The sequence below is a fragment of the Ceratosolen solmsi genome, unplaced genomic scaffold (assembly GCF_000503995.2).
Source record: "Ceratosolen solmsi marchali unplaced genomic scaffold, CerSol_1.0 scaffold7, whole genome shotgun sequence".
NCBI classification, from domain to species: Eukaryota; Metazoa; Arthropoda; class Insecta; order Hymenoptera; family Agaonidae; genus Ceratosolen; species Ceratosolen solmsi.
Genome location: NW_011948413.1, coordinates 15965295 through 16109473, shown reverse-complemented (window position 1 = coordinate 16109473; position 144179 = coordinate 15965295). Strand labels below are relative to the sequence as shown.

The 144179-nt window shown below is 36.0% G+C and overlaps 1 protein-coding gene across 1 annotated transcript; it reads left to right on the top strand.

Annotated features, from left to right (window-relative positions):
* The first annotated feature begins 27978 nt into the window (after positions 1 to 27978).
* On the top strand, positions 27979 to 104566 carry LOC105367558 (RNA-binding protein MEX3B). Its single transcript, XM_011506315.1, has 2 exons — positions 27979 to 28503; positions 102974 to 104566. Exons 1-2 carry the CDS (start codon positions 28113 to 28115, stop codon positions 103993 to 103995), a joined length of 1413 nt encoding a protein of 470 aa, XP_011504617.1. The 5' UTR covers positions 27979 to 28112; the 3' UTR covers positions 103996 to 104566.
* Positions 104567 to 144179: the final 39613 nt, after the last annotated feature.

The window sequence follows — 144179 nt, the reverse complement described above, 5'->3', positions numbered from 1 at the left end:
ACCATAAAAACTAATATGCACAAACAATTAAGTTACCAATATTCCAGGTTAATGTTATAATAAAGATAAATTTATAATCAAATATGTCAAAGGGTATTTCGATAGAATATATAAAACGAAAAAATTATATTATGAATTTCCTTAATTTTCTAAATTGAATCAAATTCTGTTTTATATAAAACTCAGATCTATAAATTTTCCAATTTATAATCTAATACATCGTCGAACGGAATAGTTGATATTTTTCACCTCTGATAGTTACTTAGGCGTACAAACAATCACATGAAAAGTGAATAAGTAAACGTTCGGTTAAAATATACTATGGATAATTTCACTTATACATTAATATAATATATATAATATAAATATCAGATTAATATTGAAAATTATTACCTATTAAAGTATGTTTAACATGAACATTTGAGACATAAATTGTGATTTATTGCATAGAATAGAATTGAAACTAATATATTTGATCGATAAGCATTACGATTCGAAACACTGATGTTAACTAAATTTTAACTTATGATTAAAATGCACGTCAATTTGATATATCATTAAATGACAGATTAATACAATGTCTTTTAAAACAATTTAAAACTTTTTCTTACCTTTAGTTATCATGTTTATAAATATATTATTAGCGATATAAAAAGGAAAATAAATATATAGAGATATTGTGAATTTATATAGAGCTAAAGTTAAGCGTATTAAAAGTTTTTTTAACAAACAAACAAGAATTTGACAAACAAACAACAAATATTATTCGTTATGAATTCAAGAGAAAAAAATATTTCTAATATAAACAAATTGCTTCATAAACAAATTATGACTTTTGATATAGTTTTTAGTACTTATTTTTAGCATAAAATACTGCTTAGAAAATTTAACAAAATTTTCGATTTAGGAACCAGAAAGTAACCTTAACAGAAATTTGATTTGGGTAAAATGTAGGTAGTCGAGCGTCAATTGTTAAAGGAAACTTCTTAGTATTGGTATTATAAAATCGAGTAACTGCTGGTTTCCATTTTATGTTATGTCTTATTGAGAAAATTCAGTTCCATAAACCTCTTCTACATTGTATAAGTAATATTTTCGTACAGTAATATATTAAAACATTAGTGTTGTAGATCGACAAGAATGGTATCCGTGGCGGTGGGGGGGGGGGCACACTTAAGCGTGCACTCCAAAATTCAGCTTAAACTCAACTATTATTGTATCCGCTTTACCTGTCAGCTATTTCGATCATAGATTGCTGATATTATATTCTAAGAGGCAAAATAGGAATTTTCGAGGCAACATGTGCTTTTCACAAGCCTCGAATTCAGCAACTCACGCTGCCCGACCACAGACTGCGCTCAGGACTTTTGCTGTTTTCGAGCAACTTTCTTTGTAAAGCAAGTTCCCGTAAGCTAATTCACTTGGAAAATGTTCGCGCAATTGCTGACCCAAAACGATGCTGGCCTCGAGCGAATGCGCCAGAGCATAATAAGGAATGATTTTCAAACAGTGCATTGTGATACAATAGCTGTCCTGGTATTCCACTCGATATTGCTACTTTGTAACCCATATGATGATAAGGCGAGGTATTTAATGACGATAATATTCAAAACTATATTATTTATGGGATGAATATTTGACGTGTATTGCTATGATTTCCAAGATTAAATGTAAACATTAAATGTATAAGATGACCGTTTCGAATAAAATATTATAATAAAGAATAATACCGTTGAAAAGGACTTCAAGGTGTTATATAAGCGAGTAACTGATGGTTTATAGTTCTTTCGCATAGACGTACCGCAAAATTGTTAAAATGATTCCAACATTAATGACAATACTTGACGTTAGGTATACAGAAATATGTTGAAACTTGACTTTACAAGACTAATAAATACAGTTTTAATTATAAACAGGAATTATCTAATTATCTCTTGTAAATATAATTTAAACTACTAAACTTATATATAATAGATAAATATATATCAACGATATAAAATAATATTGATGATATAAATCCCTAAATTGAGGTAAGAGTTAAGAGAAAAATTTACTTGTTTGAAACCGAGTTCATGAAAGAATCGATTACAAAGAAATATGTAAAATATTGTGTAAAGCATCGGTAAATCTAGCTTTAACTGTACTATATATATATATATATATATATATACATATATATATATATATGAAAATATGTTGAAACACAAAAATGACTTACAATTATATGTGTCGATTGATTAACAAATTTCTCAGAGAATTTAATATAAAAAGGTATGACACGAGGTTGAAAAAGCTTTTGCATCGAAAGTCAAGACATAGTTTAAATGGACATTTCGTCTGCACTTGGCAAATATAAAAAAAAATTCCCTCGGTAAATTACTTTTTGAAGAAATTATGCGTATAAATTAAAGCGTGTGGCGCAGTTAAATATACATTGAAGAATAAAAAATGCTTATACGATTTTCAAGCAGACTTGAAAAATAGAAGCAAAGTGTAAAGAAAGCAAAGAGATATTAAAGTACAGAAATTGGCTGATACTTTGAAAGCATTAGAAATATTTACGACTCTTTTGGAGATTAAGCGGCACACTCTTAAAACTTTTTTTCTCTTGACTTGACCCTGAATATAAAAACAGATATGGGTTCAAAGTAACTCGAACAAATTATAAAATGTTACAGAGATAGTCATAAAGTCGAGTAAGTACACTTTCTTTTAGATAAATTTACAATAATACTTTCTACATATACATTTTTAATGCGCCATTTAATAAATTATAATCCATTTATATTTATAGATAAATCAAGAATTTAAATCAATAACGCTGTTTAAGAAAATTTCATTGATCTATTAAATGTTCCATAGAAATCTATAAAAGCATAATGGCATTAAGCAAGTGATAAATTTGGATTTGTTTTCATTTTATTATAGTTGGACCATTCTTCAGGATAATTCGCTACCCAAAATCAGTAATTTGCTTTTAATTGAAATTTACTTTACGCCACTTGGAGAGATTTTACTTATATTTTCTTTTAATTTTCAAATTTTTATTTTAATGGACAAAAAATTTTTACGTTATAAATTATAATATTATTCTATAAATCCAATATATAATAATAATATTATTTATTAATTCATATATCTAGAACATACGCATTAATTAAATTACTTTAGTTATGCATATTTTGTTATTCGATCAAATTTATATTTATTATTTATTATTTTAATAAATTACGTTAATTAAATATTAATTAACATTGTTCAATTTAATTTTTGTCCTTATTTGAAAGTTTTACTTTCAAATAATTATTACGTCCACAATGCACCCGTGAAGAGTAATGACAACCAACAATTTACCGTAATAAAAATGAAATCTCATCTGAAAGTATAATGGGCATTACTAAGAAGTTGCAGTGCATTCTTCATCATATTGCACATTTACACATTATTCGACAGCTTCGTATATAAATAACAAATCAAAACGTTGCGTAACATATCAAAAGTAATAAATCCACATCGTATTCAAATGCACGACAATAACTTATTGTCGAATGTGTAAGTAGAGGCAAGCGTAACCAGTATCATCAGCGGTAAAGAATACTTGCGACTCTATATGCATAGTTGTGACTTTCACTCATTTTGCATTCACAACGTCGAGGGATACAAAGAATCCTCTGTCATTTCCGATTTTCTTCCATTTCATTCCGTTCCTCATCATTTTCCCGTGAAAACTACATAAAAGGAGTTCTCAATAAGATAAAAGAAGAAAACAGGGTAGAAATAAGACGGGGTAGATGGAGGAGAGCAAAAGCTCAAGGGAGACTTCCGCTCAGGGCTTCCGCCCGATTTTATTGTGCGATCTCGTGCGAGAGGCAAACTCTGCAGCGAAGATAGATGAATAGATGGATAGAGGGAGGTAGGGAGGGCAGGCTGGTCAGGAGAGACAAGGGGAAGAGGAAGAGAGTAGGTGTGGCGAGAGGGAAGACCTCCAGACGTGGATCGAAAAAAAATACTCGTATCCTTCGAAACTCGCTCGCTCCCGTTCATATTATACGCACACATACAAATAGATATCGGACCGCCTCAAAAGCGAACACATACCTTCCCTTCCAGCCGGTTTCTCCTTTCGTACAGCGGCGCAGGCACTTTTTTGGAGGTCCGCGAACGCCGATTTTCTCAAATGGTGTGTATTTAAGAAGCTGCGACTATTTACTTTGCCGTTAGAGACAACTGCTCTCGAAGGGAATGGTAACGCCCTTGCAGTTAATCGGATTGCCGAAGCGTTTTCTATGGTGTTTGCTCTTTTTTTCTTGCCGCGCGGCGGAAGGAAATGATCAATTTGCTCGGAATTGGACCGTTTGACTTTGCTCGGGAAAGGCAAAGGCCGCGTGCTTTAAATATTTTAATAAACTTATTAGGTATTATTCGGTCGAGCATTTACTCGTGCTGTTGGCTCTTCTCTGTGTATAATTGTCAGGATCAGAACAAACCAAATGGATGAATGGATTTGGATAAGTATTTTTGAGAGATTGAAGAATGCATAAAGTTAGGAAGATATAATTGGATTTAGCTCAAGTCCAAGAATTTTCCAAATAGAAGCAAAGTTGACAAATTCTAAGTGAATTCAGTGGAAACTGTAACTTGCATGGTTATATTTTAAAGAATAATATACTTTACGATTTGAGTAAATTTTATGGCCCGCGGTGGTTATGGTAATGTGCTTTATTTATAATTTGAATATTTTATAATTTGTATAATTTCGTAAAAATCGTTAATGATTAATACAATCACAAACGCTTCTCGTACACACTATTAATGATTAAAATTTTTCTTTCCTTATTCGTGCAATTGATTTCTAACCAATGGCGCAATAATATAACAATTTTTAAATTAATCAAATAATTATCTGCAACGAGACGATAAATTTATATCATATTACTTTTTGCTTTGATTTCAAAATCTACGTAATCCCAATATGTTTTCAAACTCTTGCATAAGACAACCAAATTAATGTGATATAAGTTTCAATATAACTCTTTTTCTTCAACAGAGCTGCAGTGAAACAAGTTTCAAAATTGTAATGACGTCATGAGGTTATAATACTCAATGTTATCCAACATCAGCTATAGTGGCACGTATATCGACCATAGGTCTTGCTTTCTCTGGCAAAATAAACAAATTAAGCTTCCACTGTAAATGCAGGCTGTTACTTTATCGAAACCAGTCGTCTCGTAATCTACGCATTGAGATACTGGAGAACGAGGATCCCTCCTTCAAGAGCGAGTCCTTCAACAAGCCATAAAATTTTCTAATGAAAAAAAAAATGGAATATACTCTTAGTTCGTACGACAAAACGAAAATATTAATTCAATCGAAGTTCCAAGTGATACCTTTACACAGTTCTACAAAGCCTTTGTGCAATACTAACCGATTATCCTCACTATTCCGAGCGTTCGTCGCACACACTTACACATGTTGTAAGACGCTCCTGCATTATGCTGCATAAAGAGACAGATGGAATAAGATCGAGTTGAGTATTTGTATACGTCCGTGCATGCATACGTACGTCTGCTCATGTTTGTACGTGTGCGAGCGCAACCGCCAACCAATTATAGGCAGATTCCCAGATCGATTAAAGCCAAAAAGGAGACCCTTCGGAAGCTGCCCGTTGTATGGAGCATTTACACGGATGAGGAGCCGATACTCGTCTTTCCGCCTCAACCTCATCTCCTTGCCCAACCACTTCCAACATCTTACCTTACTCTCTTATTGCCATACACCGAAAATCCACGTGTCCTCCGCCTTTGCACTCACACTCTTATTGCGATTAGGATTGTAGTCTTCTTTTATTCTTATGTAGCACCGATTGTAGGTGATCCTGGTAGGGAATTAATTATTAATTCCTTCTTCTGCGGATATTTGTGCGAAAAACGTGATAGAATGTAGCGATTAATGAGATGGAAGAGAAAAGTTAACTTGTATTGCTCTCAATGTTGGTGAAAGTATCATCTTTGCAATTGAAAAGTGGTGTGAATAAAAAACGAAAAAATAATTGGTGCTGCTTTTTTTTACGAAACTATTATTTTGAGAAAATAATAATACTTGAATACGATTAAATATAATAGTGAGAGTAGTGAAAAAACACTTTCCAACATGTTTATTGACAATTTTTTATTAGATTTCACCACTGAGTGATTGAATAATAATAAGTCAAATATCTTTCTTATTTTACTTTATTTAAACAACTTTTCTTTCTCTTCGAACAAATTAGAGTTTAGATTTTTATACTTTATTTTTCTTTCTTTATATAAAACAAATAAGTGATCTTCTTTAGTAGCAAAAACATATTCATTGCATTGATTTACTAAAAGATAAAATAACAGTTAATTCTTAGTATTTAAATTCGTCTTATTTACTCTTGATCTTTTTATAATAATTGAACAAACAAGGAATTTTGTCGAACAACTATAAAGAAAAGAGAAAATATGATCTTATTTTAAAGATGATTAAAAAAATACTTTTAGAAGTAATTCATATGATACTAGTTTTTAAAATAATATTATAGAGAAGAAACTTGCTAATTTTTATGATATAAGAAATTTTTTTATACGAAAGAGCAATATAATTAAAAATCTTGCATTAAACAACACTTTTAAACAATTTCTACTCTTATTTTACGCTTTCTTAGAAAATTAATAAATTGCAAGTATTCAAATATATTTTTTATTTAAAATGATAGAATATCTAAAATTTTCATATTTTTGAATGAATACCTTTATTATTTTACTTTCAATGTCCAATGAAATAATAATGATGTTTTTCAGAATCTAGATTATGAATGATTATGTCAGAGTACAATATTATTTATAATATTGTGAACAGATCATATCACTAAATATATTATCAGAAAAAATGGAATTAATGTGCATGTACTATATTATAATTTAAAGTAAAGTTTTTAAGCTTAATGTACATTTTTCCATATTAATTTATAACAATTATTAATACTACTATTATTCATATTTGCCACAAATTACAAATTCGATAAAAAATTTAATTATTTTAATAACTTAAAAAGCGTAGATCATCTTTTTTATTTACGTATTATCAATTATAAACAGCAACATTAAATTTGATTATACCGGTTCAAAAACTATATATTTCATATTTTGTCGCAGATAAAAGAAATATAAAATTTATATCTAATGCACTTTAGTACTTAGTTTGATTTTATAAACTAACTACTTTTTCATTCCTTTAGAAAATGAAAAATCTTTTGAAAAATTCTTTTACTTATGAGACCACCGAAGTTTTATGAAACTCAGTCAATAAATATTTGTAGAAGTTTTAAAATCGCCCACAAGTTATAAATCTCATCGTAAATTGAAAATAATGACTTCCTATAATGTGAAATTTGTGTCCACGTATAGCTGTTTATGAAATTGTACAATTTGACTCTGATCAATTTATTAACTTTTTAATTGACGAAATTATAAAATTAAGGGTAAAATTACTTACAAGTTACTGAAAAAAATAGAATAAATTGAATATATATTCCATTAAATATAAATATAATATAAATTTAAAAATAAAAATGTAAGATAAACAATGATTAAACAATATAAATATATATATTTACTCAGGCATTTTGTACTTAGTACCGTAATTAAATAAAAATTTGCATTCAAACTTAAATATCTGTACTTGTATTTAGAAATTTAACGATATTTTAAACATTTTAAATTATTATAAAGTAAAACTAGATTAATTTTCTTATGTGTATTCAATGATGATAAAATCCATTATATATTTTATCATATACTGTGGTGTTCTTAAACATATAATAAGCAATTCATAAATTAAACTTTTTTTTAAATTCATCTTTAAATACATACAATTAAAGGTACTAAAAAATATATGTATAAATATATGTATATACATATAAAAACATAAAATATAAAGATATTTGAGAGATACCTAATTTGATAATAAAAATGTCGTGTTTAATTTAAAATATTTACTGTACAAGATTTGATAAGGAAATTATGGTCGGCACTTAAGATATTTTAATAAAACATAATATAAAATTTTTTAGTAAACTGGAAATAAATTTCAATTAAGAACAAAAATTTATAGGAGACTTTTCGTTAAAGTCGTATAATTCCTTGAATGTATTGAAAAATAAACTTTTATTATAGAGTACAATACTGATTATAAAAACGTTTTAAAAATAGTACTTTCAAATTTATTTCAATATTATAATTTCTCGCTTAATTCTCTTTATATCATTTTGTAGCTTTATTAGTAATATAAATATGAATGATATGTATCTTTATTTAGACTATTAACGATAAAAAACTGACGCTTTTTTATTCTTGAACGCCGACAATTATCAAAACATATCAACATCAGAATTTTCAAGCAAAAGGACACGTTGCCGTACTGACTGGCCGTGTCTCCAGGGCAAAATGGGTCCTGGCAATGTTCGATTCATTTCGCGAGCGAAAATCAGTTGTGTCGAAAGCGCAAGGAATCGAATGAGGGGACCACATCCAACAATATACCTGAACTCAGCTCAGCCAGACAAAAATCACACGGCAACGAGGTTCTCCCGGATTTCCGAGGGTCCGCACGCAGAAAGGCGCCCACGGCCTTGGCAGGAAGTGAAGAAAAGGCGCAGCGTTTGGTTTCTCGCCGGGCCCGTAATAAGAAAACGAGCAGCTCCGACGCTATTGTTAGGAGCTAGATCATATATATGTATATACGAAACGCAAGATGCTCGATTCAAAGGCGCGGAGAGCGACCTTGAGCTCAGAGAAAGATTCGGAACGAAGAAATTTCATGTTAAAACATTTCATCCAGAGACGCGAGTGCCTAAGTTCTCGGATTCTCTTATTAATCAACTGAAAGACCATAATCGATCCCTTATTATTCAATAATCTTTCTATGAAATAATCTTTCTAATTAAGTGTTAACGCAAACGTGCTATTATTGTGAATGATAGCTTTGAAATCGACTTAATTGTTAATGGTTCTTCATTTTCAAACATGGACTTGATCAAACTTTCAGCAACATAATTTTATAATAATGACTATAAAGTTTATTAACACTTTGTGACTTATCCCTTCGATGCGATTTATTGAAAATTATTTTGCCGTAATTAAGTAAAAGAAATAAAAATATTTGCATAATAAGTTTAATTTAAGAGAGATGTTCTTTAGTAAATTAAATTTAAACGAAAATTTAGAAAACAATTATGAACAAATAGTGAAAAAAAATCTCTGTCAATTTGACACTTATATGATTTAGCACTAAACAAATTTAATGAAGAAAATACTGTACTTTTATTGTCGGTTAAAGAAAATTTCTAATTAAAATTAAAAAAAAACAGATTCTAAAAACAGACATTTGAAAAAACAGATAAATATAAAAAATAAAATCTGTTATATTAAAAATCGTTAAAATAATCTGATGTTGACGGATTATTTAACTTTTTGTGATCGTTTATAAATATAATAAGAAATAATATGTTAATTAATAAAATTACATAAATTTTGAAAATTTTATTTAAAAAAAACATGAAATTAAGTAACTTTGAATTCGTATCAAGTATTAGAAAAAAAATATTTTCACCAACAATTTAATCGCTACATCTGCTTAATCTTAATCAGGAGTAGTCTAGTACTAGTCTAATACACTAGTAAAAGTTAAATTAATCTAAAATAAGAGAAAAAATGTATTGAAACATTTGCATTTATATTATAAATTATAAAGTACATCAAATAATTTACCAAAATTTAATTTTTTAAAAAATAGTAGTAATTTTGTAGAAAATCAATGAATTATTCCTTACATAGAAAGAAATTCTAAATAAAAATATTTTTAACTATTTTAAAAATTATATTTATAAAACTACAATTAAAGAATAAAGATTTGTTAAAGTTATGTTTATGAGAGACGTATCATACAGGATGAAAATACCTAGCGAAATGTTTCTGCTCAATTTGAAATTTGTAATTGCTCAATATATAAACTGAAAATTTTAGATTTATGATAGATAAAAAGAAAATATCATTTTTTATAACATTATTGTGTATATACAGATTTTTTAGAATTGTTAATTCTAATACAATTTTTTGTTGTACATAAGTGTATTTATATTATTTCATTTAACTAAAAGATATTTAGATTATCATCTGAATGGACTTAATCCCAGTAAAGACCACTGCTAATGGTAAGGAAACTTTGCTGATTTTTATACATTTGAATGCGTATGAATTGGATGAGTCGGGTAAACGAATACATCAAGTCGACTACAAATTTAGAATACCTAATTATAACCACAAAAGAGATACGGCTGAAGAATTGCTAAATAAACAATGAATTATAGTTAAAAAATTTCGTTAAGCATGCGAAAATAATAAATTAAAATCTTAAAGTACTAATGTACGTTTACTGAAAATATAGTAACATTTTGTTAAATACAAAACTCGTAATACACTCATGCAATACTCACACACTATATTGAAGAACTTTGCGTTTGCTCATCTTGCACACTAAAAGAATGGATTAGAGTTCGTGCCCTTTTAATTGAACGTGTGTTGCGTAACAGCTGTGATATAAGATTAACTTCTTTAAATTTTTTTTATTTTTCTAAGTATATCTGTATTTAAAAGTAATTGTAAATTTTACTTTTTTGTTTTCAGTTGAAGCACAATAGTACATATCTAGGAGAGAAATTTCTATTATTATAAAGGTAAAAATTTGTTCTTATCATTTGAAGATTTATATAAATATATAATTTTATTGATAATTACATATTTACCAATAAATTATTCGATTCAACAATCGTGAATTCTTCTGTAGAATGCAGTATTGAAAAGTTAAAATGAATAATAATGATTACCACAATTTTGCAAATAGGAAGTATCTATTACAAAAAGTAGATTGTAAAATAATACGCTAAAATAATAATAATTATAAATGTGTAGAAGGTGCGCATATAAATATTACTAATTTTAAAAGTACATACAATGACGAATATATACCTATATTACAAAATAGAATATATAATTTTAAAAAATATATACTAAACAATGCTCACGGTCTCGTTATTAGAATTTTGTCGTACAATATAAAGTTATAAATTTTAATAAAAAGAACATCAGTATTTTTATAATTTTTGATGGAATTAAAATACTATCTGTAATATTCAATAAATGGTGTGTTCCTAGATTTATCAGTGAAAAAAAAAATATCCGTAACTTTAAAATCAAATAATAGATTTTCAACGATCTTAGAAAGAAACCTCTAAGGATCAATCCGAATATAATATGCACACCATTGCATTTACATTCGCACGAGTGAACTATGTTTTAGAGATATAAAATATATAATACTGTCTTTTTCTTTCTGTTATCTTCCATAATAATTTCCATACTTTCTTTTATCTACTGTTTCGTATTTTACGATTGTGCGAATAAAGCAATTATAAAAATATTAAAAATGAGTACAATCTATTTTATTTCGTATTCACAGTTTAAAGAATTAAATATCAGCGATCTATAATAGCAAACCAAGCATAATTTTATATATTTAAGACAATAATTGTTAATAAATAAAAATATTCTTATTCCTTGGAAATATGAATAACTCGAAATATGAATATATATATTTTGATTTACGTGTTTAACGTATAATACGAGAGTTGTTATTTTAAAGATTTTTAAATATTGATGCTTTATTATAGTTAAAATTATCACAACCATATTAATTTTGAAAATAACTTCATTAATATATTGTCCAGCAGGACTATATTTCATTAATAACAACAATTTTAGTATATTGCATAATCGAGTTGCCCACTTATTAAAAAGTTTAGCAATGGAGTGAGCAAAAAGTCCTAACACTGAATTATTACATTTGCATCTTAATTAATAAATTATATATTTAATATGAGCAAATGTAAATTGTATTTATTTATTTAGATGATAATTATTAGTTAAAGTAAGATATGCTTTAATATTTGTCGGAAGCGTTAAAAATGCGTTCAATTTTTTAAAAAGAATGTAACAGTAATTGTAATTATCGTCTCTTGCAACAAGCACATAATACATCAAAGAAACATTTCTCTTTTATGTACTGCAGACTCAAAACTAACCCATATTGAACGAAAGAGAATTATGTTCCATTAGCCATTCTTCGATACTGAATTTCGCTTGCAAAAGGGTAAATTTGAATAAGCAGAGGTGAGTATCAGGCAGCATCTAGACTGCGCGGAAAGCGTAATTAAATTATTGACTGTATAGATGTAAGGAGTGTAGGTGCAGCGCTTGGGAGTTCGCTCACTTGAAGAGAGAGCGAAATTCTGAGGCAAAACCCGCGAGTGCGTGCCAAGGGAGCAACAAACGTTGTCGACGACTCACGAGCCAGCAATGTGCCTCCCCCCCCCATTCGCCGCTAGCCCCCCTCCCCTTCGTCGCGCCATTTTCCCACTCACTCTTCACGCTCTTTTTACTTTCCTTTGCTTTTCCATGCTTGCGTACTTCCCTTTCTATTTCTTCTTCACTCTTGTAGGGCCGTTTTCGTTCATTTTCTGAAACATTTTTCTGAAAAAATATCGATCTTTGGAATCAGAGGCTTCAGTTACATACTCTATAGCAATTCCCGTACTGTAATTTACTTCATTCATGCAAGCTGAATAATGAGTCGTACGTTTTGGTCTAAACAAAATTCTTTTCCAATGTTATATATAGCCGAATTATCGATTTAAAAATATTGCCTTGCTTTAACACTGAAGGAATATGAAGCCAATTTAAGAGATTCTTTCGCAGCCAAGTGAGTGGTTCTCGATCTAATTGAGCCAATTTTAGTTCTACCAATAAAAAGTAAACCTACAATTGCAAATTATTTAGAGCCATTCTTAAAAAGTAAATTTGTTTAAATCTAAATTTAAATCTCAACATATGTCTGATAAGCATTCTGCAACATTTATTAGTAAAATTGTTGTTGTTGTTGTTGTTATTATTATTTTTTTTTTATTATCGTAATTTTTTCCACGTCCAATTATATATGTAATACATTATGCTTTAACGTCTATTAAAAGTTTAGAAATTGCATATCAAGTATGCTTCAAAAACTTATCTATTGTTAAAACTAAAAGAAATAAAGACTTGCTCGGAAAATTAAAATAACTTATTTACAGCAAATGGCGAACGAGACTTTCCACTCCCTAAATGAACGACAATCATTATCCGGAAGAATCAGAACGGAAAATGTTCTCCTCTTTACCTACCACGCGTTTCATCTTGCCTTGGCTATTGCTTTTAAGCGTCCACGGGTCCAGTCATCAATGGGCCCTCACCTCCGGTTTTCCTTTTCCCGAGTAAGCGCAATGAAAGAAAGCCAAGGGACGACCTCGCGCACTCTCCGGGTTCGCGAGTGCAGTATAGCAGCCGAGCATACGACAATGATTGCAACCGGTTGCGTCTGCTAAAAATACGCACATCGAGAGAGAGAGAGAGAGAGAGAGAGAGAGAGAGAAAGAGAGAGAGAGAGAGAGCATCTCGAGGCCAAGATGCTAGTGACTTGAAACCGAGGAGTTGAAAGCGCGGTGAAGAGCTGCGGCAGCCTTCGAGTTTTCCGAGTCCGCAACCATGGCTTTTTCGGATGCCTTGGTTTTCTTCGTTTTTGCGTAGTCACAACTGAACCTTACTGTTGCCGCTCTTTTGAAATTCACGTAATGCACTTTGACTAATGCTATTCACGTAATCAGAGTTACTGTAACATCAACGATGCAGCTGCTCAATATCGTTCAAGTTGTATATTACAAAGGATTTCCTTTCTTCATCGATTTTGAATAGCTTATTGCGGGCTTTTTTTTACAATTCTCTTGACACTCAATATACTTATTTTATAAAAATGTTTTTTATGAACATTACGCATTCTTTATTTTAATAGTATAAACATTCCGGTTTTTCTGGAGGCGACTTTTTTATTTAATAAATGCTTTTCTAGAAAACTAATTGGCTAATTTTTTTCCAATAATTTTTAATAAACCTTATATAATATTTTAACTTCTATGACTAATGAGCCCTTATATAAGACAATGAGGAGGCATAAATTTCGTAAATTGCATCTACAACCGCTGTCTTAAATTCTTCTGTATATATGACACAAAAAAATTATTTGTCACGCAAAATGTTTACCAATTAACGAAAGGTAGGACTCTTAAATTTTGCAAATGAAGAAAAATAGATTTTTCCCCTAGTGGATTTAAGGAACGTAGACAGAGATCTTAATTAAAAATAAAATATGCAATTCACGATGAGAATAGCTGTAAAAATATTCATTGTGCCATACTAAAAGAATTAGCCTTGGGATAGGACACGAAGGTCAATAACATTCTTTTATTACATTTTATGATGCACTTTTTGTAATGAATTATTCACTTGAGATAATCTCTACAGTTCTCAAAAGATTGTGCTCTTATCGTACTCTACAATAGTCTTACGTTCTTTTTTTATGTAAATAAATAAACTGGTTTATTCACTTATGGTCAATTAAAAGACTCAGATTAATTAAAAATATAATTATTACTTAACCATTAATGTAAGATAGCATTTTTATTCAAATACAAAATTAACTCTAAGAAATATTTAAATTATTAAGACGGGGAGATAATACTCATTTTATTCGATAGGTCCGACGTGTCTCGGTCCCCCTTGGCAATTTCAATATCATGTAGCAAAAATTTTAGGAGCGTGTTCATTTATATTCGTATATACATGGAAACGAGAGGTTTCAAACTTTTTCTAACATTTAAATAGATTGCAAGCATTAATACTTTTATAGGATATTTACTAAATTTACTAAATGCATTTTAAATAATAGAAAATATTATTAATGCAAATATTTGATCAATTTTAAAGCGTAACTAAATTATTAGTAATTCGTGGATTCTATCAAATTTAAACTTATGGTTACGAAAATGTATAAATAAATAACGGACAATGTACATTTATTGGCATTTTAAAAATTGCTAATGACAATTATCTAATCTCATTAATTTGGTATGGCTTGTAATAAGACGCTTCTGTAATGCATTATATAACAGTCGCAGAAATATATTAATTAACTTGTTTATATCAATGTAATCGTAAAGATCTAATGAGTTTGAAAGCATGACTGAAAGCATTTACAGTATGATTTACGGTCAAATAGAGCAAGAGAAATAAAAGTTTTCTCTTATAAAGACGGTCTGCATTAACATGTATTTAACTCTATAGCGCTTAAGCTTAGTATTAGATAAATATACGTGTTCACAGTTATTACAGTAATATAAAATATGGTTTTTATATTATATTTAAAATGAACAAGTTTTTACAATTTTATCTCTCATATTACATTAACCATAATGTATGCATAAAACTTTATTTTATCCTTGATTAATTTTATTAAAAAATTAAAATGATAAATTTCATTGATTTTCATATTTAGAATTTTTAAATAGAACTACGTTATCGCTTTTCAGTATTTGTATTATTTCATTTTATTAAACAAAATCCATTTTTATTTCATTAATGCAATAAAAATGTCTTCGGGAATTCGCGTCTTACCTTCAACTCTCATACTTTTATTACTATAAAGTCCAAGTAAGTCCGAAATTAAATAAAATTTTAATTATATTCAATTAAGTATTTGCCAGCAACCACAAGACGTGCAAATATAACTAATTAATGCAATTTTTTTTCAGTATATTAACTCTTTATCTCAATAGAATGAAATTAGATGATATTAATTTTTAACTACTCAAAAACTGGAATATTTTATACGAGTGTTGAATTAAAACTAAAAAGATAAACGCAATTAAATTAAATTATAAATATTTTTCACTGCCTTATTTTGCATAGAAATTTTATGTTACGATAATCATAACAAGTAATCCCAGAGTAATGACGTAATCTTGATTTTTATTAAAATTGGTACTTAATCAATATTTTTAAAAAATTGTTGAGCAAACTATTTCAAATGATTAATAAACATTATCATTAGCTAACAGTTTATTAAAAAATTTCATCTTACATTTTCCGTTTTATTATGTAATAACCATATTAAAAATTATATATATGGAACTCCAGATTTTACAATGTTGTCTTTTACACGAGTATTTTCGTTGGTTTTTCTTCTAGTTATCTTTTTAAGTCTTTTTCTATAGTTACATTTATTCATTATCGCATAAAAAATAGGTGTTTGTATACATTGAAATGTTTATTGTAGTTATGACTCAAAATTTGGCAATGTCTCAATTTCTTACAAATATTAAATATCTCTGATTGAAATTTGATTCTAAAGAAACGCCAATAGCTCAAGTGGTTTCGATAAATTTTCGAATCTCAATGCATTTGACAAGTCAATGAGTCAATAACTTTTACCGTTGCATATTCGGGATAGTTTCATGGAATCTCGATAACATTGTCACCTAAAAACTGAACCATCGCATAGATCTGTATTGAAAATTTTTTTTCCATCAAAAGCTTAATTTAACTCCTAATTACAAAAGTTGGTTCGACCGAGTTATTCCACAATTGAGTGTAAATGGGACAATTTTTTAATCTCGCTCAGCTTTGTAATTAAATTTTGCGATCAATATACAACACTAAAAAATCATTTTGATGCATTTCATACTAGCAACGCGCATATTACTTAGAAATTCATGAAATCGCAGGTTTCTCGTAAGAATAAAGTATTGATACAAAAGGATTATCATCCTGCCTGCGAATATTTGTACACATATACTCGTGGCTTTCGTTGAATAAGTAATCATTACAATGGAACCTTCGCAATATCGTATTGGAGCCTCCCTACAGTTTAAGTCTACCAACATAATCGAACAAATCATAACGAGACACGAGTACTTTGGAGTCTCACTCAATTTTCAGCCCCGGAGTAATGTAGTCCACGAAAATACAAGATCGGCGACTCGTTGAAAAAAATCGGCTAAGTTGTGCACTCGCGCCTTTTATCTGAGCATGCGCGTCCATCGAGCGTATTCGCCGATCGGAGGTCAACAATTACTCTGACGCCGAGACCGCCGCTGCCGGGAGGAGACGAGGAGGTGGCTGACCGCGGCGCCGACGTGAAACCGCGCGCACCCGTGACGTCACCTAGTGGGCGAAAAGGCAAAAACACGGATACACGATGTTCTAAGCGTATGTTCGCGCGATCGTTCTTACATTACACACGTTCGTCTACGGTTCTTTTTCCTTTCCCCCTTTCTATGCCCTTTCTTCTGCCTTGCTTTATCTGGAGGAATTTAAGGGGCAGTCGCGCAGTCGAAGAAATCCGCAACGGGTGAGGGACGACGAGGGAAATGACGAAGGGGTTTAACGGCCCCGCAGGAGGTGAGTGCGGCTCGGGTACAAACGCTGCTAACCAGCTCGCCTAAAACGGCCGATCGCCTGTTTTCCGCTTTATCTTGCTTCTCACTTTTGACGGCTCATTGTGTGTATTGAGGGCGCGGCAATGAAAGAGGAGAAGAGGAAGTGGACTCAAACCTTTAGTTACGATATGCATTTTAATGCAAAGGAACGATTGCACCTTTCGATTTTGCTCATCGACTCTCGGGGCTTCTCGACTTATCTTTGAGGATGTATTGTGCGTTAAGCGAGCAGGGTCTTTCTCGATTCGATGTGCCTTTTCTTTGAGACTTTACTCACTCGGAATTAAATAGTCAGCTGATACAAAGAAGGAATACCATAGAAGTAAATTAGCCAGTTATCCGTGTTATTTGTATTTTGAAGGATTTTAAAACTGGAAGTTTCGGGGTCACTCGAATCGAAAATGCGAGATGAAAAGAGAATATTAAAATTTGTTGGTAGGATGATAATACGAAGATAAAAGAAAATGACGTGACAGTCGATTTTAATCTTCTTTGGAGGTAAAAGTGCAAACATGGAGTAAATAATATATATGTTTTTTAAAACGATTGAAGTCGAATGGAAAAAATTAAAATTTAAACAAAGGCAATAATTTTGTCTATTTATGTTCGAGATTGGAAGATGGTAAAACAGCGTATAATTATAGCGAATATAAATTGGCAAAATATAAATTACAATAACATCAGATTTATCGAATATATATATATATCACCATAAACGATTTTGTCCATTAATACCATTGTTTTATTAAATGTAAAAGTTTCCTTTTTCCTAAAATATAAATCACTTGCAGAAACAAAATATTTTATGTGCATATTTTATCCATATAATTTTACATTTTGTAATATAGCTTTATATCAATAAAAAATATTTTACATTCATTTCTAACGTGTTATCTTAAATATATGGAATTTAATTTGATCTATTTAAACTACCAGATATATAATTTAAATACCTTTAATTTAAATATACGATAATTTAGACTTCTGTAATATTACATTTAAAAATTAGAACAATTTTATATTTGTTAATATATAATTAATATTAATTATAATGTATGCCAATTAATGCACTATTTTTTATGTATGTAGTTTATAATAAAATATTTTACAAAAATTTTTATATAATCATCCGCGATTATAATCATTTTCTCAATTAATTCATTTTATCGAGGAAGACATAATTAACAGAAATGCTTTCTCAGCATTTTCTCTATTATTATTCACCACAATTATATAAAATATGATAAAGTGTCTTATTAATATCATTTGAAAATATTATTTACGGAAAATTTTGTCATATCTAAAATAATTAACATACACTAAACAATTATAAGTTTTTCTCTGAACTCAATATATACTACACTTTTAGGCCAATTGTAATTCTACGCGCACATAAAGGAGATATTGAATATGTCATTGAAAACTTTTACGATCGCGAAAATTATAAAATCTTCAATGTAAAATAAAAAGACAAATAATAATAGTTACGTAAAAATATCATCCCACGTAAAAAATTTCTAAATGGCCAATTACTTCTGAATATATAAGAATGTATATGTATAATTATTTTCCTTTAAAATGATACGCTTACCTCGTAATAGAAATTTTATTAAAGCTTTACTTTCGAACGCTAATTCGTGTATCGTGAAAATTTAGGCTAAAACATTTTTAAATTTCAATTACAAATCCTACAAATTTTCGATTGTAGTATTTTTTGAAAATACTCCTATGACACTAAAATATCACGCTGTGCTTTATATCCTTGTACAATAAATGGAACATGTGTGTGCTGATAGCACCTGCAGAACCGCATTACTCAAAAGCTACTTGTCCGTTTGGTTAATGTGCTGAAACACGCGCCGCTATGTAGGAATAGGGTTTATATAGAGGAAATGAGAGGAAGAGTAGGATTGGGAGAGGGAGAAGAGAGATAAAGCAATCGGGATGATGCAGAGACAGATGCTTATTGTTTGATAGCGTGATTTTTTGATGCTGTATTAACATATAATTGAACAGTTTTTATATACGAAGCCCATGGCTTATATTGTGGAAGTATTTGTGGCTCGTCGACAGGAGAAATCAAGGACATAGAGTACAGCGTACAGTCGTACGTGAATGTACGGTTTGCATATTTGCATATGCAAGATGTTTTACATTAATAGCTGTATAACATTTCACGGTGATGATACATAGCAGCCCAATTTAATGAACAAATTGGAAAACAAATGATCAATTGGACAATTTAAATTAACCTTGAATCACACTTTGATAAGCAAAATTACATTTTACAACTCAGCTTTAAATACATTTACGTATTAAACAAAATTAAAGTTATGAAAAACATATAAAAAGTAAAACATATAAAATTTATAAAAGTGTATATATAAATTGAGATTTAAAAATATGTCAGTACATTGCGTATGAAAATATGTATAGTGTTTCAATACAATATTTCTTGTTTACAAAGCAAGTGTACATCATAGTGCTTACTATACACGGAACTTTTTATTGGTTATTAAATTAAATTAGACTAAAAATGAATTAAGCGCGTTAAATGGCGCTGCCATTAATCATTTATGAACAATTGTTGCTCTACATCAAATCTCAGAGCAACTTTTTATTCATTTTACAAATAACCATTACGATAATTTCTAAGTTAACTATTAACGCACTCTATACGCATTAATGCTAATACGTAAAGTTTTTTAATACTTGGCACACCAATGCTCATTCCTGTTCTTAAAGTTGTTCGGATACCATTTTAAAAGATGCAGAACAGCACTCTTCATTAATTTTTAATGATTTTATTAAGTTTTTCTACGACTACAGCGATCTGCATCAATCACATTTAACTCTTTAATATATATCGTAATTAAATTTGTTAAACGTTTCTATGATTTATCGTAGCTCGTTCCGGGAACTACAATTTATTGCTGTTATAATTCACGGTGCTTCCCCCTCCTCCTCAACAATCGCCCAACCCTATATCGAAACGTAGCCTAGGGGTAGAAACGCAGCGTTACGGCTAGGCTCTCAGTCACTCTGACTGGCTAATCCACGCCGAGGAACAAAAATACGCGAAAAAGGGAATAGATAAGGAAGAGAGGAGAATGTCGCTCGAGATCAAAGGAGCTGTGCCTCCGCGGATGCGCCTGCGCCACATGCCTCGGGTTCGATGTCCGTCGTTCGGGGTTGTGTCCGCGAGCTTCGAAGCTTCCCCGTATAAAATGGTGTGGTGATACTGGCAATGTGCCGCAGTGCAACTGCGCGATTTTCGGGAAATGGGAAGCGAGGTACGGGGTGCTTATGTACGAAATGGTGAATATTCGGAATGATTAACCGACACTTCCAAGTAGGTTCTCAAGCTCCCAGGGCCAATTCAACGGATCCGCAGAAATTTGGGCTTTCCCTCGCCACTCAATATTGATTAAATAAATCCCCCCGAGTCGTTTGTATTTCTTGTATTCCACTTTTTAATGTAATTAAATTACTTAACTTCTCAAAATACTCTGAAAATCGTCGGTCCGTGTATAAGAGCTCGATTATTATAAAGCGGCAAGGTGTAAACGGCGAATTTTTAATATTGCTTTCATTATTCTAAAAGTGCATTTGATGGCATAATATTTATTTAATGTGATGTTAATACGAAAAAAGATACTGTAATTTTTTCAATCTCGTAATTCAATCCTACATTTTGCAATGTAATGTAACATTACATAGCTGCCATTGTTATTTAAATCTCTGGCGCACGTTCATTTGGCTTCAAGTTCCAATCGGACGAAAATCTTACTACAATTGGACACGTATGTCGCATCAATTGAAAATTGTTGGCCGCTTCTCGAAATGAAGGTATCCTTCTAAGGAAAGCTTCGACTAATCGAAGCCAGAAGGTAAAAATGTAATAGAGCATTACTGTATGGGTTAATTGAATCGATTCGACGCTAGAATCCGTCTACAGTGTAGAATGTCTACAGACATTATGGCCAATTAACGACGACTCGGTCTTCGGAGGCCGATTAGAGGAAGCGCCTACGAAGCTTCGACCAATCTGTTGTATTTTTCACAGGCAGTGAGCGGTTTTCGGTCTACTATCGATTTTCTGTTTTTCGCTTTTCTCTCCTTGTAAATCATTCGATTAAAGTTGTTCTATTGACAGGCATCGTTGTGCTCTGTAGAGTTTAAATCTCAATTTGTTCTTCGTGTGTTTTGTCCACGTTTTGTCGAAAACTCCCGGAGCAGCGAAACTTTGAGCCGACCGAGTGGCGTCGTGTCTGTCAAGGAAGATTGCAGTAGGGGTACCGTATTTTATATCCCTCTGATGTGAGGGGATTTCCCTCGATCGATTTCGCTTTGCCTGTACAAAACACGTTGGGGCACTTTGTAATGATTGTGCGAATTCTATGCATATATATATATATATATATATTTATATATATATACGGGACCAGTGAAATTTCCTAGTTGCTAACAATACTTGAAGAAATTCAATTGAGTTTTATTGATTACTGATAAGTGCTGACTTATTGTGTAGAAATATTGCAACGGTTATGTATGCACTCTTATTTTCTATTCAATAAAGTGCTAGAAGGCCTCGGTATAGTAACGAAGTATCGTACATGTACAAAAAGTTGGAATTTACAAGTAATTAATTCGATATTAATCTCTTTTAAATATCTTCTTTAACATATAATTGACATTTAGCATCGTTAATAAAGCTAAATTTCTTTAAAGTCAATAATAATTGTCAGGATCTTTCGTTAAATCAGAAAAGCCTGGAGTTTCAATTTCAAAATAAATGCCAACTATTTTACTTAACTGTGTCCAAATAGATATGCTATTTATACGAAAAAAAATTAATTGGTCTATTTATTAAATTTCAACCATTTCACGAATAGGTAATAATGTACTACTGACTTCTGTACTACCAAAGATTTAATTAAAAAATATGAGACAATAACGGACGAAATCTTTGTTTTATCGTGTAAACATAAGTTGTATAATTAACACGATTGTACATTTTAATATTTAATATATATACAAATTATTCACTAATAGCTGCTCATAACATAAGTAATATTTAAAAAAAAAGTAAAACAAAATAAATAAATATCACGGACAAATAATATATATATATATATATAAAGGCACAAACAAAAGCAACAATTATTAATACCTTAAAAATTAAAAATTAGCACGGCATTTCTCATACCTTTTCAAAGTTTAACCTTTGAAACGACATCTTTAGAAAATATTCTATAGCTTTGCAGTATTGACGGAAAATATTATAGTAAAACATAAAGACAAACACCAAACACGTATACAAAAATGGATTAAACGCATAGAGACTCAAACGCATAATAAAACAATACTAAAGTTTTTTCAACTAACGAAAATAAACATATTAATGCTTTTATTAATGCAGGTTTTCCAGCGGCGCTTATTCGTAAAGAAAACACTTGCGAGTGATCATTTTAAAAATTGCTCCAAAGCCTTAATACTCCAATCTCTTAATTACTCAAACGATTCATCGACACAAACAATAATGATAATATCTATATAGTCGGCTAACACTAGACATCCAATGCATACTTCCACCTTCCTGATGCATCCACTCTTCCTCATAGTCCACGTTCAGCTTGTCTACCTAAACCTACCCCGCGAGTCGTCAATCACGTTTACGGAAAAATACATATTTAAAATGGAAAATAGTTATACGGTTGTTGCGAGTTGACGATGGAAGAAACGGCTGCATTCAGCATGACTTTCAACGCGCCTTTCTCAGCGTTTCAATGGAAAACGTGCATTCGATGCTATCGCGTTCGTCCCCACATTATGCCGCGCTTAATTCACCGTGAGTGTCGACCCACGGTAGCTCTGCATCATTAAGTATGTGCGTGCGCGAGTGCGTGTGCGTGCGGAAGCCTGGCGTGTGCCACATGCAGCCCCATCGCGGACCCTATTCCCAATCAGTTAAGGGTCGGCTCGTACCTACGTTCTCGAATACTTTTGACCGAGCCAAGGCAAGATAATTTATAAGGGAGGTCGTGCGCTCGAAACACTTTTCTCGTCTCCTTCTCTCTGTTCTCCTTTCGATAGGTAGGAAGATCAAGATCATTTCTGCGATAATTGGGATTTGCGCTATGCAATCTGCGAATGTGACGATAATTCGCGTACGAGGCCTTTAGATCCTGCATCAAAGTGGGATAATTGAAATTACCACTATAGATTGCTGAATTAACTCGAGTGTGTTGGCGAAGATTATGCCGAAATCGACCGTTCGAATTAGTCGAATACGTACGACAGCGTCGATTGGCGAGCTATAACAAAAAAATTCGAGCGCGGAACTAACTCTTCATCATCTACTAAAAAAAACAGTAATTGCAAATAATGCACGGGCTCGGATATTACGGAAAACTTCGCGCACAGGCAATTGCGGTTCAAACGTGACTCGTTGGCTATCCGCGAATGTCGCTAGTGTCGTTTATGCTCTCCCGAGGAAAAGACGAAAATACGAGCATGGGAATTGGGAATATAGGCGTACGTGTAAGCCGGTGGAAGTAGCCGAGGAAAAAGCCAAGCTATACATAGCGAAAGAGCAAGAGTTACACGGCAACGTCGGAGGTGTCGAGCGAGCGAGTAAGCGAGCGAGAGAAAGAGAGAGAAAGCGCGCGCGTGTGTAGACGTCCGGTGACGGTAAGTGCGACGTCATTGAGCGCATGGAGTGCGATCTTGTTGAACGACCGACGAGTCTCTTAATATCCGGAAGATTGTTCTGTCGTCATTATACTCGATTTTAAATCCTCTTCTTTCATTATCCCTCTGTAATGAGTTTATCCGATATTCCGTGCGTTATTTATATGCACAATGAAAATTTTACGTCCAAATCCCGCTCTCATCAATGTCAGATGCTACGACAAATGGATGCAGCTTAAAAAAAAAGCACAAACAAAAAAGAGCTAGTAATAAAATTATTTACGGATCAACATTAATTTACTCTATAGGCATTTGTCGCATACGTGAGCGCACTGTTTTCCTTTTATTTCTTGCGCTTTACGATGAATATAAAGATTTTGAAGGTTTTTTCACAACAAGGTGAGGCGTAAAATTGCCTTCGAACTTTATAAAACTATATTTCCTTAGTTTATTTCTTTTATAATTTTAATTATTTTATAAATTCGATTCACCTTACTCTTTGATTTTTCATAAAGCAAAAAAAAAAGAAGATTTTACAGATTGCACACGTAGGATAGGAAAAAGTGGAAGATCGTTTGTTTCTTTCAATATTTGTTTACATTAATCTTGAAATATGTTTTAACAGGCACCCTAAAGAACAAACAAATTATTCATTTGTTTATATCTGTAAAATATAGAATATAGACTTTCTATTATTAACTGTGCTTTTGTTTATGTTTTTCTGTACACAAGATTGATTCTTCTGAATTTTAAAACATTAAACATGCCAAAGGTACATATAATATTGTTTGTGGTTATAATTTTTTATTTTGAACGTAAGCATATATTAAAACGAATTATTCTTAACAGTTTATTTTGAAACTGTTGAAAATGAAATTAGGACACCGCGAACTTATTATGTGGCAAATAACTTATATAAGTATTAAAAAATAAAAAAAAAAAATAAAAAAAATATAAAAAAATAAACTCCATAAGCCATTTGGATATTTTAATTATAAATAAGAAATCCATAAATAGTTAATTACGAAGCGCAGGTACACACACACGCATGCGCATACGCATAAAGGCAGAGCCAGGCAGATGAACACGCGCGCGCCAGCATGCACAAATAAATAAAAAAATATATATATATATAAGCACTTGCATACAGTTCGATAAAAGATGTTTTTGATACTTAAAATATTATTTCACTGTATTTATATTTAAAGTCGTCAATGATTCTGGAACAAATGTATATAAAAGCTAATTCCTTTTTATTTTTCTTTTATTTTTATTTCTTGAAAAGTAAATATTTATCACTCGATAAAAGTTTAACTTTATATTTAAAGTATAAAATAATTTTGCAATAGAAACCATATATATATATATATATATATATATATAACACATTATATAAGAATGATGAATTGTATATTTTATAATGCTATATAAAAAATATTAAATTAAAAAATACGTTCTATTCTGAGGCAGCTCAATATGAACTTTTGATAAAATTATATAGAAAATATATAGAAAATATATAGAAGATATGAAATTAAAATGATACATAGTTTTTTTTATCATAAATAACAATCACTGATTAGATGAAATTAAATTAATATTTTGAATATGAGCTCTTTGATAAAAAAAAAAAAACGGTTTCCATATACATGCACACGCGCGCGGATGATATAGTGAATTATATCGGAAAATATATGATGCTGTGTAGAATGAAATTTGTAGAATTATTGGCTATATTAAATATTGTCAATGCGTGGATAAATAATTTTACGCAGAAAAACTTACGAGTTGCAAATATACATTATTAAAACATTTTTCCAAATAATTATTTTTACTTTTATTTTTGATGGCTAGACGCCATCGCTAGACCATTATATATCATTTTGTTCTCTAATAAATAATGTGACTTTACTGAAATTTTAAATAAGCCCTAACGCATTGTGAAATACATTATGAGAGCGTTTATCACAAGAGTTGACAATGAAACGTGTTATTTAATGTGCATAGGGTATTGGAAACATTCCATCATTTGGTGTAACAAGGAAGTAGTCATGTAGTAAAAATTGACGTTGCACCATTAATTAAAAAGATTAATAACGAAGAATATAAAAAATTTGTCAACATAATGATAAATTGTTACACAATAGCTCTCGACAATGTCAGTTTATTAAATCACAATGTTTAAGTTTTTATTTATTATACTAGATATTTATGCCCGGTAGAGGGGAAAGGGTCGGCCGCTACATGTTTTTGTTCGTTCAAGCCAAAAATTTGTCGAGATCTTGTACTCCTGGTGAACGTAATCAAATTTCGCAACTTTGATTTCCAACTTGGTGGATAAATTGAATTTGTCCTTCGGCAAAATTGATTATCAAAAACACGAGGAGATGGGAGGCCGATGAAAAACGTAGTACCAGTGTGGACAAACAGCACCGACAGGGATTATAACCGTAACCGACGACTCCGAGGGGGTAAGAACAAGTTGGGCGCGTACACACGCACAAAGTCACGCGCAAGCACACATTTACATTTCGAGGCCGAGGCAGAGGCAGACTCGAAGTCCACGGCGACGATGGGGCGCAATGGCCCGTCACTCAACGGAGATCCTGACCGTCAGTGTTGTCTCAATCTCGCCCAACTCTCTCTCTCTCTCTCTCTCTCTCTCTCTCCCTCTCTCGCTCTTACTCTTACTCTTTATCTCTCCCTGTCATACGTTCTCTATCTTTCTCTGTCGTTCCCTCCCTTTCTCATGCTCATTCTAGTGCGTTCTTTCTTGTTCGCTCGCTCAACCGGAGGGTAGCCGTAGCGCGATAGAGTAGGGGTTCATAATCACGTGACCGGTCCCTGAGCCAATCGGCGGCTCGGATTGCCGGCGTCCGGCACATGGCGCTCGCGCACCGGCCGGATGGGCCGTGCGTGAGTGAGACGTTGCTATTGGATGCCGACTAAGTTGGAGCGAGAGGGAGCGAGTCAATCGCTCGCGTCGAGCCGCCGTCGCTCGCAAGAGGAGCCGCGGATGATGAGGCGGCGCGCGCCGCACGGCCGCAGTCTCAGTCGCAGTGGCACTCGAGAAGTGTGAGGGTAGTCGTAGCTGCCTTCCGTACGTACGAACGTTAGGAACGAGACGGACAGAGAGGCAGAAAGAGAGGAGAAGAAAGGCAAAGAACAAAAAAAGGAAGGAAGCTCAGGGACACCCAGCAGCAGCGGCTCGGTATTGTAACGGAAAGCGCTTGTTTGTTAATACGGCGCGCATCAAGAGACACGAGACACGGCACCAAATCGCCAAGAGAGATAGATAGAATAAGCGGAGGTGACCCCCCGTACAACCGATCGCGTAGTAAACGTACCGTGATACCGCGTCCGAACTCCACGGCCAAGTCGCGTGCGTGCCAACGTTGAACTGCAGAAACAGAGAAAAGGAGGGAGAGTTAGAAAGAGAAAGAGAGAGAGAGAGAGAGAGAGAAAGAAAGAAAGAAAGAAAGAGAGAGAGAGCGAGAGAGAAAGTTATACAAAGGCAAAAAGGGACCGACGACGACGAAGCAACGGCGGAGTGTTTTGCTTGTTGTGCGCAGTGTGTGCGAGATAGATTGATAGATAGATAAATAGATAGAGATAGATAGAGAAGTACATACGCACGTACGCCTATCTTCTATAAGCATACATACATATATTTGCATATATATATATATATATATATATATATATATACACATAAATATACTCACGCACACATACGTACACGCGCACGCGCGTATATATATCCAAACACACACACACACACACACACACACACACCGACAAAAACCACCCCCCACACTGACGCAATCATATACGTAAATACGTATATATATACACATATGTATGTATATATTGGCATAAAGAAAGGTATATTAATATAATAATAATAAAAAGCCGGTTGCAAGAAAGGCGGTGCTAAGTGCGTGTGGGATTCTGCCGGACGGACATCATCGTAGTGCGTGAGATGCCGACGAGCCTCTTCACGGAGATGGAGCGCGGGGGTAGCGGCGGAGGCGTGGTGACAAGCAATGGTTCGTCCTCCCTCGAAGAGCAGCGGGCCCTTCAGCTCGCATTCGAGCTCTCGATGCTCGGACTTGACCAGAGTGCTGGGTCTAATGGGCCGCAAGTCACCGGAGGCGTCGGCCCTGCGAGTGCCGGCGTCGTCGGCGTTGGGGGCGGTGGCGGTGGTGGCGGCGGCGGCGGCGGTGGTGTCGGCGGCGTCCAGGATACGGACCCACTTCAGGCGGCGCCCAGCAGCGTCTTTGAGGAGGCGCGCTCGAAGAAGAGCCAGAACATGACCGAGTGCGTGCCGGTGCCTAGCAGCGAGCACGTGGCCGAGATCGTTGGCAGACAAGGTGAGTTGAGATTAACCTGACGCTCTCCCCTTCCAATGCCAGTAGTGGCTTCCCTATCGGGCACGCTTCCCGATTTTTGTCCCATTCAAATCCAAACTGTCGCTTTTTCTACATAAGGAAGTAGTTGGTCATTCGTGATTTGAAAATGCGGCCACTTTGGGCCGTTCCGGCCTCCGAGGCCGATAATAACTCTCGTTCCTAACGCATTCGCGCTAGAAACCAATTTGTCGAGGTCGACTATGCGATGCTGCCTCGTCGCAATCGATGCCCAGATCATCGTAAAATTTCGATTTCGAGAAACAAAGAAGAACCCTGTCGTCGTCGCCAATAGTGCCGCTACCGCCAACGCAACCACTTTTGCTTACTTGCCAAATAATAAATATTATCTCATATGGAGGCATTTGAAAACGGCAGATAAAAAGAGTTGCACGCATGTCAGACACGTGTTTTTTTTTTTTAAATAAACGAGAGGAGTGCATCCCGCGCAGAAAGGTGAATAGCCGCGGATCATGGGGGATTACGTTTTGGTTGTAAATATTTTCTGTCGCAGAGTCGTGCAGTTTTCTGTTTTTTTTTTTACTTCTTTTTGTTTCTTTCTTTTTAATATAATCCGTACGGGTCCGATCAATTCAGCGATTGTAGCATAAATGGAAAAAAGAAACGGAAAAAATTCGTCGCTACATCTTGGTGATTACTTTTTCACACAGGCCGCGTGGAAACAAGACACGCATTGACGCACGTACATACCGGTATTCTGTTTCTTTCCTTTTATCGGCCCGTCCGTTTATTATCGTTTTTTTTTTCTTCGCCTGAATTTCTTACAAATTTTTATAGCTAGCCGAAACCGTTGAGTATTATTCGCCTGGAATAAATGGTCTCTTCTAATAGTCCGATCCTCTGTTTGATCCTACGTCTCAAATGGAATAAATTAACATTTTTCAAACTCAAGCGTATGTAATTTACATGTTATTAATGACCACTATATTTAATACTGGTCTAAATATTTTATAAGTCAATTTAGTTATGAAGGTTATTTGTTTTTCTGCATAAAGTATTTGTGGTTGTGGTAGTTGCTGGGGAAATTCGGCAATTCAATTAATTTTCGTTCTGTGATACGAGTACAGAATATTCGGTATATTCATTATTAATATTTTTTCAAGAAAAATGTACGCAAGACCTACACGTGGTTTTCCATTTTAGAGATCAGACATTGGTATAATTTGAGGTTAATAGTTACATATTTAACGCGATAACAGAATCGACTCCATACGGACAATTTCTATCTAAAATCAATAATATCAATACTATTGGCCCATAAATAAAAGATAAGGAATAGAAATTTTATTTAAAAAAAAAAAAAAAAAAAAAAAAAAAAAAGTAAACAAATAAATAAAGAGATTCAAATTTGAATGTACGTTTTCGTGGATAATCCAAATAATAATAATAATAATAATAATAATAATAATATTAATCGATAAATTGCCTCATTGCTAATTCATGTTAAATGTAAATTGTTCGTTAGTTCGTTGGCCTTGACTTCGAACACGAAATACTCCACGCGAAAACCAATCTTTATTGTAGCGTTTAATCCAAAAAAGGCAAATAAACATCTGGCGCCCCGGACGCATCCGTAAACAAATTCATAAATACATAATCACTCTTTCTATTATATGTGCGTCTCGTCGTTCAACGTAAAAAAGTGACCTTCGCGGGGGGAGCGAGATCGTTGGATTTCAGACGAAGTCAACGTTTGTGAGAGTGAGAGCAAGTTAGAGAGAGAGAGAGAGAGACGAAGAATGAACCATTACTCGCGGCATTGACACAGCGCGCACTTGCCACTCACCGCAGGGAAATCTCGTCGCTGACTAATCATTTGCCCTTGAAATCGCCATCTTTGAACTCGCCGGCGATCTTTTCCCGCCTACACCCTTATTTTGCAAGTCAACCTTGAACAATGTTTTAAATCAAAATGGCAACACGGCAGTGGCGACGAAGCGAGGGGATCCGATAGACCGATGATAGGTTTGCGATGAAGGACGTTACCAACTCATCTGTCTACCCGTAAACGAGCGTGAATCGTTAAATTCGTGGCACCAACAGGCGGGTGATTTCGCTTGTAAATTTATCTTGGTACGCTCCATAATTTTGCAGCTGCGTTAACGTCTGTGGCTGGTTCGGCATGGCGTAATGCGACCAGAAGCGCAAGTCGTTCTTATCGCTTTGGGGGGCAAGCCGTGGCACGTGCGAAGAAGTTTCCTCTAGTTCGAACTATCGCGCTCAGGATCTCTTGCGCCGTGACTTTTCGCAAAAACGTCGGCGCCACGACCTACAAAGGAAACAAGGCGACGGTCCTCACCGCTATAATTAATTAGGACATTTGCGAAGGAAGACGAGGGGCTTGGGTGTCGATCGATCGAAAAAAGCGGAACATTGGCGAAAATAAGATACTCCTTACACCTGGTCCCGTGAGCGACAAACAGGTGCGCGTAAATTTCTTAAAAAGTTCCTCTCCTCTTTGTCCCTCTGGCTATCCCTCATCCTCGGATAGCGAAACGGCCGATCAGCAGATGGGCTTCGAGGAGACGAGTGTTCTGAAGAAATGCTCTCCTCTGTTATAGCAATTCATCCGCTTTTCTTGTCGCGTAGTAAGGAAGTATAGTGCATACAGCCTTGTTGCGTTTTCCTGCGATCGCCACTGTGTGGGATATCATTATCGTGTTTTTTTTTAATCAGCTTTATTAATGAGAGCTTTATGCTGAATGTCAGCAAGCGCCTTGCTATATTGAATACGAGCTGCAGCGATTCAGGAACAACAATGACGACATCGTCGACCATGACTATGACGACTCGTTTCTGCTCAAATCTTCGGCAAGTGTTTGTGATGCTTTCCTGAGTTTCACTCATTGCTGCTTCGTCGAAGTTATATCCAAAAACTAGCAATTTAAATTTTAATCGCGATAAAATCAATTAAAAATGATTTCATTTGCAAAATATGTATTGTTCAATTAGTCGTTTTTGCCATAAGAAATTTTGCATTTGCGTTTAACGAAATGTTGCGATAATATCGTATGCAGTTACATTAATAAAAATTTTATTAAAACGAAGGCCAATTACATAAAAACACGTTATTGTCGGATTTAACGTGTAATTATATCTGGAAAATATTGGTGATTATTTAATTGTTTATAAAATATAAGACAGTGTGTATAAATAGCTCGAACCCAACACCATGTTATGCCCTTCTTAAAGGGTAAAATATAATATTTTTATGGATTGATTTTATTATTACGCATATTTACTACATTGTCGAGTTAAATAGCGAAGTATAAGATATCATATGGAAACGTTGTTTAGTATATAGAAATACAAATGAGAGCCAGTGGAAAATTGTGAGAAGCCCTAACCAAAATACAACAGCGATGTTGGAACTTTATACTTGGATTCATTTTCTTTTTGTTTTTTACACCCTGGCCTTTTCAAAATAATGCACACCTTATTACATTGAGCAAATGATAAGGCCTAAGAGTACTGGGTCTTTGCCTCATATCGATGATGCGCCAATATTGTCCATTTACAGTTTGTACGAGCGCGCATCAATGATTTATTTTATAAACGATCGCGCGTGTACAAATACACGCCATGATGCATACTTACAATTTAAGTTTGAATTATGCATGATTTCCACATACTCGTATTACACTCTTATCGTATTCCCCTTTTTTCGGATGAAAATACCAACATTGCGAGCAAAGATAAGAGAAAAAGCATTGCTTGTTCCCACATATCAGCAGTAGCTCCAGATTAATGAGATTCCCTTATCCGAAAGGCGCCTCTTCTTCCATAATTGTTTCTTCTTCATGATAGAAAAATAATTATCCAAGACGGGAAAATAAAGGAAAGCATTAGTCTTAGCGCGGCACCCGTACACTGTTCCTCTAGAAATTGCAACAGCAGCAGTAGCAGCAACAGCAGGATGAGCGAGTGTGCGGGGGGAGGGAAGAGATAAATATGCGTGCGGGGCGACAAGGCTCGATTACGCGTGCCATTGACCAATCCTACCACGTTCCCGAAGCGCCGACGTCTCGTCGGTTCTCCTCCAGCCGATGACATCCGGTAGCGGCCTGTGTTTCTCTTTCCTTCCTTTCTAATTTTCGAAATTCAACATTGACGGACACAGGTGCGGGGTGATATTTCCGTCCCTTGTGTTTGTTTTCGAAATTTTAATTATTGGAAATTTGGAAGTTTCGACCAATTCGCTTGATCGACAACTTCTAAAAGCTGAATAGTTGTTTGACGATTTTTCTCATTGATCGACTATTCTTTTTCCCGCGTACCTCAAAATTGGTAAACTTTCTGGTCGAATGATTCTCCCACTATTATGTCTACTAAAGGAAGAGAAGTGGGGGAGGTCTTATTGACCTCTTGTATTAGGATCGCACATTAATCATATCCTATGTCTTTTCTTAGTACTTTTCCCTAAACTTGCGTTTTAGCGTACACTTTTTTTTAACTAATAATTTGCTTCGCGTTTTTTTTTGATATTTTGTACTATTAGCAACAAATATTTTCGTAATATCAATTTACGTTCTTGGACATTAGATAACTGGTGAATTGCCTTGGCAAGACGTTTCAAGCACCTTTAACTGTTTCCCCTTCCATTAACGTTCCGTTAGATTTTTTTTTTTTAATCACCTAGCGTTTACTCAAAATTTCCGATCGTTAAGTCGTCTTCGAAATTCGACCGAAAAAACCCAAGTTGGAGAAAAACAAAGAGCAAAAGAAATAAAAAAAAAAAAAGAAATAATACAAAGGCTGAGATGGAAGAAGCAATCGAGAATTCTATTTATGTCTCACTTACGGACAAACAATAACGTTCGCGCTCTGTGTGCAAGCATGAGGTAATCGAGAAGCACGCCGGATTGCCCGGAAACCCATAGTTTATCGAACCGGCTAAAAGAAGGTGAACACGCGTGCGCGATATTTGAAGAGCCTTTGCGTGCGCGCGCGCGCCAGAAAGAGAGAGAAAGAGGAGAATTTGTTCTCGCGCACGCGCTTTAACGACGTTACGGCTGGCTCCCGAGGTCTTGCCTTGCCTAACGGTGTCAACGTACGTATGTCATATTTGAATTCAAACCTCGTTCGAGAATCGAGAAGCGTGATTTCGTACTTCCGTTCGACCTCGGCTGCTACGCCACCTCCCTCTTCTTCACAGCTCTGACTCTTCTTTCGATTAATCGCAACTAGCGCACATGCTTTATTCCCCTCGGAGCGTATAAATCTTGCTTTGGGATAATTTTATGCTTTTTACGAAAATTTATTATTTATGCATTTGGCCTTCTCATCCCTCCTTATTCATCTCGCGTAGTTCGGATTTGGCTCTTATTAGATTTAAAAAATCTCTTGCCGGTGTATGATATTAAGTATGTTTTGTATTGTAATTTTTCTTGCCCATTGCCAAATCCCGTATTTGAAATGGCGATTATATTTTTAAACTTGATTTATATAAATTCTTTAGTAGCCAATTACATAAATAATGAAAGATAATAGTTGGTTCAATGCATTATACATATGCCAACGTGTGAGTCAGAAATGTTTACATTACAAATTCATTGTTGTACAATTGTTAGGCAAATAATTCATTATTGTTAATTAGGACTAATTTTTTAAATTACATTACAAATGAAGATTTAAATATTAACATTGTCTTTCAATTAATAATACCTTGAATATTTTTTAATGATTTAATAATCATTAATTATTTGTAGAAAATATAATATTAAAAAAGCAATCATTACTTTCAATATATTTTTTAGACCTTTTGATAATGTGCACAACTTAATTGGTCAATTGATGTATTAAGTAAATTGTTGATATTTAGCATTTTAAAGACGTAAGATAAATTATGAAAAATGTTTCACCTATTGATTCATAAAGCGCCATCCATCTATCACGACGAAAATGATAGAGAAAAAAGATCCAGCCGATTTTTCGATACACTAGCATTTATCGTTTTTTTATCGGCGGAAACAGCGATTTATCGTTATTTTTGTAAGTACCACTGAATTTCACGACTTCTATTGATAATGTGCTAGGTAATCCCAACGCAAAAACTGAAAATACAGGGGCGGAAATTCCGTACAAATTTAAAAAAGTCAATGGGCCGCAGGAAGAAAATGCAATATGGACCATTGATAATCATTCGATTGATTAGGAGTTTAATCTGTGACGGTACAATGACTTGGTGCAGACTGTATAATCAGCGTTGCCTCGACGCACGATTCAATGCGATCGATAAGATGTGACGTCATTCGTGTCGCATCCGTACGTTTCCCTTTCGACGATGCATTCGCTGGTTGGTGAGGAGAAGGGAGGCGTAAGGGCCACGAAAACGAGGTGTCGTTGAATTTTATATGCGCCTCGATCTTATCCTAGGGGAAACCAGTTCGCGGTTGCCGCGCGATGAATCATTGAATAGGAGAATTCGTGTGCGATAGACAGGAGGAGGGAGAGTTGATTAAAAAGGAAGAGGGTAGACGATGAATAGAAGGGGACCACGAAGCGACAAAACTCCCGATTTGATTTTCGACAATGCATGTTTTAGTAATTTATATAGTGGACGATAAATGACGATTAAAACTCGGAGCCTTTACTTGAATTAAAAAGAAAAGAACTGCCACTTGTAAGTTTTATAAGAACCTGAATGCGTTCCAGAGCAGTCAGTTATGTTTGTAATATTAATGTTCTAAGCTGTTTTAAATGAGAGATAAGGCGCTTATTAATCGTCATTAAATTCGATTTTAATTCAAAAAAAAAATCATGACATGCAATCATTGTTGCATTTGATCGATTTTGCCAGTGTTATAAACTACCTTCTATTTATATAGAGAAGTAGAAGGTACCCTAAGAGATTAAAACTAGAAATTAAAAATCACATCGAATATATATATATATATGGGTCAATTAAGGTTTAATTATCCTTCATATTTAATAAATGATAATATTTAAAATGTATTATTTTCTTAATTAAATTTAATTACGGAGAAGTTTATTTAGTAGTATAGAGTTTATAATATATTGATAAATTTATAATTTATACTCAATAAGAAATTGTTTAAATTAATATGTTCCTTTCAATAAATCGAATACTATATTTATAATTTCAAGCATTGTTTTTAAATGGAAATTCATGTGTCGGTAAAACAGTTCTCCGAGCTTGATAAAAATAAAAAATACCTATAATCACCAGTATGATTACATTACATGAAGTAATTTCACAATATTGTTGTAATATAAATAAAATACTCCGCATTCCATAGATTTCGTTAAACGATATGGTACTAAGTTCATCCCTCCAACCTTCCGTATTTTACATTATTAACGGGGTCATTGCAAGAACGGAAAAATACGGTCGTCATGCGAGTATATTCCTGGTCATCACTCACCTCGCAATGCTATTTTGGGTGCGCGGGGGTAGGGATTGGGCTTTCGGGGAGGTGACCGTGCGAGGCCGCTGAACTTCACGGCAGGAGAGCGAATGCATCAGCAGCACCCAGGATCAATCAATGTAATGTTTCGTTCTCTCTCTGTCCCTCTCTTATCCGCGCTCTTTCTCTTTCTGGCTGTCTCTCTCTCTCTCTCTCTCTTGGTCTGTCTGTCTGTCTGACTGTTTATTTCTCCCACCTTCCCTCCCTACCTCTCGCCCTTCGTCCGTCAATCCCCCCTCTGTCTGCCTGTCTGTTTTTCTGTCTCCCCCCCCTATCTGCTCCCTCCCGCAGTCTGGCTATTCTTCGCTGACCCGTTACGGAAGCGCGCGTACCCGAGAATGAAAGAAAAAAGTTGCTGCAGCGCACAATCGCGCCAAGCCAATAACGACTTTTAATGAGTTTGATACGCCGTTCTGTTATGAGGATGTGGCTATTTATTGAGTATTCTCTTTCTCTTTCTTCTTCATGCTGCCTCTTTCTCGCACTTATCATATCCGTAGATGTTTATCCTATTCGACGTTTGTATCGCTCCTATTATTTGTGTGTATATATGCATAAAATATATTATACATATATATCGTTATCGATCTATTGCCAAGTTTAGTGTGTGTAATTGCCACAGTTACAACATTTTTAAAGAAAAGTAAGAGGCAAACGACGAGTTAACATCGGTTCAATTATGAATAGATACTTTTTATGATTATAATCTTATGTGTTATTACTCACGTTGAAAAAGTAATGCTAAATTCAATAATATAAATATTAAATGTATTTACAAAATAGTATCAATATAACCATAAAAGATGATTTGATAACATACCAGTGAAGGAGACATTTTATTGGTAACAAAAACATTTTCAAATGGAAAATATTAATTTCCTTTGGAAAAGGTAAAATGAAGAAAAATGAAAATAAATACTTATTTTTATACGCGATGATTTCAAATTCGTTTAATAATGACCGAAATTACATATACTTCACATTTATCATCTCATTTGCCTCTTTGTAAACACACATTCACTTGAAAGCGCACAAGCGCGCACATAGCGACATCAGAGTCACTATCTCTCTCTCTCTCTCTCTCTCTCGCTCTCTCTCTCTCTCTCTCTCTCTCTCTCTCTCTCTTTTCTCTCTCTCTCCTTCTAGGAACTGAATTGAGAAGCGAGAGAGAAGCGGAAGAAGTAATGAGTGCCTGCCTCTATGTCGCATATATCTTTTTATTTATTTCTCTCTCTCTCTCTCTCATCATCATCATTGCCTGTGTGTATATAAATGTATAAGTGGCGTAAGGCCGTTGATGACGTTATTTCGGAAGCATCGCGACTCGGGCATACATGCCTCCTTCAACTTGGCGACCTCGTATGCGTGGGACTGTCTATCATAGAGGGAAACAGGGGTATATTTTTTCTACTTCAGGCATTATGTGCAATCTTAGAAAACAAGCGATAAGCAGCATGTTTTAGTACGTAGAATTTATCCGAGGGTCCTATCGTTCGATAAACAGAAACCGCGATTTGGCTAGGTAGGGTGAGGAGGACCTCTTTTTTGGTCATCGTGCATTCACACCCCAACAAAGCGAACGAAGATCTGGTTTCATCACCCTCTAAATCGAGCAGCATCGTTGATCTCGTCGTATGAGCGCTGTTGTTATTGTGACTAAGGATTCTGGTACCCGTTTTTGTTCGTTGTAATCGTCTCTTGTCATTTTCTTCCTTATCCCTTTCTTATTTCTGAACTTTATTATTTTAATGAGTAGGTTGGTTCCGGCTGGGTAATTGGAAATATTAAAAACTGAATTGTCTTTAATTATTTAAGTGTGAGTGGGCGAGTAGATTTTTTGCGTTTGAGCCCTTCAGTCGTTTTTGTAGAATAGCTTTCCATTTTGTGTACTCAATAGTTCTATCTCTGCATCTTCGGTCTCTGGAACGATTGCGCAGAAATCATCGTTCGCACGAAATTTAAATCTTTCCGAAGATTAATTTTTTTTGCTTAGGAGCCTACGCAAAAAGGAGCGAATAATATGTTGTCTCCTTAAACGTTCAATTATATTCATTTCGAGTAATATTCTACTTGAAGTATCAAGCTAATATTTACACGTCGAGTAGATTTCCGGCTAGTGATAAAGGATTAGTAAAGATTACTTTAGTTTCGGGGGTAGGAGTTTAAGCATTACTAATTTGTTGACTTCGCGGGCTTTATTAAGCTCGTGCTGCATTTTGGAATAAAAACAATGACGAAGTTGAAAAAGTAATCTTCACAAACAAACCAGATGAATACTATTAGCATGAACGTATGAGCATCAAATTTCAATAAAATTTTTAGTTTGATAATATGTCGTTTTTCATTACGCAACCATGATATATAGTAGATAATAATATTTCCAATAATAATGAATTATAATGAATAATTACATTTCTAATAATAAAGAAATATTATTAATAATCATGCTTATAACTATATAAATATGATGTGTAACTTTAAGAATGATTAATTAATAATTATTACAGATATCGCGCGTAGATTATTATTATGATACAATTACTTAATAATTATTTATATTATATTTGCAAATATCAGCAAATTACGAGCCGAATTAAATTCCACGCTTGCACAATTTCTGTAAGCTACAGCAAATAACAATAAGCTTTAACAATGCGCGTTTTGACTTACAAGTGAATGCAAAGTGATTTTTAATTACTAGACCGTGGATTACAATGTTTCACAATTTTTCATAATCTATCTAAAATTATGCTCCGATATTTATTTAAATTTGAGTTTGATAAGAACTCGAACAGCAAACGCTCGTCGAATACTCGCGCGAAGTCACGAAAACAAACGCGACGACACAACAATAACATAATATCGCTCGCGGGATCGTTGCGATCGAGCAAAGGCCGCCTTAACAACCGATTGATTCTCTGAAATCCTTGGACTCTTGTGTCAATATTACTATTTCTTACTGTAGACATTTCTCTAGACCGGAAATTCTATGTGTTTGGTATTACAGCCAAGGGAAATTTGTTTCAGAAATCCGACTTTCTAAATGGATTATAAATATTTGTATATTGTTCCTGATTTTCATTTCATGCATTGCTAATAGTTGTAACGGATTTTCTATTCTAATCATCATTTTTATAATTGTAATAATGGACAATTTCGGTGCGTACGAAATATTTATAAATGGCTGTCGTTGAAACATTTTGACGTTTCTATCACATCATTATATTTTTCACAATCAGCATACTTAACATTACTTCATAATTAACAAACTCTTTAGACGACTATTGAATATTTCGAAGAGAAAACCTGCGGTCGTTCATCAAAGAAGCGTTGTCCAAAGTTACACGTCATGCTCGACATGTTGAACCTTAAAAACTGCAATTAACGTACGACGATATTTAACAATTGAACGAAGAATGTAGCATCTCGACAATGGCTTATTTCTTATATCAAAGTATGCTGTTGAGGTTACTTGAACTCGTGAGACGAAACTTCCGCCAGTTTGATCGCTCGTGTCTTCAAAAAAGAACAAATAGGAACAAGAGGGAGTCGGGAGAAACCACCGAAAGGAATACGCGCCCGATACCACTTATTCTCCATCCTTTGTTGCGCGCAATATTCATCGGGCCAGGTGACCACAAAATTGCGAATTTCCGATGTGTTTATACGTATGTATGTACATTTGTTTCATTGGGATGATGTGAGAAGCGTCGGAAATTTGGGTGAATTTTTTGCCAAGAAGCAAGGCGCTTCCCTTCATAATTATAAGCAAATTAACCGAATTGCATCTCTACCTACCGTCAATGTTGATTATTCGATTCGCTTGGCGTACGCGGTGAACTTTATCAAATGATTCATTTAATCTCGCATACTTTGTCGAATTATTTCGAAAGATTCCTTCAACTATACGTGTGTTAAAGCGCTCTTATTTATAATAACGACAAAGAAAAATCGAAGGCACCACATAAAGGTTTGTTAGAAGAGAAAACAAAAATGGAGATTAGATATTGAGGATGCGCGGCTATCGAATGCTCAGGTTTCACGCAGAATCGATCGTAAACCACTGTCGAGTCTACGACGATTTTGCAGAGCTGAGCGACTGTCGGTAGTCCATAAATGACGATTGACAGAGGTTTTGTTTGCTCTAACTCTTGAGGGTATTATCGAGCCTTGAATTTGTCTCTCTATTTTTCCAGCTCGAATTTTGAAGCTTTATTGTTTTAGGACGGTCTGCAATATTTTTCTTTGATGTACTTAATTGAAGATGGCCATCTAGATTTAGCCTTCACCATTGGTAGTAGGAATTCAGTAACTTTGTTTTTTGTTTAAGCGCGTGCGTTTTTATTTTATAGAATAGTTCAAAAGCAAATTTTGGCTATTTTAGTACGAAATAGTTTATCAATACACCGACTGATTATGTTATATTCAGATAATTTATTTTTAACATTGCCATTACAAAGTATTTAAGTCTAATTTGTAATCAATATCAATATAATAGTTAGTATGGTGCATTTAGAGTTGCAATTTCGTACACAATTTTTACAATAGCAAAAATTCAAATTAACAAGCCAATATATTTTTTTCATTTGGACATTCTGTCATTGTATCGCTCATTCATTTTGCTCGGTATCGAGTATCGCTCACAAAATATCCTTGAAAATATTCTATCCTCTATTGCCTACGTCGATGTTACCCCTCGAAACCGGAGGCGGCGACTATCATCCACTTGCTTTATCGATTGCAGGCTCTTCCCTTTCGAGTGGGCCCTACCACTGCATTTCCTAGGATTGCGTGCTACTGGAGCATTTGCTGAAAAGGCATTCGAGGGACTCTTTCTGCCCCCCACCTCCCCTCCCCAGTCACAGAGCAGCTGTCCCGATCCACCAAGCAACAGGCCTTCTTTTTCCATTCGTTGGGCTTCAGTCGCGCGCGTGCCTGATGGGGAACTCGGCGAATCTTCCAGAAAGATCCATTGAAATATCGTCTTTTCGTTTTTCAATCCAGCCACGTTTTGACGCTTCTTGAAGTTATGCGTGCTCGCATGCTTTTCATTCATTTTTTTCGTCCCCTTCTCCATTCCTTGCGACAAATAGTCGTCTCCACTGTTGTTACCTATATATCTTGCCTTTCTTAAATACTTAAACGACGAAGTTGTCTGTGTGACAGTAGCATTGCTTTCTAATTAGCACATGATTTTCTATTATGTTACGTAATAAGGGACACATGCAAAGCTATAGAATATTCAAAAATTAGAAATTTGTAAGTAACAACATGTAATTTGCATTTGATTTTGAAATCCTTGAGTTTCGTGTTATCAAAGAATATTTAAAAGAAAAATTTGGTTCTTATTTAGCGATATTCCTACATTTAAAATAATCTATTCCTATCTTCCACGATAAGGGATAGGTCTATAAATTTAACAGTCATTGATTAAACGCGTATATCCAAATAGTAATAATAATAATGCATGTTCATAATAATTATAGGCTTATAATTTGTAGTTAGCCTTTGACACGCGGAATTTCTATTTTTATTTTCTATTCAAATGTATTTACAGAATACATTTTTTATGTTTCAGGTGAGTTATCGGCTTATATGCTGTCCTTATCACGTAAGTTCAAGTGTATTTTGAGCATATTCATTAAATTTGAAAACGACATCGTGAAAATTTATTGATTCTGACACTGTACACACTTTATAATGTTACATATCCAAGTTATCAGTTGCGCAAGCAAAAATTTATTTCAATTAAAATAAAGCATTTATTGCTGTTGATTAAACTAGCGGCTGTTAATGTGTCGGATTTATCAACTTTTGGTATCTAGATATCCGTATATAGGTGTACGTGTGCTAATTCAATCGATTACTTTATCTATAAGTTCTGAACCTCGACAGCCGGATATAGCTACAGATTAAAGTTATTAAACGAAAACGATAATGTGTTAAACGTTACTCTGATTAAATCACGTGTGTTTGCTTTGTCGCAACTACCGAAAATTAAAAAAAAAAAAAAAAAAAAAATCGGCGCTCAATTCTCATAAATATTTCGCCCTATGAGAATGTCCTTGTTGGGAATTGTACCCGATAATTGCAAAATTGTCTAACGGTAAAATAAATTAGCGTGACCTTTTATTTAACTTAAATTTTACATTTAAATACAATTAAATAAGTTTAAAAGCAACAAGATTACTAGTTGGTACATTTTTCCAGGCTGTATAAGCTAGGGCAATGGAGACTTGGGTTGAGAAGCACTGACAAAAATTGTGATGGGCAGATATTTAAGGGCGGTACACCCAGTGGTTCGAGTCTCTGTCTCCATTCGTGCTTATTACGTTTGCCGGTTTGTCGGATACGTGCACCGACTGACTATCGCTCAACCTCCATTCCCCCACGTATAGCCATCAAAAGCCGCGAAGACGTTAAAGTGCATCTTCCTCGAGATTCACGCACACGTGCGATCGTTCGTCAGCCTGTGAGTGTCTCTCGAAATTCATTGGCAGTGGGTTCACGAGACACCGATTTGAAAAAAAAGTTGCGCATTTCCTTCGTACACATTTAATTTTTGGCTTCCACTAGCTCCGGATTCACGTTCGAATTACAAGTGGTGCAAAATGATAATATAATAGTGTATTCTAAATTTCATCGACAGCCACGGAAATTCTTTTCCGGTGCTCATTTTACATGCACTCAAAGAGGTCCCTCACGGATATAAATAAACAGAAAATGAAGTTTGAGCTCTAGACGACCTCGTTCGACCACTTTAAGCCATCAGCTTCGAGCAATTTCGTTAAGTCTTGCATCTCATTTTCTCACTGAAGTGCACAATCGTCTTCCTCACGGAAAGCATTTTATTCTGCAAGGGCGCGGCGCCCTCGAAAACTCGCTCGGAGCACTAAATTTTTAGCGCAATGCGCGCAGCCACCGTGAGAACTCGGAGTTATGGCGCACCGTACTTCCCTCTTCATTTTCTTCGGCTAGGTATCGACCTTTATTTATCGTTCTTGCGTGTGGCTATTCGGTGCTTTCAGTTGCGCAAGTAAATCATTGCTACCGGTGGGAAGATAGATAGCGATTTCGTCGATTTTGTGAGCAACGACGAGATACTAATATTGACAGGCTTGTTTTTGTGTCAGCGATTACTCGTGTGATCATATCAGCCAAGCCAATTAATTACACGTGTGTGCGATTTAGCCTAAACGCGTCTAAAAGGAAAGGAGAGCTGTCTTTTTAAATACAGTCGAATGGGCCCTTCGATGAGCACCTTTGGGTAATATCTCGTAAAGAATTTATATTCTTTACCCTTGAAAGAAGCATTTATTCAACCGAACAATATCGCCTTCTCGGAAGAGAAAGCTCGTAGCGGCTCGTAGCTCGAACATTTTATTTTTCGAAATGCAAATTTGAAAAAGTACGAGTAGCGCGGTACAAGGATATTTAAAAGTCATTTTAATAAGCCAACTAATCAGATGAAAGTTAATACTCAATGTCAAATAAAGACCAATCACGATGATATTATTGGTGAAGAATCGAGGTTTAAGTTAACGAAGATTAAGATAACGATCAAAGAGATCGTGCTAATTAATCACTAATTAATAACAAGTAAGTTACAATAATATGTTAACAGCAGTGTTCTCGATTTTCAAAGTAATTACCCTCAATAGTTGCTATAATAAAGGGTTGTTGGCTATATACAAAAAAAGTTAAAAAAAAAAAGCATTTGCTCATATGAAATTAACATAAAAATTAAGAGTAAAAAGAGTAAAATTAGATTAAAATATAATGTACACGAGAGTTCGTAAAACGAGCTATGAAGTGCAGGACTAGAGAATGTCTACATCGTTATCGTTTAATTAGTCTCTTTACGACCTCGGCGATGCGTCCTCTTCATGAGCACGTTCGAAGCTGCCAACAGTGTCAGTGTAAGATTTCAGGGACCACTCGAATCGAGCTCGCGTGCAAAAAAGAATGAGGAAAAAAATACGAGAGAACAGTCGATAAAGAGAGCGGCGAGGGTCATCGGAAGTGAAAAAGCCTTTTGTTTGGTGTACGAGACTGTTGCCGGTGTCGATGATGGGATATCGAATGTCCAGGGCTCGGCAGCCTTTCTCCTTTCCATCCTTCCGTCTCCTTTGTGATTCTCAAAAGAATATAATAGAGAATCTTTTGCAAGCAGTGCTTCTGAGAGAGAGAGAGAGAGAGAGAGAGAGAGAGAGAGAGAAAGAGAGAGAGTCAGCAACGCGGAGAATACAAATTTTCTGATGAATTTTATGACCTTTTGTACATTTAAACACATGTTCCATTTGCAGAACGTGCAGTTTAATAAATATTTCTTTTCCTTTTTCGTCAAGTGGCCGAAATTCAATGGGAGCTGCAGAGATGTCGGGACGTCATAGAAAGCATACGTTTTCTTCAATTTTGAATGGAAAATAATAGTTCTAAAAGTGTTCAAGGAAAGTGTGTTATGACCTACTAGCTACTATGATACTGCATCGACTTCTTTATTATTTGCTCCTATTGTTTATGCCAAATGCACACCAGTCCAATATATGTCGTGTAAAGCAATTACCTAAGCAGCACTTAAGACGAAGACTTGTCTAAAATTATTCAAAATTATTAACATTCATGGCTGCTTGGGCTTATTTATTTCGAGCCTAATCAACGATTCTCTATTTATTGAGAATTTTGTCGATCCACCGGCAATTAAACACAAAGCTGCAGTGGATGCCAAAAAAATCCATAATTCAATTACACTACAATTGAACTCTACTTCCTCCGAGGCAGTAGTGGACATGTGTGCGGTCTAGGCATAATCGGATACCCGTGCACGCGCACATCGGAAGGCCTCCTTTTTCTCCTTGTTAAGTAAGAAAATACTCATGTTAGTTTACTGGTTAGCATTTTTTAACGTACATCTTCGTCGACGCCTTTGTAGTTTTCCTAAGGAAATGGTCAGTTGAACGAGTGTTTATTTTGTATTTTTGTTTATTTTTATGGTATGTTGACTTTATTTAGGAGCTACGATGTGCAACGATGACAAGTCCTTTAATTTTTATCGACAATGAATTTATTAAATTAGCTAATAATGGACTTTGAACAATGATATAATAAAGATACAAAAAATATTAATTTCTTATCAATGTGTATTGGAGATGGTTTTCTTTTTATCTTGTCCATCTTGTATTATTTATTCTTTATTTGCATTCTTCTCATGCACGGAGGCAGTATAATTTTGTTGTTGTTGTTGTCATTTTTCTCTCTTCTATAAGTATTAGCTGTACCAACGAATGCCGTGGCACTTATATTGTTGTAGAATGGGAGTCAAACGTTGTGTCTACAGTTGTCAAGGCTGTGTTTTGCCTTTTTCAAAATTTCCTTCCCTTTACATCTTGTCTACATACGTATTTTTAATATCTATTATTTTCCTCTGTCTTCCAATGATCAGTTTTTATTCAGTCTGTTTAAATTTTGGAATTTATTTTAATTTATATTTTGTCAAGCTATTTAATTAAATCAAGGAAACGTCACGTTAATCCAAGTCAGTTAATTATGCTATACGATATTCTTCTACAGTAATGTAGTTTGAAATTAAACAGTTATAATCACATAAGAATTTAATGAATTGGGAATGAGAGTTCTTTACACAGAGCTGTGGAGATATATAGAAGGACCAAAGTGATGAATATATGGTAAATATTCCTGGAAAATAAGTGAGAAATTTAGTGTAATTGTAAAATAAGTCATGATAATTGGTAGTACAGTACACCGATGCTTTTACGTCCCTCTTAATAAGTTTATCGGTTACTCGACCAATACCTTTTGTACTTGTGAGCGTTTTCAATTTATTGCGTATGTAGTACGCCTTATCATTCTTTACAAAGATCGAGATTTTTTTGGCTTTTAAAAGAAAGATGCTTGACGTACATACTCATCGGACACGTGCTTTATCTCCTGGAAAATTGCCATTACTTTATCAGTTGTTGGGTACTACCGCTATTAAGCAACTCTTATATACGGGATCTTAAAATCTTTCATGATTTTATTCTAAGCGAATTGGGTACGGCAGCTTTTTACGACATCGAAAAACATGATTTGGTTTGTTGACTAGACAGTTGAATTTATTATACTGCTTTGGGAGCATCATCAATATTCAAGATTGAAATATATAAAATTCAACTTACTAAAGACAAACATTGAGGATCGAAATAAAATTCTATAGCTCGCTTCCTAATATAGTTACGTAAACAGTTACAAATTGACGCTAACAATGTATATAATGTGAAAAGTGAAATATAAGTACAATGACCCAATTCGTTCAGCTTGCACATTAGAAAATAGCGCACTTCAGCCGTCGTTTCACATAATGAATTGAATAAGTCGGAAAATGCGAATTAAAAAAGAGCAATACCCGCCCTTATTAAAATATGAGGAAAAATTGTGACTGCATACGAGTAACAATAGACTGCGTTTTTTTTTACAATATAATCGTACAAAGCATTGCATTAAAATAAAACTCCTTAAGTGAGAAAGTGCTGTATAAAGATACACAGATAGAGCGTGTGCGACAGACATATAATAAAACAAAAAGGCAAAAATGAAACGTCATTCCAGACAGAACGATCTGAACTGGACTGAAAGAGCATTCGCACTGTCTGCATTGAATTCCTCGAATCTTGACCTACGACACGCACTGCCGGCGTTACCGTCCTGCAGTCACAGTTCGATGTACTGTCGTACGAGTAATGCTCTCTTTCTCTCTCACTGTTATTGCAGACCAGCTACCTACCGCGGCGGTAGTAACCCACTGCTCCGACCGTGGTTTTATCGCACTCTCGCCCTCCCACGCACTAGATATCGAGCGCCTCGAATCGCAATCCTTCCTGGTCTGTAGAGTATTCTAATCGAATGTACTTCTTTGTAGTGCACATTTTGTTGCGGATGTGAAGTACTTTTGCCGATGATTAGCGACTTTGGATAAGCTCGTTGGTAGGGTTTCGAAACGTCACTTAGCTCATTGTGCCTCCCTTACATTCTTTGATTGTTTTTCATTACAACGCTTACGCATAAAGCGAGTTGATTCGCACAAATATATGGAATTCCCAGATTTATAAAAAGAAAGAGAGAGAGAGAGAGAGAGAGAGAGAGAGAGGCGATGGAGGATAAGGGCCTACAAATACATTGCCGCCCTTTCCTTCCTTGATCATAAATGCTAAACGAATGGCATCAATTTATAGTTTTGATTTACGATGTTTATGAATTAAATGTCTAAAAGCATAAAACTTACCTTTATTGTCATTTAAGAAGATCGAGCGTTTGCCAGGCGATAGGAAAACTTCTATTCTAGATCGAAATAATGAATACTGCTATTGTTTTACGTTATTATCGATTTGAATGCCTATCGCGATCGGCATATTACGGAATACGAGTATCTACAATATTACGTTTAGAAAAATTAACTATACAATATATGGGAGTCATCGATGGTTACTTTATTTTCATTTTTGGCCTAAATAGGAAAAAATGTAATTGCGTAGTTATAAATATCAACCAAAATCAATTGCAAATCTCAATATTTCTTAAAACGCTCGCCAGATTCACATGTGTGTATTATTTTAAGATTGAGTGGCTCGGCATCGTGCGAATACTATCGAGCTGCAGCTCGCAGATTATTTTGCCCCTGGTAACTATCATTTGTGCTGGAGCTTCTTACATTTCGATTTCGAGAAGCGAGATATCGCCTTGAAAAAGGAAGATTTAGGTAATCGTGAGGTGGATGCAGATGTACTTCAAACATTTCCAAGGAACGGGTAAAGTTTGCGCTATAAACCTCCCACCGCACTTCTGGCGTGTTTTTCTTTTCTAGAAAAGGCTCGAATCCGACAATTGCTCTTCAATAACTACGATAGCAACCAACCACAGAATCCTTCTCCTTTACAGTTTTACTGTAATTAACTGATTGGCCTGTTGGCGTGTCTTTTTCTTCACATTTACTGATTCGTTAATATCATAGTAGACGTGATTACTTCGACTCTCTTCTTCGAGTATGAATGGGCGAGAAAGAGAGAGAAAGAGAAAGAGAGAGAGAGAGAGAGATATGCACTTTTGGTGTTATAACGGGAAAAAATTTGATATAATTGCTGTTAAATTCGCTACGTTATTTCTATCTTCTTTACTTTGCTTAGCTTGGTGCACATAATATTATGGATGCATTGAAAGAGACTGAAAACGAAAACCTGATAGTATTATTGAGATTTTCTTTTTACATAACATAGGTTCATATTTTTGGCAAATTATGGATAGTTGATTTTTGGTTGATCTTGAAAGGAGTTGTAAAACAGAACATAAAATATTTGTAGATATTTCGTTTTATTTTACTCGAATATTATAAAATAGTTTAAGATTTAGTTATGTCATACCTTTAATATTCCAGTATAAACATCGATCTATTAATACGAAACCATTACTTATTCGAATAAAAGAAATCTTTTATTCAAATTCTTTATTGTAGTTTATAAAAAAAAAAGTGTCTGCATTAAAATTAATTTTCGTATCTTCGAATTCTTATTTCTTATCTATTTTTATAATGAACGGGTCCAACAAAATCGAATGATGACAATTTCAAATTAATGACTTCTGCATCTTGTTCATCTTGTCAGAAGAAACGGATTTTCATGGAAGTAATGTAAAATATAAAAGACATATATTGCATTTGATAGCGCTAAAAAGAAATGCTACTACCAGTAATAAAAATAATAAAACAACCAAATGCGAGTTCTAGAAATTATTCCGCTTATTGGCGTTCACTTTAGTAAAACACGTGGAAAATGATTGAGCACGTGCTTTTGTAACAATGCGGTATTGCCTCTACCATGTGTGACCTTATATAATGGGAGAGCATGAATAATGGATGCATATTAACACATCTTAGTGTTGATTTTTGTATACTTTGCTATTTTTCTGATGCTTGAAAAATTAAAGCGAATATAATCGATCCGCCTGATACCGAAATCTCGCGACACACTACTGCCATTAAACTTCGTTCACATGATAAACTATTATTCCCAAATAATAATGTATTGGAATTTTGTTTAAGATAACACTTTATATTGATTTTGTATTTCAAAAAATATTAATAAAAATTAAATCAATTTGCTTTAATAGACATCTTAGAAGTAATAAAACTAAACGTACAATGAGTAAATTGTTATTCACTGCATGATTCATTAAAGTATAAAAATATAGATAGAATACATTGAATGTCTGAATCGTATTAAAGAATAATTGTTTTACTATTTATTATTGGTATTATATGTTTTATTTGTGGAGTCATATGAATAAAGCTACAAGCAAGTACACGTTTGCTTGTATATTACCTAAGGCACATGGGACTTATCAATCACACGTAAATGTATATAATATTGAAATACATTTTTGTATGTACAGTTTTATTGAATTAAAATGATAAAATATAATAAAATAAAAAAATAATAATAAATAAAAAAAAATGCTACACAATACGTTTTGAAATTCATTTAGCAATCGATTTATTGATCTATTAAATTATGTATTGTGAAGATTTACAGTTAGAATTTATAGCATACAGAGTTGAAAATTATTTTTCAATAAACTAATAAATGTTACTAAACCGAAAATTATTGAAGTATATTGTACTTTGTATCAGCTCAAATGCTGTAATACAGATTTCTTGGTATTTCCAAGTTTTATTTTGAATCATATAAATAAAACCAAAATTATAGCAGACGAACGTATTAGATTAGAATATTATTATAAATTAGGACTACATTTCGGGTTAAGTGGTATTTAAATGAAAATTCAGCACAGGGGAAAAATGAGAATAGTTAATATTGGAAAATAGCACAACTGTATAAATTAATTAAATAATTGATTATTTATCAATTCACTGTTTAAAATAAAACTATTTTATTTAACAATTTCGCTTGCTTACCTTCTATTATTTATATTTGATTTTCGAATGATAATTTTATTTAACTCTTAATCTCAATCTTTGTAAAAATATTTTACGTAACAATTAATAACATTCAAGAATAAATCGCTATCTTGTTTGGGAAAAAAAGTATAAATTTTCTTTCAATTAGTAGGTTACGTGTAAAGTTATTTTAATTTATGAATCATATTTATTAGGACACGTGCTATACATATGCGCATAAAATTTTTGTATTTTGCATTATAATCGTAATGTAAAATACCTCAAATAGATGTAAGAATTTATTGTACTTATGTAGTGTAAAGAAAGGGAAAATAGTGACTATCAATAGACAATGGAACTCAGAAAGTGATGACGAAGCGCGTTTCTCATATGGCTCAATTACTTCTGACTACAATTTTATTGACAGGAGTACACCATCAATGTCTTGATAAATGATTATATGTGTGAGTTGGAAAGTGGGAATTATAAAGATGTTAATTGTCACTTTCCCGTTGGTATTGACAGTGACCTACTCTAATTATACTATTTCCATGTATTTGCTCTATTACGATAAATTAGCTTCACTGCGGCTCTATCAAGTAATTTATAAAGTTTTGTAAAATTTGATAACGTTGAAAATTTCGAGATGCAAGTACGGTATGTATTCTTGCAAATTTTAGTTTTGTACTAGGTCGGAAGTGTTGCTTAGAATTCGAATGGCCTTGCTTAGAGAAATTTTAAAATGTAATTTGATATTGTATAATAAGTAATCTTAATGTTCGAGCTCTGCTGTGGATATTTAGAATTCTTTAAAATTGAACGCGAGTGATTCGTGTCTTTATGAAGTTGGAAGGGAGGGGGAGCTGCTGCTGTTACGACTACTACTACTATTGCTAAAAAGATCAATTAGAATTGCTCAATTTGAATTTTTATCGTAGCTCTTAAAGTCATTACATAAAGTTTGTGGAAGGAAAGCGCTCCACGATTATGCAATTATTAACGCTGATTTTACCAAGGTAATTAAATTGTAATCGCCCAAGTCTATTAAAGTATATAATTAAATTAACGATCGCTTGGTTTTTGAAAACTATGGAAGTTGAATTGGTCAAAATGAATATGCGCTGGTGAGTTGACCGATATAAAGGAAGATCTGAAAGAAAGAGAAGAGAGGAAAAGATCCAGCGGTGGCTGGTGGTCGATTTTGCCTTTTTCTTTTGCGTTTCTTTGTTCGTCGAGCCAATCCTCACTCAACCTCTGACGGTCTTTTTTTTACATTCTCCAGAATGGGGCGAACGAACGATAAAACGGCTGTAAATTCGAAACCTTGTCCCAATTCGCAGTGGTGCGAGGGAGAAAAAAACGGCGAGGAGTCTCAGTTCCTCCGCTATTGAAGGTTTCACGGCGCCGTGCGAACTCGAATAACCGCGTGGCTCATGTTTATCTACCGAGTTAACGCTTTCTTATCACGTGTGTATACTCGCACATGCGCACGCACTCACGCACACATATGCCCACACGGTCACATGTCGAGAGAGACGCGTGCGCCTCCTACGAATTGAAAGTGTCAACCTCCTTGCGAGCGCTTTCAAAATCTACCGGAATATTCTTGAATACTCTCACGTCTCATCGTTTGGGATTTTCTCTAATGGTCTTCCTGGAATTGGGATTCTTTGCCAATCGTCGTTTCTTTCTTCGTATTTTGTTCAGACCGATATCGGATTATCATACTCGGGCGCTTTTCCCGAATATCCTTTTATCGTGCTTACGAGAATTCTCGGGAACATTACTCCAAAGATTCGCTAAAGATCTTAGACACTGGAATTAATTGTTTGGACCTTAGTTTCGGCATTCAATGGACTATACGTTTTAATTTTTAATTCAATTTAATAGAAATTTATAAAGATGGACAGGAATATTATTTCTTTTGGATTATAATTCCGTCCACTTCGAGTAAATATAAAATAGATATTAGGTATTGTCAAGGCAATGCGAACTACGCCCGAGTACGCTATGAATTTCTTCGCTATAAAGTCTTCCAATAATAGACAGACTCGCGTCCGCGTTCGGTACCCTGTAAATATTTATTAGATCACGAATTGACGCGATTCTCTCAAGATAAGTCCTCGAATGTTGTACCAATTTTTTTTTCTCCGATATTGACGCAATGGTGCGCACGGTGCTCCAATCAGCTAACGCAAAATTATGACCTCTAACGGTTAATTTGCTCTTCTAAGAACGAAAGAAAGCCGGAGAAAAGAGAGTTCGGCCAGTATAACTTACGAACTGTCGCCGATAGATTTTGCGCACGAGCCTTGCGATTTAGCGGCAGACGCCGGTGACTTATGGCCTCTTAACGAGCTGAAATAACCAACAAAATCGAATCGTTGTTTATGTTCGCCCTGGCTTCGTTCGATCGACCATAACCTTCCCAGTCGCATCGTCGTAGCCTCCCGTTTTCGTATATCAAGGCTAATTATGCACGTTGAAGTATCCTCTGGTCAGATCGATAGTTGACACGAAATTTCATTCTTGTTTTTTTTTTTTTTTTTATTTATTTATTTAAAGTCGGCATTAATTTACGATTAAGCCGTGTGATTGATTTGTGATTAGCGTTTATAGGCGAGTGACGCGTCAAAAGTAAGGGTACTTTTATTTCATTTTAACTGTGAATAATGGAATATTAGCAAACGATATTTATGGTATTTATTATCGACGGGTAGCATTGACTGCTCTAAACGTAAGCTTAATAATCGGCATATAACAAACGCAAAGGAAACAATTAGCTGGCTCAAATTTTACGTCTCACTTTATAGCTCTCTTACCCCGACCGGTTTTCAAATCTAACGTTGCTATTCAATGTTAAATATCTATGAAGCTTAGAAATAATGCAAGTCATCCAAATAATCTTGAATCGATTGGGGGAAAAAAGTCCCTACTCGGCAGCCAATATTTCAGAAGTAGTTTAAAATTTTATTCAATTTTCAATTATTAATGAACCGATGTAATAATCTTTTCGAGACAATTAGGCAGGAGTGTGAGTTATGCCTGCATACTGACTCACCAAAGACTCGCATTATATGGCTGTGCTGTAAACAATTGAGGTCGATGTAAAAATCTTATTACACTTTAATTACAATGGATATTAGCGTATAAATATGAACTTGTAAAGTATATCGGTGTTTTTATGTGGCTACATTAATTTCAAATTCGATATTATATCAAGAATAGCAAATCTTGCTGAGCAAAAAGAAAAAAAAACAATAGTTTGATCTGTGAGGTATAGCCTCTCTCTCTCACGGAAATAGAAATGAAACTTGATTGCAAGGAGCTCCGTAATAACTAACTCTCTCGTAAAGGATGCATCTTCGAAGGAGTTGAATAGTCGACTCATTTCTGCTTCCTGTTTGAGTATGTGCGAGGACTCACGTGGGCGAAGTGAACTTTTATGCAAATTAATTAAATCCGAGGTAAATAAATAAGCGAGATTTCTAAAAATGAAGCAATGATTCGAACGAAGAGATTCGTTCCTACAGATTGACTCACTGATTAATAGAAATTTTCTCCTTATCGACATTCGATTGGTTTAATTTTTATAATTTACTCAGGCCAAACATAATCCGAGCCTGATTTCGATAATGACCCACGAGGCGCAATTTCGCGATAATCGCCAGTTTTTTAATCGAAAAGATAATGCTAATCGAACACACAATAAGGATATCGAGAGAATTGTAATTGTCCACAAGTGTAATAACGCGCGTCGTTATGCCAATATTTTAATTAATGATATTCAGACAAAGCTTGTGCGCATGTTGTATATTGCCGAATACGTCGAAAAAAAGTATTAGTGGAAATGATAAATTCTCCTTTTGAAATTTTTGCAACGAACTAATTCTATCCTATTTGTTACAAGATATTTCATAAATCTTACCATACCTGAATTCTTTGAAGTAGGTAATTTGCTCATACAAAGTTTTTCCATTTATCGACTGAATACCAAATTCTAAAATCGTAAATTTCGAAAGTCACGGGGGGAGCCACCAGCAGCTCAGTGGTTCTATTTAGCCGAGAGAATTTCTTCGTACGCTCGCTTTCAATCCGCCCTCTCTTCTCCTTTCTCTCTCACACGCTCTCCCTCCCGCTTTCTCTCTTTCTCCCTCCTATAGGCCTCCCTCCCACCCTCTGCGCTCCACTGCTTTCGCTTCTTTTTTCTCTACCGCGTCGAATGTCGCTCTTTCGGGTCGGTAAGAGCCGACGGGAAGAAACCACCGGCCGTCGCGGTTCCTTCTGCGAATTCAGCGCGGCTCTTTATTTCTTCATTTATTTCTTAATACACGATTTTTAATGCTAGAATTTTTATTAAGAAATTTAGCGAGATTTAATATCCAAAGTTTACTACGAGCATGGTGTTCCCGATTTAATGGCAAGCTGCAAAAGTTCCTTTCCCTCACTGCTAAATCAAAAAATCTTATTTATCACGTGCAACCGTATAAGTAGCAATGCCCCCACGACTATCTTGACGCGTACACCGCAACTGAAAAATCCCTCGACCGTAAGCTCGATTCTAGGACCGTGACAGCCTTGCTAAGCCGAACCCACGCACGCTTTTGGCCTGAAAATTGATTCGAATAAAATGCACCGACGCCTTAGGGCATCTTAATTGGCAGCTCGTTAAGCGGATGTAAAAAAGTTTTCGCAAATTAATGATAAAATCCATAGTGGTGATCAGCCGCCATCGATTCGCCCGAAAAGCAAGCGAACGAAGAGGAATGCAAGTCTCACGCTCGCCGGGGTTGTAAAAGGGAAGGACCCAAAAGGAAAGGGAAAACGACGAGGACGAGGTTGCAGCAGTAACTGCCGCCGGCGCTTAATAGCCCGCGCGCGGATCCTCGCGGGCCCTCCTCGAACTCGTCGTATAGACAAAGAAGCCACTCCGATACGACGATGTGGTTCTCAACTCCATTCATTCCTTCATGCGCCGCTGTCGGCGTAAATTGAATCCGCGACAGGGGTTAATTCCTGGGAAAATTCTGGGCCTCCAGATGCATTCTCAATGTATATTCGTGGCGCCTCCTCGATGACCTTCCAACTGTCGTCTGGGTGTGTGTTTGTAAGGGGGGGGGCGAGAAGATCATTCATCATGTGATGGCAGTCGCCCACAGCGCGAGGACCAGTCGCGAAATTCACCGAGCCTGACTTATGGATATTATTGACCTACCGGAATGCCGGGCTTCGGTTTTATCAGCCCAAGAGCGCGGGCACCACTAACTTGTCCTGAGACAAAGCGCGAACGAGCTGATATTTAGCCTGCTGCTCGATATTGTTTCTCTTTCTGCCCCCCCTCTTTCTTCGTCTTATCCCCTTCCTTCGCGCTGACTTCTGGATTTTCGAAAACGGGCGAGATCTTTTCGTTACAGTTTTGCTCGCCCGGTAAAATTGACTCGCAGTTTCTCACAGGTCCATTTGTCGTTGTACGAGAATGAAACACATGATGTTGAAAAGTGTTGGGAATGAGTTAAAATTTCCAAGGCTATTGCTGTAATTGGGGAACTTTTAATTATGCTAGTGATTGGGCGGTGTGGGTTTTCAATAAAGTCAGGGTGATTGCGAAATTACGAATTTAATGATATTCAAGCATTGCATACTATCGCATACATAACAAATTTTTGTAAAAGTGAGGATTCTTTAACTGATAAATCGATAGCGTTCAAGGGTATTTTTATATTTAACTTCTACATAAGCAAGAACTATTATATTTTGTGTTCTTATAGTAATTTACAAACACTGATAATAAATTTGTTTGTAAAACAAATTGAAAGGGTTATTACGATCTGCCTATATGCGTGGATGGCGCGATTTTAAAAGAAAAATATTAACGATAAAAAAAATTTTAGTTGGCAATTGAATTAACATACAATATAGGAACAAAATCCTCCTTATCTTTTATGGTCCTCCTACCCTGCACTTGTCACTCGCAAACTATCTCCCTTCTTTTTTGCCGCTCATCATTATTAAGCTCGTCGCGATTTATTTGTGTCTGCGGCGTTTCTCCTACGATGGATTCGACGATGCTGATTTCTCATTCTTTCTCTGTCTCTCCTTCTTCCTTTTGCTTAACCGTGTGTCTTCTCCGTCCGAAGTCTACGACTTTACCTCCTCTTCCTCCTCCTCACTCTTTTCTCTCCCTTGTCTGCATTTCGTCGTTTTTCCTTCCGTCCTTTCGACAATTCATTAGGTTGCCGACTACTAATCACTTTTTACAGACTGTCTAATGCGCTATCGTTGTCGATCCATGCCTCGTTGATTCTTTTTTTCTTTTATGCAAGAAAAAGAGATACTAAGAGGTAGAGAGCGAAGTTCAATGTTGTAAGCTCAAATTTAGGATATTTCTAAGTTTCTAATTAAGCGAGAATTATAATTTTAGATAATAGAATTTTAATCTTGAATTTTCTTTTTTGTTACAGGTAAGCACAACTGCAAATCTCGCTTTCTTATGGTACAACGCATAGTAAGTACGAGGTGACACAATTTGATCAAACGAAATTCGAAAAAGCAAAATATATTTTTTTCTAACTACTCACATTATACGATGTTACATTTTATTTGACTTTAAATTTTTATTATAGTACAAATTCCATGTGTCTCTTTGTTTATTTTGATAAGAGAGAGAGAGAGAGAGAGAGAGAGAGAAATTTAGGTATTGATAATTAATAAACAATTTGTGATATAATTATTGTGTTTGTTGTTGAAAAAAACAAATGTATTTAAATTGAAAGTATCTATAAAACCTCATACTGGGCACAATATATTGTATCTTTTTAATGAAACTCTAAATAATGCATAAAAGCAAAAAAAGAAAGCGACATGAGTTTGCGTGGAACGTTGTACAGGTGCGGGAGGTTGAAATTGGACGCGTCGGTGCTGCAGTTTCGTTCTATCTTCTTACAGGCTCTGGCGCATGCGCTTATACCCGGGTAAAGAATCCCCCTTCGTTCCTTTCTCTGTCTCGGTCTCCTTCGATTTCACTGTCCTGAATTGACCGTGAAAAAGTATCTCCGCTTTGTTTGCAATAATGTTTTCCCGGTGTCCTGAAATTTATTTTTAATAATTTCACCACTTCTTCGTCTTATATCGAAACGTAATTAGGACATAAATATTAAGTGTTAAATTTTAGCGAATAAAGAGTAAAATAATTTTTTTAATAAAAATGAATACTTTAATTACGGCTCTTATAAATAAGTATTCCAATGAATATTTTGAATGTGGCAGTTTGAGAGCTATTTGACGTTCAAAGATTTCTCTTCGAATTTTATGACTTATAATTAATAAATTTATACGCTACCTTTATAACTGATACAAAGGATTATATTCATATAGCTGAGGTACAAATATATATATAACCAGGTCTTACCGAAATCTTTACAAACATTGGAAGCCCATCATAAATATATATTCTACAGATACATTCATTTAAGCGTTTCTTTAGCTAATTGTAGAGCCGGACTAATTCTTCTATTGTCTTTGCATTCAATGTTTGTAGATCAAAGTGTAATCCTACATATCATTAGCAGAAAATGGATGAATTTTCTAATTAGCAACCAGCCATGCTCGATTTGTACGACATAATTTGGCCTGTAGAGTGATTACCGAACAATGTCGAACTTGGAGGCGACGTATTTTGGAACGAGCAAGTCTAAACGCTGAACGATAGAATATTATTTTCAATGCTTTCTTATCCGTATGAAAACATTTTATTATCATAATTTGATTCGCTTGCAATGACTAATTTAAGAAATAAAGTCGTGCCGAAAGCAATATCTCATTTATTATTCCTATAAAGTGTTGATATCCATTCGAGTTAAACGTAATGCAATCCTCGTTAGTGCGTTGTTTGGCCATCGTCGAGACGTACAATGTACTTTGCAACCGACAACTGAACGTGTAATGGCTGACACATTAATGAAATAAAAAGCCATAAAGGAAAGATTCACGGAAGCTTATCTCAACACTGCCGAGTGCACGTAAACGGCCCTATCCCATAAAAAAGTCAACACGTCAAGTTATAAAAGGGCGTCGATCATTACTTTACCAAGCTCTCGTAAATAAGTGCTGTGTGCGGACAACATGAGGAAACGCGTAACATCGTACACGCGTCCACCATTGGAAATTTGTTCCAAATTGGAAGCGAGGTTACAGGTATAATTGTAGGTATAGACAAGCTCAAGAGCAATGAAAAAGCCGTTCGCTTTATTCCTCCTACCTGTAAGATGCGCCCCTTCTCGGGGTGGGTCCTTGGGCCCGCTCTTCGCCAGGTAAAGAGACGTCATCCTCGATTTTGAGACGGGATTCCGATGATTACTGCAAGCGAAGGAAGGTGGGCTTTGTATACCTGATGACCGTGGGAGGAGATGATTTTTCGTGGCTATGCCAATAGGACGGAGCGCGACCGCGATCCTTCACGGCTATAAAATAGCTTCAGCCGCCAAATAAGAGCGATTCGCCATTACAATCCAGTGTGATTTACAGCCCTTGCGCACAATAGCATCGAGAGCTGTCGTTTCCTTGCTTACTTAATGGTGCGAGATGGTCTTCGATTGCCGTTGCAGCGAATTCACTTAACGCCTTCTTACCATATTTACAGCGAACGGCGTCGTCAAAAATCACTACAAGTTCACTTTAACCTAGACTATTTGCCATTTTATGTGCATCCAGCCTGACTATTGCCATATAGATCTTTCATTGGCATTATATGATGGTGGCGATGATGGAAAAGAGCCTTGAAATGATTTTACATCATTCGACTGTGAAAATTCCCGTGATAGAGTAATGAAGCAAACGAGCACAAATTATACGTGCTCATTATGAAATTAAACATTTGAAGCGAGGTTGCCTCCGTGACTATTCTCTAATTAAGTTGCTGTGTTTAAAGCTAAATTGGAATCATAGATTCATAATTCATAGTCGATCGAAGCTTTCTCATGTAACAAAAAAATAATTATATATTTTTAATGTAAAAGAGAAATAACTCAATTAAGATTTTTCATTGATTTGTGTAAAGAGAAAAATTTTTTTTTTGTTCATTTACCATACTGAATACAATTCAAATCGGTTTCCGAGCGTAAGGATCGCTGATGCATTCCGACAATCTTGTCGCTCCAAATGAAAATGTTGTTTACCACTAGGATTATTCTGCTTGATCGAACTCGAAAAAAGAAAGCATTTAATGCAAGTTGCGTATTACAGCTCACGGATGCAATTAAATCTGGACAAGCATCTCTAATGAAAGGCCGTTGGAGGGAGGGGGGATTTCAGAAATAAACGCTCTAATTAAAAATTGCACTACAAGGGGCGTCGGCGTCGGGGCTTTTATGTAATGCTACATTGCGAAAACGCTTCCTATACTTATTCTACCATATAACGACCGACTCACGCGCGCGCGCGCGCACACACACGTGCACTCGAATCGACGAATTTATTGATAAGGGGCCGACGCGTAAAGCGCGAGTTACGCTGGGACGAACCCACAACTTTTGTTTAGCGTGTGGATAAGATATGTATATCGAGGGCGGCGACGACGACGACGACGACGACGACGACGACGACCAATGCATATATCTACTGTTTGCTGCTACGAACTTTCACGTTATGTAATTCCAATAATCGAATGACAACGAAGGGGTGGCGGTGAGGGGCTTACTAGGAGAAAGACCGGGCGGAGGACAAAGAGGGAATGGTGACGCGTCTGTTGAAAAAATTGTATAACGTGCGGATTTCAAAGATTTTCGTGCACTTTTTTATGCTTGGTCTCTTTTGTCTGCAATCGCTGGATCTTTTCTCTTTTCACTTTAATAAAGCTTTTTTAAAGCCGCGACTTGAAGATTTAACTGTTTATGGTTAATCTTTTTTATTTATCGTTATTTTTCATTTGTGCTTGTATTAAGGTTAGTCCGAGGTGAAAGTAGTTCAAAAAATTGAAAGTTTGTTGTTGGGAAACGATCCTTGAACCTCGTTTTAAAGGAGTGGAGGACGTGTTTTCAATCAAATTTTCAAAATAACCATTACCTCTCGATTTGCCATTTTGATATTACTGTTAATAAGTTATTGCCTTTAAATACGAACTTATGTGTTGTATAAAAATTATTTAACGAAATTCTGTCCGTATGTTTGATGGCCCTGCAACGCGACAAATATTACAATAATTTTTTTCTCCTTCTCTTTATTTATCTGTGCAAATAACATACATAAATCCAACTACTTAGCAAACTTTCACCGTTTACAATTTTATTTTTGGCCTAACTTTTTTCCTCCAACAAGATACATGATATATGAAAATATTCGCGTGCATCGTAATACGCGTATTCACTTAGAAGTGACTAGCCAGGGAAAATTGTTTTGGAAATGTCTTGATGGCATATTTACTCCAATAAATTTATAACACGCGCATTTGTACGATTCCGGTCAGTTATATAATCTGGAATTGCAGCCTCGTACTTTAAACCATGCTTTACTCTTTATCAAATTATTTTCAACATTTTATTTCTCACTCCTCCTTCTACTTTCTTAATTCTGAAAATAATAATTCCGATGTCGCCCTTGGTCCATGCGATTACCGCCTGCATTTTTATTATTTCTTCTCGCAGTCCGCTTTTGTCCACGCGTCGATGAGCCAGAAGGCACCATAATTTTTCTGAAGGTTGTTCGTCTGTATTTCAGGGAGGAAAGAGGAAGAGAGAGAGAGAGAGAGAGAGAGAGAGACCCGAAGAGATCAGACAAATTGCCTTGATTCGAGGCCCATGCCGTTTCTTCCAGAAGTATGACTTCGGAACTCCAATGCAACCTACCATTAGGCAGTTTGCGAGATGGGCAATTTTTCGCGCGCAACGTTCACGTTATGAAAGAAGGAGACAGAGTGCGTGTGCGCGCGTGTGTTAGCATCCCAGGGCGATACCAGTGATTGTTTCGAAAATATATCCAAGGGATTCGTCAACTGTGAATTAATCTGTCTTTTTATCTTTTTATCTAAACGAATGCTTCTCTCGTATTCCTATCATCCAGCGTACAGTTAAGGTGCATTCAATTGCAATGGGAGATTTTTGCAAACATATTCGCCCAACTCAAGCGTGCGACCGTTAACTCGGCTAAAGTATTTCCTCGAAGAAAAATGAGTCGTGGAGTAATGAGTCGCAACTACGGTAGCGTATATAGTAGCATAAATTAATTATGCCATCGTTGTAAATTTCAAACTACGCTGGTCTGTCTTTATGTGACGCGTTGCTTACTCAAATTCTTACAACGACGCTTTGATGAACGACATCTTTATGAAAAATAATCGCCCAACACATAATTAACTTTGCATCCTTATTTTTAACAGGGCTCCGTTTTTCGACTATACAGTATTACTTTGAGCACGCCTCTTAAACAAGATTTTATTGACGTGAATAAAGTAAAAGAGACGTGCCATTTAATTCAATACTATTTCATATAAAATTTATTTAAGAGACCCTGTTCGTGAAATAAAAGATCGGTTGTCATTTAATCACATAATAAACATCACCAGAATAGGACTAAAAATCAAGATAAACGTGCCCCGTCTCATTTTGACGCTCATCTACGTATGAAGGCATTACAGATCGTAAAAAATGCACGGCGAGTATATAACCTTTTTTGTCAACGCGAGCCCACAAGGATAAACAAAGATCCTGGAGACTGCCTCGATCATAAAAGAATATATGTGAGTCAGTTGGTGCATCTGCCTTCCCCGTCAAACACGCTCGATCGCTCGTGCCGCGAACGAAAACTAAAAGTAATTTCCTGGCCGATAAGAGTGTCGCCGTGGTCGTCGATTGCCGCCTGCTTGGAATAAAAGAGAAAGAGCGGAAGCGCGGAGATCTTCGTGCGCCGAATGTAAAGCCGAGCACAAATGGGAAACCACACTCTTCATCGGCCGATACGCGGAGCCTTCCAGACGGATCTCGAGGCCGTCGTCGACGACCGCCTTTCCTCGAATTTAGAGCCCGCGATCTGCCTCCTCCTTCCTTTTGGTCGATCTGTCCCCTCTCCTCTTCTCCTTCCTACTCGCTGCTTCTCTCGAGTTCAGAGCACATGTGCGCCTAGCCTTTGGAGAAGGACTTTTTTTTCCTTCAAGCCCGCGCACCTTTTTATTCAGCGGCCCGTAGGTGAGACTGTCGGCTGGGCCTCCAGTTGGGTGGCAGGAAGCGCCCCTCCCTCCCTCTCCTTTCCCTTTCTTTTATCGCCTTGATAATTGGACGTATAAAGTGTTGGTCGCAGATGGCGCGCGCCTAGTGTATCGAAGATTATAATTAAAAGGAATTTATTCGCGATCTGCTGCCCAGGCTCGCGAGCCTCTGTTCGATGTGTGCACGGTAGTTGATATATCGGTGAGCAACTTTGACAATGTCACACTTTTCTCAGGAACAGCCAGCTGAATAATCGGCTCTGCTGAAACGTGGCCACGACACTACGCTCAATTTCATGAACTTTCCGTGACAAACATGGAATTTTCGAAGAATTGTTTTCGAGGGATCGTGAACAAAAATAATTATATGTTACTTTTTAGCCAAGACACGGGACCACTCAAAATTTATATCTCAATTTATATTGTTCTTGTTTTGTTTTGTCGGCATGCGCGGGACTCCACGTCGCGCCGAAAAGGCCTCTTATCCCGAGCAAACGAACCTATCCCGACCTTTCTTCATCCATCGTCTATTCGGAAAAGAGCCTTTCCTCCAGTGCATCATACACGACCTTTGGCTACGTCTCCTTTGTTGTCTAGCGCGTCATAAAATCGTCTCTCCCTGAATTCGTATCTCCTCGGCAGTCGTCTCCTCTCTGACGCACTCGCGCGCCCGCCTTCCATCGCATTCGAATAAACATGTTTCATTCGCTCACATTCTGTTCTCGGCGGTTTCACGCACGACTTTAATTTCCGACATTTTCTCGACGGACAGCAGCTCATAGCGTCTCGATAAATAAATTATTCGAATATGTAAAGAGCCCGATTTGCTCGCGCCTGCGACTGCCCAGCGCCGGTAAAATCATCCTCCGTAGCGACGATCGGGCCCAAACAACGGGCCATGGCATCGAAGATCCGCTTCCCAGGAAGGCAACAAAAGCGCCGCGTTGGAATTCGTGGGGCGCGCGGCGCGTACGTGAGCGAGATGTACGCAAGTCACGGGAGATTGCGGGAGATGTACGAGAGAGATGGAAAAAAGCACGTGGCGCGTAGAAGTGGCGCTGCTCACCTTCTCGTCGGCGTTCCTTCGATGTGTTTCAGCTCTTCAAGGCCACCGCGACTTTCCTCCCGATTTTCTGAAGTGGTTTCCAGGCGATCGATAAGAAAGCCAGGCGGCCTCCCATTCGGCTTGGCTTTACCTGTGGCTTCAAAGTGGGCGGTTTTTCGTTTCGCTACGTCGTGTTCGCGCCACTAATATGGTCGGCTTTCGTATGTCAAACCCGAAACGTTTCCCGCGAATTTCCTTTCCATTTTGTTCGCAAACCACTCTCTTTAAAATTAATACTATTAAAATTAAGCTATTAATGATAGTAATAGTAGTAGTAGTAGTAGTAGCAGCAGTAGTTGCAGTGATAGCAGCATCATCATCAGCAGCAGCAGTTGAAGCACGCGCTCGTTAATTATTTCGAAATAACAAATTACTATTTGGAAACGCAGTCGGTATGGAGTATCGGTGTGCAGAAGCGTGCTATAATCGCGCATCTCGATTGGTTTGGTGTTGCAAGGGTGCGAGACCTGTTGACAAGTGAGAAAAGCACAGCTTCGATGCATGTACTTGCAAAGATGACTGTAGGTGGTGGAGGAAGTGCCGTAGCCGCGATTTGAGCGCCACTACGTCATCGAATCGTTGAACCACGGAGTGGTTCAGTGGCTCCAAGGCCGACGGAAAGCAAGGCGTGCGTCGAGCACAGGATACGTGGCCCGACCTTTTTCTCGTGTTCGTTTCTTCTACTTCTTCTTCTACTTCTCATTCTCCCACTGTAGTGTTTCCATTAGACGTTTCAGCCGCGTGCTTCCTTCTCCTTTATTTTCTCCTCTTCTTTCATTCCTTTATTATTTATTTTCTTTCTTTCCTCCTTCCGTCCGTTCGTTTATCCTTCCTTCCTTCCTTTACTCCCTCCATTCTTCCTTCTCTCCCATCCTTCCTCTTTACCGTCTTACCTCCCTCACATCCTCCTTCCTGTCTTCCTTCATTCCTTCCTTCCATCCTTCTTTCCTGCACTCCTACCCTTCGTCCTTTCATCCTTCCATGGCTCGTCATCGACTTTTTTTCGCTTCCAAAGTCGCGTCGAGGCCGAGCCGCTGCAACAAACTTTACAATAGATCGTGAGAAAGGAACGATAGTTTGGTGCGCTTGGCACTTGGTGGACCGATCGAGGATCCCTTTTAATTTTATATCAAGAGCGATTATTTCACCCGCAACGCAGTTCCAACACCGGGGACTCGCATACCCTTAATGGTCGGTGGTCTTAATTTGGATTGCTTCGATGTGGAATAATTGTTCGGGAGTCGGTGCGCTTTGCATACCTGATAGATACCATTATTTCTGAAAATAGTCACACCCGTTTTCTTTTCTTTAAGTGCAACAACGTTTCGTAAGGAAACTCGAGAACCAATATAGTTTGTCTCGGGAGTTTTCGCGGTAATGAAGACTCGCTTGAACGAGTTCCTACCATCGGATAAAGCGGCCAAGAATGACGGTAATGCCAAAAATTCACGACGCGAGTTACGGGAATCGCCAGAGCGGCAGGAAAGGGACTGTTTTAGGCCTCGGACGTGGCGCATGATTCGTTTTTCTAGGCGCTAATAAAATGGCAAACCTGATTTTCCGACTCGACAGGCTTAACGGCCCGACGAAAAGCATTCGCGTGCACGGCGCGCGGCTTCTATAAAAATCCACGGGCCTCTCTTAAGCCGAGAGCGCGACGAGGTATTTTCCGGGCGATTAATCGTCCTGAACTGCCGCTGCCTGATGCCGACAAGAGAAAAACGAGACGAGGGCTGAAAAATAAAGAGATACGCGTTCTTTTTGAGAGGGAAGGTAAGAGTCAAGTGCAGTGGGAAATTCCGATATATATTTCAGTGCCGCTTCGCTTAAATTATCAGACTTGTATGTCCATGTCCGTTACCGCCACTATTAACTCGCCTTTTGCTCATATTAACGAATGGTTAAAACGCACAAAATTAATGCGCGTCTGCTTCCCATTACCTGAAAGCTGGAATATTTTACACGCATTTTGCTAACGGATTAATATGAACGGATACACAATGCTTCTGACGCGTTTTTTTCTTCACCTATCATTCGTCGTACTTTTAACGAGGTCGGAAAGCACAAAGAGGCACTTGGCTAACATTTAACAAATTGTAAATTCGTTCCAGCCTTAATTAATTCCAACTATATTAATATCATTTAATTATCATGAATGCTGAAAGTATCAACACCAGCGTGAGAGAAGTACAAAGTAATTTTCATAACGATTTAATTTTCCTAACGATTTTGCACGTACCGCTCTAGCATTTAAAGCGCTTATCGGCATCCACTGAGAATCGACTTGTTTTTAAATATAACATTTTTTTACAAACGAACAGAACAAATAAATAGATCGCCTTGTTGCCACACAATACCCTTATCTTTAATTTATCTCTTCGCGCTCATAACATTACCTCCCCTGCGTCGCCCTTCTCCTCTTCGCTGTTGCAGCCGCTTTCGTTCTTCGTCGATGTGTCGTCGTCCCCCACTTCGGTGTTCAATCCGATCCCGATCCTCTGGCGAATTCCAGGCCCTCGTTTTCGCTCTCGTTCGCCTGCTCTCGGTTTTGCTCGCTCGACACCGCCTGGAGGCCATTTTAGAAATGAATTTCGCGGAATTAAAAGAGAGCGAGATTCTCTAAACGCAAGGTCGATGTAGCTTTGCTGGTTTTTACAAGTATGAGTAGAGGGTGGTGCATCGCTTTCTTTGCGCACTGACGGCTACGTTACTGAGTTACTTTTCTAATGGCCGTCACGTCAGAATACTCGGATTTAAACATCCCAAAGATCGAATGACTTGCTTAGGAAAATGAATTTTACGTTGAGAGTCATTCAACGCATATCCTAATTATGTGTCAGGACAAATATTAGAAGGATGACAAATTTGACGTTGTTTACGTTCAAACAAATAAAAAAGCAACAGTTGCCAATAACATACGTCTTCGTATGGGAGAGTCAAGTATATTTTAAAATATTTTGATAGTTATTTTCGTGAAAGGCAGGGTAATTAATAAGTTTAACAAACGTTGAACAAGCTCACGCAGATGATTAATTTTTAAAAGCAAGAACAAAAACACGCAATAGCTAACGTATAGCACCGTAGGACAAAATAAAATATTTTTGTGGCTGATCATACATTCGCTGATTCAATTAAAGTTCATCAAACGACTCCTCTCTCATTCTTCCAAAGTCTTAAAAGCCGCGCGCGTTCGCGACGACGCATTTAGGCTACAAAAGTGGCTAACCGCTTGCCGTTTATTTTCGAGCGAGTCGCACAACCCCAGAAAAAGGAGAATACATGTGCAGCGTGTCTATAGAGGTTGTCATGCCACTGTTGCCGCTTCCGACAACAACGACGACGACAACGACGAAGACGAAGACCAAGACGAAGGCCAAGACGACAAGGAAGACGAGAACGACGAGTAAGAAGACAAAGTTTCCTGGAAGTTTGATCTATTTTGATAAATACTGAGATGTAACCGTTTTAATTTATTCAAATGTGTATTTGTGTAGCTCACCTCGCTAATGGATCTTACTAAATACGTCGTTGTATCGATTTCATCTTTTCTCAATAATAATTCCCGTTCTTCATTGATTAGCGCATTTGACCGTTGTCGTCACATGTCTGGTAATATATCTCGCAAAATCGATCAACATCATCGATAGTATTATAAACCATAAATCAAGAGTAATTCTTGCTAAATAAATAATGAGCGCGGAGGTAGAATTTTTTTTTGATATCGTTATCGTATAGTGGAAATTTAAATGGAAAAGGGTTAATTCGACACTGGTCAGATATAGGTCTAAAAGTATATTGTTCAGCAGAATGTTAAGTCGTATCATGTGTGTACGTCCTCCACAACTTGTCGCCAACTCATAACTCTATTCTACGAGTCAATGGTGTCGTATTATCAACTCGGCTGTTTGTCCTAATTTTCGCTCTTCTATATTGTTGTTACGTGTATAAAGAATAATTTTCTCATTTTGTTATCATGAATATTTATTTTATGAAAAATAGCAGCTACTTTCAGTCGTATGTTTGAAGTTTAGAAGCCGTAACTGGATTATGGTTCGTTCGCAAGGAAAAGCGTTGGCATTTTAAATAGATAACGAGTGGAGTTTCTCGTTAATGAATTTGAGCCCTTACGGCAGTTGTCGTATCGCAGCTTTTTTAAGATATCAACTATTCTGCTTATAATGTTGCATCTGTCATTATAAAGTATTATTGTCTCATTTGTATCTCGAATGGAAAACAAGATTACGAAATGATGTCCTATATTTTTTCCAAAATTTATCTAAGCTTGATGGAGCTCAAGGCATAGGCTATGAAAGTGATTAAGAAAGTAAGTTATGGGAGTGAATATACTTATAAATAAACTTTTCTGCTAGTATATTATTATAATGATCATATTAATACATGAGATGGACAAAGGATAGAGTAAGACAGTGAGAACATAAAGCTAGGCGACTAACAGAAAAGTGCACATTACATGTAATAGAGCTAAATTACGTAGACAACGGCAGTGATTACGGAAAGAAGCATACACGTTGCCATTTGCCGCTCGCGTCTGAGGATCTATCTTCAACTTATCTTTGGCCGCATAAAATAATATTTACTAGTTCGTGAAAAATTCTCATTTAATTTGGGGTGCACTTTGAGGTTAAAATTGACGGTACCATGTAATAAGGCTACAAATAAAAAGTAGGATCGAGGTTACGGTGATGCGTATATTGGTGGAGTGAAAGGTATACGTTTGATAGATGTTAACGAAAAATTTCGACTCACCGTCATTCTTTATAGGAGCGATTGGACGTTACGATTACTGGTCGAGCACTAAAATTGGACGGTATTTTAGTTACGCTTGACGGCTTAACAATTATTGAATGCCATTGTACATTGTTAATAGTTTGACTAAATATGGAATTAATGTATTTTCATTCTTATTTTGTTGAAGTGATTTTGATTTTTATAAATTCGGCTTGCAAAGTAATTCGAGGCGAAGATCGAAGCTTAAATATATATGTTATTCCAATGTGATATTTAAATATTTTTAATAGCGATACTTGATATTAATTCCAGTGTTTACGTCTCAAGGCTGAAAAGATCATGTTCAAGTTGAGCGATACAGAATTTCTCTTGAAATTGCATTCAGAACCGTTGAGAATTTTATCCGTAACCAAGTTGTTTTTCAGAAGCTGTTTAATTTTTCTTAGGCTAAATAAAAATGTCTAACGAACGGAATCGGGACAAGAGTATATTGCAGTAGTCTGTCATAAAATTTAAATTTGAATGTAGGTTCGAGCGTTAGCAGAAGGTTTGCTGTTAAAAACTCTGGTCTTCTTTTCAAGGTTTCAGATTCTTTTCGCGCAATATTGCAATTTTTTCCCTTTTTCATTCGAATGTTATCGTATGTAACATGCTATCATTATTTAGTCACTGAACTGTCTTCGATCTGTTCGGTGCAAGTGCCATGTAACTTATATCGTAAAGTTTTATTGACTCGTAATTATTGGCTTATTTATGGAAAAGAAGACGAAGTTAGTTCGACTGGATTATGTTGATTTCTGCTTTCTAAAGAATTGGAAGTAAAATTCTCAGCGAAATTTATATTTTTATTTCTAGTGTGCTCCGCTCTTATATTGTTCCGTCCAATCTTTGTACCTTTAAATTAAATTTGAATTATTAAATACACTACGAATCTTCGTAATTTACTATGCTATTTTTTTATATTCAACATTATTAAATATGTTCGTGAAAAATTTAAGCGCTCTTTTCTTATACTCTCGGATACTCTTTATGTCTATCGGAGGATTCATAAACCTTCGTAGCTTATATTATTTCTGTATTGTAAAAATGCATTCTATTTATATCGGATTTCTTGTATATACTGTTATATTGATTTCTATAATGAACCTTGAAAATTGCCCCATTGCAATCTATATACATAAGGCGGTATATAAAGTTTTATATTATTTTTAATTTACTGACAAGTCTTGTTACTTCTTGATATTAAATTTAATTATTTATAAGGATGCTATAGATGGGCAAGCTGAATTATGAACAAAATTATTATAATCACGATATCAAAAGTACGGAATGACAATGAGCAATGCATGAAATTCATATCGTCAATTTGTTAATAGAAGCTATTTTCTTACATTCACATCAATAGCTAAAGATTTATCTCTTATGAAAAAAGTTGCGACTTTGACGTATTTATGACGTCATTATCATATCTTTCTGTAACGCACCTTTATCACATGACAATCTGCACATGCAATTACATCTTATGTAAGCGCTAATCGAACACACAGCCCTTTAAAGATCATTATTATTCATAAACATCGTATGTTATGTAATAGATTTATAGTATACATCCGCATTCACTAAAATAAATAATAGACTGACAGTTTAAAAGCTGGACAGTTCAACGTGAATTAGGATTTACGAGAACGGTATATATTCACTGTTCATTGAGCTCCGGAACAGACGTGAAAGAGCATCTCGAAATTAGCCAACCAAGGCTTATTGAGACTGAATTTTCGCCTGAAAAGACATGGAGCAAACCCCGAAATCTTCCGATGTCGAGATATTTCAGTTTCCAAAGAAACGTACCGCGTGTCTCCTCTCCACCCGTTTCTTCCGCAATGTACGGGCGAGTCGGGGATTTGTGAAAATCCGCTCCAGGGTCTCGCTTTCGCCGACCTCGCAATCGGTCAATGGCTTCTTCCTCTTCGTCTTGGCCTCACACAGCGGGCATCGTCATCGGCGCTCCCATGGAAACCCCTCGTATCCCTTCCTTTTTCCTCTCTCTCTCTCTCTCTCTCTCTCTCTCTCTCTCTCTCTTTCGTTCCTTTCGTTACTTCCTCCTTTATTTTTCTCTTCCTTGAAGAATTTCGGGGCTTTTCATCGCGATTGGTTTATCCGCGCGCTGCCACCGCCGAGTTTTCAAAATGTTTGAGTCGGCAATGCGGCACAAAGGACTGGCTATTGTTGGAATCGTCCGGGTGGTCAGGAATAATATTTTTTCGTTACTTACAACTCCCTGGCGTTAATAGGACCGCCTGTGAATCCGGCACGTAATAACATTTGTAACAAATGAGGGATTTGCCATGAAAGGATGCGCTGGGTAAAAATGTTCATAGCCGTGTCTTTAGTTTTTGCAAGATACGCGTGCTGCCTTTAAAGCTCTTTTAGTTAGCACGCCTACTTGTAAATATTAAGGTACTAAGTTGACATTCAAAAACTGTTGTACAGACATTTGAAAAGTAACCGAAAAACTTATTAAATAATGTATTTTGCAAGATTTGTGAGGGGGGCGGCTTATGTATCCGGAAATACTTGCTTTTAATTATGGTTCTGCAATCAGATTAAACGTGAATGTATCGATTATTATGATGATGTGGTAATAATTTATAGAAAAGTTAGTCGCGTCATGAGTATAAGGTAATATTTCTGCCATAGAAAACGGAATAATAAAGCCAGACTAGGCGATAAATTAATAGATTGAAGGGGTTTTAGGAAGCAATTGGTAGAGACACGAGGATGTATATGGCGGCATTTAATCTATATAGCGGATTGATTGGGTCGACGTATTAATCGGTGTATCACATAATTACGGATGATCCTTACGGTGTTTAAACGAACTAGTTACATATACCTCATATATCTTCTCGTCCTTAATTCATATATCTTCTTTATGTTTTATAAAATAAGAATTTACTCATTGATTTCTTTGTTTGTTTTATTTATTAATATATAAATATATTTTTTATTGCGCGACATAAGATTAACATCGCTAATTAGTTATTACATGGATATCTTTTGTATTGAGCAGGTGTGGTTTATTCAATCAGTATAAACGAGTCTCGTATGATTATGGTATAAATTATCAATAAATTTCTTCTACTTAATTCGCTTCAAGTATCACATGTTTAGATAACGTATGGATGTACCTGAGAGCAGTCCATACTGTTAGTATTCGCCTTATTTTTTTTTAACGACTTCAAACTGTCCTCTAAAATTATTTCCGATGCTTATTTTTATAAATCTTACCAAGTTCTGAATGTAGTGAAACCATTTGATTATCTTTAACATAAACAAGAGAAGAGGAATGCCTTATTACTTCGATTATCCATAAAATGCTCTCCAAGCACTCCCCTAATTTAATAAAAATATTACGCATCCGTTGTTAATTACGAACACGTATATTATTTAGTAAAATTTCTTTGACGTGCGTTGGCAAATCGCATTTTTCATAAACAAGCCTTGAAGTCGAAGGAAACAACAAAGCCAGGAAAATAAGCAGTTGAGAAAATTTCCATAAATTTTATGTCTATAAAAGCCATTACGTTCTGCTTCTACACTCTTCTACAAGATTATTTGCAGTTTCTATATGATTCACTGTTAAGTCAATAGTCTGTAAACTGTGTGGGAAGGAAGGGAGAACGAAAAACTCCCTTCTTGAAAAACTTCCCCTACATACACACACACACACACGCACACTTGTGTATTATACAGAATGAACGAGAGAGAGAGAGAGAGAGAGAGAGAGAGAGAGAGGGGGGCGAACAAAAAACAAAACAAAGATCAGTAATCGCATCATCGCGCGACGACGTGACCGACACAACGACGCTTTGCACGCACATGCATGTGTTGTTTGAATGTGCAAGTACAAAGGGGGTCAGTCGCGGGGAAGCGATTAATTAATTCGATTTCCTCGGACGCTGTTGCCGTCGACTCCCGGGGGTCGTTGTTCGTCGTGATAGTGCGGGTCTTTAACCAACTTTTCTCGGCGCTTCTTTCGTACAACTTTTCCTGTTACAATTTTTTTTAACACGATTTTGGATAGTTGGATGGGAAGTGCTACAATTTTCGACCATTCTATTTCCTTTGATCTCGTTATTCTAGCACTTTGACATTGGTGTAAAAAAATAATCAAATTAAATACCCAGATAAAAGAAAAAAATAAAAATATAATGAAGTTCCATTTTTTCAAGCATAGTACTAAGCGTAGGTATTATGAATCGCGTTTTGACCGGCAAATACAATTATCATATATACTAACTGTTTTCGATGTCCACTAGAAAAAGTCTGTTAATAGTCCACGTTTATTTATAACCTTTTAATTAGCATAGCATTAAAAGTAGCCGGATTATGTTAAATAATAAGGCGTACTTTTATTTGTAATAAAATAATAATAACTTTCTGAAAAGTATTTGCGATTTATTCGTATGTCGTTTACGACCTACTTTTACAAATAGGCTTTATTTTTTCTTTCCTAAATGTTAACGACCAATAAATATTATCACATGTGCATTATAGACGATAACCGTAGCGCACGCGCTTACCTTTAAAGACCAACAATGAGTGGAAAATCGTAAACAGCATTCGAGAGAAGAAACGGGAGAAAAAGCTGGTTGTCACTTTGCGTATACTAGCAGGCGATTCCCGTCAACAGTCATTGGGGTTTGCACCCAAAAATTGTAAATGCATGGATTACGAAAGAAGACATCGATGTACACAAAACGCGAGGTTGCACAATTTATAGGCAGCGGCGGGAATGTACATCGAGGGAGATGAAATGTTCCCTCGAGAAAGTTCAACGTCGCTTGTGTCATATATCGGCCTTCCTTTTCTCCTTTCTCGCTCATTCTCTCTCTCTCTCTCTCTCTTCCTCCCACCTTCCTCCCACCTTCCCACCCTCCATACCTCTCCTTACTGACATTCTCCTCGTGACTCATGCGGGAGTGCGCGCACGCGCGAGCAGACATCGCTCCCCGACTTTTTCGTCCTCGTTCCTCGAGACGCAGACGAATGAAATGTACTTGTGCTTACGATGGTCATTTTGATGATTGATTTTGGGTTGACGACGAACGCGACTTTTGTCGATTTTGCGTAAGTGGCGACCATTGGTTGCGACGCATTTTCCGGGTATCTCTCGAGAGTTCGATCGTTCCTACTTATCAGCGGAAAGCCGAGGAAAAGTCGCGATAATTGAAAGAAAGTATTCCGTAGTTATGATGAGGCAACCTTACTGACTATCTGAGATATTTCATATTTTTTTCTTGCTCGATAAATCGAGAAAGTTCAGCTTGTAATTGAACGAATTAAACCCTACGATAATTACTATTGAGAATGTTGGCGATGATTTATAAATTTGAAGACCTTTAATTTGACGTGGTTTACTGACATTTTTAATTACATTGTAACATACAGTTTCTGATGAGTATCCAATTAAGCAATAACTTTTACATTCTTAAAACCTTTGTAAAACTCTTGGGGATATGATTTTTTTGTCTTTAACTTCTCGATACTTGTCCGTACATACATACCAATACTATTTGTTTTGCTTAAAATAATTTTAATTGTATTATTAAAAGAAATGTGTTCCAAATAATCGAATACAATATATTAAATAAACCAAATTGAAAAAGTATTTTATTCATAGTATTTTATTGTAATAGATACTTTATATTAAAAAGTTCTCAGTTTTTTTTTGTCTTTTGTTTTTAAACAAAGAAATTCCAAGGCCACAATTGTCACTAGTGTGTGTGGTACTTATTCGAACAAGTTCGTGAATCGATAATAAATTTAAGTAAAATATATCATTTTTAAGATTGGCCGCGACTCGTTCGAAAATTTTGACGGGACACTTGTACCCTCCTACGCCTTGGGCTCGGTCGCCTCGTTATTTAATTCTTGTGTACTCTTTTTTACGATCGGTCAGACAGTGCATTCGCTTATCACGCATACTCCGGCACTTCTCTGTCTCTCCCTCCCATTTGCTCAGTTACTCACTCGTCCTCTATCTCTTTATCTATCTATTTCTTAAATAAGCCAGAAAGGTGCATCGTCGAAATAAATGCAGCCTCGTCCAAGATGATATGGACATACTCCCGCGTGTCACATAGCCCAACGAATAGCGTGTCCACGGGTTTCTCTGGTTAACTCGCGCCTTTTCATCGGCGTTTTGTCGATCATTTCTGTAAAAACACGAGTCAGCGAGCGAAGGTCCCTTTATAAATAACTTTGGAAAGCATTTTGGTGCATGCAACGTGCGTTATTTGGCTCGAAAATCGATCGATTACGGTGGCAATTAAAGTAACGAACTTTTTATTTGAGAATGCTTTAATTTATCATTTTGACGAAAGCTACAAAATAAGTTTAAAAAACAATATTCTTGAAAAATCATTGGATAATGATGTTGCAGGTTGAATCGAACGAGACTTCAAATATACATCGCTTCTGTTTTATGCTTTCCAAGAAAAAGCTTACACGACATTGCAAGTTTATTATAAGTTTAATATAAGTAATTGGGTGTGCGTAACTATTATCATAAATTACAAGCACATTCCAGAAGTTCTATTACCCAAAGAAAATTAATAACATCTGTTTACGCGAGATGAAGCCAGGACGCATCGTTTTATTTTTGCTTCCAGCTATTTCTTCGACTAGTTATAAATCTCGATTCGTCACCTTTTTAAATGACAATCACAATGACTCCCAAATCACATATTCCCTATTATCCTAATTTTCTACATTCGGCTTGACTTTCCTCATTGTTAACGTAGAAACAACTGCAACATAAGCCCTAAGCCATGCATTTTTCGTCCCATGGTATTCCTCCCTTCGAGCCCTTATCAATAGACCATCAGCAAAATCACACGTAGAGAAATGATCGCCCGTTGTATCCAGTCGCTATTAAGCGAAATCTCGAATGAGTTTCATTGAGTTTTCCTTCCATTCCTCGGTGACTTTTATATCGAGCATCGTGTCGGGAGTAATAAATAAATTTGTGTTGGCTCGCTTGGTGGAGCGCTTCAGCTTCTGAAATCGAGACGTTGGGCCCCTCGTTGACGGACACACATATTTCAGTCTGGTCCTCGCCTCGCCAGAAGCGGTGTATTTCGCACGCAAGCTTATTGATCCCGAAGGTCCGACTCCTATCGGCTCACAACCCTACAATTTTGCAACCCGCACCTTTACGTTACGACCATAAAGAGGATATGCAGCGACAGACACGAGGGAGGAAAGGCGCGAACACGCAATTGCGGGATTACGGAGACATCCCGAGAGTGCTCGGCATCATTTGGGATCTATTTTTACAATAACTGTTTTTTTTTTAAGGCACCTCGATGATTGGTAGGGGAGGGGAGTTATATTATCGATTCCATTCTCAACTCGATGTGAGGAATAATCATGCCTTGTGCAATCGTTGGGATAATGCGGGGAACGTCAATTGGTTATGGGGCGTGTATGACTGCGCATTTGGTTATCATTAAAAAAAAAAATTATAACTTGATGTATTAGTCTATTCGAGTAATTAAATTGGAGAATTTTATGGCTATATTACGTTCGACGCGAGTAACAAAACGTTTGCAACCGCATTAAAGTGGGCACAAACACAATCTAATTAGACAGAGATCGAACGCGAGAAATTGAGTCATCGGCTCCTTTTTTTATAACGGCTGTAACCTATTACTGCCAAATTCAATTCTCATTGAATTAAATCAATGGTATCGCGAATCATCTTCGCCGTCATCGTCGCCGGCCTCGGTTATTATCCTTTTGCACAATAATTACGAAGCGACCGACAGAGCCTAAACGACTAGTGACCGACAATCGAGTTCAAAATCGAGGCCTAAACTCTCTCCTCCTCCATTCATCGATCTCTTCTAGCGTGTTGCTACGATCGCGCGCGCATAATTTATTGTGGTCGGCGACGAGTGTGAGAATGTCCACGACGGAGACCTTGCTGTGGAACCAAAGCCAGACGGCGCGTGTACGGCTCGTTGTCGATGTCGGCGGCGGTGGCAGCGGCGGTGTTGGCGGTAGCGGGCTGGCAGTGGCGGCGCCTCAGAGATTCGCGGAATCCCCTTGGCCCGCGTCGACAAAGAAATCTGGGCACGACGATGCCGATTTATAAGTACCGGTTCGTTTCGCCCCTTTTTCTTACTCACTGTTCCCCTCTCGCCTCTGCCCATCACTTATGGCTTCCTCGTTTCGCAACGAGCAGAGATCGGATATTCTTGTTCGAGTTAACGATTTCGCCGGATGAACTTGGGAAGGAGAGCCGTCGATGGATTTCAGGTGAAATAAGGAAAAGCCGAGCGAGAAATTGAAAAGTATACAAGGCTATAAATAAATGGAGGGTCTGATGGTATTGATGAGACGGTAAGAAGCTCCGCTCACGTGCTAATTGGAATGGTCCCGATTTCAAGTATTTCAAGACCAAATTACGCGCAAGACTTACATGCACGCGTACATACACGACTGCGTTACTTCAATTTATTCGTCACCTTTATATACGGTGCGACTTCTTTGCATTATGTTATTCATTCTGATTATAGCTATTAAAATATTACGCTCAAAATTCATGTTTTTACGCATCTTACATTAATTATCATCGCTTAAGTAACATTTTCTTTAATGACCTGTAATATGGCGAAATCAATAATGAAAATGAAAAATGAACTTTCTCTATTAGGAGCGTCGCTAAAATATTTTATTGCATTCAAGCATTTTTTTAACGATCACTCTGCACTTCCCCTCTATTAATTTACCCCAAGATCTCCTTAAAATCCCCCTCATTTACGCATTATGGATCGTGTTTTTGTTAGGGTCGTTATTTCTTGTGTCCAATGAGTATCCTGCAATAGGAATATAGTCCCTTTTTCCTTAGTCAGACCGTCTGTGATGCATGCAATATAGGAATAATGAATTTTATATTCGAAGGAGAGAGTGACTCATTATGGAAACCCGAGGGAGTCGGTGTCTCCCGTCTGATAAATCGGTCACTTTGTGGATATGTAAGGAGAAGGTAGTTTATATGGCTCTACACGCACAGAATTTTTTCATAAAGTAAAGAAATCGATGATATAATCTATTTAACACTTAAACTTATAAGCCACAATTTTATTCATTACATTTACTCACAGAGCAATTTCATTTGAATTAAATAGGAGGGACATTTTGGCGGAAAAATAGAACTTTACATCAAAATACTTGTTTTTTTATTCGATCGGTATTTCATCCAAGATAAATAAATGCATAAAAATAAACCGAGTTAACTTTGGCGATAAAAGTTCTTATTTGCCTAAATATTGTAAGCTAAATTAGCAGCGACGGCGAATAAATCTTACCGTTAGTTTACGAATGAAAGGAAAAAAATTGTCAAAAAATATGAAGAAAAATAACAAGATGCATATTCAGAGAACCGTTTGCTTCCCACCTTCTCTCCCATTCCCCCTGAACAAGAAGAGAGAAGGAAAGAGTTGCCGCTTCGTGAATACGAGTTCGAATCGTCGTCACACTTTTTCACACGATTAATATGCATTCGGCTCGTAGTGAGTCAACGTCGGGGAGTCTAGCTGGTCCAGTCACTCTCCCCCCCCCTCTCGATATTTTTTTCTTCACTACAAAGCACATAAGCGCACATGAGTTGCGCTGTCGCCGACACCGCCAATGTCGGGAATTTGCAAGTACTGGCATTCGCAGCAGCTGTTGAGGATAGGTCGCGGCGAGTAAATGAAAAAGTTCATTGTGCGTAGGAGGAAGGTAGAGAGGGGAAGAATGAAGTAAAGAATGGAAGAAGGAATGAAGGAAAGAGGCTTTAGTTGGCGTGGCCGATTAATTATTCACTCCTTGAAAATTGTCTAAGCGGAGTCGAGGCGCAGCGGCAGTAATCGCAATTGGACAGCCGTTCGGCAAAATCCAGTTAGGTACTTACACAATCATTCTTTCGAAGACTTGAGTATCGCTTACACACCATCCATTTAATTCAGATACCATATTTTACTCGAAGGCTTTTAACGTATGCTCTTTAGTATGCTTTGTTGCGATCAAACAAATATGCGTTGATTAAGGACATTATTGTTAAATTTCCCGATAAAAATAATTATTTACTTTAACGTAATGATAATCATCGAATACATGGTATTATTTTGTGTTTCAGGTAATGATTGCTCTCGGCTTGACTTTGAAATATGTATCACTGGCTTTTAGTAAGTATATAATTAAAAAATAACAACGAAGATAATAAATTTGCCGGTGAATGTAAACTACAACTCAGATTAAAGAACAACTATAAAATTAAACTAATAATATACATATGAAAGGGTAAAAATAGAATATTTTACTACTGCTCCGTAATTGTCGAACATTAATTAATTAAAAAGCGAATGTACAACTAAACATGTAGGCTACATGGAATCGAAAAAGCCCTGGCTCTCGGGGGGACGAGTTGCAAAACGTGGTCGATTACGGGCTCAATCGTTTTATGTGCGATCCTTGAGAATTTCGTAAAAATTGCGCAAAGTTGCTGCGGAAAGGGTAGTAACTGAATAAGAAAAGAGACCCCGATAGACGTACTTAGAAAGAGATAGATAGCTAGATAGATAGTTTGATAGAGGAAGATAGATAGGGGGGGGGATAGAGAGGGAACCAGAAAGATTTTTACCCATCGTGAGCATGCGCGCACAATGAACGGGAGAATAAAGAGATGTAAAAACGAGAGAGGAGACGGCGTGTTTCGAACAAAGAGGCGTCTGAAGAGAAACGTAGAGAAAAAGAGAGCGGAGGGGGGTGGGGGCGATTCGCGAGAGGAGGCCCTCGGGGCCTCTCCTTACGCGGCCTCGATTTTCATCTACTCGCCACTATATAGTTCTTGCGCTGCTTCTTTTTCGCAAGGACGGCGGTCCGTCGTCTCCCGAAAAAATAGGGGAGCATTGTTGTGTGCTTGCGTACGTGTGTGGTAAGTATTCAGAAGAGAGAAAAGATGGGGAACGAAGGATTTCTTTGCCATTTGAGGCTTCTTTTTCCATTTTCCCCCTTTCTCACAAGCACACGCGCATTATCTCTCTCTCTCTCTCTCGCGCGCGCGCGCTCTCTCGCACTTTCTTTCCCTTCTCTGTCTCGATAAAATCGCATGTGGTAAAGATATAGTCGTTTTTCTCTCGTCTGGATTTTATGCGATATGGTAGCAAATTTCGGTCCCGAAATCCGGAAGAAAATATCTGATTGCTGAACGAGCGCTCAAGGTGTCAAGCTCATTTAATTGTAAGAAATATTGTCAATTAATTTTCAAAAATGCTAAATTATATTAATTGTTATTTTTTTCATTGATTAATCTTTACGCAGAATTATGAAGCTCTGTACTACGGTATTATGATCGGCCAAAGTGCAATTATGCCTTAAAAGGTTTAAACGATGGAATTCGATTATGTATTTTCAAACATTTTTGTGCCAGGCGAGAAGGAATTTGGAATATTTTGTAACGTCGAGAGAAAGTTTGAATTCCCAATTTCAAAATTAATGTCAATATTGCCAAATTGTGCGATATAAATATATCTTTTTTTTTTTTTAAAAGTCCTTTCATTTGGCAAAGTGTGACTTTATTATTATGTATTTCTTAGAATGAATTAAACGAAGAAATACCAAACAGTTATATGTAATATAAATTTTGACCTTTCATTTTTATATTACGTTAAACAAAAGATATAATGCATTGGTTAAAAATCTTTGACACCGTATAGTATCACATTGACTTTTTCTAAGTGTTATTTTTATGTGACACTCAAGACGGCGACGTCTTCAACTCCAAAAATTTAAGCACCGCAATCTTCCAAGGCGAAAATTTAATTGACTACAAAAATATTTTACAGTGCAGTGTCCATAAAATATAATTTTGAACAAACCGTTCAACAAAGAAGAAGACAAAATTAATACGGCATTAAAATAAATCCCAAGCCCAAAGACTTTATTAGTATTTTAATCCTGCATATGACTGGAGCGTTGAAATGGCTTTCAAAAAACCAAATCCGACGATTCAATTTACGTATTTCAATAATGGATTAACCTACCCGTGTTGATGGTGATCGGCGACGGCGGTGCGAGGGGTGGGGCCGGGTGGGGTGTAAAGAACGAAATGGAGAGATATGAAGCAACGGTGCATGCAATACTGCGAGAGACCCTGGCCCCGTATCTTTGGGAACCCCTTCGCTCATCGTCTACTACTTTAAGTATTGAATGTCTGTCGGGCTAATACTCTCGAATAAAAAGAGAGATCGTAAAAGACAGGGAGGGTATTGCCGGCCGGCCGCACTAGTGTAGTTTTCGTTCATTGTCAAAAGTTTGGGAAGATCCGAAGGCATCATTTATTGCAAGAAACCTGGCACATGTTTAGCCATTCGGGTCACTGTTTGACTCGCGTGTATAGGGAGCCTGAGAAGTTTGAGCGAGGAGCGAGTACGGCTAAGGCGAATACACAATAGCCGGAGGAAGTATAAAAAAAAATAGGGAGCAAATTAAGAAGGACAGAAAGGTAGAAGATTGCGATTCGAACACGAGGGGTGGCCTCTCGGTCTGCTTCCCTCTCTACTTTTGGGTCGCCAAGTCGTTGTGGATACTGACGTATTATTTATTCGCATGATGGGGAAGAAACTTGCACACTGCTCGATCGTAGGGTGAGGGGCCGGCGATCGATATAACCGGCTCGTCGGCGAAACAACCAACCTAACCTCGTGCCAAACCTCTGCCCAGACTTGGCGCATTTTTCTCTTCTCTTCGCCCCTGTAAGCAAGTCTCTTCGAACTGATGCCGTGAATCTCTACAGCTGTTGGTACAGCTGATGGTTAGATTCACACACTCGTATCAGTCCCATGATACTGCTGTTTGTAATGGTGATGTTGACGACGACGACGACGACGACGACGACGATGATGACGATGACGATGACGATGACGACGACGATGACGACGACGACGACGACGACGACGACGACGACGACGACGGTAGTAGCAACGGTGGGACCTCGGCTTTGCCTGCCGATGTAAGAATAAAGACTCGTTAGGTGCTTAACTCCGTGGGAGCCCTTTTTTAAAAGGTCCAGGGACCGTTGATTCTGATCGCGAACGCGACCCTGAGAACAATCTCCCGACGGCTTGGGATATAGGCCTCGTTACGTTTTCTTTTTGTTTGCTCCTCTCGTACGACGACATTACTATAGCTAATGGGTGCGCTACGCTTAATACGGGATATTTATGAGGTGCTGGCCAGGAGTTCAATATCGATATTAAAGTTGAGAGTTGTCGTGCGCGCCTTATCGCATTATAATGTTTGATGTAGGGGGTCGGTGGTATGCTTCGGGAATGATCAATTTTCCACGTTTGCCGATATCTCGTCGTACGATCTCTTTCCATAATCATAAGTACTTACTCTGTATGCGCAAATAATAATTATACTCTGTGATGTGCGCTGCTTTTTCCCTATCCAATTCCGTGACTTTATTCAAGCCGTTATTAATAAATAGTGTGTATAGTGTATAGTTGATAAGGAGTTATTTTGCAAGATCTGGTGACTTTAAGGCGTTTAAAATCATTGTTGCATTAAGAGGGCAGCGGTCGGTGTTAACATCGAACGTGAAATTAGATTGTTATAAAGACGAAAGGGCAATGCGATTGAAGCGCGGTTTAATATTGTTAGACCATTTTGCATATCAAAGTTTACAGCAAGAATTTATTGATTAATTAATAATTCGAGTCACTGGGTGAGTCACTCATTCTTGACCGGTAACACAAGACTGGCGATTACATGCATCGAGTGTGCGTCGTGCGTTAATGGCAAACCAGTTAGAAGTGGGCGACTTCATTTCATTCTTGTAACGGCTGCTCGTTAGCGTCGCGGCGTCTAATCGTTTCTAATTTGCGCGGGCACACGATGAAATAAGGCGCTAATGCTTAGCGCAGGTATAAAATAGGGTTAACGTTTTCGAGTCGCCTCGGTCTCTGACGAAACATTGTCGCTCGATGCATTTATGAATATCTTAATTTCAAATTACTCATTTAAGTATTCTATTATGCTCGCTCACTTATCATTATTTTGCTTCTATGCCCTATGATAATTAGGCAATAATCATGCGGATTCTAATTAAGCGAGTGATTTTATTGAGTTTATCTAGGTTAAGTATAATGGTATAATAGCTCTAAATGTATTGGATTAACTGGAATTTTTGACACCTCGATTCCTCTCTAGTAAACTTTAATAGCCAAATAGTGACGAAGTGCGCAACAACGTATGGATTTATGATTGTTAATCCAATTTTTTTGCATCGTTTCATTCAAACTTGATGAAATATTCGGCCCAACAAATTTATCCCGTTACTTTGTTAATTTAATAAAGTTAGAAGAAGCCCTGAAAGCGCTCACGAAGACTTATAATTCAGAAATCAGCCTCACGTTAATGATCGATAATCTGCCATCGCAATTGTCGGCGTACGCAATTATCTCTTGAGCTTACGTAATTACAACGGGTCTGTGAATTATTCATTATCGCAACGACCGTCATTTCTTCTTCGCCTCCAGCATCGCGTTCCCCTCATCTCTATATTCTTTCTTTGCCTGAGAATGGGCCGATTATCATTTCTTTCGCGCTCGGATAGTCACGACGAGCAATTCGGCATGAACTTTCCAGATGGCTGGACGCGGGGAGGGAATAAAGCTCCGCTCGTTCCGTTTATTATCGGGGTCGTCTGTGGCGATTTACAGAACATTCCGGATGTTGCGCGTCTAAATACGTGTCTCTCTACGTATTAGCCCGCTTTCGAGTATTTATAATGCTAATACCGGGATAAAGGCGAAAAGTAAGGTTACGTAGGCGGGCGCGCACGCGTGCAATTACTTTGCCCGATACTTATGTGCAGTTTAATGTGACGCTTTGTTTTTTATTGCGCTCGCTCGTTCAGTAATGGTAGTTGGTAAAAGTGCTAACGCTGCTTTACTATTGACTATGGATTCGCGCGTTTTGACATTAAAGTCGTTGATGTAAATGAAAATTATAAAATAAGTATATTTTCCCGAAATTGAATTACTTTTCACGTTTTCTGTATCGCAACGTATTATTCAGTATACATTGTAGATAGAGCGCGTTACTTACTATAATTATCAGCTCGCTCATTCATACATTGAATTGGTGGCGAGAGTCGGGAAAAATATTGCGAAGACAGAGAGCACTTTCCAAATGAAAGAGATGTTTAAAGTAGCCGGCGCTCGACACTTAGGTAAAACCCTCGCACTGCGAACATGAAAGAAAAAATACATGTCCAAAGACAAAAAGAGTCATATAGCATTTGCTCATGACTGTCTGACTCACACTTCTCCCTCTCGGTATTTTTTGAACTTCGTCAATGAGAATTGACTGAAATAACACGAGGAGAGGCAAGGCAAGCACATCAGCGATGAGAGTCTGGGCGTCGGCGTCGGTCGCTTTTATGAGCTTTCTCCTCGAGGTTATGTTATTCGCATTCGCGAGCGAAGGTCTTTTCGTTCTTACATGACTCCTTCCTTCGCTACTACTCTCCCGCCTTTCTTCTGGCACAGTCAAGGACGAGTAGAGTCGAGACCTGATCAATAATATAATTCGCTGGGACGCGGAGCTGCGGCGGCCGTGTCGGCCACGGCGGCAGCCCGGCGATTTTGTTTATGTATTCACGCGAGATGACACGTCGATCTGTATTCTCATTTGAAAATACCTCTTAGCTTGATCTCTTACGCGAAGACTCTCTGTTCTTGTCCGATTGCATTTATCGTTACTCGTCGAAAAGGGTATTATCGGGCTGCGGGAACGGGAATGCCTATAAGCTTTTTGGAGACGTGTTATTCCTGCTCGAGTAGATAATGTTGTGTTTTTTTCTTGCTTCAAGGCTGAAAAACATTTAAAAATCGTTGAAAAGCTTTGAAAAGCTTTGAAAAGCTTTGAAAATCTTTGAAAATCTTTGACGAGATATTTTGATATTAGCAAGTATGAGATCAGAAATCTGGTATATTTGCCAGAGGGAAACTCTGCTGGCTATCAAAATAGTTTATGATAGTATTTTTTCAAATATCTAAAATGCAAGTAATCCTATGGACTAGACTATTACTACAACCATTACTACTACAACTATTACTAATACTATTATTATTATTATTATTATTATTATTTTTATTATTATCATTATTGTTATCATCATCATCATCATCATTATTATTAATATTATTATTATTAATTACTGCAACTACTACTAACACTAAACTACTATATTACTCGACTACCATTCTAATATTATTTTCATACTACACCATAGTTATAAACGATCAAGAGTAATAAAATAATAAGAAAAAAATTAACAAAAAAATAAAAATATAAATGCTCAGTCGGTCGGTACAGGCATTATTCGATTAAACGAGCTAAGCCATTAATTTTTTTATTTATTAACTATTCAGAAAAATTACTACAGGCGCAAAAAATAAATTTCAAAATAAAAAAATCCTTATTTATTGTCTTTGACATTACTTTATAAAGTTATGTACTTTTAAAAACAACTTAATATTTTTAATCTTCATTTGTCTATGATATGTATATTAATTTTAGTTTGATTCTATTAGTTAAATATTTCATTAAAATTGCCTTCACTTCCAATGAAATAAGCATATAAAGTTTGAAATTTGAAAATATTATTACAATTTGCGTAGTATTTGTAATAAAAAATATGTGTACTTCATATCAATTATCACTTAAATCGGAATACGTTTATCTCAATGACACTTTTACTGAACATTAACAACTTGTATATGAAAATTTTCTCAGTGCATTTTATCATATATGATTTATAAGCTTAAGGCAGAATTTACAAAGTAAAATTAAGAATTATGAAGCAGTGCGTTTATACGTTATGGAAATGCTAATACGATGTGTATATAAATACACTGCGTTAAAATTATAGTACACATCTATACAAAGTAATAATTTCTCTTTAGAATGAGATACTTTCAAAAACAAGATATATTATATACTATACATAAATAGATGCGAATAATTTAAAAAATTTTTTGAAATACAGACATACACACTATTAAATTACTCGCAAACTCACACACAGTCACATTTCTCGTTTAATGTAAATATTAAATAATTAGGCTACATAATTAAAACTTTTAATGCATTTATATCATTTTAGTTATTGACAATAACTTTACAGCGTCAATTATAATTTTAAGCAGCAGAGGTAATTGTTAATTCTAAACCCGATTAATATTCATCAGTTAATCGTAAGTTCTAATCGACAATTTACACAGATAGGGCACACAAATAATTATTCCTATAAATTCAGGATTCAAGAATAACTACTTTTCCGTTTGTCACGAAAGAGCTCTAAATAAAATATCGGTCCGCTTATTGGCGCGACAGTGCATTAGTTTTACATTTTGATGCAAAAAATCGAATAAGATTGATCATGATAATATTACGGCTCTATTCGCGTGCTAAGTTATTGAGGGGCGGAAAAAGGAAGAGAGAAATCGACCACCGCCGAGGGACAAACCATTCGAGGGCTGCGAAATAGAGACGGCTGGGCGTCGGCAACCGAAGGGTGGGAGGAGTAACTGGGTGGTGGCGGGAGAGGGAGGAAGAAGACGTCGCGGTGTCAGTGGAGTTCAATCTTAATATAGTGCATGACCCCCACTGCTATCCCTCCGCTCGCGTCCCGCACATATGTCGACTATATCCGCTGACGCCGCTACTGACGCTGTCGTTACTGCTTTTGCTGTACCGAGGCTGTGAACTGCAATTGGTATAAATATACGGATTTAGAATTCTGTTTTTCTAATTTTCGTTTTACTTTCTACTACTCAGTCAGGTATCTTCAGTTTCGACTGCAAACCGCTCTCTCGTAATTAATTATTAAAAACATTCTTGAGAGATTTTACTATATATTACATTTTCATTCGATAATTGTTATTTTAATGGAATTATTCGACATTACGTTGAAGGTGAATAATCGCTTAGTTTTAGTTAGTCAAGAGCAACGGACAGAAAGGTCTTTCCGACTTGTGCATGAAGATTTTTCACAAAATCCACTAAATTCAAAGCATATCTAAAATATAAATTTGATTTTGGTTAACCCAGTTAATCACTGACTTTTTACGATTGCTCGAAGTATACAGCGTTCGTGTGAAAAAAAAACGGGAAATTGCTCGACCTTCTCAAGCACAATCATGATCATCCCTATTCTTCGACGGATTTTGTAAAAGCTCTCTACCTACCCCCTCTTCTCCTCTTACACACCGCCTACTAAATTCTCCAACGTAGGGAGCATAGTTACGTCGTATTTCGCTGCGCTTTGTTCTCGAAGATTCGAGTCTCGGCCACGTGGCCTACAATTCGTGCTTACCACTATTGGACTCCCTATTTAACGTATGTAAGCCCGTGATGTGACTATCGCGGTACTTCTCGATGTATGATGAGAGGCTGACGAGAGCAAGGGGACGGGGGGCGAGAAAGTAACAAATGGCAAGGGGCAGGGGATGGGTACAGCGCTTGGATGTAGTAGTAGGCCAGAAATTCCAAGTCTGCACGAAAATAGATCGATGACACTCGTCAGTGCAGCCGCTCTAACTCTGTTTGTCTCTCTCTCTCTCTTTCGCGCGCTTGCTCGTTCTCATATCTTACTTTCTTTGCGATCTGAGCGTGCATACACTTCTCCCTCCTCTCGCTGCCGAAGCCCGCCACGCGCGTTACAGAGAAAGAGAGGCACACGGAGTACGTGGATATGCGTGCATGCGCGCTCACGCAAGTCACTCTGAAATAACCGCACCGGCAGTAAGGTGCAATGCACGCGCGCTCTCGGCTCCCCCCGTCATTCTCTCTCATTCTCATCTTGGACTGCAAGCTCGCCGTCTCACTCGCTCTTGAGGCTCGACTAGCCCGATGCTCATTTATGGTAGTTCAAGAGACTCACTCGGGAAATCATTTTTACCTTTGCTTATATTGCAAGTTAATTCGTGCGTTTGCATTTCTCGGTAACGATCGTCGCCTGTATTTAAAATCTTAATATTCGTGCGATCAATAGGGCCGTCTTGTAAAGTCTTGCGACAAAAATGCTAACTGCGGTAAGAGTGGTAGGGAGTCTGCCAAGATCTTTAAACGACGATAAGTAATAACCGCACAGAGAGTAAATATTCTTTTATGTCTTGGCTATGTTACAAAATACATTATGGGCTCCGACAATTAGTTTTGAATCAATAGTGATAAAGTTGAGTAGTTTTTAAAGTTGCCGGGCTCCGTTTGTGGTTAGAGCACGGCGAGAGGAATGATATTTTGAGCCACAATTTACCGACTACCGAAGAATTATTCGCTCATTATATCGTACGAGTAGGGAGTTTTTCGAGGAGCTAAATTGCTCCTTAAACCGCTGAACAACGAATTGAAACAAATAATCATAGTACATAATGACCCGAGGATTGTAGCTTTAAATTTACAAATCGAAAACATTCTGCGATAACAATTACTTATCGTTTATTTAGAAACTTTAGTCTTACGCATTCGTACAAATGGTTATGCATTATATTTTATAATAGTATGTTGAATGTGCGAACTACATTAATATATACAACTTATCAGCCTATGTGCCACAGTATTCATAATATTACATCAATTCGTTCAATGTTGTCCAAATTATTCACGTTAACCACGATTATTAAAGCGAAAGTCAATATTTAGTTAGCGTCTCGAGAAAAATGCCGACTTTGGCAGGCGACGAGGGTATTTATGAAAATTTGTCAAGCTAAAAGTATCATAAAGTAAAAAAGATAATTGATGAATAGAGATTATTAGCTATTATCGTTCGGCAGATTTAATAATGCACACCGAAGCTCACGATATCAAATATCGAGCTGAGCCGACCAGATATTTTAGCTCTCGCGATATTCCAACTCATAGTCATAGATACCGTCAGTATTTCGCTCATTAAATCACCGTCTGGAGCGCACCCAATGCCATTCATCCCGCTTCGGCTCGAAATCTTTATCGAAACTCACAAGCGACAAATACCGGCCCAGCGCTCATAAAATACACTGTGTATCTCTTGGGAGCGTGACCCGTGGCAATCCAAGGCCAGCCGCTGCTCACTCTTAACGTAATCAGCATCATCCTCGAGCGTTCGATGAGCGTGCGTGAATCTGTCATCCAGTCATCACCACCGGTGGTAAGCTCTTCAGGGAACGCAGATAAAAAGACGACGCGGCTTTCTCTCCTCCGTTTCACCGAATAGATAGTGGATTCTACGAAGCAGAGAACGGTAGAGAATGAGGAGAGTGACGGTTGAGGGGGTGGGGCTTGGTCGTTTAGAATAGAATTTGAGCTTACGAGCCGCATGCAGTGCGTGTCCATCTCGCGCTGCCGCTTTTGCTGCTCTTGTTGTTCCTGCTCCTCTTGCTCCTCTTGTTCACTCCTCGAGTGCGTCGCCGTATTATTTTATACCGGGAAATGGATGGCGTTCCAAGTTTCACCGTTGGTGATTTTCGAGACAGTGGCTTCTTGCTGGTGGCGCGCGTTCCTCCGCTTCGATTGTCTTAATAGATGCGCAAACCTTTTCTTTCTTTCGTTGCTCTTTGTTATATGTCCGCTCGCTCGTGTGAAATTATAATGAAATCGAGGGTTTCTTTATGTGGTCGGATGTGCTTTTTTCCATAGGGCCTTTCACCTTAAATTAAGTTGCGAGCTGTTTAGCTGCTCTAATTTTAGTTCCAGGCCATAAAGATATGCCGTTCGTATCGATCGGATAATCCAGTGATTGATAAAGGAATTAACATGAACGACGTCGCGCGCGGAGTTCTTTCTTCGTGCAGGTCTCGATAGCGGCGGTGGGGCGCAATTATTTTACGCCAGCGAGCCCGACGTTCTAGAATAGGCGGGCAAAAGAGTGGAGGAAGAAGGAGAGCCAAAAAGAGGAGAGCGCGCAGCGCCTCTGGCTGCGCAAAGCAATCGCGCGCAATGCAAGTATGTCTCTGCATGTGCATGCGCGAGTGTTTTCGGGCTTGCACCAGACATGCACGTAAATGTCACTCTCTAAAATGATAGAGAGAGAGAGAGAGAGAGAGAGAGACATAGACATACAGACAGACAGAGACAGACAGAGACAGACAGAGAGACAGAGACAGACAGACAGACAGATAGACAGAGAAGAGCGTGTGAATAAGATGTCGCGGGAGGAGGGAAGAATGTTTAATGATAATGGGGAATATGAAGTTAGAAAGATAAATAATCGTTTCTTGAATTCACGAAAAGAACGAACGGCTGTATATGGCGTTAAGAGTGAAAAATGTCACTATAATTAGAGTGAAAAATTGTATTTGAATGTACTGTACGCTGTGCATAACGCTTTGCTAATAAATATAAGGTGGAATAATAAATATAAGGGAGGCACAGCATTTCACGTGACTTGGAAAATGGAATAGAAAGAATCTCATGTATTTGAAATTTAATTGTTTTTAAATAAATATAATTTAATAAGAAAGTACTTATCTTCTTAATAATATCCAATAATATGTAAACTATTGAAAATTAGAGGAAAAGGAGATGAAATGAGAAAATGTAAACAGCATCTCTAGAGAATTGACATACAAATATAAATGGTCAGCTATTCTAAAATCAAAATCCAGTACTTTTTATTTAAATAACAATTAACAAAACGCAAATATGCAAAGGCGAGTACATATAATACAAGTCTTATTATACGTATACATACATTCCTTTAATAAGAGCACGTATTCGAAGGAAGGTTGAGCAGAGAAACCTCGAAGTGCGAATGAGATAAGAAGGAACCTGAAGGATACAAAGAAAGAGAGGGAGAGAGAAAGAGAGAGAAAGAGAGAGAGAGAGAGAGAGCGAGAGGGAGGGAGAGAGAGAAAGAGAAGGAGAGGGAGAGAGAGAGAGTGTGTGTGTGTGTGTGTGTGCGCGCGCACATTTGTACATGAGTGAGTGAGCGAATAAGATAGCCGTGGCGATGCTGAGGAGAACATTGCGCAGGATTGCAGACTTGTGAGGGACCGAGCAAAAGTGAGGAGAAGGGGATAGCCGTTGTCGTCGCCGAAGTGGTGGTGAGGGGGGCATAGCAGGCCGTCGCCGATGCATTGTGGGGGTGTTGGCCTTCAACTTGACGGCGCAGTTTCACTGACCTGCCTGAGAAACTCGTATACTCGCCGCCACTCTCTCTCTCTCTCTCTCTCTCTCTCTCTCTCTCTCTCACTCCCACTTCCACTCCCACTCGCTATCCTCGTTTACTCTTTTGCGCGAGTATTTTACTGCGCTGCGCGGGTTTACGATACGATGCGCGCACCGCCGGTGTATTTTTGGGCCGTCAAGATTTATAAACCGCATTTTTTTGGAGGAGGAAGAAGTATTCTAATTTCAGTGGCTTTCTACTTTATCGGTTGACGTCGTAATAATGATTGGAAGGATGCAATCAACTTTATTACAATTTTTTCAAATTAATCGAGCCTTACGTTCCTATGTTTAAGAATACGAATATTATCGCAACGATCCTTTTAAAATTAAGTGATCGATTAGGGCATTAGGATTAATGTTGTATCATTTGTCAGATTTTTTAAATTATATTAAATTTAGAGATGATAATTAGTTGGTTATATGTAAATTTCTTATGGCAGTATTAGTGTCATTAAAATTTGAAGGTGTTGGTTGTGATGATGGTTTTGTAAAATGATAGAAACTGTACAATTTATATTCTACAGTTAGTACATATCTGTAGTCGTATGTGAAACTTGTGAATTTTTCTCCAAATGAAAGCATAGAATTGATTTAAATTATTTTAATTCAAATTCATTGAAATTACTTATACAATAAGCTTGACGTTTCGAATGAACTGAAAATTATAATTAGCTTTGGTTATTGTAGCTTGTTATGCGATTTATCGCAATGGAGGTTATTATGAAATGCCATGTATAAAATCTGTAGATTTTTGTCTAAAGTATAGACGCACGTATACTTTAGATACATTTTTTGTTTTTTTTTCCCCTTTTTTTTGATTTTTTTTTTTGATTTTTTTTTTTTTTTTTGAAGTTCTCATACATTTTGCACAATACAACCAGTAGAACGTTATTATTGGAGCGTAAAGTGTATGGGAGACTTGTTCACAATTCTATAATCGTCTAAGAATTAAGAGTTTGCTGGTTTGTGAGTTTATTTAGTGTCTTGCTTCAGACGTTTAAAGCTGGGACTATCAATTTAATCTCGGTAGTAGCTCGTAAACAAAACTCTTCTAATTCTAATGGGGACTCAAATCCTACCAACAATATATTTGATATCGTACAACCTGATCTACAATTTTTACAATTCCAGGATAGCCAAGTTACCTGTAGTGTAAACCGAGATTAAAAGTACTGCTTGTGCGTGAAGTAATGCGATACCTTCCACTCGCATACAAATAAAATAAACTTTTGTCACTTGCTTCAACTAATACGATTATGCTAACGCTCAAATCGATTATCTTTCTAAAATGCGATCATTTCGGAAATTCGTCTGATCTCAAACTACAGCAAAGTCGTTATGAGATGACGAACTTGAGAGAGAGGCTATCGGAAATATCTATGGAGTGTGTATTCTTAATATTCGGCTTAGACCCAATGATTTTTATCTAGATTCTTGGAATTGAGTTTTGGATGTCGCTGCCAGAATTGCAAATGTACGGTATCGGGTTAAATTTTAGTATTTCGATTTGAGATTTCTTGGCATGTAAGACACTGCGTAAATTTTGAACTTGTAAGGTCGTTTCTTTGAACGATATCATCAAACATTTTTGTTTCACACAGAATAAAATAGCACCTTGAGATGCTAATTATACAGATGAATGGAGAAGGAAATCGAAAGACGCTTTTGTCTCCTATTTTCGAATTAATTGGTCTCGTAGCTCAGCAATGACGATAACAACAACAACAACAACAACAACAACAACAATATTAGTCGCGTGCTACCATCATCCATCAAAATAAATAAAAAGCTCGTTCATTCGGAAGGTAGGGCTGCCATCGCGGCGACAGATGTTTTCAGCCAACCGAACTAAAATCGCCTCCGTACTTCTGCGAAAGCCCGTCGATGATAATGGTATCCGGGGAGGCAACTGCTTAGAGGAAGGGCGGGCTATAGATTCCGCTGCTCCAGACCGCAAAATGAGCACGTGATTTAGTGGGCCCGAGTTTCTCTTCCTTTTGAAATAGGAGAAGCTATACAAGGTTTGAAACGAGTATCGCTTTCTTTTTCCTTTTCTTCGGCGTTCTGTCTTTACCCGCGCGCTGACTCCTTGTCGCTTCACTTTCTTCCTTTTGCTACGAGGGGGCATCGATTGGTCGATATCGGTGCAAAGTATAGCCAAATTTTGAGCGCAAACTGGCTAATGCTTACTGAATTAGGTGTCGAATCTTCTGGATTTGAGCATTTCGAGAATATGTAGAAAGTGCCGTATTTACTCGTACGTAAAATAGTATGAACTATTGATAATTATGATACAAAAAGCAATTAACATTCCATTACCGACGACATCTTTATTTAAGTGCGTTTGTTGAACGTCAGCTAATATATAAAAAAATTTATAAACAAAAAAATTCGTTTCATATGAGTACAAAGGATTGATAAACAAAAAAGCCTCCGTATGATTAGAAATTAACTTTCTCGTTTATCAAAATTATCCGACAATGTACCAGCAGACATTGTACTTAAAAGACGATCATTCAACTGTTTAACAGCGCGAGAAATTATGTACGACACTACGTTCAGTTTAGCCGTTGATAAAGAAAAAAATTACTTAAAGCTCCTTTATTTGTTAAGAAGAAAGTGAGTCGCAGCAGTTCTTATATAGGTAAAACTTGTTTCTACCATCGGTGACGATAGCGAGGCAAAAAGTGCAGGCTAAAAAGTGTGGATCAATCGTCATTGCTGGCACACGTATCGTGATTTTTGCATCAGCTGTTGTGTGCACGTGATCGTTATGTGACGTTTCGTGGGAATAATGTCGCACCGCGAATTAGTAATAATAATAGTAGTAGTAGTAACAATAGTAGTAGTGGCAGTAGTAGCAGTTGTTGTAGTAATAATGGCAATAGCAACAGCAGCGGTAGTAATAGAGGGAGAAGGAGAGAGAGAGAGAGAGAGAGAAAAGAGAATTATGATCATATGTTAAACCAACTCACTTACTGGCTGAGTTTAGCGTACGCGAAGAGAACAAAGCTTTTTTGAGACGCCGGTACGTTTTTGTCACATTTTTTTTTATTTCTTCCAAAGAGCGAGTTTTCTTCATGCAGGAGATTATCTTGTGCGAATCGTTAGGCTCATGTTTCATCCTTCGTTCGTATTGTATGTTGCTTCGGAAACATGGGAAAATAATTACTTTTTAACATTCACAAAAGTCTGTTGTTATTTCAAAGCCTCTTTTTTTTATTTTATTTTATTTTCAAACGGTATCTTTTTAAAGCAATGAAGAATCGCTTAACTATGACAAAAAATGGTTGCCTGGATTATGTAACGTCATTTGTAACCTTAAGAAATTTTATTTCTCGAAAAATACCACGAATGAGTAGCTCGCAATTCTATTGATTTTTAAAGTTATTTTATTATTTCTGCTAATTATCAATACAGTTGGGCTTACAATTTTTTTCAAACCCGCACTGGATTGTCATAATAGCTGAAAAATGTTACTTATTCTAAGCGAATACTTAGTATCATTATCAGATGTTGATAAAATATTTTATTACCCCTTGAAAGCTAACACTTTCCAAGAGTAATCGGCTTAATTAGCTATTCGAAGCCTTATTATCGTGGACTTGTTAGAAATTCTCGAAATCTTGGAGCGATTCGCGGGATCGGTAGCAGACGAAAGTCAAGCTCGATCACTTTCGAAGCTACGATTAATTGGGCGCTTAAGGGCGATCAGCAGCTACCCGAGTCTGGAATCGCTTCCACGTCAAATTTGGAAGACAATCATCGGTGATCTGGGATTACCCATGCCGTGGACATTACGTAAGGACGGCTCCTTGCCTTAACACGACCAGTGGAACAATTGTGCAGCACACGAGTCCATTGACTCGACTTGGTGGCGCTAGTGGAGGGGCTCGCATCGACGGGGTAGGCGACTGCAAATCGCCGTTGACTCTCTTACTTCACGGTCCATTAGTATTCCTCGCGTTCACGCGGCAGATATTTTTTCGCCTTTAAAATTCATTTTCGTCCGATTCTAATGCGGATTGTCATTACAACGGGATGTGTCCGTAGTACACTACACCTTTCTTTTTAAAGTTTCTCTCTCTCTCTCTCTCTCTCTCTCTCTCTCTCTCTCTCTCTCTCTCTCTCTCTGGCTGTGCGCCCGTATGTATACATACGAGTTATGTGCTAACGACACGTATTCATACATCGAATATAAAGCCGTTAAAGAGATAAATAATACATTCATGTACATTTCATAAAATAGAAATTTTTACGTTAAATTACATTTAATTAATATGTACATTGCACTCTAATTGCCATATCAATATATAAATGCACATATAAGTATATGTGTACAATTATTCAAGATCGCTTGACTATAAAATATCAATCATCTCCAATGACGATTAATATTAATAATCAAAACTGCTAATACGTGCTCTCCTGAGCCATGTAGAGTAAAATCTAAAGACAAAGCGAGCTGCATCGTCTCTCTGAGATAGGCAATGGTGACACGCCTCCTACCAGATACAGGCAAATAAGAACGAGCGAAGAATTTCGGCAAACGGACCGATCGACTGCACGATATCCCCGACGATCGGAACCGCTAAAAACCAAGGACCTCGTCTGTTGCCTTTGTTCGTCGTCGCCGAGAGCTACGGCTACCGCCTCTCGTCTTCGGTTACGCGAGAAACCGTAGACACGCGGGCGGAGTGGTCACGGGGGAATGGAAGGGGGGGCCCCAGAGTGTAGAGTTCGCCGTCCGCTTGTAGAGCCGAAGATTAGCGCGAACGCGCGACCGTTTGATCCGGGCGGAAGAAGGGGTTTGAGGAGGAGGAGGTAGGAGGTGGAGATCTCCATGGAAGGTCGGAGACACAGACCGCCCTGATCGAGATCCGCTTCACGACGGCCGGCGTCCAGTATCTACCCAGTGGAATGGGTCTATCGTCTACTTCGATAAAAGCGGATTTTCCTGAAGCGAGTTATCTTTGCGTTAAGCCTCTTCGATTCTAATTATCGCTTACGATTCTTAAACTGTGGTTCGGTCGTGAATTTCTCTCCATGTTTCAAAGATTACTTCCTTTCATTACGAAGACAAGGAAGGGGTCTGGGCCTATCGCATCAAGGCCATTTCCGTATAATGGCTGCTTGAATCGAAAAAATTGAACTATCAAGACGTTTATATTTAGCTTGCAAAAATGCCTCTTCTCTCTTTCAATCTTCCGACTTGTTAAGATCTTTTGCGGACCATGAGAGAAGGCCACGTAACTGCTTTAGTAAAGTGTCGGCGCCCGACATTGTGCCTTTAATTTAAAATGTAAAATAAGAAGAATGTCCATAAATACTCGTTCGATAAGAAAGTCCCGGAGTTATTTGGCTGTCGGAGCTGCAGTGCGTTACCAAAAGAGTCAGAGGACCAATATTCTGTATAATTACAATCTTCGGAAAATCGTCGGCCACGTGCTTAATAAAAGTGATACGTTGTTCCTGTGGGTCCCGAAAAGCAAGATGAAAAAAGCCCAGTGAGCGTCGAATTCTCAATAAAGCACAGCAGCGGCGGCGGCAGCGGTGGCGGCGGGGGCAACGGCGGCTTTGCACACCTGCAGCTATGCGAATGAGCCATCAGGACGAGGATGAGGGGTTGCGGGAGAAAGAGGTGGAGGATATGGAGGAGGAGGATGAGGAGGCGGCGAGGAAGGAAGAAAAAAGCGGGTCTCGGTGCGAGAGCGCGTGGCGAAGAGCCACGAGGTGCAGCCTCACCCCTCCTTCTCTCTCTTTCTCTTTCGCTGCAATTTTCCCTCTCCCTCGCGACTCACCTTGGCCGCGGCCCTTCAACCGTCTACGACCCACACCTCTCGCTCCCGCTCCCTCTATCGCGCGCGCGCGGCTTCCTTGCGCGCAGCGCGCGACGCGAATGAAGCGCGCGAGCCTCTGCGCCTTGGCGGCTCCTTCCTTTTTCCTCTCTCTCTCTCTTGCTCTCGCACGCGGAGGATGCGTGCGCCGGCCGTACAGACCATGCCGAAAGTCTCCAACACTCCCCTTTCCATCGCACTCCGGCGCTTTTCGGGGAACACTGAGTTGCCGCACCGACTCATCTCCAGCTCTTTACCCCTCTCGTGCTCCCGGCTCACTCACTCTCTCTCTCTCTCTCTCGTTCTCTTTCTTTATGTCTCTCTCTCACTCTCGCGCTCTCTCTCTTTTTCTATCTCTCTTTCTTTCTTTTGATCTCTTTCTATTTCGCGCTGTCGCTGTCTCTGTCTCTGTTGCTGTTGCTATCACGCTCGTTTTTCGCGAACTATTTTGCTGGATCTGACGGGGACGCCTTTTTTGCTAGGCCATCCTCTCTTCGGATACATGCGCGATCATGCCGAGAGGAATTTTGAGCTGTTTTCAGGCCGAACGGAATACTAAAGCCTTTTTTCATGAAAAATGTCGCTCGAATAGAACGATATCCGTGAAACGAGAGTTATAGTAAATTTTATAAGACGTAATCGCTGTATTTGGGTTGATGATTTTTGAATTATTTTTCTTATCTTTACTTGTAAAACATTAATCTGCTCGGCAACCGATAAATGACAATCTATGGCCATTGTAAATATATTTGATTATTTTGCCTGGACAATTAATAGAGAATTTAAATAAGTTGATATTATTTTAATTATTGGGAATTATGATAGGAGTTATAGGTTCGTAATTCAGTGTTTGTCAAATAAGATTCAGGCTTATGAGAAATATATATATTAATTAATTGATATATCAAGAATTAATAAGTTATTATATATTTATCCAAACAGTCACCCATAGAACTTAACATAAATTTTTACATTAGAGGTAAAATTTCCAATGACATTCGTTGAAAAGTAAAGAAGCAGCCGAACAATAAGTTTGTTAATTTTCAGAGGAGACTGTACTAAGAGTGCATCCTCGAGCACATCCTTCTCTTTCTTACATGTTTCTCTCCCTCTCCCCGTCCCTTCCTTTTTCTACCTTTTTTTCTCTTCGCATTCACATACATACGCGTGCCACGTTTGGCTCCTTTCTCTCTATCTCAAACTGCGTATGTTACGTATCATTACCATGCCGACGTCACCAAACTAAAGAGAGAAAGAGAGACAGATGGGTACAATCACCTGTTCTGTTATTGCATCCGTTTGATTTTACGACAACGATATCGTACTCGAGTTTGTATAAATGTTATTACATTTTTTACGAAGATGTATTGTAATGCGTGAAATCGTCATATTGTAACTTTATTGTAAGATCAATGAAATATACGATCAATATTAATCGCAAATGCTTTTGTCGTTCAAACGATTAGGTAATTAAACTAGTTTCCCATTTTCCGTACTTTTATTTGAAAAAGTCCGTTTTGCTACATGTGTTTCAGAGGCCCATACCTTGACTCTCGAATTGCCGTTTAAATATTCTTCTTTATCTGGTCATTTAAGATTTTAACATGTAAATGAAAGCTGTATGCTTGCTCAAGGGGCCTGAAAATTGAAATGTCGGTGATCGGGCGTGGCTGCCATTTCAATAATAATCGATAAGTCGCGATCTTATTTGAGCAATCTTAAAGAAAAGAATAGAGATTGGGAAGGATAGCAGAACTAGTTTGGCTTTAATTATGCATCATTTGCCGCTTTACGAAAGCCTTATCAATGACTTTTCATTCGAGAAAATAGTTCCGGAACGATCCATTATATTACGTCGAAACGGTCATAGTATACGGACTTGCAAGAGGGAGAAGAGTACGTAAAAAGTGGTAAGAGCAGCGCATAAGGATCCGCGCTATCGTCCGCTCCTCACCTGAAATGCAGCGCTGGCCGATACAACTGAAGAGACCCGACTCGTCCTCGTCATCCCCACATGATCGCAAAAAGAGAAATCGCAGGTCGAGGGGTTCTTCCTGCCCCACCGCTCTTTGCCACCGAAGCAAAACGGCGCTAAAGGAACTCTCCGCTCTCGCTTTCACGGCGGTGGCGTCGGCGGCGTCGGCGTTGGCGGCAGCAGCAGCAACAACAGCAGAGGCGATGGAGCGCAAATCTCTTCGGAACAATAAAGGAAAAGATAAAAGCGTAGTCGCGGGGGGCTAATAATAATCGAAGGCTCGCTGGCAAAACCTCTCGAGCCTCGCGCTTCGTGAGTTCACGTAGACGACGTAACCGATGGGGGAGGGGAGGGGGGTAGACAAGGCGATCGGAGCACTGGAAGGCGGAATGGCAATGAATTGCAAGGACTGGCGCGACTTTGACTCGTTCGAGGGCTCCATTTCGAAAGCGCGTCCACTTTCTCGTTTGCCAGAAGGTGGAAAATGAGTCTTGATCGACGATGATTGACTCTTTGGGGCCTCTCTCAGCCCGCATCACACATAATGAAGCGAAATTATTAACTGATAAAGCTCATAATCAGCGCGTTAAATTAAAAACCAGTTTTATTAACTCACCAAGACTTGGGTTCGGTACATTTTTACTTTTTTAATTACTTACAAATTGACGTAAATTGATATTTCATATCGTGGGAGCGAGTAGAAACAAACCGTTGGTTGGCAGTGTCGTTAACTCTGCCCGTGTCCATCTGTTGGAAACGAGGTCAATGAATTAGTAATAAAATACAAGTAATAAGCGAAGAACTTGCTTTTCGTTTTACGTCGATGATTTCAAACGTATATAAAAGTTAAAAATCGATTTTACGAAAAGCGTCAAGACCATCGCGAAAGCTACATGTAGCGATTGCGTCCACGATGTGCCAAACACGCTGGCGCAGTTCGACCATTAAATTTCACAGCCGCGATCAAACGATCGATGACAGAGTACTGAAAAAGTTGCACAGTTGCGTAAATTTACATGCGTTAAAACAAAGTAGCTATTGCCTTGTGCGCCTTGAAGCGCTAGCTGGGACAGAGGGTCGAAGGATGAAAAATCAGGATGCCTTTTATACGAGGTGGAGGAGTGAGGGGGCAGTTGGTCAGAGGCATCACTGAGCAGCGGCTCGATAATTTCGCGAAATGCTAAAAATAAGGAGGGGCACGCGGCCCTGAGTCGGTGAACGGCCCTGACATTGTCCCGGTATGTGCGCAAGGACTTCACCGACGATGCCTTTGTTTTCACAGACGCATCAGCAGGAGGCGGTCTGTGCGCATCTTCGCACCGTAGCTTCGCTCAGGGTGAACGGCAGCGTTTAATCGGAATCTCGCTTGCCTCCATTACACTTCACTTGGTAGCGAACTTGGTCCCTTCGTTTGCGGTTACTCGCGGATTAATCCGCCGCTGGCCGACATATCTATTATATGCGCATAGTAGTGCCGCCTCGGTTCTGGAATGTCCCGGGCTCTTTCTCCTCTGACGAGAAACAAGGCACAGGAAACGAGGAAGTTATTTTTGCTTTTAGAGTCGCGTATGTGCTAAGCTACGCCTCTCGCGTGCATTGTGCGACGTAAAAGCCGTTTTAGCAAAAATGAATATGGACGTGATGTTTAAATATTTCTCGTGGGTATTTAAACATTATATTAGGAAAGTGGCAAGTGGCCAGAAAAATCCGAAAGACTCATGTCGCGACAAGCCGGCAAGCCGTGGCCAAGTGTGGAAATTATAATAATATTTAACGCTATATAAATGTAGCGACCTAACATTCTTATGAAATATTGCGTATCACGCGAAACGTAATTTAAAACAGTAATTTAAGGGGCGAAATGCATTCATTAGCGATCTATATAAATGCGAGGATAAGCTAAACCAATAACAAAGGGCAATAATTGCAAGCGATACTGTAGCATGAGAATTGTACAGCAAGAAACCTTCTTGGCAAATATAGCCGATGAATGTATTAAAAGAACTTCCACGACAGCTATCAATTAATGAGGATGGCACAAATCCCGAAGCGCCCATTAAAATCTCAATAGGATTTCCACGCCGTTGTGATAAATTTCGCTCGGCGCGATGGAGATACGCGTGCGCGCAATAATCGTGGTACTTTCGATGGGCCGATTGGGGGCGCGGCTGCTGCTGCCCGATCAGGCTGCGGTGAGGAGAAGGACGCGGGTGTGGTAACGGCCGGACGGATCGGGGAAGGCGGTGGTGGGTAAGAGCGTAGGCCGGGGCCCATCTTCGGGAACGCCGTGGATCGTCGAAGCAGCTGCGGCTGATTTCTAGCGGATGGCCGTGGAAAGGCCATAAGCCTTCGTCCTCGGATATTTTACAGGCGCACTTAACCGACGGAAAAGTCGTCCTTGGGCGCGCGTCGATTTATCATCGGCATGAAATCGCCGCGTGATGAAGAATGCGCCCGCGTTGGCTGGGAACGTGGACTCGACCCCGCGATCTTCCCAAGATCGCATGCTTCCGATGAAAACGGGATTCGTATCGCTGGGCAGCCTCTTGAAACAAAGTGTTTAGTTTTCGCGATGACTTGAGCTAACGAAGCTCCCAGCATTCGCAAGTACAACGGTTCGTAAAAGTATACAAGGGCCTTGGAAGCCCTTGTTCGACTCCAAGTCTGGTTCACCAAGTACCTCGAAGACTAATGCCAAAAGGCCATCCGGAATTAAGCCCATGTGAGAAATAAAACTCCGTATACGATTTAATACTAGCTTCTCTCCCTTCTCTCTTTCTTTTCTTATGATACTACTTTCGCATCCCTCTTAACCTAACGTAGGCAAAGATGCCGTCGTGCATTGACAGTTGTTCCTTATCGCACATTATTCTTAAATGCAACAGCCATGCTTTCCCCGCGAGACAAGTTTATCGTGTTCGATTAAACGCCGTTAAAAACTGTTTAGTCCTTGAGGATTGGCAGAGCGAGGCGAACCGCAGCAGCAGCAGAATAGAAAAAAGAGGAGCTCGTGTAGATCGCCGTGGTGGTCATAGTTGTATTGCTGTTGCTGTTCTGTTGCTGTTGCTGTTACTGTTGCTGTTACTGTAGCTGTTACTGTTGCTGCTGTTGCTGCTTTTGCTGCTTTTGCTGCTGTTGCTGCTGCTGCTGTTGGGAATAGCGGAAGGGAGAAACGAGTTCTCAGCGCGGAGCTGCGGAGAGAGTGAAATGAGAGAAAGGGAGCTAGAGAACGAGAGGGAGAGACGGCCGACGTGGTTCACCTGCATTGCAAGCATTGCGCGCGGCTCACGGCCAGGAGAGGCGACGAGGAGGACCGGACCGGTCGCGAGCGCCTCCTTCTCTCCTCCGTTTTCTTCTGCTTTTTGCGAGACACCCTGACCTTGAGCGTCGAGTGCCTCGCTCACTTAGGGTGGGCAGGATTTTCGAAAAGGAGCTGGAATGACAGCTCGTGCATTCCACGGAATATCGAGATTTCGGGACTCGAATGCTTTCCGGATTTCCTTTGCAGCGATCGTGAGAAATTTCATTGAGTCGTATGGTTGCCCGACCTTGTAATTACGTTTGCTATATTTTCTCTCTTTCACCTTTTTCCCTATTATATCGCATCTTCGAGCGCGGTAATCATTATTAAGTATGATTAATAGTATTATTATTTGAATGTGGGGGCTCTTTTAATGGAAGGAGTTGGCAATCCTTCAAACAAGAGTTTACTCTTACATAATGTAGACTTCACATGCTGGACTTACTTTCTTCGTAGATGATAAAAATACGCTGTTTATTGTATTGTTTCTGCTATACGTTTTAGATTTAGTAGTGAGTAAGTGAGTGAGTGAGTGAGTTAGTGTGTGTGTGTGTGTGTGTGTGTGCGCGCGTGCGTGTGTGTGTGTGTGAGAGAGAGAGAGAGAGAGAGAGGCAGACAGATAGACAGACAGACAGATACAGAGATAGAGAGAGTAGGAGGAGGATTTCGAAGACGATGAAGAGGGAACTCGGGAGGGAGATAGTTAGATTGTATTGAAATAAAAAACCAGAGTGAGCCTTGGAACAACAATTATTTCATATATAAACTGCAGCAACTGCTGTAGCCATTTCCACGCTTGAAAAGTATGCGCCGTTTGTATCAGCATTTTTTGCGACGAACGAATGGCTTAATCGCTTTGCTTTTGTTCTTAACTTTTTGCGAGGCAAGTGCATGCTCATTAAAGCTATTTAATAACATTTAAAATTGAAGATATGCTGTCCCAGTGTAGTTGGAAGTATTATTAATCTTCAACACATGCGTCGCTGATATCACGCAGTACTTCAAAAACTTAAAAAACAGACGATAATATCTAGATCTACATAAATTGAAGCGTAATTAAAGAGTTATTAATTATTAACTTAAAGTTGAGTCAACGTTTTAAAATATTTTGTTACAAGTAAATTATAATTGATCGCTCCATCGCACGAGTTAAAATTATCCTTTAAATATTAAATACTATGCTACTCACAACAAACTTAATCAATAATTTTAACAAGAAGCCTTAAATTTCTCGAATTCTGCTCACATTTCCTACAGGCGTAATGGACTGTTGAATGGGCATCATGTCCGTGAAAGCCACCCAAGTCGATAACTTAAATCCGAAATTACGTTATTATTACGGTTTTGTCGTTATCACGTACGCCCACCGCTACTCCATTCGAACCTTTTATTCCAAACTTCATTATATCGCCATTAGCCAATAGGTCTGCTTTACTCATCCCCTAACTCCTTCTTCTTCTCCTTCTCCACCACCTCTTCCTCCTTGCCCTCCTGTTCCTCAAAGCCAAGCGAATAGTAGGAACAAGCAACCGATGAGGTGCGAGTCTAGGACTTGCCGCATAAGTACCCTAACTTTGGTTCTAAAACGTCGTCTTCTTTATGTTTTCAGGCTGCAAGATAAAGGCCCTACGCGCCAAGACCAACACCTACATAAAGACACCAGTGCGGGGCGAGGAGCCCGTGTTTGTCGTAACGGGCCGTAAGGAGGATGTTGCGCGAGCTAAACGTGAGATACTCTCGGCAGCAGAGCACTTCTCCCAGATTCGAGCCTCCCGTAAATCCTCTCTGGGAGCCCTTCTCGGTGCCCCGCCCGGACCCCCGGCCTCGGTACCCGGGCACATCACCATCCAGGTGCGCGTCCCTTATCGCGTGGTTGGCCTCGTAGTCGGACCCAAGGGCGCGACCATCAAGCGCATCCAGCATCAAACACACACGTACATTGTGACGCCGAGTCGGGACAAGGAGCCAGTGTTTGAGGTCACGGGATTGCCGGAGAGCGTGGCCGCGGCGCGCAACGAGATCCAGGCCCACATCACCCAGCGAACGGGCGTCCTCCCAATGTGTATGCACGACGATAAGGACCTTCTGGAGGCGCTATGTCGCGGCGGTCTCGGCTCCATCCTCGGTTGCCTGGACCCGCCGGGCGCCAAGGGCAGCAACGGCTCAAGCGGAGCGTTCTCTTCGAGCGGCAGCTGCAGCAGCTCGTCCTCGAGCAGCGGCGCCGCCGGTCTCAACGACCTTGTGGCTATTTGGGGTGCGGGTCTCGAGCGGGACGAAGGCCTCGGCGAGTCGCCCTCGTTCGAGTCCCAGCCTGCCTCGGCCTCCTCCATCTGGTCTTTCCCCGGGGTTGCGCTGCCCTCACGACCATCGCCCCCGGCCTCGGCCTCCCCCGCCTCCCCAACGGACTCCCTCCTAGGTACGGGCAGCGGGGCGGGCAGTGGTAGCGCGGGCTCCGGTTCCGGAGTACGCGAGTGCGTCGTCTGCGGGGATAAGGATGTAACGACGGCCCTGGTGCCCTGTGGGCACAAGCACTTCTGCCTCGAGTGCGGGCACCGCATCTGCATGAGTTCCGAACCCATGTGTCCCGTGTGCTCGAAGCCAGTGCTCCAGGCGTTGCGCATCATCATCTAAGCTGCGGGCCGAGCATTTAGGAAGCTCAGCGGATTTCGCGGCCGAGTGCGGGCGAGTGCGATTGTGCGCGGTTGTGCGCGGTTGTGCACGGCCGAGCAAGAAGAGCAGCACAAAGTTTTCAATTCCGCTGCTGTCACTGCGGGAGACGCGATCGGCGTGACGACCGCTTATTTATTAGGGGATTATTGTGTTTTCGAGCGGCTGGAGGTGAAAGGCCGCCAAACGGAATATACAACGAATCGATTTTAAATGAACATTAGCGTGACGCCGTCGAGATCTGATTTCGAGGAGCATAGAATAGTAGGAAGGAGCTGATGAACAGACGAATGTGGAAGCTTCGTGTTTTGTTATTATTTTTGTTTCATGTTTTTTTTCTTTGTTTATATTATAAACAGCGCGATATATATATGTAAAGATAAGAAAATTGCGTATATAATATATCGTGTGTGTAAGATTGTCGACGACCACTATTCTCGTTTTATCAAGCTCTCGATTCTTCAATCGACGCTTTACTCCCTCTCTCTCCTCTCTCATCGCTTTATCAATTTCTCTCTTTCCTCCCCTCTCTCTCTCTCTCTATCTATCTATTTATCTATCTCGCTCTTTCTCTCGCGGCTTTCGGTTGTCACTCCACTATTTTTCTCATTCTCTCTTATCACCTATAATAACTATACGCGTCTATTTCTCGTTTACATATATTTTAAGCTTAAAATGATGAAAAGGGCGGAGAGAGATGGAGAGAGTACGAGTGATTTAGTGAGCAAATGAGAAAGTGAATCTTTGGGAGTGTGACTTATTTGTGAGGTTATTATGTACATATATGCATGTATGCATGCATATATATATATATATATACATATGGGTGTGTGTGTGTGTAGTGTACGCGCGCGCGCTCGTGTGTCGATATATGTGTGTATGTGTGTGTATGCATGTGTATATGTACATATATGTATATGCGCATATATGTGAATATATTTATATATATTATTCGGCAAAAATCGTAAGTGCGGGAGACGATATAAGGAGAATGGAGAGAAATTTTTTATTATTAAATTTCGTGCGAATAGCGCGCTTTAAGAATTGTGATATTATCCGATATCCAAAATTGATTCCTAGATAAAAGACAAAGATTTCATAATGAAAGATTGAATATAGAAAGATTAAAGAGAAAAGATTAATATAAAGAAAAATAGTGAGGTGCGAATTAAAAAAAGAGTAACTCTGTATAAATCGACCGTCGACGGTCGACGTAGAATTTCTCTTTACTCCTACTCGTTTTTTGCACTTCTAAAAATGCTATAAATGACGTAATGTCGAATCGTGAAAATTCTCTATAAAATTCGCATCGATGCGAGCGAGTGACAATTATAATGATGATAATGTTGATAATGATGATCTTGCTTCATGGTGGTAATGATAAAGATGAATGAATAACGGTGGTCGTCGAACCCAAAGGTTAAAGATTCTGCGCCGAGGCGCCGATTTTATAATAAGTAGAAAACACGTTCTTTATAACAGATGATTATTTATAAAAAGAAAGTGAATAAGAGGAAAATGAGAAAATCAGATTTATGCAAAGGAGTAGGCAGAAAAAAAAATAATATCGGAGTGTTCGTAAGGAAGGTATAGAGGAATAGGATTACGCGCTTTCGCGTGCTATCAATGCAAAAGTTAAAAGCTTTAGCGGCTGAAAAGATAATCAAAGAGAGCTTCTTCCACCCGTCATCGCGCGCTTAGAGTATTATCTTAACCTTATATAAGCGACAGACACAATTGAAATAACATATATATATATATATTGTATGTATGTATATATATGTATATATATGTATATATATGTATATATATGTATATATATATATATATATATATATATATATATATGTTTTATAGACGAAATATAAACATAAAACAAATATAAATATCCATATACGTGTGTGTATAAATAAATGTGGATGTGTGTGTATACACGCATGTGTATGCATATGCAATATATATATATATATATATATTATAAACATGTATACCACATATACATACATATACATATATGTATATATGCATATTCATGTTGTGTGTGTGTGTGTGTGTATGTATGTGTGTGTATAATGATAATATTTTACCGTGGAGATTTAGATTTTGTATTTTTCCGTGTTCGCGATGGGACGACGGGCGGAAAAGTTAGCTCTCGCGATCATTGCATGTACGTGCCGTCGATCACGCGCTTTTGTTTTTTTTTTGACTGGCCAAGTTAAGCCTGATAATTATTAATAAATTATGGATTCGCGCCGAGAAACATTCAGCGCAACTTACCGACTCCGGTATCGCCACCCGTCTTAAACTCCATAGGGGGAGGGATAGATGGGTGAGGGTGCTCGAGCGGTAGAATAGAAAAAATTAAAAGAAAGCGCGCGAGTCGCTGAGCGATTTTTAGTAGTACTTTGGCGTGATATGTGAGAGTCTTAAATAGAGATGAAGCAGTGGCACATGGAGCGTTTTTCTGTATTATCGAAACAACTTAGTAATAATCGAGTAATAATTAATTTAACAAAAAATTTGATGAAGAGATATTGACCATATGACATAAGGTGACAAATAAGTATGTAATAATAATTTTCGTAGAATAACTGTATATTATTAATATCAAATTAAATATTGTGTATAAATCTCGTATTCGTATTGAATATAAGTTTCATTAGAATTGAGTTTGAGTTAAGATATAGACTTTGAATTAAGATTTTGTTGTTGTTGTCGTCGTCGTCGTATTTTTAAGGCTTTTTTCCTCAAAATGACGTATGATATTTTTGTAATTTATTTTATTTTTATATATATTATAGAGAGAAAGTAATACGAGAGCGAGGGCGAAAGCACGAAAAAGTAAACAAAAAATTGCCCGTTGCCGTTAGCTTGTTTCCAAATGAAGACTACGAGGTTTGCAATACTTTCCTAGAAAGATAAAGAGAGAAAGAGAGCGAACGACAGAGAGAGAGAGAGAGAGAGAGAGAGAGAGATTGGAAGTGAGGGAGTGAGAGTGTGAGTGAGAGTGAGTGTGGTGAGGATTGAAGAGGCGTGGGAACAGCAAGAGTCATCGTTAATTTATGTTTCTTTATAAGCTTTTTTTATCACAGTTTTCTTAAAGAATAATTGCTCTTGCCGTTCCCTAAACTCGTATTTTTGTTTATTGGTATTGTGTTTTGACGTACATTACAAAAGTTAATCGAATCGGTTTGTAAACCTCGCTTCGCTAGGATATCAAGTGCACGGCTATCGCGCGTTTATTTATATTCTTGTATTAATTATATATTTGTTGTAGTTTTTGTCTTTCAAATTTTTATCCTCTCCAAAAAAAAATTTGGGGTCGGACACCGGCCCGCTCTTATCAGACTTTGAATTCTTTATCTATCTTTTGTATTTTATTATTCGTTGCTTCTGTTTTATTATTTCGTTAAATACGAAGTTTTTGATATGCGTAAATGAAAAAAGGATGGAATTAGAAGCGCGTAGTTATCTATTTTACGTTTGTTTTGTCTCGTGTTGCCAATTCGTAATATTGTAGATTTTTTTGTTCGTGACGAGATCAGAGGAATGGACCATGTTGAAATATATGCACCGTAAGCTGACGGCTCGCGCATTCACATCGCAAATATATTTAAACTTCCGAGAAAGGCGCAAAGAAATTTTTAACCATTAGTTCCCAGTGTGTTCATTCATTTTACGGTCTTGACTTTTTATATATACATCCAATGGTTCTACATTTTTCACTGTTTTAAAATTTTTAAAGTACATGGTATATAATGTAGCCAAATTTTGGTTAGATTTGGATTTGAATTTCTATTAATTCCGATACAAGTAGACGGAAATTTTAAAGTAATGATGTAAAGACATAATTGCGGGATTTCGATTTTAAAAATTAGCGATGTTTCGAATGTACGAGAAACGTGACGTAAAAATATGCGTCGCATCATGCAGTTGAAGGAATGATGCATTGCACTGATGTATTGTATATTAATGAAATGGACGATGCTCGAGAAGCAAGAGTTTGAAGACAGTTTGAGGAACAGTTAAGAAAAACTTATTAAATAAATGGTCAAAAGATGTTTATTATATTTAAGTTCGGGGCAAAATGAATTTTATATTTTTTCTATGTTAAGCATAATGAATAAAAAAGGAAATATGAAAATGCGAAAAACGAAAAACGCTGATGACACATATATATTATATATTTATAGGTATTCTCTTTAGCATCAACGTTCCAACTTCAAATCAAGAAAAATAATACGTTTAAATAATTATAAAATAATATAATTAAATATAAAGAGCGGCCCACACAATAAAGGGCAGACATATATAAATTAACATACACACACACACACACACACACACGCATAGGTATATATATATATATGTGTGTTTTGTGTGTGTGTGTGTGTGTGCGTGTGTGTGCATATACATGTAGATTATACAGGATTATGTTATTAACTTCAATAAATAAGTCTGATTGAGAGTCGTGGCGAGGTTTATGAAACGAGGTGTTCTTAAATGCATTACAACGCGTGAACGTCTTATTAGGTGTGGACAAAACTTTTTCTTTCGGAAAGGTAAAAATAAACGAAAGATAGATAAAGTCGCGTAGTGATAATAAAAAAGAGAAATACACAACAAGCAGCAAACAGTTTTAAGCTATATGAAATTTATGATCAAGCAAAAGAAATAAAGAATTCTCAATATGTAGATAAATAAGATATTAAGAATAATAATAATATATTAATGAGACTAAAATATGAGATAGAGTGGCGAATCATAGTTAAAAAATATAAGAGGCAAAAAATAACGCTGATAATCTATTATTATTCAGTAGTAAGAACTAAAAGCAGGAGAGTTTTTACACGTAAAACATGAATAATAGTAATATTATATAATTGTAAAGGAAAAAGTACTAAGAGTAATAAAAGAAAGAGACATTTATTAAAACACAAGATTAAAGTATCTGAGACATAAAATAAAGTAAGGATTTGTAGGGGCGGTTGCCGGCAAACTCGGTTGTGGCGTTCACTTTATCTGTAAAATCAACTTCGCTTCTTTCCTTACGCGTATGCTCGTATACCTTGAGCATACTTTGGTTTTATTGATTAAGATTGTAGCAAGAAATAAAGAATGAGAAAGGGAATAATATTCATTAGGATGGGGAAGGTTTTAAAGACACATTAAAGTAGTGCGAGCCTGGCTACAGTCAGACACAAACACAGGAGTAAGCAAGACGCGAACTTTGGCTAGATTGTAACTTTGACCGAGGTTCTAAGTTTTCTTTTCTTATATTTATTATTAGAATGGCGTTGAACCTGCTATTTTTTTCTAATTCTTTTCTCATTCATAGCTTTCTACAGATAGAACAAGAAAATGTGAGGTGATAGCGATGTATCAATGTAATTATTAATATATCTTAATTTTTTCATAGAGAGTAATAAAAATTAAATTATGTGCGTATTTATCTGATAATTTACAAGAAATGTTTTTCTTGTCACATAATTTAAGGAATTATTCAAAGATAGCAGATTCAGTGTCGTTTTGAATTATTGTACAGCTTATATCCTCTGGACTTTCAGTGAAGGTGAACATGTACAATTGGATGAGAAATCGATAAAATGCGTTTGGAATCGATATTTGCACCAGATGACGAACTAATATTTTGCCTTCCAGTCACTTTTTTTTCAATTTTTTTTTTTTTGATCTTTTAAAGCAAGCGAAATATATCTCAAGACCATTCTGCTATTTAACATGTGGTCTTGATTTTCCTTTTTTTTCTGATCAAAACAAAATTACATTAAAATTTAAGTATTTAAAGCAGTAATGAAAAAAATGCGCCATATGTGCGTATAAAAGAATTTTATTAACGATAGCTTAAAATAATAAATGTAACACGACGTGACCGATAGTACTAAAGTATTTAAAGGAAAGACGCGTTTATTCAATATAAATAGCCATGGGCTGTGACCGATAACTGCCATTTTCGTATAAAAAGAAAGAGAAAAATCCGAGTTTTAAAAAAAAGAAAACCAAAAAAATTAACATAATAACATAGTAATGAGAGTAAAAGAGAGTAACCAAAAGAAATTTTTAAAAATGTGAGAAACTATTGAATATATGGACAGTGTAAAAAAGTCACCGACAGAAGTAAAAACAAAATAAACGGGAGTCAAGGCCAGTTTTACTGATTGTGCGCACATTATTCGGCTATGGGGTATATATGCATATGTACGCGAATTAAGAACATGTATGTTAAGAGGCATAGGAAAAGTATGAGATATAACGAGCCGGTGTTCGACCCTCCCCATAATATATAAATATATATTTAACCAACCAACTTGAGTAAAGAGATTTTTCAGAATTTTTCTTATTCTATTTTTCTTCTTTTCCTTCATTTTTGTAGACTTTTTGTAGTGAATATATAGCAAAAGAGTGAAAGATGGAATGAACAAAACTGCGTGAATACGTGAACCTTTTATAACCATTAATTATAGGAAGTATTTAAGAAAAATGGATTAAAAAAATATGACGATACATATCTCAAAGAATAATAACTACACGTAAGAGAATTATTAGAGAGTTTAATAAGTGAAAAATGGTACGAATGGAGTATAAGATAAATTAACTATATTTACCTATACAAATACATATGTGCATATATATATGCATGCGCATGTGCATCTATATACGTATTTATATGCAAAGAAAAAAAAAGATGAAATGAAAATAAAAATCCAGAGAATTAAAAAGATAAAAGAATAGATATGATTGTTGCTTAATTTAATCTGTATTTACTATGTTAAATTTATATTCTATTGAATAGGTATATATTATTTTATAGTGAATGTGGTTAATGACTTATTATTTTATAGCTTGTGGTTATAATAATTATTACTATTAATATTATTAGAATTGTATTTAATAGAAATTCAAACAGATAAGACATAGATTAAATGAGAAAGAGATAAAATAATAAACCCTCTGCTCTAGTGCTCTAGTGAATGCGGATATTAACGCACTAATGATGTTTCTGATATATATATATATATATATATATATATAAATTTTTCGCTGGCCTCGATCAAACGTTCCTTAATTAGCTTTTCATTTTATCAATATTATAATATTGTCATTATTTTTATATACATTTTATAACTTTGTTTACATATTCATCTTTACTTTGTCAAACCATGACTCGTTTTTTAAGTTCTTCTCTATTATTGGTGCGTTTTTTACCCAACTCGATTATAATTATATAACGAGATGAACATCACTATAGTGACTTAATATTAGATCGGAACCAACAGATATTTTAGTCTTTCTTTCTCTTATCTCATTTTATGAAAACTAGTATTAGACTTCAGTAAGATATGAAAGCTTAGGAGGACAGATTACTATCAATACAGAATACTTGATATAAATATGTATTTATTTTTATTTAATTTTCAAAAATAAATTATTTAGTTATTAATGTTAAACATAACGTATAGATTTTTTGCAGATATATTCGATTAAATAATATTATATAAATAAAAGATAAAAAAGACAGAATTATCTTATTTAAAGAATTGCGACACGTACAAAGAATAATAGTGTCACGATTTTTTTTTACTTAATGTCATTGCATGCATTCTTACTTTCAAGACTTTAATATTGGGAAGTTTTTAATTCAATTATATTAATTTTAATTATTATACAATTATATATTTATTGGAATATATTTGTGCTTGCGAGCATTAAATTTCTTATATACAACGAGTAGTAAATATTTATAGTGTTTTCAATAGCAAATTGATCGTGTTATTTAACAATGTGATAATTGTATTTATCGACGATGCACTATCAAGCAAAAAAAATTATAAATGTCAAAAGAAAAATATGCATTTGAGGTATGAATCATTATTGGCATCAAGTGACGGAATTTTAAAATATTTTAAAATATATACCAGTCTTTTTATCATTCTAACTTGAATTAGAGATTAATTAAATATATTCTGTACCGAACTAGACTAAAGTGTTTGTTGGTACTTTTTTGGGTGCTGTGCACATAAAAATATTAGATGCGTTTGTACTTGACTTATATTATTTTATAATTGAGTTCGCTTAATTGTAAAGTTTTCTTTTTATAGATAGTTTTAGTGGCTATCATTAACAATTTTTGTCTTTCGCAATGTTATAAGACCCACATTGACTTGGTCGCGAGGTGCAGAGATATGTCATCCTAATTGCCTGTAGTGAGATGTAAATTAATAAACATCGAGAGAAAAAAGAAAGCTTATTTTATTTTTATGAACTATATTTAATATTATCTTTTTCTCTCGATAAAATAATGCTGATTTTCCGTGTATTATTATTTTTTTTGTATATTTATTTTGTTTCAGACTGTTTATTATTTTTTTAAAAGTTTTTTCATGCTTGTTTGAAAGCTTAAATGTAATATTATTGATCGATAGGTAGTGATTACGATAAGAATGGGACGTTTTAATATATATATATATATATATATATATATATATATATATATATATATTGAAATATTATATGCGCGTAATTGATACTCGGAACTATATTATATCTCTATTTAAAGTTAAAGTAACCTTTTCAATATAAACTGCTTGAACTTACTTACACCTATTTACTTATCTACTTAATTACTTAAATGAGAGAGAAAAGGCGAGGTGGTGAGATTTTGTCGTTTGAAAATCAGAATAAATGCATAAAAAATTCTTATTTAATAAAATAAATAACGAGACTCAGAATTATAAGGAATTATAAAGTTTTGCTACGGTTTGCTGATTGCTTCTAACCACGTGGCAAAAACTTGAATTTTTTCCTCTTTGTCGTTCATGATTGATATTAACAAGTTTACTCGCACCCCTAATTGCTTTTAATCGCACTTATACTAATTACTTTTGGTTCCACTTTGTTTCATCCGGTCGAAGGGGCGGTCTCACCATTGACGGAGAACACGAATGTTCGTTTTTATCTTGTAACATTCTCGAGCTACGTAATTTTTTTTTTTACAAGCTATCGGTTTCCAAAATATCAATGTCTATTAAACAAACATCAAGTAGAGGCGCGGCAAGGAATAAACGAATTCTCCAAGCCCTTTCGGCCGAAAGATCGATGCGGCACGGGCCGCGGTCTTACGTAACGTAACTCTTACTACTTGGAATCATCGCAAGCTATAATTTACTGCACTACGATTGGCGCTCGATCTGTGTTGCGGTCGCGTGCTGGGGTTTCGAAGTAAAAAGAGCTCAGTTCCTTTTTTTCTCCAGAGCCATCGACTTCGCGGCTCGAGCGCTTACGATTCGGATTAAGCTTCACGTTTCATTTTATATTTTTTACTTTATTGTTTTTCTATTTTTTTGTTTTTATTTTTTTGGTTCTGAAAAACGGTAGGCACGGCAATACACGCTGTATACGGCTAACTGGATCTCAAAATGCGAATGCGAATGCCTAGATGACAATGACGTTGCTATCCCACTGTTTTACATTTTTATCATCTTTAGCGGCGCCTTGTCGCTTTTGCCTCTGTTTTTATTATGGCTTTGCGTGGTCACGCAAAATTGAATCTCTTATACGGCTGCGCGAATTATTTATGAATAATTTTATTTATCGTAATTGTAGGGAGAGTAATTATTATTGTGTATTTTACAGTGTCTTTTTTTTTGTTAAAGTTTTTCTAATTTATTTACGAATTAATAATCTTATGACTTTTCTACGAAGCATATAATTTATTTTTGTAAATGGTATATTAAAAAAATTTGTTTATGCAATTACAATTACTAAAATTATTGGTTAAAAAAGATGGTATAGATGTTGTGGATTTGAGGTGAAAGCGACCCTTTTGTGCTTTTCTTTTTCATATTCTTTTCTTTCTGTACAATCATACAATTATTTATTTATTCGATGTTTAGTTTTCTAATGCAATATAGAAATAAGAGAAATCTGCTCACGTTGGATTGTTTGGGCTGTCAAAATTTGTATAATATAAAAAAAAAGATAAAATAAAACATAAAAAGCAGAAAGAAAACGGATTCAGAAAGAGATGACACAAATATAATTATATGTATGTGATGTGGATCTGTCCTCTAATTTCCGTGCTAATTTTGAAAGCAAAAATAGGAAAATGCGTATAATGTATTCAAATATACATTTACACACACACACACACACACACACACACACACACACAAACAAAAAACTCCTCCCCCATACATACAAAATTAATAATAATGGAAAATTTTTGTTTATTTGGTCTATATAATTCGAGGAGAAGGCAACCGCCCGGAAATTAAAAATAAAGCATTATCGTAAATCAGTATTTCATGATATAAATATTAACGTAACTAAGATTTTTAAAGTATGAAAGCTAAACAATGGACTTGACAGCGAAATAGAGAGAGAGAGAGAGAGAGAGAGAGAGAGAGAGAGAGATGAAGAAAGTGAAAACACATCTTCGTACATAGTGAGAAAAAGAGATAAACAGGACTCGACTGTGCTTAGCGAGAATAAGAAATTCCTTGCCCTTGCGAATAATTCGATAATTTTATCATTAATTTTCATAGAAGGAAAAAGGGCAATGATTTTTTCTTGGCGCTTTCCAGATCAAGTTGGTGACGAGGTGATTTTTAATAGACAGAAACAAAATTTCAAAAACTTAATGTGCGATAAAATAGCTTTTTACTCTTAAAAAATAGATATATTCGCTTAGATTAAAATAAAGAAATAGCGTTTATATTGTTTAATAAGAGTACAGACTTTTTTCTCGTGAAGTAAAATTCTTTAATGGAATATTTATATTATATAAAAAAATTATTTTTAGCAATTTTGAAAGAGAGGAAAGGTAATAGGAATGGAAGTAAATTCTATATATTAAAGAGATATACGACATGCATTTTTATAGTTATCTCAAGATTATTATTATTATTATTATTATTATTATTATTATTATTAATTATATTATTATTATATATTAAATGTTGTGCGTAGTGTTTTTGTCGGATGCCATTTTGCAATGTGAGAAGAAAAATGATAAAGAGAAATATGAAAAAAAAATAGAGATGCAAAAATTACGACGAGCGCTAAAGTTTACAAAAAAAAAACGAGCATTAATATATGTAGTGCAGAGAATTTTATATTTGACACTTTATTAAATCGATATTTAAAATAATATTGCTTCTTAGCCGACATCGATATTATTAATTATTATTCACTAGTTATCGTAAATAACGAATTGATGGGTCGTTCTATTTTGTGAAACAATGAAAGATTAAGGATATGGTAGAAGAGAATGAAAGAAAAAGATCAGCGCGAGCGATGATCCCTCGTTGCCAGTGACGAAGTCGTATTTTTTTTTTACATTTAAATATGTGTAGAAGAAAAAGATGGAAACGTTTTTATCGGATATTAGAAAGGTTCATAGTATATAAAGAGAAAATTAATTAAATCTCCTTGGCTGTAAGTGTAAAAGAAAAACGTATCGCTACTTGCGTCAACGACGTGTACATACGTTTCAATATTATTATTATTATTATTATTATTATTATTATTATTTTTTATTTTATTTTATCTCTATTATGATAATAATAATTATTATTATTTTCATTTTTCGTTCTTGATTTGTGTATATAATTTAATAAGAAAATCATCGCCGCCTCTCGTGATCGCATGCATAATGCGATTTTCGTTTATATATTCTCAGTTACACCTCTTGACGCGCGCTCGAGTTTAAAATTGGAAAGATGAAATAATAAAATACTGAATAAGATGAAATGACGGAAGTTTGCTACGAGGCATGAACAAAAAAATATATTTGATGTACTTCCGTTCTTTCGTTAAACCGCCGATTAAGTGAAGCCCCACTGTGAAATATATGTACTTTTTTCCTCACGCAGCGTGTGACTTTTATATTATCGTTATCTCGCAGCCCTCGACTGAACTAACACTTTTGCATTTAATTATAAATATTGTAATAAGCCTTCGAAATTATCAGCATAATCAAAGAGAACACTTGGGCATTACAGGACTCGTCACTTTTGTTTGAATGGCTATTTCGGCACGTAGAGGCAGCTCGCGAGTTTCGAATGATTAATGAATGAAATACGAAACTTTGGAAGGGTATTGTCTCCTTTTATTGTTTCTTTTACCCAAGAGAAGCTAGGATTAAATGCAGTTGTTGACACAAACAGGTATTACCGATAATAGGCCGTAGGGTTCATTGATGCGATGATTCGACGAACTTGTGTATTGTAGTTTTATTTTTCACATATTCAAAACACACGCATACATACATACACATAAACATATACACGTGTAGTCCTTCTTTCATCTATTTTCACACGTTGTTTTCTTGCGATTTATAGTTTTCCTTTTCTTTTATATATTCCACAAACGTAGAAAATTAGACGAGTGATATGGACACATAAGGTGCATGTATATCAAAGACTATAACGATTAGTGTATGTATACATATGCTTATACATATACATGTACAATATACATATGCATATATACATATATACATTCATGTACGTATGTATGGTTATCCATATTTGTATTTATGTATGTATATATATATATGGATGTGAGCGAATGAGTGTGTGTGCTCGCGTGTGTAATGCTATAGAGTGTGCGCGTAAAAGTACGAGTGTACGTGAGAGCGAACGAGAGGGGAGAAGGGAGGGAGAGATTTTCTGAAAAAAAAAGAGAATATATATTCGTGCGCAAAAAATAAAAAAAAGATGAAGAGTAATAAGACAACAAAAATAAAAAATGCGAGGTTATTATTTTCTATATTTTTTTATGTAATTTTATGAATATGCGATAATATATTACGAATATTATTATTATTATTATTATTATTATTATTATTATTATTATGAATATTTTAATATATAATATGATTTTTGACACACTGTGCACTTTTAATTTTTTTCGTTCCTTCCTTATAATTTTATTTACGCTAAAGGCGTGATATATTTTTTCTTCCTTTATTTCCTTCACTTATTTCCATTGATTTTAATATTTTACTTAAGTATAACTATTATTTTTTACACACTCTTCGTTATATATTGTTTTAATATTAGAACGATCCTTTGACAAAATATTTCAAATTACGGTATAAAATAGTTGATTATATGATTTTATATAATTTGTTAAATCGTAAACATTGTATTTAAGTTTAATTGTAAAATTTGCGTCATTGTTCTCAATTTTTTTAATATAAAATTCCATTTATAACATAATAGAAGCAAATTTATGGTATAATAATGATCGCACAATTATCTTGTAAGCCTTCTGTTACTATTTAATATAATTCTTATATTCAAGTTAAATTTTAGTATATTTTTTTTAATATTTATTGTTTTATTGGACAATATTGTCAATTTACCATTCCAATAAATCGATCAAATAGCAAACCTTTCACGTATCTTAAGCATAATTTATTAATTGGTTTAATAAGGGCATTTATGCAAATACAAAATTTAACGGTAACCATAAGAAGCTGTTTGTAGATGTAATTTAATCATAATAAGGAATGGAAAGCTTTTTCGATGATTATGAAACGAGCTCGTAATATTCGTTCCAAAGCTGCATGAATGCGAGGTAGGTCAACATACATAAAATAATAAGCAATGATACCAAAATTAGGTTTCGGTTAAATTCTAAATGGCAAAATTTTGTTTGCGTACTTTTGTCAAATCGAAAGCCGCAGCGGCACTAGTAGTAGTGGATCAGTAACAGTTTTCATTAATATTGCACATAATAATAACAACCTCGTTCGAATGTGCGCCAAAAGCGATCGAGAGGTAGATCGAAGAAAGGGTAGGAGAGAGAGTGAGAGAGAAAGCGAGGGGTCAGGAGTGATAGAACCTAAATAAAGGACTGCATTCGCTTTCATGAAATTAATAGGGTTGAACAACCTTGAAAGAGAGCGTGCTTCGATGCGCTTTCGCGCTCCGAAGAACAAAAATTATAAGTCATTTATTCGAGGTTTCTGCTCGTCTCCCGTCTCCGATTTGGTCCACGTCTTGTTAAATTGAGACCGATAGGCCACTAAAATTTATGATAACGATCATTAGCGTTTTATCTGCCAAAACATGCCTACCAGCAATCTCTATTATAAATTTTTATTATATCTTTGTCCGAATATATCCATCGTTACTTCTCTCGTGTATGTCATGCGACATATACCGGAGACTCTATAGCTAGTCTGTCTTTCTCTTTCTCTCGGCAAATTGTCAAAAATAATTCTATAGGCAGTCGAATTAATCGAGCTCTGCTATCCGCCGACCAAGATCATGCAATCGTGTCATTGCGGAAACCCAATTCTTAACCGTTAGATCAGACCTGCCCAGAGTCAAGGCCCAAGTCGTGGAGGGTCCGTGCGGGAGGGTAACAAGCTCTCGTCATCACTGCTCGCGGCAACTAGGAAAATGGAGGACCGCCGGTCTTTACGAGGGAGCCGATAAAGTCGCGGGCTCGTAGATTTCAGTCCATCGGCGTCGCAGGCGGGGCTAGATGTCGAGGTCGCGGCTAAGGGCTGTTGCCCGTTGTGATGGCAACGTCGCATTGCAGCGGCGGCGGCGATTGCGGTCGATGCCGTCGGGGTGGCAATGGCGCGCGCGTCTACGTCTCCGCGTGCACGTAACGGCTGCCACGGCTGGAAGGGAGGCCTAAGCGGCCACCCGAGACTCGGGGGAGCGGTAACGACGAGGGCGGCCGCGTCCTACCCTCCGAGCCTCTCCCTTTATTACCGACATCTCGGGTGGACTGGCTTGGCCCGAACTGCACTCGTCGGGCCTACGATCCCCGACGAGCGGTCGGAGGCTTGTTTGGCGTGGGGCTGCTTACGGCAAAAAAGTAACAAGAGTCGGAATTTGGACAGGCTTGAATCCTTTTGTATGTTGCAGAGTTGCACGAGCGAGGGTGCGCGCCTCATGGTGCCTCTTTTATATCATTGTATTGGAAATGGAGGAGTGGGTGTGCTTAATAAAAGCTCGTGGTTGGTCGAAGGGGTATCTCGCGCGCTTCGGATGAGAACCGAGTATCAATTTATCATTCATTGTCGACTCCGCATGAATATTATCCCGTGCTACATTATTAATCTAAGGCATTTGTCAAAACGTCATGTGGTGTGAAAATACGTATCGGACTTTATAGTGGCCTCATAATGAGAAAAGAGGCCAATATTTTCGTTACGGGTTCGTGTATGCCCAACAACTCTCCAGCGGAAAACTCGTCGCGCGACGTTAATGCGCCTAATCATCGTTAAATCAAAAGCAGCGCTGTATACGCTTTCTGCATTGAGAAGCCCCGATGAAAAGAAGAGGAGTCATCGTCAAGCGTTAAGTTTCGCGTATCACCCTTAAAAATGAAAAAAGATCGCGTCACTCTACTGTCGAAGTCTCGAAATTCTCGCTTCTTAGCCTCGGCGTCGCTTCGCTATACAACACAAAACCCCCATTACTTTTATTCACCCGCACATCGGGCGCACGACGTCGACTTCGTCTATCCCTTTCCACGCGCATCCGCAGCCTTTGGCGCGTGTCCGTCGCATCGCACGGTTTGTAACGTGCTCTTTCTCACTCCCACTTAGCCCCGTCCCGTCCCGTTGCCGTATCGCTCGCGTTCTCTCGCTCATTCGTCCTCCCTTCCTTCCACCCTCGCCCTCTATTCTTACCAGTTTCTTCCCCCTCCCCCTCTCTATCTATCTATCTCTTTCGCTCGCTCACTCGCACCACTCGGGCTTTCCCTTACCGGTCTGCAGTAGATCGATAAGCAGTCGCCGCGGAACGAATGTATATGTAGGCGCTCACCACCCCTAGAGAATGAGAAGAGAACGAGGATTTAACTGAGAGAAAGGAGAGCGGGCGGGAGGAGAGGGGAAAAAAGAAAAAAAATGACGCCGAGTGTAAAGAACAAGGGAAAAGAAAGAAAATACAACGCGCCTACTCACAAGCGATTTTGCACGACGGGTTGCATGACCGCGAATGTGTTCCGCGTTCGGTAGCCGCTGCCCCGAGTGAACGGATCTCGAACAATTTTTTTTCGTCGCTTAGTTCTTTATTCCAATTATCGTTGTTGTGAGGATACGCCGACTTTATATGCACTACGATCGAGACGGAATAAGAATGATCTGATTTTTTTTCATCCATGCAGCTCTTCACTATCCATAGCGTCTCCATTATGCGGATACATTTTCATTTTAATTGTCGCGCTCCGTTATATGAAATGGCACTTCGTCCATTCTCTTACGTCGTCAAAACTTGGCTCGATTAAGAAAAAGCACTGCGCGTCGAGGCAATTATGATAAACGAAGCGCGATAAACTTTATTGAATTGCCATTAATAGTCGCAATCAAAGTAAGTAACATTTTATATCGAAAGATGAAAGAAATACTTGACAAGCTGCTTGCATAATCAGAGCATCAACACGACTGACGTAAATGTCTTATTAACAAAATAAAAGTTTCATCGTGCAGGCATTTCAATTAATAATACAAACTCCTTTAACTTGCGTACGTACTTCTATGTACCCCTAATGTTTTATCTACTTCTCCCACCCATTTTGCCCATTATAATTTTATTAAAAACATGGAAAGATTATTCCAACCACTCCCAAGTCGTGCGCCCAAAGTCGGCAATCGGCGATTGGTCCAGCTTGAATCTCTCAAATTCACGAGCAAATGCCGGAACTTCGCCAATACCTCGTCAATCTGGCATTGAAAGCTCGACTTACACCAACAACGGTACGAGTTCACGCCGACGAGGGTAAACATTGTCGTCAGCCCTCGACTTGGAGCTCGCGCGACCGAGCAACACGAGGAAGGCCCGCGAGGGAGGATCTTAAGCCAACGGAATACTCCCCCAGTGGATCTTAAGGGGCTTGGGGCTGGAAGGGGCGGAAAGATCGGCCCCCGTCGTCGGTGTTTAATCGCATTTCGCTGGGTGTCTCGCGACGTCTCGGGCTCGCGGGCAGACTCGTCGTCCCTCCGGTCGATAGCTGCGCCGCTGTCGGCGTAGACGCGGCGACGCCCTGCTACCCCTAGCGCCGCTTTCCCCGCAAACGAACACGCGCGCACCGACGCCGACGCCGACGCCGACGCCACTACCAACCGCCACCGTCACCACCACTATCACCACCGCCACCGCCACCGCCGAAGGTTCTCAACCTCGTTCGACGCTCGGAGGTGTCATTGATCTGTTAATGCTCTCTTTCGTTCTTGCTACCCGCCTCCCCCCCCCTCTCCGGCCGCATCACACCCACCGACCACTCTCGTTCTCTCTCTCTCTCTCTCTCTCTCTCTCTCTCTCTCTCTCTAGATCGTTCTATTGAAGTTTCTATTCTCTCGTGCTGCTTAGTCGCGGTTATAGAGTGAGCTTAATAATCTGGCGGGACTTTAGTTTTGCGAAGAGAAAAATTTCACTGCTTCTGGCAAGAGGCTCGGAGTTACAGGGAAATTTTCAGCCTAGCGGGAGTCCGTTAATGACGTAAGTCACAGGGCACTTGCGGCTGATACTGGTTCAAAGTATTCTTCGTCTTGATAATTAAAGTTTCGAAGAAAGTCACTTTGTATGCTTATCGGCTATTATTATCGCCTTTTAAGTTGTTTTCTCGGTTGTGAGCCCTATGAGACTGTCTGTTGGGTATTATAATCCCCAAACTTATGCACTTGTAAACAATGACATTATTAAGCGCTTGGGTGTAACGACGCGAATCTATTTTAACACGGATATACATAAACTATCAAACGCTCACATGTATATTGCCCATTTGCTTTAATGGCCCTTATTGAGCGTGAAATGACCGAGAAAATTTTTACCTCTTACGTTAATGCCCGATACATGACTCAACAGAATTTCACAACATTTTAGCATCTCTTTCTTGTGGCAGCCTCCTTTCTTCTCAGCAAAATCGCTTGTCTCGAAGCAGTCGCAATGGCGGCGGTGCGAAATCTGATTCAACTTGGAGCACTGGAGCTTAACGAAATCGTTTTGATCTCGGCTCTACAACGTTTGGTGCTACAGCTACGCAATCACATATTTATTTTAAAAAAACAAAACTCGTTGCGATAAATCGTACGAGGCACGTGCAATAATTGACATGAGCTTCAGCTAGGTGCTCTAATTGTTAAAGTCCTAATAAAGTAGGCTTTGATGTGCGAAATGTTTATCGGCGCCGGTATCTCGCACTTTCTATAAGCGCACGTCGATCAATAATCGAGAACGGGAACATTACGTTCATCGAATTCATAGGCTGAAAAATTGCTTTATCGAATGAAAAGATAGACCCAGAAATTCATCGACCTAAGGAGCGGGTGACACAATATAACTCAGTGTCAACAACTCATTAAATAACTAATTTCAAGCCCAGTACAAATAATCCTACAAATACAAAAACACTAAAGGGAATTTTGGGAAAATTTTTATCATTTAGGCTTTTGATGAAAACTTATGATTGGAGTTCATGTAATACTAATGATGTTGTTTGCCTCAGCCGTTGCAATTCATATAATATTCAATAGAAGAGTTTAAAATTTCTCGGCGATTCATTGAGAAATTGTTAACTATTGGTTGCAATTCTTATCGTTCATTGCTCGAGTATACATATGTTATTTATAAATTTAATTTCCATGCAGAAAAGTAAGATCAAATGAGAGTGTTAATAGAAACAGTCAATAAAAGCGCACTGCGTGAGGAAATATATAAATACCTGTTCGAGAAAAACCAATATGCGTTCCTCTTTAGATGAAAAATCGTTTGGTGAAAACTTTATGTGAAAAAATGGAAGGCAATCGCTACATTATATAGTTACAATAAGAGATAATTTAATTTTATACGTTTTTGTGTAAAATGTAAAATGCTCAAAAAATTAATAATACTAATAAAAATTGCGTATTCATCGTAATTTCTCGATATTATCGTTGTCCATGTTCGTTTTAATACTCGAGGGATTTGTAATGTAAAATAAAACCCCCGCGCCTTCAAGTAGTCCGTAAGTTTTTCTATTTTCTTAATATCCATCGGGACAACAAACGTGTCATGATATGTGTTAATTCATGTTTCCGCGATAAAAAAAATAATAAAGTTAAACTATGGTAATGGCTATTGAAAGGATGCATTCACACACACATTTTCGAGAGTAAGAATAATTACGTAGAGCGATAAAATCGATTTCCCGATGAAAAAGTCGATTTTCATCCTGTCTTCCCAAGGCGAAAAGGAGCATTTAGGTTACATAACACTTAATTCAAAGGGTAATTTTGGTATTAGCCGTTCGAGGACTCGAAAAAGAAAAATATTAAGAGAAAGAAAGAGAAAGTGAAAAATCCAAAAGTATTAATGGCGAAGTATGTCAATCTATGCGTATATTTTTCATGCCAGCGGGAAAATGAAAAATGAAATAAAATTAAACAAAAAAAAATAATAATAATAAAAAAAATAAATAAAATAAAGGAAATCGCTCGTCACATTGTCGATACCCTGTAAAATGAAGCTGATGAGACTCGCGAGCTCGAGAATTATTAAAGAAATACCGAACAGAAATACATAAATAATAAATGAAAATGTATAGCGTGTTTACCTGTAACGCTAAAACAGAAAAGGTAATTTATGTGAGAGTGTGAGATTTACGATGACGTAGAAAAAAATAATTAAAAAAGAGAAAATGGACTTTTCAAGCGTAAAGAATCGCAGAGAAAGAAGTAGGAAAGAATTAAGAGCGCGTAAGTGAAAGAAAATTATTGATACAAAATATTAATACCTAAATGCCCGGATTATTTTTATATTTATTTTTCGAACTATGAAACGTTAGAAAAGTTTAAAAGTAATATTAAATTTAAATATATATGATGTACATTATTATTACGATTATTATTATTATAATTATATTATAAATCTACGCTACAGGCATAATACGATAATTATAACAATATTGATGATAATATTTATATATCTATTTAATGTAAGACTTAAATACCATAAAGAATTATTGTGAAAATGTCGGGCCGTGATTACTGTTTCCAATGAAAAAATTTTGGTAGTACGCATAATAATATAAAGTCTCAAAGCAAAAGAAAAATAAAAACACATACACAGAAATCGAGTGGTACAGTACAGATAAGAAGTAAAGGTGTGTGTGTGTGTGAGTGTGAAAATATATGATGGAGTTCTGAAGAGACAGAGAGAGAGAGAGAGAGAGAGAGAGAGAGACGCAGTGTATATGAGTTTTAAAAATTAATGAAAATTAAAAAGGATAGAATATTGTGCAGATATTTAAAGTAGCGCAGTAATAAAATTAAAAAATAACTTAACCAACCCTGCCGTATTTGGATGTAGTGTCGTTAGCACTTAAAAAAAGTCTCGCCTATAAAACTTAAGAGCTCAATCGCAATTTTTCGTTCATCCCGGAGCTGTTTATAATAAATATATAAATAATATGTGACTGATTTGACTATTGTCTCCATAAAGGTTTGTAAAAGTGAGAAAACATAAGTACGAAACAGATGAAGATATAAACAGAAATCGCAAGTAGTAACAGATACGTCGAGTTAGACGCAAGACCTAGTACTTGCATTAGAAAAAGCAAAAAACAAGACGTAGTATGAAATTTTCATAAAGGAAGCATATGAATCGCGAAATAATAATAAGAAAGAATTAAAGAACCTATAAACATAAGATAACTTAAGATAAAGTTATAAGTGATATGGCATACAAGTACATGATAATATATTCATAGTAAATATATATTATATATTCATCGTTACTTTGTATTTACATATATTTATACATACGTATATGCGCATAGCTTTTTGACTGATTATCGTAATGAGGATTGAAATAAAAAAAAAAAATAATATGAATTCTGGGAAAAAGCGACGAGAGAAATTGCAACAGAAAGAGGTGATGCACGAATCGTTTAATCACATCGAGAATCAGACAGACATAAAGAAAACAGACGTAGAAAAACTGGAAAAATAATTTAAAGATCGAAGAGCCTGAAAGGGGACTAGAATCCGTATCTTATTCGCCGAGGGAGTTTCGCTCGCATAGAAATACTTTTTTAATCGTCGTAAATTATAATAATAATAATGATAATCATAAATACAAAAACATAAAAAACAAAAAACAACAAAAAAATTGATAACGAATTTTTTTAGAATCGACGAAACTTCCGTTGGATTCTTGACACGAAATTATATGAGCGATTGCACTGACTGCTCGTCGTTTCGATCGCAAAAGACAACATAATAAAACGTTCCCCTTTTATCTGTAAACATATTTTTATTATATCGCGTATAATCATAGTTCGCTTAGCTTGCAAAAATGAAGTAAAAAAGATGAATAAGAATTAATTAATTAAATAAAATGGGACAATTCAGCAGAGTTTGAGTGTAATAAATGTAGGGAACCAATAATTTTTTCGAGCCCCCTCTAAAATATGATATGAAATTATTAAAAATTAACGTACATGTTCATCAAATAGAATGTCATAGACATTAATTCGGCCATTTAAAACTAACACTTAAAATATAATGGATAATAAAAATAAAAGAAACTAAATATTTTTGATAAAACGCGTACAGGGACGCGAAAATTGCGGGGAATAAAAACTTAAATTATTAAGAAATAGAAGAAAGGTAAAAATCTGCTTCCCATTATAAATGGGCAGATCGAAGCTACGAAGCAATCAGCAAGCATAATTAGAATGATTCAGACTAAATAAAACGAGCAAAAAAAAAAAAAATCAAAAAAAAATTCAAAAAAATAATAATAACGATAAAAATTATAAAGGAACAAAAAAAATTTTATTAGAACATTAGAATCTGAAAACCATTTCTAAGAATAGCAAATAAACGGATATGAATAGTTGAAAAAAGAGAAAACATGAGATATTAATGATAAATATATTCGAAACTTAATTTTCGACTATATATTCAGAAATTTGCATGTATATCTTATGGAATTTGTCAAAGTAAAGAAGAAACATTTTTAATAAGGCCTAAAGAGACACACAATGTGCAATACATAATGTACACACACAGTAAAAATACACATAAATAAACGTTATATGAATTTCAAGGACGTGTATTTACAAACATAATCATACACGATCAACACCATGAAGGAAAAATATAAGTATTTATATATTAGCAGCTTATATCCGAATAAACTGTATATCTATATTTATAAATGCATAAAACTAATCCCTGATTTTTATGTAGAACGTAATTTCGTGTATCTAGTTAAGAGCGACTTAAAATCCAGAAAAAAGAGAAAATGAATACCAGAATTCCTCAATCATTCTAGTCTTAATGAACCAATCCTCGTCATAAAATTATTAAACATACCCTTGAATGTATTAATCTAAACACAAATACAAACAATATGTACTTTCGATTCGGTTATTTTATATCTTTAATTAAAAACTATAACTATTCCATCGAAAATTGTACTTTATCTTAATGCACGCGTATATGAAAATAGTTTTTTTCTCTTGTATTTTTTATCACAGAAATTATAAATAAAGTAGGAATAATTATTCTTATACAATTTTTTATAATTCTTGTAAGAATTCAACAGTTACAAGATTAAAACGTTTTCTTATCAAGCGTCGAATCACAAACATAAAGAAATAAATGCATTTCTTACGAAGTAGCACATGTAAAAGTTCTTGCTCTCTTGATAATTCAGAATATAAAATGAAAAGTAAAGTGACACTCGCGCGTCTTCAGTACGGAATTTCAAAGCAATAAGTAAAAATGAAATCTTATTAAAAATATGTAGGCGTGTATGATAACTGATTACAAGTCAGCGAAGGAGAGTATGACCGAATGTATGATATGATGGACTGAAGACAATTCAATCTAGTGAAAGCAAAGAAAATCAAGATAATTAAATACAAACAATTCTATGTGAGTCGATTTTCTTTTATATTCTTGCACGATGTTCCCTCTATTGTCGCAACAGATGTATCTATCTAACCATATGTATACGCGTATATACGTATATCCGTGAATGCGTATATGCGTATATACGCGCGTGTGGGTGTGTGCGTACGTGCGTGCGTGTACAGATATAATATGCATATTTACGTATATTCGTGTGCGCGTGGCGTGTGTGTGCGCGCGCGTGTGTGTGTGTGTGTGCACATACGATGTCAAGTGTATCGAGATGCGTTTGTAAGATGACGTGATTGTCGAATGGAATCAGCGAAAGTAGATCACAGGAAAAAATCCGAACGGTATTTCGAACGCATAGGAAATTTCATTTTAATAAAAGAGTGCTAGTGATTATCATGCTCCCTTCCGACCCTTCAATGAAAGAAACCGCATTTTCGATACTGTCGCATCGCATCAACCTTTAAGTCTGACATTAAAAACAGAACATTTATGTGTATGTATATGCATATGTGTATATGTGTGTATATATATATATATATATATATATATATATATATATTTGCGCATGTACGTATATGTATATGTATATATAGAAGAAATGAAAATACAATCAACATTTTATTGTAAAATGATGTTATACGTTAATATATTGTCAACGTATTAATTATATTGGACATATATACGCCCTTATATGAAATATAATTAATATCTGCTTGTATTAACACAAATACTTGCACATACGTATACACGTGTAAAAACACGGGAACTTACACACAAGCGTACCACGCGGATACTTAGTCACAGGCAAATACACATATTCACGTAAGCACATAGACACATACATGCGAATATTGTAGGAAAAGAACAATTAAGAATAGATATGATAGTGAGTAATCTATAATTATATTTGCGTGTAATGTTGATGTATTGTAACTTATGCAAACACATGTTTCTTTCCTTGCCTCTTATATTTTCGACTCAATATGAACTTTCACCGCATTACTTGTATTTTCGATTTATATTTCCCAGTCAATTTACAAATATTAATGAACAAAATTCCACCCAATCCATCCTCTCTAACACATATTTATCTGTTATTTCGTTGTGCATTTTGTCTCCGCGCGTACGCGATTACTCAATTCGAATTCATATAAACCCATATATATATTTATACACAGCTCTGGCACATAGTTTTTTTCATGAATTGGCTAATTTTCGTCGAGCCTTTATAGTACTTTTGTATCACGTTATATATTAACGTTATATGTTAAAATGAGACTTATTATAAATTATGAGTATCATATACTGCTGTGCTTTAGATTTATCGTACATATTTATATACATATATACATATATATATATATATATATATATATATATATATATATATATATATATATATATTAAATTCAAATATATTGAAATATATGAAATTAATTTTTTATTTACAGAGCAATAAAATAAAATAATTTGAAAATTTATATCCTTTGTTTTTTATTTATTGTATGTCTTTTATATCATTTACTTTCATTTTTATTATTTTTTGTGTTTTTATTTCTCTCGCCTGGGAAATTAAGCTCAGTGAACATTACGTTTATTTAATCAATTGAGTAAAGCAAATCCAAATTTTAGTTTTATTTAGAATTACTTTTACTATGTTTTACTTGTTTAATGAAGTAATCGTGAACGCTCATACAAATGGAAAACTTAATAGAAACGTAAGAATAATTTTTTTTTCTTCCCCATGAAACTCGTCAACGCATAAAATGTCCTTCCCTATCATTTTTATTTTGGTAGATTATGTTACGAAGATTTTCTGTAAAATAAAGCATAAAAATCCAATGTGAGGACAAAAAAACATATTAATCTCCTTGCACAAAGTGTAAAGCAATATTTACGAATACTGTTCCCGTAACATTGCAATAATTGCAGGATAAACTCTGAAACAATATATAAAAATATCGTGAATAAATAAGAATTTAATTCTAGAAGCTCCATTTACGAGACATTATAATTCTCGATTTATGTGGTTGAGCCGCGCTGTTATTAAATGTTGTTGTTTAAATGAAAGACAAAAAGTAATGATGATGCTGAGATGATTTTCGTGAGGCCATATCAAAGCTTTCTGTGATTTACGAAGACTGATCTCAACTCTTTTCTAAGAGAAGAAGGAAAAAGTATGTACGAGCTAATAACAAAACTGAAAAAAAAAATAAAAAAAATATAAAAGTCAGATGAATGAGATGAAATAATTAAATACGGGGAACAGAATTTGTTATATATAGGATTTAAAAATATTCGTTTCAATTATTCTGCATTTACTTATTTTTCTATGAAGTGAGAGACAAGATAAAAGCGCCTTCCTTACTCTTGAATAGAAAAAGTTGTTAATACTTTAATATATATGTGAAGAAATTCATTTGTATTCTCATTATAAATACAATAAGATTGTATATTTTAGTTTTTAATTTAGTATAATTTTATAAAGTGCTAAGGCATTTATGACGTTGACGAGATTGCACTAACCTTTTACAATACACATGAAAATTGTAGCGAAACGAAGTAAAATATCTACGCACACTCACGCACGCACACAAAATGAATATATATATATATATATATGAATTTATGAAAATGTTATAAATAGTATAGAATAAATCTTTATTTATTCTTCAAATATAAATATCCGTACGCCAATTATCATAAAGCATGCAATTCATGTACTCGACAACTGCGGTATTCTTTATTTGCATATTCTGTATATTTTGCACAGATAATCGTGAGTTCACGAGAGAATCGAGGATATCATCAATGAAATTCGTAACAACGAATCTGCACATGGAGGGACAAAATTAGTTAAAGTAAAGTGAAAGTATAATTATATCTAAATCATAAGTTAATTAGGATCGCAATAAATACACTTTTGTTTGATTATGGAAAATCTTTACCTGCGAGGGCTATAGTATTTACTTAAAATTATTTTTAATTTATTATATATATATATTTTTTTTACAATAAATCAACATATAAACATTTGCTTTATTTAATTGTTTTTTTCCGATATAGTCGAATTCGGAATTGCGTCACTATATTAACGAACAATTTTCAATTTTCCAACAGATATTATAAATATAAGAAATGCAATATCACTTAATATTGATCCAATGCTCTCGACTTTATCATGAAAAATATAAATCGATGCAAAGAAGATCGAACCTTACTGATCAGTTACTTCCGGAACATTCATTAGACTTCCGCCGCATCCAGTCATCGCCTTCAGCTTATTACAATCGGCTTTTTCAAATCGAATCGCCTTTTCCATATCTTTCCAATCCTTTCGTAATATAGAATGAATTATTTCCCCAATTATATCCTATGCGCCCTTAAATATCATTTCAAATATTTATGCACCTGGCACTGCGAATTAGATAATAATGTACAAATGCACTCGATGCGGTTTCGTGCAATAATTTCAAGTATAAAAACATGTTGTGAGGCGAAGGTAAATCGATGAAATCGTAGGGCGAATAATTTTCATGTCAATTTAGAATTGCTCAGGCTGCAATATAATACATCGGCCAAACGAATGATAATAGACGGGAGTGACAGCTAATATAAATATTATTACGCAATTGAAAAGAAAAAAACAAAAAAAAAAAACTGAAATTCTTCGTGAAAAAGTTAAGCTGATTGGTGCATAATATGAATAATGATATTAGGATAAATTTGTAAGGAAAAACTTTGAAATAATTTTAACTCGTGATATTTCTAATGCACTCGAGCTTGTCAATACGCACCCATACAATTAGAAACGCACACAAGCATAAACTCGTGCACTTGTGCAAGGAGAACCACATGTTTATTTAATTTGCCTGGTGAAGCACGTAATTATCTCATCTACTCTCGATAAGAAATGTATGAGTCGCGGAACTTACAAGAGTACAATATGAAAGCCATGAATTACAATTGTACAGGACAATATCGTCTTCTCAATAAATATACTAAGGCGCGATCGCACGCACACGCGCTTACACACGGCATTAGCAAGTTGAAACACCCATACCAGAAAAAGTCCCCGATCGCTCAATCATCGGCGTTCCCGTAAGTTAGGCATAATATACTTATGATTAATCATTAACGAACCCTTGCTACGACCGCCGCGTCACCCAGAGAATTCAATCGAAAGGACTGACGGCCGACAACGGGGAGTTTCCTTCGTCGCAGAGTTTACTAATCAGTTGTTCGAAAAACAAGGGATCCTATTGAGGTTTATTAACTGTATAGATTTTCTGTCAATTAAAGTCAACATTTGGTCAGGATTACAATTTTAGTTCTTTATTTTTTAATTTAAGCCAGGTAATTCCTTTCCGATGCTAATTTATAAATGCAGGCTTTTGTTTCGACAACCGGGCAAGATTGAATTTTACATTTTAATATTAATAATGAGTTTAATGATTATGAGGCGGCGAGATGCATAAAATATAACAGACAAAAGAATCCACTTTCCCTTGAGTTGTAACAACGTCAAGATTGAATTAATAAATGTTTACAAGCTGGAGAAGATGCAAATTTACGATGAAAGTCGTTTTAGCCCTTCATAAGATCTGTATTAGCATATAAAAGGACCACGACGATATATGGATAAGATCTAGAGATGGATGCGATGTGTGGTAAATTATTTAAATGATAAATTATAGAGAAAATCGAATAAAATCAGTTATTGATGTATGCCAGATGAGGGAAGGCTTAAAATTATATAGGGAGAATTAAGAGCAGAGAAAGAAGATAATAGTAGGGAAGTAATTAAAAGAAGACTGTGTTTATTTAAGAAAGATAGCGAGGAGTGAAAGAGAGTGATAGTTATAAATTTAAACAGAGATAAAGTAAAGCATAAAAGTAATGCATAATTAAAGAACAGAGTAAACTAAGCAAATATCAGTGTCTATTTAAAGGATGTTTTAAAGCTTGAATGGATTAATAATGACAGGATAAATAAAAAAAGTCATATGATAAAAATGAGATATTCTATTATTAAATGAGTATTTGTATAATAAAATTAATCGAAGCATACTTCACAGAATTAAACCTAACGTAAACGAATACATTTTCTGCGCACGCGCGCGCGCATCTAAACGTGTTCTTATATATGGACTTGTGCATGTGATAAAATAACAGAGGAAATAGAGAGAAATAGACAGAAAGAGAGAGAGAGAGAGAGAGAGAGAGAGAAAGAGAGAGAGAATGAGAGATTAAAAAATTAGAGTACGTAAGAAATCGATATGTGAAAAATTGAGAAAAACATTACAATTCAGAGAAAATAAATCTAGTTTTGGACGATATATCATTATAAGAGATTCATAATGCATTTTGCGATTCTTGTCCGTGTTGCACGTAATATGAAACAAAAAAAAAACGCGAATTCAGAGAAATGGCAATGATCGATAAAATCGAAGCCGGAAAAGCAAAGAACGCGCTAACATTAATTAAGGAACGACGTCGCCGAGTTCATTCAAGGAACTGAGGTTCGTCGATAAAAAACTACCAGTTTTTCAGTCGATATTCACTTGGTTGCACTTAGTTTTGCCCGAGCTTTGTGTCATCAGCTTCTCGCTTAGATTTTTAAAAACTAAATATCGATAAAATTTATATCGGATAGCTAAAGTAAAAGGCACACGAGTCGCAAATATATAATAATTGAACGATTAAAGTACGAAGGGAAACTAAGTTGCATGGAAAAATTAAGAATAGGAATAAGCAAAGGGTGTAGGGGCCCGTGATATTATAATTACAAAATGCGGGAAGCGAGAAAATTTTCCGAGATCGAAGAAGGAGAATAACGAGAGCAAAAAAGAAAGGAAAGACGAGGAAGAAGTTGGTAAATCCGCAATTGAAAGTTCACGTTCAATGAAAATTTGTAAGCAGCGGTCCCACTGCGGCCTCATTAAAATCGCTCCAATGCGCATAATCACAAATTGCGTCTCGTCTCGTTGATTTCCCCCTTTGCTATTCTCCTTTCTTTTTTCTTCCTTGCGTAATTTCTCTCGTTCTCTCTCCGTCTTTGTCGAGATCTCAAAAGAGTCATGCGAATTAATTTATTTCAACAGATTTATTCAATTTTCAATAAATTACGTCTAGCTTTAATAGATTAATATAAAATTCTTCGAGAAAACTATATATATTTTATCTTTGAATAAAGCAAAACAATTCAATAAACTGTCGGAAAGTAGCATTTTAATAATAGAATTGAACTTACTCCCTATCTATTAACATTTTTCGGAGTGATATTAATTTTCTCATCATAGTCTATATAAAAATAAAACAAAAAAAAAACAAAAACAAAAAAAAACAAAAAAACAAAAAATATGGCAAACATTAAATAACGGTGTACCGAATTAAACAAGGAGATCTGAAACATAGCTTTAATTCACTCATACAGTCGCGGAAAACATGTTATCTCATCCTAGTCAATACACAACCAATCATTTAACTTCATCGGCATTCAAATTTTCTCCCATTCTCATCATTTACCACGACTTTAAGTGTGTTGTGTGTCGTCAAAAAATAATAAAGCCTTGGTATTGGTTGGGATTCGCGTTTTTTGTCATTCAACGTGTCGCTTCAACTTGTAAGAATTCTCCTCTTAGCGTATTAAAACTATATCTAAAGCTAATTTATATACGAAAAATAAAAAAAAAAATAAAAAAAAAAAAGAACTAAATTAGGAACAGAATATAAAGTATATCTAAAAGTGAATTAGAAAATTTTCAAATTTTTAAACTAGTCGAGAACATGTAAGAATTACTTATAATATAATTATAAACCCCTTTTGAAGGTAATTAACAATATATTATTATAAAAGGTTTTTCAAGTTTGCTCTTCGTCAAGCAAAGTATCCTTCTGGTTATCGTGGGTTGTGTCAAAAATCGAAACAAAAGATTAAAAATAAATAAATCTTAATAGTAGTGGTGCTCAACTTTGCGTATTCTTATCCCATTATATATTCAAATATTGAAAACAAAATAAAAATACGTACGTAAAAAAAGGGTTTTTAATTAAAAATGGAGTTTTTAATATAATGAAAAGTATGAGATATTTATTTTCACTACAATTTTAAATCTAAGCAAATATCCAGTTACTTATACGAGTTCGAGAAATCGTTGAAAATTATAATAAAACGGAGCGTGTGAAATCGTCAATGAATTAAGAAAAGTAATAAAAAGTAAATTATTAAATATACTCATTAAATGGGGTGCCAAAAAACTCGCTTCTTCTTAACGTAAATATTCCTATCTTAAATGTTCAGTATCTAAAGGAGAAAAAGTTTAATCTAGTAATGACTATCTATTTAAGAGATGAAGTATAGGCAAAAAGAAAAGTTAAACGAAGAAATACGAAATTAATGCGAAATCTCGCTAGAAGATTAATAATTAATAAACATTTAAGCGTAGCCGCGACTTAGTCGATCAACTGATGACATCATTACAAATAATCTTTATATATCTTTATGCCGGATAACCAAAGATTTTACCTAACTTTCGTTCTGTCTGATTGCTCTCAGTACATTAATGATAAACGTGAAATTCACAGAGAGTATAGCGATTGGCTCAGCGTCCAAGTAAATCGCAATCGGACAAACAAAAGTTGGACAAAGGTTCGAGATTTCGTTTCCTATAAGGTGAAATAGCTCGTGCGCCATACTTAGAGCTCGCGCATTAAAACTTTGAATAACAATTAATCATGCACTTGAAATTCTCTAACGAAACACGATAGATCTCCTCATGGGCGCACCGCTTCACTCATGGACCAATAAAACCTAAACTTCAAGTGAAAAGACGAGATAGAAAAGTTTTATTATGTCCAATTATCAAATTTCTCTTTCAGGGAGAATAGCATTATGAATACCAGTTCGGAAGACTTTTCGATGCTTGAGAACAAATTTTTTACTCCGTATAAATTTTTCACGCATTATGTATAGTTTGTACAGCCTGTGATGACAAAAAGAAGAAAAAAAAACAAAACCAAACAAAACGAAAAAAACACAAAGTATACATGTGCATGAATAATCAAGCATTTCACGTTCACAACATATTCGCGCGGACACGAATCGAAAGGAAGAAGAAAGAACAAAATTATTTTTTTACAATACTTCCAATAATTGCATTGTATTCCGAAAATAAAAGGAAAGACCAGACATCCATATATACATGTACATTCGCAAACAATAACATCGAGAATACGACGCACTGTGTATAAATAATAATAATGCTAAAATATGCCATAGCTTTGTCATGTTTGTGGTGCGCTGAGGAGATCGCGCGAGTTGCAAGTAATGATATTTAATCGAAGAAATAATTTCTCTTTCGATTTGTCATAATCATGAGAAATGGATATTCGACGAATTTAATAATGCTATTTGATAATGCTGCGGAAACATCGACGAAATTACGTAACTAATCTTGTCAAAGACTGTCAGATTTCTTGCAAATGGTCAAAAATATTTCTGAAGGTATCGATGTACTCTAGTGGATGTTCAATAATGTTTTTATAATAATTAAGTAACTGGTAGCTTCGAAACTACATCAATCAATTTTCTTATTATTTATTTGTTTTTATTTTTTTATTGTTATATAGACATAAGTCTTTTAAAGAGCGAAATGCCTCGAAAAATTAGTAAAACTGACCGACTTCTAATAAAGGATTTAAATTTCAATAAACTATCTGTGAAATTTAATCTGATTCAAATTTGGAAAATCTTTCCGAAATAATACTCCAAGAAATTTCGTCATTATCTACAATGTACGACAATTTATTAATGTCACGCGTAAATGGGCGTAGAAGCGTTTTTTCAGATACTATTTTAAATAAATACGCGTTTAAATAATTTATAAAACTTTCTGCTACATTAGTTAAAAAAACAAACCAATAACAAAATATTACCAATAACAAAAAAAAAATAGCGAGCATAAAAAGTTTAATCGTACGTTATTTTCTAAGACGCTCAATTTTATTAATAACGTAAAGTGAAGTGAAAATGTAATTAAAGTTCAAAGTTCAATTTCATAATATTTAGTCTCCGCAATCTCGAATGCGTCAGAGAATTCAAATAAAATGACGTTTAAAAGTATTTACAGCACACATTTACTCATGCATATACAGCAGCGCCTATATTTTCGGGAGCACTCAATGGCGAATGAATCGTACCGCAACCTTTCATTGACCGAACCTATGGCAATAATCATACGGAACGAAGGGGACGAGTTTGTATTTAATACTTTTTATTCATTTGTCTTAAACAGGCCTCAAACCGTTTTATTTATCAAAGTGAACGCGAATGGAATAGATTCATTCGCCACGTAACGAGTGACGGGCGCGTTGGACTCGTTAGACTGAATTAGAAAAAGCAAATGATAAAGAAAAAAAAAAAAAAGAAAACAAACATGAAATGAAAGAGAACATAAAAATATTTACGTGACGCGTCGCAAAGTACGATATTTTCCAAGGAATTTTCAGAGTATTTTGTTTGTGATAAATATATAATGATGTCATGGAAGATGTTTGCATTATTCGAATGGTTCTATTGTATACCTTACATAATATAAGGCGAATTACAAAGCGAGTGAAAGTGGCTAAGAAACGTAATTATGTATTTAACATATTCAATATTTAGCCACTCGAGTGCTATATATGCATTTAGCGTATGATCGAACTATATGTTGCATATAAAAGGAAAGATACTTCTTTTTGACAGAAGTAAATGATTCTATGGGCGAAAATGAGGCGAAAATGTAGACGAAAGAAAGTTCGCATTCTAAGAGATGAAGATAAAATGAAAGAAACACAGCTAATCCCAATCTATCAGGGTTTCATGTATGTTTAACAATACGAAGAAATATATTATATATATATATTTGTATGTGTGTGTATATATATATATATATATATATATATATATATATATATATGAATAAATAAATAAATAAATATAAATAAATAAATACATAAATATATAAATAAATATTTATATATATATGCGTGCATACGCAAACAAAAACACGCACACACATACGCAATCACACGCGCATATATATATATATATATATATATACATATATATATATATATATATATATATATATATATATATAGGCATGCATACATATTCACTTATATATGTATATATATTATGAAATACATTATATTAATAAATAATATCATATCTAAGACTTGCATTTATTTCCTGTCCTCGTACATTGTATATCCCTAATTATTTGTCTTAATGTCTTCTAATCATATAATATTTCATGGGGCTTAAGTTTTCTTTAAGTTTTTGTATTATTTATAATGAGAAGAGCATTTGTTTTGATATAATTAATAATACTTTTATAACGTACATATTTTATTTAATTTTTGGAATAATAACTATGTTTCTTTTCATGTCAAATTTTGACTCATTTTATAATATACATTATCTTACTTAATAAATTTATTCCAAAGATTAAAAACGAATTTTCTTTTTATATCAATGTCAATCATTTTTTTTCAAATAACAATTGATAATAAAAGTAAATTTTTATTATTACATTAATATTTATTTTACTGAATTTGAATTGATACGTCGATGACTGGCAATCAAATTATATTGCAAAGCGCAATTCATCAATAGGTCTTTTTTTATATTATTTATACAATATTTATTAGTCATTTTCTTAATATTTTATAACTGTAAACAATATGAATTGAAAAAGAATTGATATAATACTTATTTTATGGCAGCTTATATTTTCATTACTTCATTGAGATTATAGAGTTTGATAAATTATCTTCAATATAGTTTTTAAATCTTTTATAAAATTCCTCTAAATTAATTAAACACTCATAATTAAATAATCATTTTAAATAAGAGTTTTTTTATACTAATGTTATAGCTTATTGATAATCATGGGAGAATAGTTCAAAGTCAAATTGGAATTATACAAAATGATATGCAATACAAAGTATCAATGTGGCTTAAACTAAGTAATTAACAAAAATCACAATTACATCTAAATGTAAATATAATAAAAGAAGTAAAATTTATTTGCATAAGTTTCTTTTAAAATACTTCTTATTTTAATCTGTAATCATAAACTATGCAATGTTTGTATTAATATTGTAACTATTAGTTATAATATCATACGAATTTACAGATTTGGTTTTAAGCAATGAATTTAACTTTTAAGTAAATACTTGTTTTAATTAAATATTTCATTGTATTCTATTAAAATAAAAATATTTTCAACAATTATAATACATTTTATCAATATTTGCTGGTATGCAAATATTTGAAATGTATGCGGATCAAATAAATAAAACTTCAGAAATTTGTAGCGTAAAAGTTAAAATTTTTATTTTAATTGTAATGGTAAATGTAATTGATTTTGTTAATTTCAAATAGCATTATATTCATAGAATTTGATCAGAATAAAATTTCAATATTGTATTATGATCTTCAATTTATAAATTAATTTTGTTTTTGAATGAATTACTGTTTATTGAAGTTAACTATATCATTTTCTCGTAAAAAATATATTTCTAAACGTTTTAAAAATTATTTTTGTTCACTACATTCAATACTATGTAATAATATTTCAATAAATAATTTTATATTTAAAATATATCACTTTTAACAGCTTTTTTCCCTATAAACTATAGTAATTGTAAATCCATTATAATTTAATCTGATTTTTAAAACTTATATTTTTATTTCTTAAATAATCTTTATTATGAACTAATATTAAATCTGAAGACTTAATTATGATTTTATATAGCGTACTTTTAAAATTATTAACATTTTTAACTAATGGATTCATCATAATGGGAAAATATAAATTATTACTTATGAATAATTATAAAAGACAAAAAAAAAAAATATTTAATCAATATAAAATAGAAAAAAAACCTAATTTTATTTAATTTCATAATTAATTCTAATATAATATTTTATATAATATATATAAAATATAATATAATATAATATTTTATAGTAGTTAATCTATTAATATTTTACAAAATATTTTTAATATTATAAATAATTTTTAAATATCATTTAATGAATTATATTTACAAAGATTTGTTGATATTAAAGAACTTCAATTCATTATTGGTATTGATCTGTATAATTTTATTAACATTATTTCCTCGAAATTTAGAGCTAATCCATGGATATATAATAATTTCTTGTAAAAATTCTTAAATTTCTTAAATTACCGTCAATTTGAATGTTTAATATTAATTATTTAACATTTCATATTAAGTTTAATTTGAAAGTTTAATTTAGTTCATACATTTAACTTAAAGTTTCTCATTGCTTTATTCAATGATGGTTCGTTGAATTATTATTCACAGTGACTTCAAAATACAATGATTTAAAAGTATAGAAACTTAATTATTAGATGATACAATCAACAAAAATGATATTTAATATTGAATGAATAACTGCCAATATTTTAATATTTGGCTTATTATATTAATCATATTGTTCGAATTTCTTTTAAATCATGTTTTATTTATTACTCAAATAACCATACAGCGAAGTTAGTTTCAAATTTTTTACAAAAACGTAGTATTACTATGCATTCACAATTGATAATGGAAATGAATTACACACGCGTGTATGCTATGAATTTGAATATTTGAACCATTTAGAATTTTCCATACAAAAATAAATTATAATCAAGCCTCATCACCGAAACTTATTTTTCGGCATTAAAGCCTTATACAATCTCCCCCTTTCGCACATTTATAAACGCTCTTGTATTTTTCTTCCCAACTTCATTTAAGGGTAATGTAATTAAGCGTCTTTCTAGTCGTTGCTTAAATAGCCGTGAAAGCGCGCGTGACTAATGAACCTGAATCTGCATATACCTACTTTTCCAAATCAATAACCAGATTTTCCACCCTCGTCACAAATAGCTCAGCCAAATCTACATCCACTAAAGATCGTATTTGCGGACTCCGATCCGAAAAATGTCTCTGCCCTTTTATGATAAACCGCAGGGCGCGGTCTCGACTTCTGATCTCGGCTGCTGCATCAAGCTGAGAGTAGCTGTTCATGTAACCCCATCCAGATCCAGTCCAGGCGGTCCTGGTAAGGGATTCGAGATCCCGTGCTACTTCAACAGCGCCCTCGATGTGCGAGTAGATGTTCACCAACATCTCTTGCACCCTTCTGCTCTACAGCCATATAGCGGCTGATCAGTCACCGAGTTTCATCTCTCTCTCGCACTACCATTCTCCCATTGTCATTAACTGTCGCGCTGTTAAAATCTTGATCGATTGTTTAAATATATGATATTCCTTTATATGCATATAAAGTCATCTGACTTTGGACTACATAGTTTCTTTGTCGATTCTACTCGACTATTAAGTCTAGTCGACTGCATTAAGAATGATTTTGAGCAATCATTAGCCTACGCTTGTTGATTATGTTTGTTTATATAAAATACGGATACGGAGATATTGTTTTAATGCTAATTTGATTTTACTAGTTCAAATAAACATTTAAATTAACATATTGTTACGGAAATCACTTACCAGTTATATTCATACTATTTTCCCATAAAATATTTGTATATAAATTGTATTCGTATACTATTATTGTGTAACAATATAAATTTAATATAAATACTAAGTTTGGAAATAAATTGAATATATATGAATAATTAATCTATTTTATATAAATGTGTATATAAATATTATGTAAATTTTAATAACAAATATAATGGTGAGTCAGAGACTAATTATATAGTGACCTTAATTTTCTTTTTTAAATGCGAAGCTTTAGACTTTCAAATATATCAATTATAGATATGGAATTACATTGGCTGTTTCAATTTAATTTAAGTTTGAAAAATTCTTTTCTCATACAATCTAGTTTTAATATTATTATTTTATTAGATATTATTATTTTAATAATAAAATTTTGTATTAATATTAATACGATTTAAAGATCTGATTTTTCGTCAATGGTTTATTAATGATATTATTATTTATATATATTTAATATAAGCAATAATTGGAATAACTTATTTAAATTTCTCGATAATTTAAATCTCGATAATTTGAACTATTTTTGAATTTTGTATTGAAATTTTGTACAGTTTTCGTATATTTAATTGTATATTATTGCCATAAAGCCTTATTACAAAATTATTTCGAATATGTCATTGTCCATCGATTTTAAAATTGAAACGAATACAAATTTTCACGAACCTTTGAGATAATTATTATACGCATTTGTTGAGATCGAAGCTTCATATATTGTAGTTTGTGTTTTAGCGTAAAAAACTTTATATATTGATTTTATTTTTGGAAATTGATTCGATTTTATATTCATTCTTGTTTTTATTAATTATCGTAGCTTCTGAATAAATTTTCTAAAAACTTCCGGAAAGTATATGATCGTTGAATTATTTGATGTGAATGTTTTCGCTTCGAGGGAAAATTGTGTTTAATACTCATTTTATATAATTAGTCATGAATTTTGTATTTATAGATGATAAGCTATCATGAGTATCTTAATAATATTATTTATTTGTCTATGAGCCCTTAAAATTCGATAGGTACATTGTTAATTTATATTTGAAATATAATTTTTTAGAATATTATTGAATTAAATTTGATAAATTAATATTGCTGGTAATATTATATTAATTATAATATGCTTTCAGTTGAAATAGTTTTAAAAGAAAAAAAAATTGATTTCAAAAATAAATCTTTATAAAAAAAATATAATTTCTATAGGCTTATGCGTACAAAGAATTTTTCATTTTTGAAAACAGTCAAGTAGATTAATGGATAAAAATACGGGAAATTTTGTACAGAAGTCCTACTGATATTGTTTTTTGTACACAATGCAAAATGATCAGTAACAACAATGTCGCATATTAATTTTATGCTTTCTATTCTAAAGCGTAGAAATAATTTAAACGTATATTTCAGAATTTTATATTTTTATTTAGTAAATTTTATACGCTCAGTTTTTTATACATTGTATATAAATTCTATTCTTTGTTACTTTATGGCCGCGTAATATGAATAAAATTCTTATACAATTGATCGATCATACGGATAAATGTTTATTTTTAACATTTATTCAATGAAATACTATACTTACTTATTAATTACATCATTTTGAAATCAATATTCACATAGCTTCGATATCCTTCTGCTTTTTATATCATTGACATTTTAATTTTATACATTCTAGCTTTTTAGATATTTTCAATTCTAAAGTAATATATATTTAATTAGAAATAAAAAATAATACAATGTTTGGGGCATGGAAAAATTACGTTACAGATAATGGAATATCTATTGTTATACATTTTCGATGGGGTAATATTGAATTTTCAAATCCCGATGTTCAATAAACCTTTTTTGAAATTCGACCCTACTAATAAATTACCAAAAGGTCGAACATACTTTATGAACTTTTTAATTCGTCTGTAATATTTCGATTGGTCGTGACGATTATATAAAAATTGTATAAAGATTTATTTATCCACGTGAATTGACATGCAGTCTTTACAAATTTCCATGCATTTTAGTATTATTTTTTTTGTCCAACAATATTGTTTTAATAATAATTTCAATTTAGAATCGAAGATATACAACGAGAAAGAGAGAGACAGAGAGAGAGTGAGAGAGAGAGAGAGATGTGGGTTCTTCCATGTCGGTGGTGTGAATCTCTGGTTTGGAACAACTTGGTGCGATAGAGATAGAAATGTTTCTCTTCACGTGTCGTCATGGTAACGCCTGAACCCAGAAAACCCAGTCACTTACGTACACAGACACAGACACAGTCACAGTCACACACACATACACAGAGAGAGAGAGAGAGAGAGAGAGAGAGAAAGGTACATATACAAATTTCTTCTCTATCGCTCTTTCATACATCACTCGATCTTGTGCTTGTTGTCTAGCTTTCTTTCTCCCATTTACACAGAGACGCAGCTTCAGATAGAAAGGGAAAAGAGAGTGAAAGATAGATAGACAGAGAGAGAGAGAGATGTAGAGAGCGCACGCGAACGCGTAAGATAGAGTGAGCGATGCTTTGCCGGCCGGCTTCGGTTCATCCACCTCGCGTTGGCGCTTCTCGTTAGAGTGCAAGGGAGTAACAGAGAGAGAGAGCCAGAGAGGGAGAGAGATAGAATGAGAGAGAGAGAGATAGAAAGAGAGAGAGAGAAGGAGTCCCAGGCTCGCTGCACAGGCTCACTGCTCGAGCGGGGGGTTGATGCAGCAGCCGCCCCGAAAGCTTTTCCACCCCGCGTCTCGCTCCTGCCGGGAGTATAACGACCGATAACACCGGCCACTGCTATTCCTGCTTTTGCCGCTACCTATCAATCGACCGTCTCCCTCCCTAACCCCTATCGCCCTATCGTCTCATACTCTCGCGCCACCTCTGCTCGCAGAACAGTTCTTTTTCCGTTGGTCCAGGCGCCGCTGAGCTATAATGGAGGGCCGGCGATCTGACGGTCAGACATTTATAATAACAATACTCACATCTTTAGGTTTAACGTCGGTCCACCCAACGTTAGCCGAGTAAGTATGGGTTATTCGCACAATTTCCTCACTTTTTTTAGTTAATTCCAATACTTCTTCTACGAAATCCTCTATTCCATTTCATTTGCAAACGATGTGCTTAGCGATTGACGAATGTACTTGGAATTTCCGATATTTCACGATATTTTGAGGGATTCTCAAAGTCACCTGTATAGCCTAAACATTTCCAAAATTAGTCTTACAATCCATGCTCCGAATATTAATCAGTAATAGATATATTAATAAATGAAGGTATTACAATTCAATCATCATAGAGGCAATTAATAGAGGCTATATTTATTTCTCGTGGAAAGTGCGTGCAGAGAAAGTTACGGAAACTTGGAGAGGTTTTAACATCGATGGCGTACGTAGCCATGAAAAAAGTTTAATCTGCGAGACGTCTATGGATGAAGTCTGTTTCATAAGTCAGGTGAAAGTCTTTCAAATGTTTGGCTACCTACAATCCACGCTCGCCAAAACTTAAAACTTTTCTTTGCATTTAATCATTTTGCTATCTCTCGATAAGTCTCCCTCAAGGACGACACTTCATTTTCATTTTCTTATGCAATGTGAAATCAGCATAAAGTCCTAGATTATATATTTTAATGCCAAACGGGTTTATTCGAATATTTAAGCAATAAAATTAAGGAAGTCTTGTGCATAACGC

Coding starts and splice junctions, on each gene's coding strand:
- LOC105367558 (XM_011506315.1), top strand. CDS start 28,113: ATGCCGACGAGCCTCTTCACGGAGATGGAGCGCGGGGGTAGCGGCGGA. Junction 28,504..102,973: donor CGAGATCGTTGGCAGACAAG/GTGAGTTGAGAT, acceptor TTATGTTTTCAG/GCTGCAAGATAAAGGCCCTA.